The sequence below is a fragment of the Lepisosteus platostomus genome, chromosome 8, assembly GCF_059453375.1.
Source record: "Lepisosteus platostomus isolate fLepPlt1 chromosome 8, fLepPlt1.hap1, whole genome shotgun sequence".
Lineage (NCBI taxonomy): Eukaryota > Metazoa > Chordata > Actinopteri > Semionotiformes > Lepisosteidae > Lepisosteus > Lepisosteus platostomus.
This window is the reverse complement of record NC_142618.1, coordinates 16,446,498-16,590,676: the sequence shown is the minus strand read 5'-3', so window position 1 is coordinate 16,590,676 and position 144,179 is coordinate 16,446,498. Positions and strand designations below refer to the sequence as shown.

At 40.1% G+C, this 144,179-nt stretch overlaps 5 protein-coding genes and 2 long non-coding RNA genes across 14 annotated transcripts; 1 reads left to right on the top strand and 6 right to left on the bottom strand.

Annotated features, from left to right (window-relative positions):
* Positions 1–36,676: 36,676 nt before the first annotated feature.
* Positions 36,677–50,019, bottom strand: LOC148656807 (uncharacterized). Of its 2 annotated transcripts, XR_015940830.1 has the most exons (4): positions 49,839–50,019; positions 45,593–45,705; positions 42,364–43,682; positions 36,677–40,289 (listed from the first exon to the last, which is right to left on the bottom strand). It is a non-coding gene; the product is annotated as an uncharacterized LOC148656807 (long non-coding RNA). The 2 variants fall into 2 exon arrangements; XR_015940829.1 differs by lacking the exon at positions 36,677–40,289 and having other exon boundaries at positions 40,927–43,682.
* A 123-nt stretch (positions 50,020–50,142) lies between these two features.
* On the top strand, positions 50,143–88,771 carry b4galt6 (beta-1,4-galactosyltransferase 6). 2 transcript variants are annotated; one of them, XM_088642661.1, is made up of 9 exons: positions 50,143–50,962; positions 70,863–70,979; positions 72,694–72,807; positions 73,103–73,227; positions 74,238–74,354; positions 75,213–75,400; positions 76,929–77,051; positions 80,908–81,009; positions 84,422–88,771. In XM_088642661.1, exons 1-9 carry the CDS (start codon positions 50,848–50,850, stop codon positions 84,567–84,569), a joined length of 1,149 nt encoding a protein of 382 aa, XP_088498787.1. In that variant the 5' UTR covers positions 50,143–50,847; the 3' UTR covers positions 84,570–88,771. The 2 variants fall into 2 exon arrangements, with proteins under 2 accessions (XP_088498787.1, XP_088498788.1); XM_088642662.1 differs by lacking the exon at positions 50,143–50,962 and adding an exon at positions 65,379–65,550.
* Positions 87,062–94,886, bottom strand: ttr (transthyretin (prealbumin, amyloidosis type I)). The gene is made up of 4 exons (XM_088642664.1): positions 94,731–94,886; positions 91,321–91,463; positions 90,930–91,065; positions 87,062–89,218 (listed from the first exon to the last, which is right to left on the bottom strand). The coding sequence occupies exons 1-4, from the start codon at positions 94,794–94,796 to the stop codon at positions 89,111–89,113; spliced, it is 453 nt and encodes a 150-aa protein (XP_088498790.1). The 5' UTR covers positions 94,797–94,886; the 3' UTR covers positions 87,062–89,110.
* A 5,489-nt stretch (positions 94,887–100,375) lies between these two features.
* On the bottom strand, positions 100,376–109,161 carry LOC148656804 (desmoglein-2.1-like). Its single transcript, XM_088644404.1, has 7 exons — positions 107,933–109,161; positions 107,399–107,541; positions 106,819–107,040; positions 105,297–105,527; positions 104,174–104,292; positions 102,763–103,035; positions 100,376–101,023 (listed from the first exon to the last, which is right to left on the bottom strand). Exons 1-7 carry the CDS (start codon positions 107,938–107,940, stop codon positions 100,376–100,378), a joined length of 1,644 nt encoding a protein of 547 aa, XP_088500530.1. The 5' UTR covers positions 107,941–109,161.
* A 310-nt stretch (positions 109,162–109,471) lies between these two features.
* LOC148656803 (desmoglein-2-like protein) lies at positions 109,472–114,961 on the bottom strand. Its single transcript, XM_088642663.1, has 4 exons — positions 114,780–114,961; positions 112,765–112,931; positions 111,607–111,741; positions 109,472–109,999 (listed from the first exon to the last, which is right to left on the bottom strand). The coding sequence occupies exons 1-4, from the start codon at positions 114,811–114,813 to the stop codon at positions 109,781–109,783; spliced, it is 555 nt and encodes a 184-aa protein (XP_088498789.1). The 5' UTR covers positions 114,814–114,961; the 3' UTR covers positions 109,472–109,780.
* Positions 114,962–115,001: 40 nt separating this feature from the next.
* LOC148656802 (uncharacterized) lies at positions 115,002–119,725 on the bottom strand. 4 transcript variants are annotated; one of them, XR_015940827.1, is made up of 3 exons: positions 119,504–119,713; positions 115,796–118,874; positions 115,002–115,162 (listed from the first exon to the last, which is right to left on the bottom strand). It is a non-coding gene; the product is annotated as an uncharacterized LOC148656802 (long non-coding RNA). The 4 variants fall into 4 exon arrangements; XR_015940828.1 differs by having other exon boundaries at positions 115,015–115,143; XR_015940825.1 differs by lacking the exon at positions 115,002–115,162 and having other exon boundaries at positions 115,311–118,874; positions 119,504–119,725.
* A 4,009-nt stretch (positions 119,726–123,734) lies between these two features.
* Positions 123,735–143,894, bottom strand: LOC148656801 (desmoglein-2.1-like). Of its 3 annotated transcripts, none has more exons than XM_088642660.1 (15): positions 142,237–143,894; positions 140,517–140,636; positions 136,770–136,928; positions 136,474–136,615; positions 135,618–135,784; positions 134,452–134,586; positions 133,065–133,250; positions 132,491–132,765; positions 131,340–131,482; positions 130,664–130,885; positions 130,001–130,231; positions 128,784–128,920; positions 127,948–128,223; positions 126,316–127,004; positions 123,735–126,036 (listed from the first exon to the last, which is right to left on the bottom strand). In XM_088642660.1, the coding sequence occupies exons 1-15, from the start codon at positions 142,288–142,290 to the stop codon at positions 125,913–125,915; spliced, it is 3,060 nt and encodes a 1,019-aa protein (XP_088498786.1). In that variant the 5' UTR covers positions 142,291–143,894; the 3' UTR covers positions 123,735–125,912. The 3 variants fall into 3 exon arrangements, with proteins under 3 accessions (XP_088498786.1, XP_088498785.1, XP_088498784.1); XM_088642659.1 differs by having other exon boundaries at positions 123,735–126,145; positions 126,254–127,004; positions 142,237–143,892; XM_088642658.1 differs by having other exon boundaries at positions 123,735–127,004; positions 142,237–143,891.
* Positions 143,895–144,179: the final 285 nt, after the last annotated feature.

The window sequence follows — 144,179 nt, the reverse complement described above, 5'->3', positions numbered from 1 at the left end:
ATGTACAAAGTGTGGATTGAGAATTTTGATTTTCGACCATTTTTGACAGGCGCGCCAAAAACGGCAAAATTGGGTCAAATTGGTTTTTCCAGGAAACAGCAAAACAACACATTTCCTGTACTGCAACTACATCCTAAAGCACAGCAAAGGCATTAGAAAATGTGTAGGTGTTGTTCCAACACTAACCCTAACCCTAGCTCGGACACTTTTGGAACAGACTTCCAAATCCCTGCTTTAAAAACTGTGTTAAAAAAAGTCCACAAATGACTCCCAATTAGTCAGAATCATGTCAATTACCAGTCCACAGTTATTGTTTAATGCATCTAGAGTGAAAGGGATTCAATTCTGTGGCATTGCTTTTTTGACAAAACTGCTGCTGGAAAGACATTTCAAACATGCCATTATCGAGTGGTTTTCACGTGAGCATTACAATTACCAGAAAGGTTGGGCCAAAATTGTTCTTTCCTCTAGTTTTCAAAACAGAAAAGAAGAAAGTTTAGCATGTACAATATGTGGATTGAGAATTTTGATTTTCGACCATTTTTGACAGGCGCGCGGCTTAGCAAAAACAGCAAAATTGGGTCAAATTTGTTTTTCCAGGAAACAGCAAAACAACACCTTTCCTGCACTGCAGATACATCTTAAAGCACAGCAAAGGCATTAGAAAATGTGTAGGTGTTGTTCCAACACTAACCCTAACCCTAGCTCGGACACTTTTGGAACAGACTTCCAAATCCCTGCTTTAAACACTGTGTTCAAAAAAGTCCACAAATGACTCCCAATTAGTCAGAATCATGTCAATTACCAGTCCACAGTTATTGTTTAATGCATCTAGAGTGAAAGGCATTCAATTCTGTGGCATTGCTTTTTTGACAAAACTGCTGCTGGAAAGACATTTCAAACATGCCATTATCGAGTGGTTTTCACGTGAGCATTACAATTACCAGAAAAGTTGGGCCAAAATTGTTCTTTCCTCTAGTTTTCAAAACAGAAAAGAAGAAAGTTTAGCATGTACAAAGTGTGGATTGAGAATTTTGATTTTCGACCATTTTTGACAGGCGCGCGGCTTAGCAAAAACGGCAAAATTGGGTCAAATTTGTTTTTCCAGGAAACAGCAAAACAACACATTTCCTGTACTGCAACTACATCCTAAAGCACAGCAAAGGCATTAGAAAATGTGTAGGTGTTGTTCCAACACTAACCCTAACCCTAGCTCGGACACTTTTGGAACAGACTTCCAAATCCCTGCTTTAAACACTGTGTTCAAAAAAGTCCACAAATGACTCCCAATTAGTCAGAATCGTGTCAATTACCAGTCCACAGTTATTATTTAATGCATCTAGAGTGAAAGGGATTCAATTCTGTGGCATTGCTTTTTTGACAAAACTGCTGCTGGAAAGACATTTCAAACATGCCATTATCGAGTGGTTTTCACGTCAGCATTACAATTACCAGAAAGGTTGGGCCAAAATTGTTCTTTCCTCTAGTTTTCAAAACAGAAAAGAAGAAAGTTTAGCATGTACAAAGTGTGGATTGAGAATTTTGATTTTCGACCATTTTTGACAGGCGCGCCAAAAACGGCAAAATTGGGTCAAATTGGTTTTTCCAGGAAACAGCAAAACAACACATTTCCTGTACTGCAACTACATCCTAAAGCACAGCAAAGGCATTAGAAAATGTGTAGGTGTTGTTCCAACACTAACCCTAACCCTAGCTCGGACACTTTTGGAACAGACTTCCAAATCCCTGCTTTAAAAACTGTGTTCAAAAAAGTCCACAAATGACTCCCAATTAGTCAGAATCATGTCAATTACCAGTCCACAGTTATTATTTAATGCATCTAGAGTGAAAGGGATTCAATTCTGTGGCATTGCTTTTTTGACAAAACTGCTGCTGGAAAGACATTTCAAACATGCCATTATCGAGTGGTTTTCACGTGAGCATTACAATTACCAGAAAGGTTGGGCCAAAATTGTTCTTTCCTCTAGTTTTCAAAACAGAAAAGAAGAAAGTTTAGCATGTACAAAGTGTGGATTGAGAATTTTGATTTTCGACCATTTTTGACAGGCGCGCGGCTTAGCAAAAACTGCAAAATTGAGTTAAATTTGTTTTTCCAGGAAACAGCAAAACAACACCTTTCCTGAACTGCAGATACATCCTAAAGCACAGCAAAGGCATTAGAAAATGTGTAGGTGTTGTTCCAACACTAACCCTAACCCTAGCTCGGACACTTTTGGAACAGACTTCCAAATCCCTGCTTTAAACACTGTGTTCAAAAAAGTCCACAAATGACTCCCAATTAGTCAGAATCGTGTCAATTACCAGTCCACAGTTATTGTTTAATGCATCTAGAGTGAAAGGGATTCAATTCTGTGGCATTGCTTTTTTGACAAAACTGCTGCTGGAAAGACATTTCAAACATGCCATTATCGAGTGGTTTTCACGTCAGCATTACAATTACCAGAAAGGTTGGGCCAAAATTGTTCTTTCCTCTAGTTTTCAAAACAGAAAAGAAGAAAGTTTAGCATGTACAAAGTGTGGATTGAGAATTTTGATTTTCGACCATTTTTGACAGGCGCGCGGCTTAGCAAAAACGGCAAAATTGGGTCAAATTTGTTTTTCCAGGAAACAGCAAAACAACACCTTTCCTGCACTGCAGATACATCCTAAAGCACAGCAAAGGCATTAGAAAATATGTAGGTGTTGTTCCAACACTAACCCTAACCCTAGCTCGGACACTTTTGGAACAGACTTCCAAATCCCTGCTTTAAAAACTGTGTTCAAAAAAGTCCACAAATGACTCCCAATTAGTCAGAATCATGTCAATTACCAGTCCACAGTTATTATTTAATGCATCTAGAGTGAAAGGGATTCAATTCTGTGGCATTGCTTTTTTGACAAAACTGCTGCTGGAAAGACATTTCAAACATGCCATTATCGAGTGGTTTTCACGTGAGCATTACAATTACCAGAAAGGTTGGGCCAAAATTGTTCTTTCCTCTTGTTTTCAAAACAGAAAAGAAGAAAGTTTAGCATGTACAAAGTGTGGATTGAGAATTTTGATTTTCGACCATTTTTGACAGGCGCGCGCGGCTTAGCAAAAACGGCAAAATTGGGTCAAATTGGTTTCTCCAGGAAACAGCAAAACAACACATTTCCTGTACTGCAACTACATCCTAAAGCACAGCAAAGGTATTAGAAAATGTGTAGGTGTTGTTCCAACACTAACCCTAACCCTAGCTCGGACACTTTTGGAACAGACTTCCAAATCCCTGCTTTAAAAACTGTGTTAAAAAAAGTCCACAAATGACTACCAATTAGTCAGAATCATGTCAATTACCAGTCCACAGTTATTGTTTAATGCATCTAGAGTGAAAGGGATTCAATTCTGTGGCATTGCTTTTTTGACAAAACTGCTGCTGGAAAGACATTTCAAACATGCCATTATCGAGTGGTTTTCACGTGAGCATTACAATTACCAGAAAGGTTGGGCCAAAATTGTTCTTTCCTCTAGTTTTCAAAACAGAAAAGAAGAAAGTTTAGCATGTACAATATGTGGATTGAGAATTTTGATTTTCGACCATTTTTGACAGGCGCGCGGCTTAGCAAAAACGGCAAAATTGGGTCAAATTTGTTTTTCCAGGAAACAGCAAAACAACACCTTTCCTGCACTGCAGATACATCCTAAAGCACAGCAAAGGCATTAGAAAATGTGTAGGTGTTGTTCCAACACTAACCCTAACCCTAGCTCGGACACTTTTGGAACAGACTTCCAAATCCCTGCTTTAAAAACTGTGTTCAAAAAAGTCCACAAATGACTCCCAATTAGTCAGAATCATGTCAATTACCAGTCCACAGTTATTGTTTAATGCATCTAGAGTGAAAGGGATTCAATTCTGTGGCATTGCTTTTTTGACAAAACTGCTGCTGGAAAGACATTTCAAACATGCCATTATCGAGTGGTTTTCACGTGAGCATTACAATTACCAGAAAGGTTGGGCCAAAATTGTTCTTTCCTCTAGTTTTCAAAACAGAAAAGAAGAAAGTTTAGCATGTACAAAGTGTGGATTGAGAATTTTGATTTTCGACCATTTTTGACAGGCGCGCGCGGCTTAGCAAAAACGGCAAAATTGGGTCAAATTTGTTTTTCCAGGAAACAGCAAAACAACACCTTTCCTGCACTGAAGATACATCCTAAAGCACAGCAAAGGCATTAGAAAATGTGTAGGTGTTGTTCCAACACTAACCCTAACCCTAGCTCGGACACTTTTGGAACAGACTTCCAAATCCCTGCTTTAAAAACTGTGTTCAAAAAAGTCCACAAATGACTCCCAATTAGTCAGAATCATGTCAATTACCAGTCCACAGTTATTGTTTAATGCATCTAGAGTGAAAGGGATTTAATTCTGTGGCATTGCTTTTTTGACAAAACTGCTGCTGGAAAGACATTTCAAACATGCCATTATCGAGTGGTTTTCACGTGAGCATTACAATTACCAGAAAGGTTGGGCCAAAATTGTTCTTTCCTCTAGTTTTCAAAACAGAAAAGAAGAAAGTTTAGCATGTACAAAGTGTGGATTGAGAATTTTGATTTTCGACCATTTTTGACAGGCGGGCGCGGCTTAGCAAAAACGGCAAAATTGGGTCAAATTGGTTTTTCAAGGAAACAGCAAAACAACACCTTTCCTGCACTGCAGATACATCCGAAAGCACAGCAAATGCATTAGAAAATGTTTAGGTTTGTTCCAACACTAACCCTAACCCTAGCTCGGACACTTTTGGAACAGACTTTCAAATCCCTGCTTTAAAAACTGTTCAAAAAAGTCCACAAATGACTCCCAATTAGTCAGAATCATGTCAATTACCAGTCCACAGTTATTGTTTAATGCATCTAGAGTGAAAGGGATTCAATTCTGTGGCATTGCTTTTGTGACAAAACTGCTGCTGGAAAGACATTTCAAACATGCCATTATCGAGTGGTTTTCACGTCAGCATTACAATTACCAGAAAGGTTGGGCCAAAATTGTTCTTTCCTCTAGTTTTCAAAACAGAAAAGAAGAAAGTTTAGCATGTACAATATGTGGATTGAGAATTTTGATTTTCGACCATTTTTGACAGGCGCGCTTAGCAAAAACGGCAAAATTGGGTTAAATTTGTTTTTCCAGGAAACAGCAAAACAACACCTTTCCTGCACTGCAGATACATCCTAAAGCACAGCAAAGGCATTAGAAAATGTGTAGGTGTTGTTCCAACACTAACCCTAACCCTAGCTCGGACACTTTTGGAACAGGCTTCCAAATCCCTGCTTTAAAAACTGTGTTCAAAAAAGTCCACAAATGACTCCCAATTAGTCAGAATCATGTCAATTACCAGTCCACAGTTATTGTTTAATGCATCTAGAGTGAAAGGGATTAAATTCTGTGGCATTGCTTTTTTGACAAAACTGCTGCTGGAAAGACATTTTAAACATGCCATTATCGAGTGGTTTTCACGTGAGCATTACAATTACCAGAAAGGTTGGGCCAAAGTTGTTCTTTCCTCTAGTTTTCAAAACAGAAAAGAAGAAAGTTTAGCATGTACAAAGTGTGGATTGAGAATTTTGATTTTCGACCATTTTTGACAGGCGCGCGGCTTAGCAAAAACGGCAAAATTGGGTCAAATTTGTTTTTCCAGGAAACAGCAAAACAACACCTTTCCTGCACTGCAGATACATCCTAAAGCACAGCAAAGGCATTAGAAAATGTGTAGGTGTTGTTCCAACACTAACCCTAACCCTAGCTCAGACACTTTTGGAACAGGCTTCCAAATCCCTGCTTTAAAAACTGTGTTCAAAAAAGTCCACAAATGACTCCCAATTAGTCAGAATCATGTCAATTACCAGTCCACAGTTATTGTTTAATGCATCTAGAGTGAAAGGGATTCAATTCTGTGGCATTGCTTTTTTGACAAAACTGCTGCTGGAAAGACATTTCAAACATGCCATTATCGAGTGGTTTTCACGTGAGCATTACAATTACCAGAAAAGTTGGGCCAAAATTGTTCTTTCCTCTAGTTTTCAAAACAGAAAAGAAGAAAGTTTAGCATGTACAATATGTGGATTGAGAATTTTGATTTTCGACCATTTTTGACAGGCGCGCTTAGCAAAAACGGCAAAATTGGGTTAAATTTGTTTTTCCAGGAAACAGCAAAACAACACCTTTCCTGCACTGCAGATACATCCTAAAGCACAGCAAAGGCATTAGAAAATGTGTAGGTGTTGTTCCAACACTAACCCTAACCCTAGCTCGGACACTTTTGGAACAGGCTTCCAAATCCCTGCTTTAAAAACTGTGTTCAAAAAAGTCCACAAATGACTCCCAATTAGTCAGAATCATGTCAATTACCAGTCCACAGTTATTGTTTAATGCATCTAGAGTGAAAGGGATTAAATTCTGTGGCATTGCTTTTTTGACAAAACTGCTGCTGGAAAGACATTTTAAACATGCCATTATCGAGTGGTTTTCACGTGAGCATTACAATTACCAGAAAGGTTGGGCCAAAGTTGTTCTTTCCTCTAGTTTTCAAAACAGAAAAGAAGAAAGTTTAGCATGTACAAAGTGTGGATTGAGAATTTTGATTTTCGACCATTTTTGACAGGCGCGCGGCTTAGCAAAAACGGCAAAATTGGGTCAAATTTGTTTTTCCAGGAAACAGCAAAACAACACCTTTCCTGCACTGCAGATACATCCTAAAGCACAGCAAAGGCATTAGAAAATGTGTAGGTGTTGTTCCAACACTAACCCTAACCCTAGCTCAGACACTTTTGGAACAGGCTTCCAAATCCCTGCTTTAAAAACTGTGTTCAAAAAAGTCCACAAATGACTCCCAATTAGTCAGAATCATGTCAATTACCAGTCCACAGTTATTGTTTAATGCATCTAGAGTGAAAGGGATTCAATTCTGTGGCATTGCTTTTTTGACAAAACTGCTGCTGGAAAGACATTTCAAACATGCCATTATCGAGTAGTTTTCACGTGAGCATTACAATTACCAGAAAAGTTGGGCCAAAATTGTTCTTTCCTCTAGTTTTCAAAACAGAAAAGAAGAAAGTTTAGCATGTACAAAGTGTGGATTGAGAATTTTGATTTTCGACCATTTTTGACAGGCGCGCGGCTTAGCAAAAACGGCAAAATTGGGTCAAATTTGTTTTTCCAGGAAACAGCAAAACAACACCTTTCCTGCACTGCAGATACATCCTAAAGCACAGCAAAGGCATTAGAAAATATGTAGGTGTTGTTCCAACACTAACCCTTACTCTAGCTCGGACACTTTTGGAACAGACTTCCAAATCCCTGCTTTAAAAACTGTGTTCAAAAAAGTCCACAAATGACTCCCAATTAGTCAGAATCATGTCAATTACCAGTCCACAGTTATTATTTAATGCATCTAGAGTGAAAGGGATTCAATTCTGTGGCATTGCTTTTTTGACAAAACTGCTGCTGGAAAGACATTTCAAACATGCCATTATCGAGTGGTTTTCACGTGAGCATTACAATTACCAGAAAGGTTGGGCCAAAATTGTTCTTTCCTCTTGTTTTCAAAACAGAAAAGAAGAAAGTTTAGCATGTACAAAGTGTGGATTAAGAATTTTGATTTTCGACCATTTTTGACAGGCGCGCGCGGCTTAGCAAAAACGGCAAAATTGGGTCAAATTGGTTTTTCCAGGAAACAGCAAAACAACACATTTCCTGTACTGCAACTACATCCTAAAGCACAGCAAAGGCATTAGAAAATGTGTAGGTGTTGTTCCAACACTAACCCTAAACCTAGCTCGGACACTTTTGGAACAGACTTCCAAATCCCTGCTTTAAAAACTGTGTTAAAAAAAGTCCACAAATGACTCCCAATTAGTCAGAATCATGTCAATTACCAGTCCACAGTTATTGTTTAATGCATCTAGAGTGAAAGGGATTCAATTCTGTGGCATTGCTTTTTTGACAAAACTGCTGCTGGAAAGACATTTCAAACATGCCATTATCGAGTGGTTTTCACGTGAGCATTACAATTACCAGAAAGGTTGGGCCAAAATTGTTCTTTCCTCTAGTTTTCAAAACAGAAAAGAAGAAAGTTTAGCATGTACAATATGTGGATTGAGAATTTTGATTTTCGACCATTTTTGACAGGCGCGCGGCTTAGCAAAAACGGCAAAATTGGGTCAAATTTGTTTTTCCAGGAAACAGCAAAACAACACCTTTCCTGCACTGCAGATACATCCTAAAGCACAGCAAAGGCATTAGAAAATGTGTAGGTGTTGTTCCAACACTAACCCTAACCCTAGCTCGGACACTTTTGGAACAGACTTCCAAATCCCTGCTTTAAAAACTGTGTTCAAAAAAGTCCACAAATGACTCCCAATTAGTCAGAATCATGTCAATTACCAGTCCACAGTTATTGTTTAATGCATCTAGAGTGAAAGGGATTCAATTCTGTGGCATTGCTTTTTTGACAAAACTGCTGCTGGAAAGACATTTCAAACATGCCATTATCGAGTGGTTTTCACGTGAGCATTACAATTACCAGAAAGGTTGGGCCAAAATTGTTCTTTCCTCTAGTTTTCAAAACAGAAAAGAAGAAAGTTTAGCATGTACAAAGTGTGGATTGAGAATTTTGATTTTCGACCATTTTTGACAGGCGCGCGCGGCTTAGCAAAAACGGCAAAATTGGGTCAAATTTGTTTTTCCAGGAAACAGCAAAACAACACCTTTCCTGCACTGAAGATACATCCTAAAGCACAGCAAAGGCATTAGAAAATGTGTAGGTGTTGTTCCAACACTAACCCTAACCCTAGCTCGGACACTTTTGGAACAGGCTTCCAAATCCCTGCTTTAAAAACTGTGTTCAAAAAAGTCCACAAATGACTCCCAATTAGTCAGAATCATGTCAATTACCAGTCCACAGTTATTGTTTAATGCATCTAGAGTGAAAGGGATTCAATTCTGTGGCATTGCTTTTTTGACAAAACTGCTGCTGGAAAGAAATTTTAAACATGCCATTATCGAGTGGTTTTCACGTGAGCATAACAATTACCAGAAAAGTTGGGCCAAAATTGTTTTTTCCTCTAGTTTTCAAAACAGAAAAGAAGAAAGTTTAGCATGTACAAAGTGTGGATTGAGAATTTTGATTTTCGACCATTTTTGACAGGCGCGCGGCTTAGCAAAAACGGCAAAATTGGGTCAAATTTGTTTTTCCAGGAAACAGCAAAACAACACCTTTCCTGCACTGCAGATACATCCTAAAGCACAGCAAAGGCATTAGAAAATATGTAGGTGTTGTTCCAACACTAACCCTAACCCTAGCTCGGACACTTTTGGAACAGACTTCCAAATCCCTGCTTTAAAAACTGTGTTCAAAAAAGTCCACAAATGACTCCCAATTAGTCAGAATCATGTCAATTACCAGTCCACAGTTATTATTTAATGCATCTAGAGTGAAAGGGATTCAATTCTGTGGCATTGCTTTTTTGACAAAACTGCTGCTGGAAAGACATTTCAAACATGCCATTATCGAGTGGTTTTCACGTGAGCATTACAATTACCAGAAAGGTTGGGCCAAAATTGTTCTTTCCTCTAGTTTTCAAAACAGAAAAGAAGAAAGTTTAGCATGTACAAAGTGTGGATTGAGAATTTTGATTTTCGACCATTTTTGACAGGCGCGCGGCTTAGCAAAAACTGCAAAATTGGGTTAAATTTGTTTTTCCAGGAAACAGCAAAACAACACCTTTCCTGAACTGCAGATACATCCTAAAGCACAGCAAAGGCATTAGAAAATGTGTAGGTGTTGTTCCAACACTAACCCTAACCCTAGCTCGGACACTTTTGGAACAGACTTCCAAATCCCTGCTTTAAACACTGTGTTCAAAAAAGTCCACAAATGACTCCCAATTAGTCAGAATCGTGTCAATTACCAGTCCACAGTTATTGTTTAATGCATCTAGAGTGAAAGGGATTCAATTCTGTGGCATTGCTTTTTTGACAAAACTGCTGCTGGAAAGACATTTCAAACATGCCATTATCGAGTGGTTTTCACGTCAGCATTACAATTACCAGAAAGGTTGGGCCAAAATTGTTCTTTCCTCTAGTTTTCAAAACAGAAAAGAAGAAAGTTTAGCATGTACAAAGTGTGGATTGAGAATTTTGATTTTCGACCATTTTTGACAGGCGCGCGGCTTAGCAAAAACGGCAAAATTGGGTCAAATTTGTTTTTCCAGGAAACAGCAAAACAACACCTTTCCTGCACTGCAGATACATCCTAAAGCACAGCAAAGGCATTAGAAAATATGTAGGTGTTGTTCCAACACTAACCCTAACCCTAGCTCGGACACTTTTGGAACAGACTTCCAAATCCCTGCTTTAAAAACTGTGTTCAAAAAAGTCCACAAATGACTCCCAATTAGTCAGAATCATGTCAATTACCAGTCCACAGTTATTATTTAATGCATCTAGAGTGAAAGGGATTCAATTCTGTGGCATTGCTTTTTTGACAAAACTGCTGCTGGAAAGACATTTCAAACATGCCATTATCGAGTGGTTTTCACGTGAGCATTACAATTACCAGAAAGGTTGGGCCAAAATTGTTCTTTCCTCTTGTTTTCAAAACAGAAAAGAAGAAAGTTTAGCATGTACAAAGTGTGGATTAAGAATTTTGATTTTCGACCATTTTTGACAGGCGCGCGCGGCTTAGCAAAAACGGCAAAATTGGGTCAAATTGGTTTCTCCAGGAAACAGCAAAACAACACATTTCCTGTACTGCAACTACATCCTAAAGCACAGCAAAGGTATTAGAAAATGTGTAGGTGTTGTTCCAACACTAACCCTAACCCTAGCTCGGACACTTTTGGAACAGACTTCCAAATCCCTGCTTTAAAAACTGTGTTAAAAAAAGTCCACAAATGACTACCAATTAGTCAGAATCATGTCAATTACCAGTCCACAGTTATTGTTTAATGCATCTAGAGTGAAAGGGATTCAATTCTGTGGCATTGCTTTTTTGACAAAACTGCTGCTGGAAAGACATTTCAAACATGCCATTATCGAGTGGTTTTCACGTGAGCATTACAATTACCAGAAAGGTTGGGCCAAAATTGTTCTTTCCTCTAGTTTTCAAAACAGAAAAGAAGAAAGTTTAGCATGTACAATATGTGGATTGAGAATTTTGATTTTCGACCATTTTTGACAGGCGCGCGGCTTAGCAAAAACGGCAAAATTGGGTCAAATTTGTTTTTCCAGGAAACAGCAAAACAACACCTTTCCTGCACTGCAGATACATCCTAAAGCACAGCAAAGGCATTAGAAAATGTGTAGGTGTTGTTCCAACACTAACCCTAACCCTAGCTCGGACACTTTTGGAACAGACTTCCAAATCCCTGCTTTAAAAACTGTGTTCAAAAAAGTCCACAAATGACTCCCAATTAGTCAGAATCATGTCAATTACCAGTCCACAGTTATTGTTTAATGCATCTAGAGTGAAAGGGATTCAATTCTGTGGCATTGCTTTTTTGACAAAACTGCTGCTGGAAAGACATTTCAAACATGCCATTATCGAGTGGTTTTCACGTGAGCATTACAATTACCAGAAAGGTTGGGCCAAAATTGTTCTTTCCTCTAGTTTTCAAAACAGAAAAGAAGAAAGTTTAGCATGTACAAAGTGTGGATTGAGAATTTTGATTTTCGACCATTTTTGACAGGCGCGCGCGGCTTAGCAAAAACGGCAAAATTGGGTCAAATTTGTTTTTCCAGGAAACAGCAAAACAACACCTTTCCTGCACTGAAGATACATCCTAAAGCACAGCAAAGGCATTAGAAAATGTGTAGGTGTTGTTCCAACACTAACCCTAACCCTAGCTCGGACACTTTTGGAACAGACTTCCAAATCCCTGCTTTAAAAACTGTGTTCAAAAAAGTCCACAAATGACTCCCAATTAGTCAGAATCATGTCAATTACCAGTCCACAGTTATTGTTTAATGCATCTAGAGTGAAAGGGATTTAATTCTGTGGCATTGCTTTTTTGACAAAACTGCTGCTGGAAAGACATTTCAAACATGCCATTATCGAGTGGTTTTCACGTGAGCATTACAATTACCAGAAAGGTTGGGCCAAAATTGTTCTTTCCTCTAGTTTTCAAAACAGAAAAGAAGAAAGTTTAGCATGTACAAAGTGTGGATTGAGAATTTTGATTTTCGACCATTTTTGACAGGCGGGCGCGGCTTAGCAAAAACGGCAAAATTGGGTCAAATTGGTTTTTCAAGGAAACAGCAAAACAACACCTTTCCTGCACTGCAGATACATCCGAAAGCACAGCAAATGCATTAGAAAATGTTTAGGTTTGTTCCAACACTAACCCTAACCCTAGCTCGGACACTTTTGGAACAGACTTTCAAATCCCTGCTTTAAAAACTGTTCAAAAAAGTCCACAAATGACTCCCAATTAGTCAGAATCATGTCAATTACCAGTCCACAGTTATTGTTTAATGCATCTAGAGTGAAAGGGATTCAATTCTGTGGCATTGCTTTTGTGACAAAACTGCTGCTGGAAAGACATTTCAAACATGCCATTATCGAGTGGTTTTCACGTCAGCATTACAATTACCAGAAAGGTTGGGCCAAAATTGTTCTTTCCTCTAGTTTTCAAAACAGAAAAGAAGAAAGTTTAGCATGTACAATATGTGGATTGAGAATTTTGATTTTCGACCATTTTTGACAGGCGCGCTTAGCAAAAACGGCAAAATTGGGTTAAATTTGTTTTTCCAGGAAACAGCAAAACAACACCTTTCCTGCACTGCAGATACATCCTAAAGCACAGCAAAGGCATTAGAAAATGTGTAGGTGTTGTTCCAACACTAACCCTAACCCTAGCTCGGACACTTTTGGAACAGGCTTCCAAATCCCTGCTTTAAAAACTGTGTTCAAAAAAGTCCACAAATGACTCCCAATTAGTCAGAATCATGTCAATTACCAGTCCACAGTTATTGTTTAATGCATCTAGAGTGAAAGGGATTAAATTCTGTGGCATTGCTTTTTTGACAAAACTGCTGCTGGAAAGACATTTTAAACATGCCATTATCGAGTGGTTTTCACGTGAGCATTACAATTACCAGAAAGGTTGGGCCAAAGTTGTTCTTTCCTCTAGTTTTCAAAACAGAAAAGAAGAAAGTTTAGCATGTACAAAGTGTGGATTGAGAATTTTGATTTTCGACCATTTTTGACAGGCGCGCGGCTTAGCAAAAACGGCAAAATTGGGTCAAATTTGTTTTTCCAGGAAACAGCAAAACAACACCTTTCCTGCACTGCAGATACATCCTAAAGCACAGCAAAGGCATTAGAAAATGTGTAGGTGTTGTTCCAACACTAACCCTAACCCTAGCTCAGACACTTTTGGAACAGGCTTCCAAATCCCTGCTTTAAAAACTGTGTTCAAAAAAGTCCACAAATGACTCCCAATTAGTCAGAATCATGTCAATTACCAGTCCACAGTTATTGTTTAATGCATCTAGAGTGAAAGGGATTCAATTCTGTGGCATTGCTTTTTTGACAAAACTGCTGCTGGAAAGACATTTCAAACATGCCATTATCGAGTGGTTTTCACGTGAGCATTACAATTACCAGAAAAGTTGGGCCAAAATTGTTCTTTCCTCTAGTTTTCAAAACAGAAAAGAAGAAAGTTTAGCATGTACAAAGTGTGGATTGAGAATTTTGATTTTCGACCATTTTTGACAGGCGCGCGGCTTAGCAAAAACGGCAAAATTGGGTCAAATTTGTTTTTCCAGGAAACAGCAAAACAACACCTTTCCTGCACTGCAGATACATCTTAAAGCACAGCAAAGGCATTAGAAAATGTGTAGGTGTTGTTCCAACACTAACCCTAACCCTAGCTCGGACACTTTTGGAACAGACTTCCAAATCCCTGCTTTAAACACTGTGTTCAAAAAAGTCCACAAATGACTCCCAATTAGTCAGAATCATGTCAATTACCAGTCCACAGTTATTGTTTAATGCATCTAGAGTGAAAGGGATTCAATTCTGTGGCATTGCTTTTTTGACAAAACTGCTGCTGGAAAGACATTTCAAACATGCCATTATCGAGTGGTTTTCACGTGAGCATTACAATTACCAGAAAAGTTGGGCCAAAATTGTTCTTTCCTCTAGTTTTCAAAACAGAAAAGAAGAAAGTTTAGCATGTACAAAGTGTGGATTGAGAATTTTGATTTTCGACCATTTTTGACAGGCGCGCGGCTTAGCAAAAACGGCAAAATTGGGTCAAATTTGTTTTTCCAGGAAACAGCAAAACAACACCTTTCCTGCACTGCAGATACATCCTAAAGCACAGCAAAGGCATTAGAAAATGTGTAGGTGTTGTTCCAACACTAACCCTAACCCTAGCTCGGACACTTTTGGAACAGGCTTCCAAATCCCTGCTTTAAAAACTGTGTTCAAAAAAGTCCACAAATGACTCCCAATTAGTCAGAATCATGTCAATTACCAGTCCACAGTTATTGTTTAATGCATCTAGAGTGAAAGGGATTCAATTCTGTGGCATTGCTTTTTTGACAAAACTGCTGCTGGAAAGAAATTTTAAACATGCCATTATCGAGTGGTTTTCACGTGAGCATAACAATTACCAGAAAAGTTGGGCCAAAATTGTTTTTTCCTCTAGTTTTCAAAACAGAAAAGAAGAAAGTTTAGCATGTACAAAGTGTGGATTGAGAATTTTGATTTTCGACCATTTTTGACAGGCGCGCGGCTTAGCAAAAACGGCAAAATTGGGTCAAATTTGTTTTTCCAGGAAACAGCAAAACAACACCTTTCCTGCACTGCAGATACATCCTAAAGCACAGCAAAGGCATTAGAAAATATGTAGGTGTTGTTCCAACACTAACCCTAACCCTAGCTCGGACACTTTTGGAACAGACTTCCAAATCCCTGCTTTAAAAACTGTGTTCAAAAAAGTCCACAAATGACTCCCAATTAGTCAGAATCATGTCAATTACCAGTCCACAGTTATTATTTAATGCATCTAGAGTGAAAGGGATTCAATTCTGTGGCATTGCTTTTTTGACAAAACTGCTGCTGGAAAGACATTTCAAACATGCCATTATCGAGTGGTTTTCACGTGAGCATTACAATTACCAGAAAGGTTGGGCCAAAATTGTTCTTTCCTCTAGTTTTCAAAACAGAAAAGAAGAAAGTTTAGCATGTACAAAGTGTGGATTGAGAATTTTGATTTTCGACCATTTTTGACAGGCGGGCGCGGCTTAGCAAAAACGGCAAAATTGGGTCAAATTGGTTTTTCAAGGAAACAGCAAAACAACACCTTTCCTGCACTGCAGATACATCCGAAAGCACAGCAAATGCATTAGAAAATGTTTAGGTTTGTTCCAACACTAACCCTAACCCTAGCTCGGACACTTTTGGAACAGACTTCCAAATCCCTGCTTTAAAAACTGTTCAAAAAAGTCCACAAATGACTCCCAATTAGTCAGAATCATGTCAATTACCAGTCCACAGTTATTGTTTAATGCATCTAGAGTGAAAGGGATTCAATTCTGTGGCATTGCTTTTGTGACAAAACTGCTGCTGGAAAGACATTTCAAACATGCCATTATCGAGTGGTTTTCACGTCAGCATTACAATTACCAGAAAGGTTGGGCCAAAATTGTTCTTTCCTCTAGTTTTCAAAACAGAAAAGAAGAAAGTTTAGCATGTACAAAGTGTGGATTGAGAATTTTGATTTTCGACCATTTTTGACAGGCGCGCGGCTTAGCAAAAACGGCAAAATTGGGTCAAATTTGTTTTTCCAGGAAACAGCAAAACAACACCTTTCCTGCACTGCAGATACATCCTAAAGCACAGCAAAGGCATTAGAAAATGTGTAGGTGTTGTTCCAACACTAACCCTAACCCTAGCTCGGACACTTTTGGAACAGGCTTCCAAATCCCTGCTTTAAAAACTGTGTTCAAAAAAGTCCACAAATGACTCCCAATTAGTCAGAATCATGTCAATTACCAGTCCACAGTTATTGTTTAATGCATCTAGAGTGAAAGGGATTAAATTCTGTGGCATTGCTTTTTTGACAAAACTGCTGCTGGAAAGACATTTTAAACATGCCATTATCGAGTGGTTTTCACGTCAGCATTACAATTACCAGAAAAGTTGGGCCAAAATTGTTCTTTCCTCTAGTTTTCAAAACAGAAAAGAAGAAAGTTTAGCATGTACAAAGTGTGGATTGAGAATTTTGATTTTCGACCATTTTTGACAGGCGCGCGGCTTAGCAAAAACGGCAAAATTGGGTCAAATTTGTTTTTCCAGGAAACAGCAAAACAACACCTTTCCTGCACTGCAGATACATCCTAAAACACAGCAAAGGCATTAGAAAATGTGTAGGTGTTGTTCCAACACTAACCCTAACCCTAGCTCGGACACTTTTGGAACAGGCTTCCAAATCCCTGCTTTAAAAACTGTGTTCAAAAAAGTCCACAAATGACTCCCAATTAGTCAGAATCATGTCAATTACCAGTCCACAGTTATTGTTTAATGCATCTAGAGTGAAAGGGATTCAATTCTGTGGCATTGCTTTTTTGACAAAACTGCTGCTGGAAAGACATTTTAAACATGCCATTATCGAGTGGTTTTCACGTGAGCATAACAATTACCAGAAAAGTTGGGCCAAAATTGTTCTTTCCTCTAGTTTTCAAAACAGAAAAGAAGAAAGTTTAGCATGTACAAAGTGTGGATTGAGAATTTTGATTTTCGACCATTTTTGACAGGCGCGCGGCTTAGCAAAAACGGCAAAATTGGGTCAAATTTGTTTTTCCAGGAAACAGCAAAACAACACCTTTCCTGCACTGCAGATACATCCTAAAGCACAGCAAAGGCATTAGAAAATATGTAGGTGTTGTTCCAACACTAACCCTAACCCTAGCTCGGACACTTTTGGAACAGACTTCCAAATCCCTGCTTTAAAAACTGTGTTCAAAAAAGTCCACAAATGACTCCCAATTAGTCAGAATCATGTCAATTACCAGTCCACAGTTATTATTTAATGCATCTAGAGTGAAAGGGATTCAATTCTGTGGCATTGCTTTTTTGACAAAACTGCTGCTGGAAAGACATTTCAAACATGCCATTATCGAGTGGTTTTCACGTGAGCATTACAATTACCAGAAAGGTTGGGCCAAAATTGTTCTTTCCTCTAGTTTTCAAAACAGAAAAGAAGAAAGTTTAGCATGTACAAAGTGTGGATTGAGAATTTTGATTTTCGACCATTTTTGACAGGCGCGCGGCTTAGCAAAAACTGCAAAATTGGGTTAAATTTGTTTTTCCAGGAAACAGCAAAACAACACCTTTCCTGCACTGCAGATACATCCTAAAGCACAGCAAAGGCATTAGAAAATGTGTAGGTGTTGTTCCAACACTAACCCTAACCCTAGCTCGGACACTTTTGGAACAGACTTCCAAATCCCTGCTTTAAACACTGTGTTCAAAAAAGTCCACAAATGACTCCCAATTAGTCAGAATCGTGTCAATTACCAGTCCACAGTTATTGTTTAATGCATCTAGAGTGAAAGGGATTCAATTCTGTGGCATTGCTTTTTTGACAAAACTGCTGCTGGAAAGACATTTCAAACATGCCATTATCGAGTGGTTTTCACGTGAGCATTACAATTACCAGAAAGGTTGGGCCAAAATTGTTCTTTCCTCTAGTTTTCAAAACAGAAAAGAAGAAAGTTTAGCATGTACAAAGTGTGGATTGAGAATTTTGATTTTCGACCATTTTTGACAGGCGCGCGGCTTAGCAAAAACGGCAAAATTGGGTCAAATTTGTTTTTCCAGGAAACAGCAAAACAACACCTTTCCTGCACTGCAGATACATCCTAAAGCACAGCAAAGGCATTAGAAAATGTGTAGGTGTTGTTCCAACACTAACCCTAACCCTAGCTCGGACACTTTTGGAACAGACTTCCAAATCCCTGCATTAAACACTGTGTTCAAAAAAGTCCACAAATGACTCCCAATTAGTCAGAATCGTGTCAATTACCAGTCCACAGTTATTGTTTAATGCATCTAGAGTGAAAGGGATTCAATTCTGTGGCATTGCTTTTTTGACAAAACTGCTGCTGGAAAGACATTTTAAACATGCCATTATCGAGTGGTTTTCACGTGAGCATTACAATTACCAGAAAAGTTGGGCCAAAATTGTTTTTTCCTCTAGTTTTCAAAACAGAAAAGAAGAAAGTTTAGCATGTACAAAGTGTGGATTGAGAATTTTGATTTTCGACCATTTTTGACTGGCGCGCGGCTTAGCAAAAACTGCAAAATTGGGTCAAATTTGTTTTTCCAGGAAACAGCAAAACAACACCTTTCCTGCACTGCAGATACATCCTAAAGCACAGCAAAGGCATTAGAAAATATGTAGGTGTTGTTCCAACACTAACCCTAACTCTAGCTCGGACACTTTTGGAACAGACTTCCAAATCCCTGCTTTAAAAACTGTGTTCAAAAAAGTCCACAAATGACTCCCAATTAGTCAGAATCATGTCAATTACCAGTCCACAGTTATTATTTAATGCATCTAGAGTGAAAGGGATTCAATTCTGTGGCATTGCTTTTTTGACAAAACTGCTGCTGGAAAGACATTTCAAACATGCCATTATCGAGTGGTTTTCACGTGAGCATTACAATTACCAGAAAGGTTGGGCCAAAATTGTTCTTTCCTCTTGTTTTCAAAACAGAAAAGAAGAAAGTTTAGCATGTACAAAGTGTGGATTGAGAATTTTGATTTTCGACCATTTTTGACAGGCGCGCGCGGCTTAGCAAAAACGGCAAAATTGGGTCAAATTGGTTTTTCCAGGAAACAGCAAAACAACACATTTCCTGTACTGCAACTACATCCTAAAGCACAGCAAAGGCATTAGAAAATGTGTAGGTGTTGTTCCAACACTAACCCTAACCCTAGCTCGGACACTTTTGGAACAGACTTCCAAATCCCTGCTTTAAAAACTGTGTTAAAAAAAGTCCACAAATGACTCCCAATTAGTCAGAATCATGTCAATTACCAGTCCACAGTTATTGTTTAATGCATCTAGAGTGAAAGGGATTCAATTCTGTGGCATTGCTTTTTTGACAAAACTGCTGCTGGAAAGACATTTCAAACATGCCATTATCGAGTGGTTTTCACGTGAGCATTACAATTACCAGAAAGGTTGGGCCAAAATTGTTCTTTCCTCTAGTTTTCAAAACAGAAAAGAAGAAAGTTTAGCATGTACAATATGTGGATTGAGAATTTTGATTTTCGACCATTTTTGACAGGCGCGCGGCTTAGCAAAAACGGCAAAATTGGGTCAAATTTGTTTTTCCAGGAAACAGCAAAACAACACCTTTCCTGCACTGCAGATACATCCTAAAGCACAGCAAAGGCATTAGAAAATGTGTAGGTGTTGTTCCAACACTAACCCTAACCCTAGCTCGGACACTTTTGGAACAGACTTCCAAATCCCTGCTTTAAAAACTGTGTTCAAAAAAGTCCACAAATGACTCCCAATTAGTCAGAATCATGTCAATTACCAGTCCACAGTTATTGTTTAATGCATCTAGAGTGAAAGGGATTCAATTCTGTGGCATTGCTTTTTTGACAAAACTGCTGCTGGAAAGACATTTCAAACATGCCATTATCGAGTGGTTTTCACGTGAGCATTACAATTACCAGAAAGGTTGGGCCAAAATTGTTCTTTCCTCTAGTTTTCAAAACAGAAAAGAAGAAAGTTTAGCATGTACAAAGTGTGGATTGAGAATTTTGATTTTCGACCATTTTTGACAGGCGCGCGCGGCTTAGCAAAAACGGCAAAATTGGGTCAAATTTGTTTTTCCAGGAAACAGCAAAACAACACCTTTCCTGCACTGAAGATACATCCTAAAGCACAGCAAAGGCATTAGAAAATGTGTAGGTGTTGTTCCAACACTAACCGTAACCCTAGCTCGGACACTTTTGGAACAGACTTCCAAATCCCTGCTTTAAAAACTGTGTTCAAAAAAGTCCACAAATGACTCCCAATTAGTCAGAATCATGTCAATTACCAGTCCACAGTTATTGTTTAATGCATCTAGAGTGAAAGGGATTTAATTCTGTGGCATTGCTTTTTTGACAAAACTGCTGCTGGAAAGACATTTCAAACATGCCATTATCGAGTGGTTTTCACGTGAGCATTACAATTACCAGAAAGGTTGGGCCAAAATTGTTCTTTCCTCTAGTTTTCAAAACAGAAAAGAAGAAAGTTTAGCATGTACAAAGTGTGGATTGAGAATTTTGATTTTCGACCATTTTTGACAGGCGGGCGCGGCTTAGCAAAAACGGCAAAATTGGGTCAAATTGGTTTTTCAAGGAAACAGCAAAACAACACCTTTCCTGCACTGCAGATACATCCGAAAGCACAGCAAATGCATTAGAAAATGTTTAGGTTTGTTCCAACACTAACCCTAACCCTAGCTCGGACACTTTTGGAACAGACTTTCAAATCCCTGCTTTAAAAACTGTTCAAAAAAGTCCACAAATGACTCCCAATTAGTCAGAATCATGTCAATTACCAGTCCACAGTTATTGTTTAATGCATCTAGAGTGAAAGGGATTCAATTCTGTGGCATTGCTTTTGTGACAAAACTGCTGCTGGAAAGACATTTCAAACATGCCATTATCGAGTGGTTTTCACGTGAGCATTACAATTACCAGAAAGGTTGGGCCAAAATTGTTCTTTCCTCTAGTTTTCAAGACAGAAAAGAAGAAAGTTTAGCATGTACAAAGTGTGGATTGAGAATTTTGATTTTCGACCATTTTTGACAGGCGCGCGGCTTAGCAAAAACGGCAAAATTGGGTCAAATTGGTTTTTCCAGGAAACAGCAAAACAACACCTTTCCTGCACTAACCCTAGCTCGGACAGACTTCCAAATCCCTGCCTTAAAAACTGTGTTCTAAAAATTCCACAAATGACTCCCAGTTAGTCAGAATCATGTCAATTACCAGTTCACAGTTATTGTGTAATGCATCTTGAGTGAAAGGTTTTCAATTCTGTGGCATTGTTTGTTTTTAAAACCTGCAGCTGGAAAGACGTAAAATATGCGATTACTGAGTGGTTTTTATGTGAGTATTACAATTATTGGACAATCTGGTGAAATTTCTCTTTGAACTGAAGAGTTAAAGTTTCTCCTCTTTTTAAACTTGTTAATGTGACATAGATGATATTACTGTATTAATGATGTAGCGCTTTCTGGCTCGTGTGGGTTTGCGCCCTGCACCCTGTGGTACCGCTGTGTTCATACAGTATGAACATGTTGTGATATTTAGAAATATAAAAAATGTCAAGATTTCCGAAATAACCACATGTAAGACTTTGATGCTTAAAATGTTTTGTGAGAAATGGAATACTGGTGTGTATTTTCTTTTAAACTACCAATATCGGCAATATACAGTTTACATAATATGTTTATGTTCCTAAATTAATATTGTTTATGAGCATGTGAAAAGCATGGTGATTTGGAGATTCTCAAACTTTACTTTGTATGATTGGAAACGAATACGTAAATGCAACAAAATGCTGTGGTTTACTTTTTGTCAATGAAAAAATAAAGTATTTTTGTTTACAAAGACGGTTACAAAGAATGTGGACCAGGGTAATACTTTAAGTTTTCAGCTCGTCCAAGGTCATTCATTATTAATACTATTAGTAATATCTTCGGCAAAGACTTTGATGCATAAAATATTTCTGCATAATTAAAATATTTATGATAAAGGTAGGTTGTGTACTTCTGTCCTTTCATAAAATATACCACCTTTTAATGTATGATGATTAACATGCTGTAATACACAGTTTACATTTAAAAGTCTAAAGAGTATACAACTTAAATTCTTAATTGAATAAAGATTGTCCCTCAGCAATGATCAGGATTCGAAACCGGCGTTTTCTGGTTACAGCACAAATGCTGTACAGGAGAGGTTAAGCTTTATTAGCTCCACCTGCCGGTTTTACAAGGTGATTCCAGATACTATTAACATAAACTAATTTGCATATGGTATATGCATATGGTATGACGTGTTTTGATGAGATATGCTCACCGCATTGTACCACAGCATACCCCACTCGTTTTGAATGGCTGCATCTGTATCTGTTAAAGTTCAACCATGGCAAACATTGTGGGAAGGGGTTAAATCTTGTACAAACGGGCATAGGAGTGTCCTGGGCTGCTCTCTGTGTGGACGTCTTATTTTCTCCCCGTGTTCACATGTGTTTCCTCCCACAGTGCACTGATATACTGGTAGGTTAATTGGCTTCTGAGAAAACTGGCCCTAGTGTGAGTGTGTGTGTGTGTGTGTGTGTGTTTGTGTCTGTATGTGCCCTGTAAAGGACTGACATTTCCACAATTATCATTTCCCATTTCCATAAATAACATTTCCCATCCAGGAACAAGTAATAGGATTGTTCCATGCGGAAAAAAAGAAGAGAGAAAAAAACATTTCGGCTGTCAAGCCTTCTTTCCCATCCAGGGTGTACCCTGCCTTGGGTCCATTGCTTGCCGGGATAGACTCTGACATTGAAAGAGAAACATTCAGTTCTTAAAGGTCTTTTTTGTCTTATTTGTGGAAATTCTGATTTTCTATGTTGTGGAATCCACAGGCTATAGACTTCGCTCCTTCGTTAGTGATGCAATGTTTAGAATAGGGGAACTGATTCCGATTTACTTGATAGCATCCCTTTAGTGAGATACATTTAATCCTGGGCTAGATTCTTTATTTAATAGGAAGCAGGATCCCCTTTGATTTTTTAAAGTTGTTTCGTGCTGTAGGGGTAGAAAGTTTTTTTTCTATATTTGTTCTGATAACTCATAGACTTTTAAAAAATCTATTTAAAGTCGCAACTATTTTGTGTTGTAACTTTTGTGTTTCTTATTGGGATGAATAAACTTTTTTAAGGTTGCCATCTGGTTATTACTCAATTCCATGTGCTCTTAAGAATAAAATAAGCACTAGAGTGTAATGTTTGGTATTTCTTGGCTTTTGGGGCTGGATAGGAAGCTGGTGTCAGGACCTGCTTCTTTCTGATATGATTCTTCACTTTAAGTGGGCACTACATCATTTGTAACTCAACAAAATTGGAAGGGGTGAACGCTGTTTAGTACATATATGTATATTCAATGCTGTTCTCATTATCAAATGCCAATGCCAACAAAACAAGGAAACAATGCTTTTCTCTCTCTAAACGGCTAAAGCTTTTAAAGCTAGAATCCTGTTATTGTATAATTTAGCAATCTTCTTGAAAAAACAATACACAATGAAAGATACAGAGAAGGAATGGCATTTGTTTGCACAGAATGTAGTTTGTGCTCAGATGCAAATTACTAGAACTAGGTTTTTATCCTCATAAATCTCCTACCAATTGTACTCATCTAGATGCATCTAAAACAAATTACCAGTATTTAAAAATAGTTTAATAGTTTAATGAACACACTTAGGTTGTAGCATGCATGTGAATTTATATTCAGCAAAATAAAATATGGTATTTATTAAATACACTGATTGATTATTTAATAAATCAATTGTGCTATTTTTAAGAAATTCTTGAATTAAATAAAAAGCAGAAATGTGTATAAAATCAGTTAAACATTCTTATACCTGAAGCATTGGTGCACAAATTAAGATTAATGTTTGCATGTACTGCTTATTGCATTTGGGTAATACTTGAAATATAAGCATTAACATATGTTACTCCAAATCTGAATCCAAAACTTCAGGTTTCAAGAAACTTCATTTCCTAGGATTCATTTCAGGTGAGCTGCTTCTTTGCTTTGCTGAAATAACATGTGTTATTGCTTATATTTCAAGTATTTGAAGTTTAAATATAAAATTCCCATGCAATTTCAATAACTGCTGAATTCACTGCAGGGTTGTGGTGAAATGAAGCCAACCCAGCAGACACAAGGTGCTTGTCAGGATACACACTGGACAGGATTCCTGTCTATCTCTGGGCACGAACACACACATATTGGGAATAATTCAGGAGCACCAATTAATTTAAACAGCATGTCTTTGGCCTGAAAAGTGGAAACACCAAGAGAAAACCCACTCAGCGACAGAGAAGTGTTTGTTCAAAAAGGAATAATAAAACAAAGGAAATATACCTGAGAATGTTTCATCTCAGCCTACAGACACTTTCTTTTAATCATCTCTGCACTAGTAATTTTTATATTATTTTTCATAATGTCGACGTTAAACTTGACATTTCGTTTAGGGTATTTATCCATTTTTCATGGTGTGGGTGAAATGAATTACAGTATGTTAATGTTTAATTCAGATCATGATCCCTAAAAACTTGAGTACTCTCAAATGTATTAATCCTCAATGCTGTTTTATATGTGCTTTCAAATAGTGATGTATTATTGAGCAAAGATATTTTTGGACTGCAACGTGTTTATTCATTATATATGTTAAAAATATAATGCAGTGGCATTCTGCCCTGGTAGTAGTCCGAGCTCTACCTTTTTTTCAAGCACACTTCCTCTCTCCCTGCCCTCTATAAAAGGGGACCCTTTACCTCTTTCTCTTTTTGCACCACCCCAAGCTGCACAGCAGTAGCCGTTTCTCCTCTCCACGCCCTCCTCCCAAAGCCTGCTCTCAGTAACTGTTGTTACGACTGATGTGTCCACGAGAGAGAGGAAGGATCCTGGGCGTTATTCTGAGGGTTTCGAAGGGTCGGAGAAAAAGGGTAGAAGGGAAAGGAAATTGATGGCTACTTATTCAAGACGCTGGGCCGAAGTCGAAGTCGAGGGACGAAGGTCAAGTATCAAAGGCCAGAGGTTCGGTCAGGAATAGAATATCTCGGTTAAGAAAGGCGAGGTAGGAGCTCCTAGAAAAGAGACTAATACCAAATATCCCGGGAAGTAGAGGGTGCGGTCATTAGTGTGGTCTCGTGGTTGGATAATTGATCAGCACGCTGGCGCTGGCTGGAATTACCCATAGCTGTGGCCTGATTAGCGAGAGGTCGTTTGTGGGATAGAATACGGTTGCTGGTGGACATAACAACTGTATTACCAGCTACACAGGACTTTAAGAACCTTAGTTCAGTCAAAAAGTCAGTGAGCTACAGTTACTCTGTCTTTCCTCTCTTCCTACACTGCCAACTCTGCAAGGGAGAACTAGGGGAAATGGCTGCAGTGGTGTCAGAGCTGTGACTCAGAGGAAATAAAAATCACTATGGTAAGATTGACATGTACTGTACTGTATGTCAGAATGACTCATTTTTCAATAGATTAGTGCTGAAGTGCCATTTTCTGTTCTTATTCACTACATCAGTAAGTGTCCAGGTAGAGTACACTTGGTAGAAGGTCCACATTTTAAAATTAAGAGAAGAGGAATGTTAATGTGAAATACGATCAGTCCTAGTGAAAGATATATTTTTGGCAGAACAAAATGTAAAATCTTAAGCAGGTGAGTTACACTTCTGCCAAACATCAAGAAGCCCAAGGTCAGGTGTACATCTGTGCAGAGCAACAGCTGCAGACATTTTTGAGGAGCCCTGCTACACACACGTCTGTCAAGTACTGGGTTACATACAGCAATTACTTCCACAAAAGTAATTACACCGTTTTCAGAGAAGTCCAACAACAGCTTGGTCTGTGAAGTAGAGAAATTGGATAAATTCCAACCGAGGAATTTTAATTAGCATCAACATTAGCTAAAAATATGAATATCTGAATTCAAAGTAAACTGGGATACAGTTATGAGGAGACGTTTATGAACCTTTTGTATTCCTGCACTAATTGTAGTTAAAGAAATAGACAGTGAATGTTTGACCAATGTGTTCAGTATACAGTAGAGATGGAAAAAGTACAACTGTTAGTTTCTTATTTGTTTAATCAGATTTTGTTTATCTATTAGTATGACAGAGCTGAAGATCAGATCACATTTTAGGAGCAATTACTGCAGGAACACAGATAATTCCAAAGGTTCACAAATGTTATCTCATCCTTGTAATAGTAATTAGTACAGTGTACTGTATGTGTACAGTGCAACTTTCAATATTGTCCTATTTCATCAAAACACTTACAAAATCCAGTTCACCTCTTGCCATTTACCCTTGGTGTTCTATAGGGAAACTCTCCTCTGCATCCAGCCTGCCCTTTCTCTGCCTCTGTGATCAACATGCCACCACTGTCATAAATAAATTGAAATAAAGCTGCTGTCAGAGAGCCTGTAAAGTTGTCTCCAGCCTGTCATTCCCCACACTGCTGACAGAGAACCTGGAGCGTTCCTTACAATATGAAAACGAGCGCACGTAGAGAAATTCATCTCCCCACATGTCTGGGTGGTGCCTGGGCTGGGCACCATCTGAGTTGGATGCTGCATCACTGCCATGGATCTCTCTGATGGTGGTATAGGCATTTTGTTTGTTTGTTTATTTGTTTGACATTCTGTAGATGTCAGAAGCTGTGGCTGTTGAGCACCAATAGTTTTTCCATCTACCTTCACAATTCTGATCAGTCTGTTTTTATGACACCCGAAGAAGGCTCCACAACCGAAACATTGTGTTTCTTTTCTTCTCTTTTCTGCATGAAATAAACCTTTACTTGTTCTTTTTGCAGTCTGTTTTTATTGCAAGTGTTATGGTTACCAAACAAGGTGTTATTTTTGTAGTAAACATATTAAAAGAGCAGTTTTCTTTAATTAAGGATTATTATTAAGGAATGTCAGTCACTGTTGGCTCTTCTTACATTTGGCATCCATATTTTCATCAAAGGTTAGTTTGTAATTAACAACAGCGCCAAGATATTTGTAACTGTTGACGATTTCAACTTTATGCTCCTCAATGACTGCAGGTTTTGTAGCTGGGAGATGCTTTCTATAATTAATGATCTTGTCTTTGGTTTTTAGAGCCATTAAAGGAGGAGTTGTTACATAATTCAACAGAATAATCCACCACAGGCCCTTGATCAGTGTCTCCATGTTAGAGACTAGCAATGACAGTCATCACCAAACACCATGATGGGTCTGTCCTCAGAAAGGCATCTGCAGCTGCCTGTATACAGAATGTGTAGGACAGGGGAGAGCACACAGCCTTGAGGACACTACACCTGAAAGAGATCTGGGCACTTACAGATATATGTACAGTATGTATGTTGATTCTTCTATGTCCTCCTCAAGACAAACTGGGGAAGCAACTGAAAAAAGAATGCTTAACTTATGTCTTAATTAGCTGGGAAACCTGGGTAAGGACACGCCTTCCTCTACGTGATGTACAATTAAACTGTGTTAGAAACAGATTAATTAGATGCATTAATTAGATATTACATTTTCTTCTAATGTGCAACTGTTTGCCTATTACCAAACATTGCCAAATTCTGAAAGAAATGTCACAGAGGTGGTTGCTAAAGCCTTAATACACAATATGTCTGGGCCCTCTCATAACAAAGGTCATATTTTAGATCTTGTCATTTCTCATGGCTCACTTCCAGAAAATATCCTTGATCACTTTTACACTTTTAACACTTTCTACATGTACTGTAATTAAGTGACTGGCTCATTCTTTTTAAGTTGACAGTTTAATCCTGCAGGTTTAATTTTAGAAAGGTTTCAGGTACACATGTTCATTTTTTACTCCTTGGCCACTGAAGACTTCCACCAACTTAGTTCCACCTTATCGTCTCTCACCTCAAATTAATAGGGTAATAACCTGAAAAGAAATGGTTGTAAAATAGAATATAAGGTAAAGGATCCAAAATTACTTATCATCTACATGTACAACACTCTGAGAAGCTCTTCACTGAGGTTATAAACCTCATCTTCAATACACATACATGCACAACCTACTCCACACATTCAAAGCCAAAACAAAAAAGAAGTAAATCGATAAGATGAAAAATAAATGGAAATGCCATGACTGAATCAGTATTAAAACCATTTGCTGTGGCAAACCTAAATTAACTCTGTTTCACAGAATTACCTTAATGAGCCACACAATGGCCTCTGTCTATGCTCAGCAGTAGTGGTTCTCATGAATTCGAATAAGTACGCTGGTCTCTGAATTTTTGGTCAGCCTTCAGTTTGGGGTTTCAAAGCAAACCAGGGGTACAGTCATTGGAGAGCACAGATCAGAGAAAGGTTACACAAAATATAGAATACCCCAGTGAGCGCAGTCTAATTAATCATCAAGAAAAGGAAGGCGCATCTTACCAGACAGACACTGCCTAGATCAGTCCCTCTCTCCAAATTTCACATCCAGGCTTAACTCTCCAAACGTAACTGGTCAGGGGTGCCTCTATGAGCCCAACATCACCGTATAAAAAGCTATAGAACTCAATGACTGAGAAGGTAGAAAATACCCATGAATCAAACTGTATGACATATTGTCCAGGCAGGAATCCATTCTTGAAAATAAAACATCTCACAACCTGCTAGAAATTGGCAACCGAGTGTTTACCGTAAGTAACACTATAACAAAGACTGTTTTTCAGTCAGAAGGAAGCAAAATCAGAACATTTTGGTCTAGAGGCAGAACATTACATCTAGTGCAAACACAGCACATCACCGAGTTGACATCTTCCCAGTCAAGCGTGATGGCGGTTGTCACGGACGTCCAAAGGGACTAACCGTGGGGAGCAGGAGAGCGGAAAAAGACCCATATGCGTAGCGGCGAGACGGGAAAAAGGCCCGGGCTCATTAGTGCAAACAGTTCAGGAATGCCGTATAGAAACCTATGCCCTCAGGGAGCGGACGTGGGGCGCCTTGGTGCTAGGCGGGTCTCAGGACATCTGAACGTCAATGCTGAGCGAGGACAGAGTGCAAGACCCGGACATATATAGCCCAAGGGAAAGAGAGGGACCGGAAGGACAGCAGACCGGAAACTAGGGACAGGACAGAGAAGGAGCACCCTCTGGCTGCAGAGGACGTGACAGCGGTGTGATCCCCGTTTCTCCCCATAGAGTGAGAAGCTGAGGGGGAAATGGATTGAGCGAAGTAAAAGCAAAAGCCCAAGAGGGAAACGGATTTCAGTCTGCTTGAGAGATTAGACTGGTACCTTTTAGCAGGAAGACGATCCAAAGCACAAGGCCAAAACCACACTGCAGTGGTTGAAGAATGAGAAAGTGAATATCCTGACTTTGGCCTCTCCACAAATTCTCAACGGTAAGACCCCCTCGAGCAACCTGAGACAGCTTGAGCAAAAGGTGCCAAGAAGAATTGCTCTCCACTGGTGTGCAGTGCTGGAAGAGACTTATTATTAGCATTAATTAGTGGTAGTATAGATCGATCCTGTTGAATGCAATGAATTATTTAGGGAGTTTCTGATGTGAATCACCCAGCTAATAGAATGTGATCTGCCCTGATTCCAACTGCAGGACAACTACATTAACAGCTGAAACAGAATATTTAGGCGTTATGTAAAAAAATATCTCTGTAATTGTTTATAAGTAGTAATTTAAAAAAACAGCAGTCTATCGCTGCAACCATTTCAGAAAAGCCTGTGACCTGAAACTGTGCTGTGAAATGAGTCTCTGTTGTGCTGTGTTGGTGACCTGGATGTGGGACTAGTACCTTGCAATTTACACAAATCAGAATGTGTCCATTTTCTCGCACAGTATTTCAGCTCTAGAGGAAGAATTTTCAACAACAAAACTTACACACATCTATATGGTACAGTACAGTATACGTAATTCATACACTTTAAATGCCTTAATTGGAAAATAAAAAAATGAAGCTAGTGTTCAGGTTATAACACGTCCTTAATCTTAATCACAAAACAGAAAGGCTGTTTTATGTCTATACAATTCTTTGCTTAGATTTTATTTTTTATTGGTGTGGTTGGAGCCTTATCAATTTCTACTTTAGTGAACATTTCTAAACTGTTGCCCTTATGAATACGTGTACTTCAAAGAAAATGACTTTAAAATTCTCTTTCATGGTCCTTGGGCAAGTTTGTGGATCCCAGAATACATCCTGCTAAATCTCTTCACTTCTTTTTCATCTTGCTGACATCTTATGCCTGTACAGAATCTCATAACTACATTTTAAAAAGGCGGCCAGATTAGCTTCTACTTTACTAAGTGTGATGGAATTCATGAGAGCAGTTTTTTGGTGGAGAGCAAAATCATTAAATAATGAAAGAGTTAATTCAGTATTTCCAGGAACATTTTCTGTCTTTAACTTCGCACCATTTAAAAATGGAACTACAGTAGCTTCTACGATGAACTCCGGAAATTGAAACTTTAAGGCACAAGGAAGTCAGTACTAAACTCCTTTCACAGAGGTTTCTAAACCGTACAGTATACAGTCATGGGAACAATTCTCTTTACCCCCTTCTGTTAGTAGGTGGGACGTCTGCTGTAAGAGAAAAAGATGGTATTGCAAGAAAGATTGTTCAAGCAACACTATCTCTACTGAACTCTCAAACTGACTCACATCCTCCGCTAAAGCTGTTCTTTGAAAATTCTCAGAAAAGCTGCGCAGGGTTAGAATGGACACGGGAGTCTCCATTTCTCTAATGATATGCACGTGGAAATTCTTAAAACTGCCGACCGCCTCACCACACGGGTGTGATGGAAGAAGTCTCTTGGGATGCCCAGGGCTGGCTCCCAGGACGCCAGGGGACAGGTGGGTCTCAAAGCAGCACTGTCCTGATAAAGAAAAGATCCTGAGCACGTCACCCCCAGGGGGTTTCCTGCAGGTGCTTCAATAACATTTGGAAGATTGAAATCGTTCACAAAAATGTAAACTAAAGAAAGTGACTCAAACTTGATGGTATAAAATAGAAGGAACCAACAACACATTCTTTTCAGATGAACCAGAGATCCAAAGTGAAGCTATTAACGTCCTAATTAGGTCTCCATGATAGCTGGAAGGTGGTGGGTGTTTGCCTTTTGTGCTTAAGACATTGCAACCATGTTTATTTTCTCTCTTTAATGCATTTATGACAGGAATAAATTCAACAAACTGCTCTTGAGAAGTGTTCTCATCATCAGACATAAGAAGAAGCACTGCATTTTTCAGATACTTCGTTTAAATATAGATGCCTTATTTGGTTGCTTGATTTCATTGCTGCCGGTTAGCTTTGACCTGAAGCTCAATCACAACATGAAATGAGCAGCAGCATAAGAATGTGTAGTGAAAAATATGATTTTCAACAATGACAAAAAAGGACATTTAAGCATGAGACACATAGAAGTTGGATTTCGTTCCCACCTGAAATTCAGTTCCAATTGACTTCCATAATCAATGGAACTACCGTAATGGTCCGCAAGCTTGTTATGGAAGATGGCAGCTGAGGAAAAACTCTTCACATTCAGAGAATGACACTAAAAGATGTATTAGTGGGCCATGTCAAACTGAAAATTGAAATAATTCATCACTGAACTCTCGCCATGATGAGATGTATCCTCACTGTCTATGAATGAGTTGTTATCTTCAGCTCAGTGACAATGGCAGACACATCTTGCCAATGTCTATATACTGTAGATAGGGAATCACTCAATGCTATTTTCACAAGACACTTAACCTGCAGTCTGGCTTCATGAATTCTGAATTGTGCTGCCTGTTGGTGTTTCCTTAACCTGCCAACCACTGCCAATAAACTCTTGAGCCTGTCTGAACTGATACATTAGCCAGGTATGCTGTTGCCTTCCCTGATGCACTAGGGGCATGTACTGTGTAACGAATACGCCCCTGCATATAACAGGGATCTCAGCCGGCTGGGCTGGAGGAGGTCTCCTTTAGTTCAGCCAGCAAGTTCCCTGTTGCGTGACACTGGAGACCGGGGTTCACACCCAGGCACTGAGGGACGAACTGGCAGGGCAGGAGCGACAAGGTCGAAAACCCCAAGAACCATAACAACTGCAACAGCGATTTTCTCATATTTCGGAAGGCCGTGTTTTCTAAACACCATATCAACACAATAGAAGTGAGTACCAAAGAATGGCCATTGTTTGGCAATGACAAAATAACTAGTCACTTTTGTGTCACTAAAAGTCAAGACTTTGTCACAGTACTTTATTAACATTGTTTCTAAAAGGCTATGATTGGAGACAGATATTCTGTTCTTACCTAAACATGTCATTCATATTACAGGTTTAATTAAGACAATATTTCAGGGAGCCCCACGTGCCCATGACCTGTGTTCAGCAGTGCTTCTCTAAACACCGTGCTTTGTGTGGCGTCTGTGCTCGAGAGGCTGAGGCTCACACTTGCACACTTGACCTACTTTATTCTCTACAGATAATTAAGACTCGGCTCCTCTGAGAGAGAGCTATTTTTACCCAGGCTCTTGCCTCTATTTCAGCATAGGCGCACGTGCAGATAATTATAGGATCCTGAAAACCTGCCAGGTCTCTGTGAAGACTGCCCGTCTCCCCCCTGCTTCCATTTTTAGAAAAGAACAGCGAGAACAAACACAAACCACAAGACAGGCCTGGTGTGCACAATAATATCAAGTGTTATATGGACAATTATTTGAAAACCGAGTTTGGGTATTTGCTATGGTCTGTTACTTCTCCTGTCACTTATTGTCGGATTGCTCTAAAACAAATTGACAGTGCAGAGGCAGCAAACCACATGTAATTGCAAAAGAATAATAATGTCACTAAAAGGAAATGTAAACATGCTGGGTTTTTTTTCTTTTTTCACTAACGAGCTGGTCACTAAAGGAGAACACTAATGACAAGTCAGAGACAAGCTCTGGCTAATTAGCGTGATATAGAATAGCATCAAATGGAAAATGTCTGCTTAATATACTGAATTTCAATATGGATTTTTCTTCTATTAGTGATTTGAAGTTATTTTAAAATATTCTTCAAATTGTACAGTAAAAAAGTTAGTAATATACATAGCAACTCACGAATTGAACCCAGGGCCAAAGCACTGCAAAGCAGCAGTGCTAACTACTGCACTACCCCACTATTGTAAGAAGGGTAAGAATTAGGAACTTCCTTTTAATTTTGCCAATATTTATTTTGTCTTCTCCCCTCTTAACACATCAGTCCTGGAAGGCATCTTTACCTCATTCTTTCCCAGTTGTCTAAAATGTCAATTCCCGCTTTCAAGGAGATCTGTTTGCAATTCAGGAGGAATGACTGCAGCTGAAGTCTGTGTGACTGTAGAATCGTTTATTGAATTTAGTGAAAACATTGGCTGGACCAGCCTGGCTGAGAGCCAAGCTCCCGGCTGCAGGACATGAAAAGGCGACCGAGGGGGTGGCTGTGTAGGGATGCAAGGAGTCACAGGGCAGGCCAGTGGAGGTTTGAGATGAGTTTAATTGTAACAAGAACGGCCAGTTCCTGAGAACACTGAAGGAGACCCACACGCGGTGTATTTCCCACAGTTCCCCGAACTGCAGAAGTGTTACAGAGGTATTTATACTCCCAGTCCAGCCATGTTATTACCAGGAATGGGGGGTTGAGAGTCCACATTCTACTCATGGCCCAGTGGCTAGTCTTGAAGATGTTGCCCTGCCTCTCAGCTATTGCTGTGCTGTCACGTACAACAGCAGGAGTCCATCCCAAAATTCTCTAATGTCAGGTCAGGAGACCAGGTCAGAGCCAGATATCTACAGCTGCAAAGGTCGAGATATTATCCTTATGAGCAATTGTATTTTCAACTAAAAGGTTAGATTTACACCTGCTTCATCAAAGTACATTTGTGACATGAGATTACACCTTTTGCAAATTAATTGAGACCACCCGTGAAGTAAATTTCTAATTCATGAAACATAATATAATATAATTCTAGCTTTAGTGACTTTATTAATATTATTAATATGCTTGTGACTTTATTAATATTATTAATATGCTTGTAAAGCACAAATTACTAACTAATGAGGCTGTTCTGAGATTATTATATTCATGAAGGACGTCTTGGGGGATAGATATGTACAAGAGGAGATTCTGATTACGAGTGGTAAAGCTTCATTAATAGTATAAAATGCATTTATATGATCCTGAGACTTTTGATTCATGTTTCTGGGCTGCTTTTTTTAGGTTGTTTTTAATTCAGTGGCTTCACTCAAGCATGGCGTGAAAATATTTCCTGTCACTCAATTACCATGAAGTGGAACACTATGAATGAAGTGGAAAACCAGAAATGAATGACAGTTTAAAGGGATAATAAATCTTAATAATTAATCACTGTTAATATTCTTCATATTTTACTCTTCCTGAGGCATCACTTACAAGGGAAAGAAACGTGTTAAAAACAACACTGAAAACACTGGAAAGTGGAGAATTTCCATCTTGAACTCAATCACCCACAAGAACATCCTCCCTCTAACACAAGTGACCCGCTGAGGAAACGGGAGGATGAACCCTATGCGGTACATAAGGGGGCTAGGCGAGAGGCTAAATCTGAGTCGAGATCCGAGGTTCATAGAAAAAGGCAGCAGGGTAGGTTTCCAATCCAGAATAGAGCAAGGCTGAAGTCGTAGTCGAAAAGGCCGTTCCGTGATCCAAAGGTGAAGGTCTATCAAGAAGGCTTCCAAATCCGAAGGGGCAAGGCAGTAGATGTAGTCAAACGTGAGTTCCGAGGTAGGTAACAGAGCGCAAGAAGGAAACAGAAACTAAGGCAAGGTAGGTGCACAAAAGAACAACCAATACCAGGCAAAGAGCAGAGGGTTCAGAAGGGTTTAAGTACTGTGCGAGGGGTTGATTGAAGAAGTGTCGTGGTTGGCCAATTTGCAGAGGCGGTGTCGTTTGGCAGAAGTGCTCAGGACTGGAGTGTAATTAGTGTGGGTGCGTTTCCGTGTGAGAATGCGGTGAGTAGAGGGCGTGACACCCTCTTTTCATCTGAGGGGGATATACTGAAGAATCTGTCTTTAGCTCCTGGCTCCATTCCTTTACCATCTGGCGTTCTCTGTCTAATGTAAACAATTTCAGAACAGCAAAATGAATAGAGATGTATATGTTAAATATATGTCCAAGACTCTAATGCAGAAACATTTAACGTACAGTACCAAGGAAGCATGAAAAAATAGAATAAATAGATACAACCTTTAGTAGAACAGAAAGTTAGAATATCGTTATTCATTGACTTTTTTATGTTGGTCCTGTCTTTTTAATTTGATCTTTCTCCCTTGGCTGTGATTGACTGCACAGCTATAATTTTTCTGTAACCACTATTAATACACTGGCTTTGTTTTTCCCACAGTCTGTCTCACCATTTCTTATTATGGGTAATGGGGTCTCCCCTCCACCACCACCAATTTGACCTCAAATCCAGTGAAAAGCCAGGTGTTTGGAAATGTGCATAAAACAGACCATGAATCATCAAGCTGCAGATGTACTTCAGAGTGCCAGTACAAAATATCACAATTGATTATTCATTGTTTATTGGCAGCTGTTCACGATGGATTCATTTTAGTTTCAAAGCATATTTTCAACTCAAGTTTAGGCAAAGTAGATATGGTCTAGAAATGCCTGAACTAGGGTTAGGGTTAGGTTTTTCACAACATATAGACATTTGTGATGCCTTTGAAATTCTGGATTTTTTGTTGTTTCCTGGAAAATGTTTCTAGCAGAAATATGCTAGTTTGTTTTGACTTGCAAGTCAAGACAAAATGTTCAAAAGTAAGAACTTTGTATTGTTTTTTTTATTTTAAAGATAACATAAAGATACGTTGATCCAGACCTTAGTGGGTTGGTGCCTTAGTGGTTGAATGCTTATTTTGAACACCATTTCAGCAGTGTAAGTGCAGCAGTCTGCAGCAGGGAGCTGAATCCAAGTGTGTGTACAGGGCTATAGCACAGAGAGCGATCTGCAGGAGAGGTCGAGGAAGCAAGCTGAGGCACAAGTCCATCCAAGGCAAAGCTGAAACCAGGCTGAAACCAGGCTGAAACACGAGAGAAGACAGGCAAAGCGCAGGAGTATAGTCAAGTGTAGTATGAAGCCGGGGAAGAACAATTAAGTAAGTACAAAGTGCCCAGAACACTTAGACAAGAGATGAGAGTCTATAGCTGGGTGGGGAATTGCTGTCCAGGCTGATTAAAATTACCCTGCTGGTTTTAGGTAAAATGCTTGTTTAATTGTGTACAGGTGGAATCGATCTGTAGCCTGATTCTGTTGTCACGACATCTGCCGATTGACAAGAGGAACAGAGGCTTAACTGGTTCCTGTGGTTTCTGTGACACATTTCAGAAATGAAAACTGGGGGAAAAGCAAATAGATTTACAGCAGATAGATTTAAAAACTTTAGAGCTGGTATTGTAAATGATTCTGAAACGTGTTGCATCGTAACCTTAACATTTCTTTTCAAAAAGTCACCCTCGGAAATCACAAACAGCAAACCATCGGTACTGTTTACTTTAAGTTGTCTTACAATTATATCGTTATAAAAAATTGTTATTTGGAATCGGGACCTCTAATGGTTTCAGATGTTATTGGATTTCCTATACAGTGGCTTCAGGGTTATCATGTATTTCTGCAGTTAATAGATATAAAAGCAGTCCTTGGCCTGCTCTCGCTACAATGTTGGTGCTGTTTCAGTGCTGAATTGCTTCCATTACTCTTGGAACTGGATGAGTGACTACAGGGGATTGAATGTCCTAACCAATATTAAATCAGTAAAGAGGTTTGCTTTTTAATTTTTTTTGAACATGCTAAAACTTTGCTGTGTAAGGAATATATAAATTAAAGTGGAGGTTTATTTTGTTATTCCCTATATATTTATCAAAGTGAGTTAGAGCACTAGGTGTGATCTAAAGGCTGACAAAACTGGAAATACAATGTACCAAACCTACACATTCAGCTTTTTAAATGTAAAATAAATAGAAAATGTGAATACATGTCTCCAAAATGGGTTCTTAAAAATGGAAGGCTAAACATTCCTTTGAGTTCCCAAACTTTGAGTTTAAGTACGGGTAGTTGTGTAGGTAATTTTTATTTCATTATTAGGGTCCTAACAAGTTTTCTAAGATTCTTAGATAGTTCTCTTTAGTCTGTTTTAAAGGTATTTTAAGTTGTGTATTGTTATTTGTCTTTTTTTGTTGCACCTTGGTGTTCACAGGTGAGTGTTGGAATATTGTTTAAAAAATTAAAATAATTGTGTTGTGTTTGATTGTGATATTTGTTCTACAGTATATTATAAGGACAATGTTGCATTCATACTGGTACACTAACCCGTCCTGCAAAGACAGGTCGAATGAAAGAAATCTTTTTATCTGAGAACTCCGGAATCAGGCATGAAACATGGAGCTGTGGACAGAGGTGGAAGCTGAAGGCAGTGCCTTTAAAACAATAGTCGCTTCTCTACACTATGAGTTGTGGGAGAATGGAACAAGCTACAAGCCATGTGGTTGGTCCAGTCAATCCTTACAAGAAAAAGCTAGATGTGAAGCTTGTATTACTTATTCCCTAAAAAAAACAACTTAGCTATGTGGCCCCCTCTCAGTTACTCTATGAGTCATTATCATTGTGATGCCAGTTCAGATTCAGTTCAGTTTTGCAATATTTACACTCTCAGAAAGAAGAAAAGGGAACAGCAGTAAGAATAGCAGGAGCAGCCGGGTCATTAGCAAAGTAATACCAGGAGGAGCAATGAAAGGGCTTTTTCTGTTCAAACGTGCTTTTATCCAAATCAATGGGATAGAACAAATTGTAGAAGGGTGGGAGCTCAACTCCTAAAATGCACAGCTTTGGAAAAACGAGGATTGTGTGACATTTCAACGTGTCCCACATTTTATCACGGGCAAAATGAGTTGAAGAGGATGATGAATTCCCTCTGTATTCTTTAAAAAAACCAAGATGTAATTGTGCTGAATTGACAGCAGGTTCCTGCATTCTGATTTCTGCAGGTGATGATGCCCTGGGGTCCCTTGGTGTTACGGAGTGGCTCCACAATCCGTCGCGGGTGTTATGTTAGGCCCTGTGCGAAGTGGTATGAGGTGGAGGAAATAGGAGACATAGTTCGGGGAAATCACATAGGGGTTTAGTAGTGCATCACAATAGCAGTGACAGTGCGTGAACGGGTGAACAGGGGAACAAAGAGAGACCTCCCAATCCGAACAGGTCCAAAGGAGGGTCAGGGCACAGTCCAGGTGTGCGATACCGTGAGATCCATCCTGAGACAAGACAAGGTTAAAACCCCTGGGAGGGGGGAAACACGAACACGGAAGTCCTGGGATCACGGGATGAGGTCCTCCAGGCCCCGGGCTCAGTGGTCAGGCGATGTCGGGGGTGAGGCCTGTGCCCTCAGGTGTCCAGCAGCCTGGTGATAGGCGGGCCCCGCGACATCCGAACCCTAATGCTGAGCCCTGAGCACTGGAGGCAATGGGAATAAATAGAGAGAGGCAAAACAAGGCACACCTCAAGAACATACAGTAATCAAAGACAGACCTCATGACAGGAGTAGTGGAGCGCGCTCTAGGGGAGGGATGTCGACCGTGACACTTGGCACAGTACAGTCCTACGTGTTTAAGAGGAATCCTAATATACTTTAATCCTGGACAATTTCAATTTTTTTCGGCATACCTGTATAAAGTAATTGGCTTGTTTATGTAGTAGTTAGTTAAATGAAAATAAATCTGGAGGATCTTACATTCCTTGAGCAAAGGATTGCCAACAACTGAGCTACTTGAAATCAACAGTGCTCTCAATTAAATTCAACAAGATTATACAAACATGGAATTCATTTATGAGAAAATGATTGACGAAAGAGTCCAAATCCATGGAGACCACTTATACTGTTTACACCAAAACAAACAGCCCCCTAATTATTGTTTGGCTTTCATGGGGTTTAATTCAAACTGAAAGAGATGATTTAAAAAAAACGAAGTGTAAATCCTACTGTTATAGAATCTCTTCATTTGATACAAGTGCCATGCGCCACTTCTTTATTGACCGTGGTGAAACTGGGCTTCTACCAACAGGATTAAAGGCAAACACAAATCGAACCTCATACTTTCTCGGTGAAGAAAAATAATAAACTGTTCTCCCTTGTGTATCATTTAGATGGTGATGGATATAAAAGGATATCGTTGGATTAGTCATGCATTGCAGGTTAATACACATAAATAAGCAATACACCGTTGTTTAATTATGTTGTCTAACTTATTTCAATTCTGCTTGGCTCCCAATTTAGCCTGAGGATTGAGCTAATAAGGAGGATCACCACTTGCAGAGAGTATCACAGTACGACGTAGAGCATAACGAAGTCATCTCTGCATGAATGCTGAAGGCTGTTTTTTGTTTTGTTTTTAGTCTGCATGTGTTTGAGGGAGAGACACTGGTAGTAAAATTAGACATTTGAAATTGTATTATTGTATCTATTTCTTGAATAAGAGCTGTGATTTTGATAAGTTGTGAATGAAGGAATTCAGTGGTGAAGGAAAATTCCTATGGCTCCAAACTTCACATGAATGAAATGTAGATTTGTTTTGTTAAAAACTGTATCAGCTATAATTGGTCCCCTGCTTTTGTTGCAATAGAGAGAGGTAGAGAGTAATGTCTACTGACTTAAAACATTGAATTTTCTCTTTTTAATTTATTTTTGTTCCCTGTCAAAAATATATCAACATATTTTGTTTTTGTTTTCCTAAATCCTGTCTAGTCTTCTTTGATTACACCTGCCAATATATTAGAGAACTTTTTAACTAAATTATTTTAAATATTTCTGATAGTGAAACTCCTTTGTTAAAACTATACTATACATTTACTCCTATAAATACTTAAACCAGATTTTTTTGGTTTTATTTTGACTTAAGTTAGGGGTTTCACAGAGAGGCATACCCAAACTAAATGTCTTGATTATTGTCTCAAGACCTTTTACTAAAAAAAAATAGTTTGCTTAGTGTTCTATAGATATGAATAGATATTATTTTATAAATGTTATAGAAAATACTGGCTATTATTTCGAAATACTGGCTAAATCACAGACCTGCTGTGCAACACTGACATCTAGTGGTAAATAGAAAACACGAGACGTGGGCCCTCCAAAACATTTTCCAAGGGATGCAAATGTATATATTGTACTATACAAGTATGATGCAACTGTTAATCCAGGGTGCCGGGGATTATTATCACAAACAATACCGACACTGGTGTGTCTAAAACTGTCATAATCTTTAAATTATTGATTAAAATTTATATAATCCTGATGCATTTTTGGGATCCCAGCTTTAACATTTATTGGCAACCTTTGTTGTTTTCAGTAACAATCACATCAGATCAGAAATTCCAGAGGACATTGTCACTGTTTCTCTATAGTAATGAGTGCAGGCCTGCTACAAATGTAGGATTTGAAGGTCTTCTGAAAATGCAGAAACAAATGATTAATTCCACAGCAGCAATGTTAAGTAAAATACCACATATGAGACATAGACAAAGAGGTCAGCCTGTAACATTGTGCTGTAGATATGACCAATTCACTTACAAAAGACATTTTCAAACTCACCCATAGAAAAGCTAAGGGATTCTGCCATGCGGCATGACGATGACCCAAAAGACTCTGCTAAAGCAACCGAGGTGTTCACCAGGAAAAACAAAATGTGGAAAAACTTAAACTTGGCAAATCAGAATCCAGTGAAGTAGAATTTTCCATGCTGAACAACAAACTGAAGTCAGAACACGCCAAGAATAGGCAAGACCTCAAAATGGCCACAGCAAGCTCTTAGCAAAGGACCTCAAACAAATACACACAGTTTCTAATCCGAACGGGCTGCAGAGATCATGCAGGTATTGTTAGAATGGAAGGTGCATCTAAATACTGTCACATGACTCATGAAATTTACTTTGAGTGAATAGTCACTAGATTGGACATTGTAATATACTTAGATATATGCAGGGAATTCCCCTAAACTAGATCTATAATATATTGTGCTTATTATCCAAATACAAAACTAATCTCATGATCGCAAATACAACTTGCTATGAAGCAAAAATAACAGTTTTGACTTCGCTATTAGCTTTATTTGGAGGCCCTTTGTGCCATTCCACTGCAGATATAGTATATCCTCTCAGGTTCTTCAGATGAAAATACAATAATTTATTTTTTTTCTTCTGCAGATAAAAGAAAAACAAAAAGCTACATCTACTACCGAACGCTTCATCACAGTAGTGAATAAAGATATGTTTACAGAGAATTTATATTATTAGGCACAACAAACTTGAAATTTCCCAGTTACATAACCCACCAAACAATGAGAAATGAATTCAGTGTTTGATGCTCTGTGACTGTATTTAAAATATTTCCTGACATACTGTTTTGAACAATTTGCATAAACTTGCCGAGCAGTTATAGACATATTCAGTGTCTCATGTCTGTATATGAATACTTTTATCTGCAAACTCAAGACTGCACACATCGGACTAATGAAGACGTTCGGGGGCTGTGTGATGATAGATTTGTGGGTCCCTTCTACAGCGGACATATACTGTAGGAAAGACTCAGTGTGACTCGTGCACCTGTTGCTGTGTCTGCTGGGTAGGTCTGCTCTACAGCTCTAATCAAACCCACACTGGCGTTGTGATTATGTCATGTTCGGCCACTGACTGTCACTCATGTTTGCTTCTGATTGCCAAAAACATCACAAATTCATTTCACATTTTACTGGAGCACTTGTGTGACTATACCCAGGTCATTGAGCCCAACTTGCTGATGTTTTTGAACGACAGTACAAAGCATTTTTCATCTCCCTTTGCCCAGCATTCTTTTTCATGCTTTGATCTGCCTTCTCTGCTCATTAGAATACCTTTGAAGAGAGGTAAACAACATCTTATATCCACAGCTTCATATTCCACAGCTGGGCTTTTCTTTTCACAGAACAGCATGTCTGGAACTTATTTATTAAAGTTTCATTGGACCAACAGCTGTGACGTGAAAAGCAAAATGAGTCATAAGTATCGGGTTACAGTTCAGGAAACCCTTGTCTATTATCGTTACAGTCTTGCAACAGTCCATACCACTTAAGGCAAGTTAATTCAGGTATTTTGTTAGGAACAGAAGCTCTTTATCAGCCCTTTTACACTATTAAAGCAAACATGCCATTTTATTTTTTCCCAGAAGAGACGGAATAGTACTGGTATATACTGTACTGTACCATTGCAATACTCAATTTGTAGAAATTATGGATTTCAAACATCTGAAACACAGACACAAATCAAATAAAAGAATAGTAATATATACTGTATTTATGTTTCATATGTAATGTAATGGAGTATTGATGTAAATATCCATCTTTCCATTTTCTAAGTCAGGGGTCAATATAAATAGATTTACAAAACTATTAACACCACTTTGTCCCAGTCTGGTTCTGCATATAAGATCAGATCACTCTATTAGCCCTACAGAATTTCTTGCATTAGGAATTTGTCTTTTCACATACCCCAACTTGCTCTCCATGAGACACACAGACGGGGAGAGAGAAGCTGGGAGTCAGAGCACAAGGTCAGCCATTGATGAGGTGCCCCCTGGAGCAGTTGGGGACTAAGGACCTGGCTCAGGGGCCCAACGGAGTAGGATTCCTCTGCCAGCCATGGGATTTGAACCAGCAACCTTCCAGCCACAGGCACTGATCCTTAGCCACTGTGCCACTGCTCCACCCAAAGGCCCTGCACTCAGTGGATTTGAACCCAGACCTTCCCCGGGAGCAGTTTATTCTGCAGAGTCTCACCAACCGCAGACCAGCAAGCTACACGACAAGCCACAGCACCGCATCTCATGCGGTTTGATGTCCTGTCACTCCTCCAACAGTATAAAACTGCTGCCAATGGAAGAGGTATCCCAGTCAAGGTTGTATCCTGTTGATGACACTTGTGACTTGGTCCCAAAGACGTCCTGTTGTACTCAGGCAAGGAGAACTCATGCCACTGTAATCCTAGCAACTGTGTGGCCCTCCATTCTCTTGCTGCAAAATCAGCACTTCTGGACCGGAATGCTGGAACAACATTGGCTCAAGAAATATAGGGGAGAAGAATCCTCCCCAGTCCATCAAGTCACCATTGCCCTACGTTAATTGGCAAAAGGCTCCTCACAATGTCTCCATGCATGCTGTCTTCCATCAGGTCTGTCAAGAGCAAATCGTCACTCAATGGTAAATGAAACCCTTCACCACCACTCGACCACCTCTGGTGTTTTCTGGTCCACAGAACGTAGCCTCTAGGTTTTCAATGTTACACAGGAACAGAGATCTTCTTCATGCCAAGAGTGAGCTGCTGTCATTCTGCTGCTACTGGGATTGTATCTTCCTGAATTACATCTATTATTTCTGCTTGGTTATGTCTCTCCAGGTCTGCAAGTGAGGAAGTACAGGACTCAGCTTGTGAGGGTCAGGGGCCAGTGTGGTAATCCTCTGGCTCCCAGGATGAAGCCTGTCCCCCACAGAGTCAGCTTCCTGGCTTCTCTGCACAAAGCGTCTGGATGTTCAAGCAGAGCTTCTCATTCTCCTGGCAACCTGTCTCACAGAGGGCTACCTTTCATCACGCCGAGAGCAACAACATGTCTATCAGTACCCCAGCAGGACTTAATGGTATTTTTTGCTGTTCATTCATTAATTACAATCTTGGTTTTTGAATGGCAGTTTTTACAGCTCCTTCTATTTCAGATACCGCACACTGAGTAATATTTTGATGAAATCATAAGACTTGAGCTGAACATTGCACCCAGGGAGCTATTGATGTAAAACCTTGTGCTTGTGCTGTGCATCTGTACCAAAACAGAGAGAAAAAAAAAACAGAAATATTGATAATTAAGTTGATACTGGATGTATTAAAAACGTAGGCTAGGTATTGTTATATGTTCCATCAATGAAAAATTCACTTTTTCAAGAAAATATTTGGATAAAACTCCATTTGAAAAAAGAAGAATATGGAACAAAACAGTTAGGAAATGAACTAAACAGAGGCTTGCAATCCAAGATTATCCAAAATGGACTAAAATGTTCTAAATTTGAAATGTAACATAAATACTATTGTAACAAAAATATTAGAACTAATAATTTTAGAAATAATGGATACAACAGAAAAACCAGGGACATTTCCCCATTCATTGTTCAACACAGGTGGCTTCTGTGTGGCTAGACAGCAGGGGGAGCTGTTGCACATTCCCATCAACAGATTGCAGTACAAGGCAATATTTTACTGTACTGCTTTTGCAGCCTAAACAAAAGTTTAAAATAGATAGGACACCTATTTTTGATGTGATATTATTATGGTTCCTGGAAGGGGCTGCTGAAGCATATTTAAGAATCCAGAGACGATGGTTAACACCTGGCTAATGTCATTATTTACAGGACTCGGGGAACTTTGAAGCAAGAACGGAGCTACAGTGTTTACTGAGTTGTACTGAGTGAAACACTGATCAAAGGAATCATCTGCTTTGCCTAGCTTACTTAAGCCCTGGGTAAACAAATATGGTGTCGTGGACAGTCGGGGATCACAGCATGAAATGGCGGGTAGACAGAGCGGGGAGAAGGCAGGAGGACAAGAAGAGAAAGAAGGAGAAGAGATCTTGTCCAGATCTTCCGTAAAGACCAGATTCCATTTAAGGACTTGAACCTTCTTAAGAGAGCTTGCCATTCTGTTGTTTATATGGAAACTTTGATTTCCTGTACAGAGAATCCCTCAATTAAAAACAATCTCTCCTGGTTAATGAATGCATTTTTGGAATCAGGAGTTTATAGAGCAGATTTATTTCTCTTGTTGGCCTGTGTTATACAGGATTTGAATACTTGGTAGAAGTCTAGGGTTTTCTGGTTGGTCAAAACACAGGCCTCTGGGATGCCTTGTCAATAGCTTATCATGTATGCTGTATGTTCATGTTGTGTGGTATTTGGTGTGTGCATTATTATTATTAATAAATGTTTAACCCAGTGCACCTGAATTATTATTCTTTTCCCGAAAGCTGTGCCAGAGAACAAAGAACCCAGGTGCCTCCAATTATACTAACCGCCTGTGGTAAAATGGCAAAATCTTTATAATTTGGGGGTTATGATTATTTAATTGACTTATTGATTAATATGGACCGACGGCAGGCGGAGCGACGTGCCGGTTGGAGTATTCTGGGTCGCATTTAATGGCCACGTCAGCTCAAAGATTTGGTTCAAACCACCAAATGGAGACGGGCGTGCCGACAAGCAGACCCTGCTGATGTGGGATTAACGCTAGGATGAGAGAGAGAGAGAGAGTGATTAATATGTAAAGGAACAATTAACAGGTTTATTCCATGCTGAAAAAAAGAAGAAAGAAAACACAACATTTCGGCCATGGAGCCTTCTTCAGGGGTGAGGTGTTATTGATTAATATGTTTGGCCTATTTCTGATACGCTCTATTTTCATATTTCCCATTTGTAACTATGTGCTTTTACAAGAAGAAATTCAAGCTGATTTTGTTTGGCAAAATGACTGGAAATTAATGCTACACTGAATAGACCTGTAAAAAGCCCTTTGGAGGGTGCTAAAGGCAATGAAAAAGTGATATTAATATCTAATAATATAAAGACGTTTGCCTCCCTAGATGAAACAAATTAAATTGACCCTTTACAATGTTTTTTGTCCCTCCTTCTGGGACTAGAGTATGGGATCATCCCTGTGTTTATGTTGTCACATGTTATCTACCTCCAGGTATTCTCTTGTTGAAAGGACTGTCCTCTGGAAGGTGACCTCTTCATTCTTCTGAAACAGTCACGTCTACATGCTGCGGAGTTCACTGTCACATGCTGCTCTCTTTCCTACAAGAGAAGTGAATTTGCTCTGTAGAATCAAAGCCCTCCTAAGTGACAAGCTGATGATTTCATTCACTTTCTGGCTTCATTTCAAGGGTTAATCTGAAAGGGTTTCAAGATTTTGCCGAAATGCTGTTTTTTTTTTACTTCTTTCCACTCTTCAGCATAGAAGAATTTGACATTACTTATTCCTGTGCAAAAGCATAATGCATATATGCCCTCCCATTTAAGCATTCACTGCCAGATTGAGTTCTCCTCCAGCTGCAGACAAGAACAAAGTTAACACAGTCGCACTGGGTGGTAAGTAAGCGTCTAACAGTGAGCTTCAGGTGTCGTGCCTGTGCTGTCAGCTTCGGGCTCCGTTTCTTCTCTCTCCTCTCTCCTCCCTCAGTCCTGTTTCAGCCTTCCCCCTTGTTGTGCCCCATGCTTTCAGCTCTAGCTTTTTTCTTCTTGCCTGCCTCTTGCTTCTGATGCAGTGGGTGTCCAGCCCAGCTGTGTCCCAGCCTGGCAGGAGAAATCCTGTTTTACCTCTCAGCCGTTCTACTAATCAGATCGAGACACAGAGGTGTGTTCTTTTAACTTCCATGAAAAAACAATGTGAAGAATGTTTCATTCCACTTTGACATCACAGAATAATGTGTGTAGATCAGAGACAGAGTCCCATGTACTGTAAATGTATTTTGCAAAATAACCAACTGTGAAAAAATCCAAGGGAGGTGAATACTTTCTGAAGACACTGTATTGTATTACTCCCTCTTCGCCATCCTCCCTGCCAGTGCTATCCATGCACTCCAGCTCATCCCGAATTCTGTCACTTGTCTCGTATTTCCTCTTGCTTGCTTTTCTCATGCTGTTCCCTTGCTACCTGCACTATTCCTAACCCTAATTCACACTCACCAAAGCCTCAGCTACTCTACTCCTGCCTGTGTCATCTCTCATCTGTGTCAACATCCCATCTTGCCTTATCCACTGCCCCTATTCCCCTAGACGTTCTGTGTTGCGTTTCTGTGTTCCCCTTTCTGTTCTTTTCCCAGAGCCTGTGCACTCAACACCTTCACCTCTCAATGACGGAATCGCCTACTCTCAGAACTGAGGAGCAGCATCATTAAAGAGGAACTGCACTCCCAATTTCTCAGGCCAGTTATTAAAACTCAGTAACAAAATACATGAATTGATGTTATAGACAAAAATGACACATTTTCGAATAAAGCACAAAACTGTGACCTTTGCAAAAGTACTGTAAATCACCATGTTGTCGCAAGTCCCCGGTCTCACCACAGGCGCCATTGAAATTTCCCACGAACTGCGACCTGATGTGGCCCCCTCCTGCTCACTAGTCACTGTAATGACGAATGTGATGTGATGTATGAGTAAATAAGGACAGGCTGTGCAGCAGACGTTTCACTGCAGACATGTTCCAACGTGATCTGTGTGCAGAGTTAACGAGTAAGTAGTATTTGTCGGCAAAACCATCTGGAAGTCGAGAGCAATATTTATATTGGATTAAAAGAGATGGATTCACAAGTCTGATTTTTTGCAATGTCATAGGGCCACAATACATCACCAGACGTTTTGCTGTCTTGTTCTGATTTGAAGAATATGGCACTGCGCATACCTGGAAATTTCATCTCGTTTGAGGTGTACATATAGATTGGAGGTTTTACCAGTTACTGTTTATTTTTTATTTCTTTTTATTGTGGTTTGAAATGCACTCATCAATGCTCATTCTTTTTAACCCCGAAATATAAAATAGTTTCCTTTTAATGATCAGTGTAATTAATTGAACTAATGTGGTCCTTTCCAGTTCAAAGGATCTCAAAGCGCTTTACATACAGAAGAAACTAACTTAATCCGCCACTGCAGTGTACTACCATCCTGGGCTTTGCTTGACAGTCTTTAAATGAAAAAGAGCTTCACCAATAGAATTAATAAGGGGATTTGGAGAAGCCATATTGTGCAAGCTCAAAGTAGATTTTGCCACAATTGCACTTATTACTGTGAGCCCAATAAATACCCACAGCACGCCTGAGTGTGACATGGGTGTACGGCCTTCTCTCATTAGTAACCTTTCTTATGTTCTTATGTGTTCAAAATCTCTGTGTCCACATTGTATACTGTGAGATCATGACTAGGAGTCTGTTTTACTCAGAAACTCGTGTCTCTAGTAACAGAGTGGCAAAGCTAAAAATACACCAGTTATTGTACAATGAGTGAAGATGTAGGTGTGGTCAGTGCAGCTAGTTCTTGGACAGGGTTTGATCTCCCAGTGACATCACTGTTACAGTCTCATCTTACACTCCCTGAGACCTGTTACACTAGCATGCAAAATACATGAACTGCGTAGTGCAGTTTTGAGGGTATGTGCGCATAAGGAAAGTATTGAAAAAAGCCTTGACCGCATCCAAACAGACCTGATCAACCTCACTGACATTCATGTTACATCGTTAAAAACCAATCGGATGACACACTTGAGAACCATGGCCTATGTATCACAGAAGGGAAGCAGAATAGAATTTATCAAAAGTAGGCATGAAATACAAGGTTGATCAATAGAACAAGGCACTTTATGTTGGTTTGGCCATTCAGAATTTTCAGTATACCACTTTTCAGTATAGTCCTCCTTTACTTTGATATAGAGTACTTCATCACTTTTCCCTCAAACTTCCAAGACCACATACATGAATTCTTTAATGTGTTCATCTATTTGGTTTTAGTAGACAAGTTCTATACTTTCATCTTCTTTCATCATCTGTCGGAATATGCGTTATATTGCTGTAAATGACTTCAGTATAATTAAGGTATACTGGATTTTTGAAAATGAAATACTTTCTGAATCAAAAAGTAATATTTTACTCTGGGGTTTTGGTAAAAGTATTTGCACTCATATACAGTAAGAACACAAAACATTTAACATACTGTACGGTACTAGATGTTAAGTATGACATCATATAATTGCTCCACAAATCTACAACATTCCTCTGTTTGCTATCAGTTTGTTGATCCAGGAATCTTGAAGGATCCTTCTAGGAAAACGGCTGCTGAGGTGCCCACAAGCCTTTGTGCATATTGTTCACAGGTCTAAATGCACTGCCCCACAACTGCCCCATGTGCTCTGTGATCCTTGATTCATGTCTGAACACAACCTTAGCCACCAGGTTGACTTTGTCATTCAGGATTTTGAACATTTCTAGGACTGCAATGCAATTCCTTGTAAAGTTAAATATATATATTCCTGATGCACTAAAATGTGACATTGCAGAGAATGATGTTTGAACAAGCGTGTGCAACTTATTGTGACTTGCCAACAATGAAGAGATCTCTGGCTTGTAAGGCAATGTGCTTGTACTGGGTTCTTTTAGCTAGAATACTAATTATTACCCTAACAATTGTCAATCTTTAGTATCTGAGTGGTTTTGTGGAAAATCTTACTTTCACATATAAAACTCAAACTGTTAAGTGCGTCTAGTGTCCTTACAGGTCTAACTCTGCAGGAAAGAGGGCGTTTGAATCAGCAAGCCAGCACTTGTTGAAAAATGCGACGTGACTTAACAATAATATTTCATTTCTCAGAAATGTGTTTTGCATTAAGCGCACACGGAAACCTACGAGCAGTAGAAGTAAACATGACCTCACAAATCCTATATGACATAAGACATCTACCTACACATATTCATTTCACACCACTCTTCAAGGATTGCACACTGCACCAGATCCTGTAATTGTACTCTCCCCACAATTACTGCACACTACGCCCGTATAATTACACGTTACCCCTCTTACTTCATACATAATCCACTTATTGCACCTGCCCATAACCCAGTACTCCTTTATTCTGAACCTGTTTACTGTTTGGGAAGTCTGATTCAGTATGACATCGAATGATTCCTCATTTTGTTGAGTGTACATTGAGGACATGGGTCGATATTCTTCCGGCAGAACTAGCCCCACAAATTTAATGTGATCTAATTACACTTGCTTACATACATGAAATAAACGTTTACAGAGGTGCGAATCGAGGAAAGAACACGAAAACGCATCACAGGCACGTAAGAGACATTTATAAATGTAAAGACAAATATAAATCATACAGGGACAAACGAAACGAACTAAGAGCCTTCATGCGTGAATTTTGTACTAACCTAAATGTCTTAATTAAAATAGTTCCATAACTATTTTTGCCTGTATTTCAAGGCAGAAACAGTCTCACCAACCCCAACACGGCGAGCGGGCTCATGACATAGGGCTGCTCCCCTCGGCAACACAGTAACGGGGTGACGGGCCGCGCTGCACTGACGTCAGCACACAGGCGTGGCGGGGCCGGTCACGTGACAGCACGCCAAACACAGCGGGGTGACCTCACAGCTCCTCACTGCAGTCTGAGCGGTTGCCATGGGAATGTAGGAAGGGCGGGGGCGAAGGGGCCCGGCGGCAACACCCACCGGAAACAAAGTCCGCAATGGCACCCGCAGAAATGAATTGGAGCGAGACCTGACTTAATTCTGGGGGGGATCCGGTTCCTTAAATTACAACCCTAAATGTGTTTTCGGCGCATCTGCAACCGCCTGCTGCATCCGATGTGTTTCCAACACTGCACGTCGGGCTATTCCGGAAAAGATTCGGGTCGGACTCAGTGATTATTTGGGAAAACAGCAGCGATTCGGTGAGTGGGAGGAGGCGATACAGACCAGTTTCTCCCCCCCCCCACCAACCCAGGATCGTTTTACACTTCTTCACTGTCGGAGGAAAGAAGAAAATCTAAACATGAAGGAATATGTCCATTTGCTTTTCTGACGAATAAAAAAAGAGCAGATTCCGTTTCGCTGAGCTGATGTGATCGGCACCACGATGCCCTTCCGACAATCGCAGTGTGGGCTCTGCGGGGTTTGACGAGGCCCGCTTTTCAGTCTGGAAATTTCTTGCTCAGGAAAGCAGTTCGGGTTTTCTGACTACAAAGCATTTTTTTTTTTTTACTGCATCCCCCGGCATAAAGGATGCGAACTGTATCGGCAGTTAATTTTTTTTAAATGACTCTTTTAAACATAGTTATTGCCGCCTTTGGAGTAAACAGTTGAAGGATTTCTTTTTTTAAAAAAAAAATATTTTATGGGATTATTTTTATTCCTGTGTGATCGGCGGCTGTGAGCAAAGATGGTAAATTTGAGGAGGCTGCTGCGAGTGTCCAACCGGTCCTTCCTGGCCTTTATTTTTTTCTTTTCGCTCTCCACGTCCTGTCTCTACTTCATTTACGTGGCCCCCGGAATAGGTAAGACGCTCCTAATTTTACCCGAGTGCTGTAAGAACCGCGAAAGACGTCGCTTGTGGTGAAAAGCAGGCATGGGGGTGATATATGTAATGGGGGAATCAGCAGACAAAAAGGGGTAGCTCTCGGAGTCCGTCCGTTTGAGTCCTGTCACTCGACCTGGTCATTTATTCATAAAACGTAATTGTCAACCCGGAAGGGTTGAAATGTGTCTTTGGCATCACCGTACACACTTACAGAAACAAATACCTCTCAACATAAAATACACATTCAGGATATGCGATAGTCTTGCACATGTTACACTAGACACACACACACATATCTCGCTCTGCCGGTATCACACCGTCACTTCACTAATCCCATCACTTCATACAGAAACAGTCACTTCGAGATACCGGTGGCACAGGGAGGAGGACATATTTCCATTTCTCCTGGCCACAGGCTGTCTGAACCTCCTCCCTGAAGACAGCAGCTGGAAATGGGCTTGAAGAGGGTGGGAGGGGTCGTCGATGATGAGATGAGTTTTCCTTTGAACTGCAGTAGAGTACAGCTCTTGAAGCTCTTTCTGCGCTCGGCCGGTTATTTTACTTTCGATGTTAACAATTCTAGCCGGTTTCCTTTACTCTAAATGCTGAGGCTGCCATACCACACTACCAAAAGTAAGGATGTTTTCTGCTTAAACTATAAGCCCTCTCTAAAACGTTTTGACTCACCCCCAGCCTTTCAGCGTCCTGATCAAAAATATATGCTGGCTAGTTGTCCTAAAAATGCAGTTGGTATTCTTGGTAAAGTTTAAATCGTCATCTGTTACTGTTCCTAGGTAACTGAAACACTGAACCGAGGGAGAGAGGTTGTAAATCTGGCTTTTTACTGTCACAAGTAGCCAGTTTTTTTAGTTTTGTCAACATTATTATGAAGAATGTTCGACCGACACCTCCCTTCCAGTGTGCTTATCAAAGTCATGACTTATTCAAAGTCATTCTCCTCCCCTTCTGTCATCCCCAATAAACAGTCCTATTGGGGCCGTATTGTATGCGTACTTTAATAAATTATCAGAAGTTCCCTGCATTTTCATCTCATTTCTTCTTCGTCTTCTTTTTCACAGCCTTAGTCCCAGACTGTCCTGGGGTCAGCTGCTTGGGTTGCTCTTCTCCACTTGTCTCTGTCGAGTATATCTCATTTGTATAGATGAATTAATACAGTGGGCTCAATATTTATTGGCACTTGATAAAGATGATAAAGTATAAATAGCACAGATGGGCTATATCGTATGCCTCCAAAAATGGGGAAAACTACAGGCTTTTATTCTGAAACAGTAATTTCTAAATGAATGTTTTTAAATGAGTCATACTACTCCCTGCATTTTTAGAGAAAACCAAAACTAACTGTAATCTGCAGTGAAATCCTGCTTATTTAAGTACATCTCAGTCCATAGGAATGTTTTTTTTTTTCCCACAAGAGTAATGAAAAATAGGTAATACACATGAGAAAGCCTTATGTTATCCATCGCCATGGGGCAAAAGGCAAAGAACTGATGAGTCGAAAGAGACACATGGAGGCTGATCTTCACAAATCAAGTAAAATGCATGAAAAGTTCAATATCCCACTTAGTACTATTGGGCAATAATCAAGAAGTGTGGAGCCGGTAAAACAGTGGTTTACTACCAGGAAGAGGACACAAGGACATCTGGGCCCCACACGCAGGGAGGAAATGGTGAGGGAGGCAAATAAGAAAGCAGGGTCACAGCTGGAGACGTGCAGCATCTGGTGGCATCTTGGAGTCACCAGGTCTCCACATCAACAAACAAATAGACGGTACATCCATGCCAACAGGCTGTTTTGAGGGGGTTGCCAGAAGAAAGCCCCTCGGGCCAACAAAAAACAAGTGGAGTTTGCTAGACACCACTGGGACTTTGATTAGAACCGGCTGCTCTGGTCAGATGAGACCAAAATTGAACTCTTTGGCCTCTCGCCCCATCAGTATGTTTGGGGTTAGAAGAGGAACATTCAAAGGGAAGAACCTTCGTACCCACTGTGAAATGTGGTGGTGGATGGCTATTGGGGCGGAGCAGTGGCTCTGTGGCTCAGGATCTGCACCTGTGGCTGGAAGGTTGCCGGTTCAAATCCCACAGCCGGCAGAGGAATCCTACTCCGCTGGGCTCCTGAGCAAGGCCCTTAACCCCACCTGCTCCAGGGGCGCTCTACAATGGCTGACCCTGCACTCTGACCCCAGGCTCTCTCCCTATCTGTATGTCTCATGGAGAGCAAGCTGGGGTATGTGAAAAGACAATTCCTAATGCAAGAAATTGTAAAGGGTTAATAAAGTGATGTTGTTATTATGTTGCTATCGGGGGGGCTGTGTTGCTGCCACTGGCTCTGGGCCCCTTGTTAAGATCGATGGCATCCTGATCTCTACTAAGGATCGGGCGGTGCTGGCCAGAAAGCAGCCACTTGGTCGCAGGTGGACCTTCCAGCGCGACAGCGACCCTCAGGTCACCTCAAATTCAACAAAGAGACGCTTGACTCAACATTTTGCGATTGCCTACTCCGTTTCCAGACTTAAATCTGATTGAAAACCCGCGGTCTGAATTGAAGAGGACAGTCACTAAGCACAGAGGAATGGTGGTCTTAGGTCTCTCCCCATGTGTGCTCCAGCCTTATTAAACATGCTAGGAAAAGGCTTTGTGCCAGAGGAGGCTGCACCAAGTACAAGAAACAAGGAATGCAATAATTCCTATGTTTTTGAGAAAAAATAATCATTTAAAAAACATTTGAAATTGTTGTATTAGAATAAAAGCCTACTGTTTTCCCATGTTTTGGGGGCATAAAATACAGCTTTTTATCTGAGCTGTCTGTTTTATACAACTTTATTTGTTCATCTTTATCAAGGGTGCCAATAATGCTTGAGCCCCCAGTATGAGACCTCCTGATCTTGCGTTACTGATATGTATTCCTTAACGATCACGCCTGAAGAGTTTTCTTGAGTTATGTTTTTAAAAAAAGATGTGGGGTACTTGCATATCTCTAAAGCACGTTCGTCATACGATGGCTGTCATTATTGTAGGATGTCTACAGAATGCCACAGGGACAATACTGTCATCGCAGAATGAACTGGTGAAAGAAGCTGTATGTGCCCGAATAAGTGCCTGTGTTCTGTGATTCAGCTCAGTTCTCTCTGAAAGGAATTGCAATCTTTGTTGTTGCTCTTTCCCTAACCTTTGTCTTGACACCAGGACCTGTGTGTGTTTAGGGGAGAGTCCGACTGTGAGTTTATGCAAACGCACATCGCAGGGAGCACTCGTGTTCCTGGCCCGACAGGAGCGTGATGTTGGGAGGTTCTGTCGGTAAACGTCGGGGGTGACATTGATGTCGTTCTGTAAAGGCAGTGAAGGGCGCATGGGGCTGTGGAGAGCAATCCGAGGCAGTCCTGCAGATCATGGGGGCAGTTGATCATTGCTCCTCTCAGATATAGCACTTGGCATCCCTCTGTGGAAGATGCAGCCGGCAGCTTTCGAAGGAAAATTCGTGCCAGCAAGTGTTCGAGCTGCCGAGCATATCGGCAGAACGGTGCTGGATCAGTTCTGCGGCATGAACAGAATCAAGTACCCTGGGGTACAGGTGAGCTTCCAGGCAGGTACAGGGAGATTCCAGCTGCTGGTATTTCCGAACTCCAGCGTCCCGGGAGGTGGGGCGCTGGCGGAGCTGCGGAACCGAAGACCAGGTTCGTTCGTTCAGCTGCAGGGAAGAGTATTCTCGGCATCCGTGAAGGCGGTGTGATCAGCGTGCCCTCCCCAAGGGGAGATGGGCTGGCACGATAAGAGCTCATGCCTTCTGCTGTCTGAAGCGTGGGACCAGCATACTTCCTGTTCCGAATTTGCAGCTCCAGTTGTTGTGCCAACGGTCTGCACGGTTGCCATGGACATGTTTCTCTTTTTTGCAAATGAGTAATGTTAGTTGATTTAGACCTTCCTAGTTTTGATAAGAAGACCTGGATAAATGACAGGTGTACCTTGTGAATGTCTGTTTTGACTACCCCTGACTGAACACCCCTGAAAGCGCAGCGTGTTGGCTTCCTGTAGAATGCTACTGCACAGGAAAGCAGGGTCCCCAGTGTTTACAGAGATGACGAGTGTTTGGAGTGTGACAGAATGCTCCTCTTTTACCGTGCTGTAATTGAGTCTTATTAGATAAGATTTAACAGTGGGGTTTGGTTGGTCCAATAATTAGTGCACAATTGCCCATCTGGTCCAAACAGTGGTGAAAGTTGTGCGAGTGAGACAGCACTCCTCCTTGCACGTTCGTTTTGAACAATCCGCGATTGGAGGGGTGGAAACGTGATGTCAGATCCTGTTCATTTTTGTTACTTCTGGATGTCGGCTTCTTTGTAAGGTTAAAGATGTTCAAATAGATCCAGATATTTATTTCTTCCCTTCTCTGTTAATGCAAATAAATGGCAGGGGTTAATGCAACTGTGTCAGTGTAAACTGGTTATGCTGTTACGCATTATATATATGCGATGTGTCGTGACTATGGTGTTTATGGGCTTTGAATGTGCAATAGTTGTGATATGTAATGTTGTGGAGGTGTTTAGATGTACAGAAGCACTGTGTTTCCATAAATATTTTCACCTTGGGGACAATATAGTTTCTTAGACTATAATGGGTCAGAAACAAATAGTGACACCTTAAAATGACATTTTGTTTAATGTTGCCACGGACCTCTGCCACTGACACCAGATTCATTACGGGAGGTCAGTGCCTCATTAAGAGACCTTGTGTCCTCGTGATATTAGAGGATGGTGATGGTTCCTAGGTTTTGCCCTTGCGTGTGAGTTATCCTCCTAAATCGCTGTTGCCCAACACGCTTTTAGAGAACCTGCTGGGGAGCCGTGTGTCGCTCTGGCCCGGGCGATCAGCTCTGCAGTCACTCCTGAAGCCCCGAGCCAGTCCTTCGGCTGGTGAGATGAAGGATCTGGGGACGAGAGCAAGGCCAGGTGCGCTCAGATCCGGCTGGAGCCGTCATGTCCCGGCACAGGCAGGTCTTACAGTGAGAAGGCAGCGAGGACCCCCAGACGCAGGGGGTTAAAAGACACGGCTACTCGCAGTGCCACTTCGTCGTCTCGCGCAGCACCTCTGTTTTTGTCAGCGTCGCAAACCAGACGGGTTGTCTGGCGGTTCCCCCCCGCACATCAGCACTTATCTCTCCTCTGGGTGCCCATCCCTCCATATTGCGCTGCCTCTATGGCCTGCGCTGTCCTTGTCAAGAGCAGGCTTTGTTGTATGACATCAGGCATTGTTTGATGGGCTTTGCTCATTTTCCGAGCTTTGTTGACTGTAACCAGGGATGCAGTATCGATGACAGCTCCCAGTCCTCTGACAGCCACGGGCCTGTGATGTCGGCTCAGTCGGTGTCCTTTTGAAATGCAAATTTTGGTGGAACACAATCTGTTCCCTTTATCTTGTCCCGTTCTTGTGTTTGAAATATTGGCTCAATGTACAGTATTATTGCTTAAATAAGGGGTAACTTCCACAGTTTAGAAGCCTTTTTGGCTTTCAAGTCTTTATTTGCGGTGTTCTGAGCTGGAAGTGGTCAGTTTTGAGGTCCTTTAAAAGTTCGGTTGTTTTTCTTGGCACTGATGTCCGAGTTTCCCAGAGCAGGACGCAGTAAAATTGCAGTGTTTACACAGCAGATCCGCAGATGAAATAGCCTGTTACAGTTTGCTGACGTTCCCAGAAGGGATGAGCTCTTTTATGTAGATTATTAGCATTTGCATTTATAAACATCCCGCCATGTGCTGAATTAAACATGAGATTATCTTGTGAGCCTTCAAAATTCATTCCTTCAGAGCGCTTCTCTCTTTGAGCTCTTGCATACCAAGAATCTCTCATATAAACAACTGTATTTTTAACCTGTCATTACAGCATTAGGCGAAGCAGGTGATGTTAAATCCATTTGATTTGTATTTGTAAACTTTAGTGTGACTCATGCTTAGATTTTGGGAAGATTCTGATTTCCTACCTGATAGCAGAGATGATTTCAGCGAGTAGAGCAGGGAAGGATTTTGAAGGATGAGCTGCTTCACGTTAAGGGAATCTAATCTGTACGTCTTGCTGTAACTATTTCAATTAAATGCTTTTGTTTTGATCAGCCCGAATGGGTGCAATACCTATCGGACAAAGTCTATTGAATTTGAGTTTATTTCATTGAGTAGAATAACTGGCACCACAAATTCCATTTCCTTTTAGGGTCTAGACGTTTTACCTGCTTTTGGTCTAACACTGGAAAGTGCCTTGCTTGTTTTATGCGTTTATTCGCTAAATGCAGAACGAATTGAACAGCCTTGCAATGGATCATTTTTGGCCGAGTTTGTTAGGTTGGTAGTTTCTTAACAGGCTTGGTCTTGTGGAGGTGTGTAATAATAATAATTGCTTACACTTAGGTAATGGGGACTCCCCTCCACCACCACCAGTGTGCAGCCCCACCTGAATGATGTCACAGCAGCCATAGTGCACCAGAACACTCACCACACACCAGCTCTCAGTGGAGAGGAGGACAGAGTGATGAAGCCAGTTCAGAGATGGGGATTATTAGGCCATGATTGGTAAAGACCAACGATGGCGTCTGTTTACAGTATAGTGTCCCCGTCACTATACTGGGGCATTAGTACCAACATGGACCGCAGGGTGAGCGCCCCCTGCTGGCCCCACTAACACCTCTTCCAGCAGCAACCCATCCAGGTCTCCCATCCAGAGTCTTCCAGGTCTTCCAGGGGCTTGTTTCTTGCAGGGAAAGTTCTTTCTTTATTTGGAAACCTGCAATGGGCTGTGAAGTTGTGGCCATAATTCCATTTGTTTTTCAGTTACCCCTACTAACACGTCTTCCAGCAGCAACCTTAGTTTTTCCCCGGAGGTCTCACATCCAGGTACTGACCAAGCTCACACCTGCTGAGCTTCAGTGGGCTGCCAGTTGTGAGTTGCAGGGTGATATGGCTGCTGGTGTATACTGCTGGTGTACTCTGGGTGAATATGTTGCCAGAGAATGTCTCTTTGCTTCAGTTTTGGGACTACAGTTTTTCCTAGAGGCTAACATCAGGCTTATGATGATGTTCACTGGCAGTTGTGCATAACTGCAAAGGACACAAACCAGGTTCATCAGAGAAGCACAGACCAGGCAAGAGTCATGTTGAGGAGCTCTGCTGTGTCATCACTGTAAGAGGCTTGTTTCTTGCAGGGAAATTGTAGAAGAAGTACTTTCTTTATTTAGAAACCTGCAATGGGCTGTGAAGTTGTGGCCATAATTCCATTTGTGTGTTCTGTGATTTTCAAGTGTTTTGGAATTCTAGGTTACAGAGATTGGTGCTGATTGCAAGATATTCTTACCTATTACACTTGTGACAATTGTGCCATTGTGTGTAGGTAACACTTTAGCTAAATTAGACACAGAAATGATTCATACTTCATGTTGTTGATCATGAAGACAGGCGAAGCAGAAGAGGTCACTGAATTCAGGTAACTGCACGAGCAGGTTTTGATATCAAATTTAATAATAATAATAATAATAATAATAAACTATATTTTATATAGTGTCTTTAAAGGTGGCTTCTCAAAGCGCTTTACAGGATGACAATAACAATAAATAAGAAGACTACAACAATAAATAAGAAGATTTCACAAGATGGGACACAATTATAATTACAACAATACAACAATAGCAATAGAGGAGACCGTGGAAGGTGGTATTAAGAAGAGCAGAGGGGTGAAAAGTGGAACCAGTTAAGTAAAGGCTTTTCTGAAGAAGAAGGTTTTGAGTCTGGATTTGAAGGAGTTTAGAGAAGGTGACTCTCTGATATCCTTGGGCAAAGAGTTCCAGAGCTTGGGGGCATAGCAGGAGAAGGCCCTGTCGCCCATACAATGTAGACGGGCTTGGGGGACAGTAAGGAGGGCAGAATTTGAAGAGCGGAGGTTGCGAGGTGGGGAGTAGGGCGATAAAAGTTCAGACAGGTATTGAGGTGCCAAGCCATGTAAAGACTTATAGGTGAGCATGAGGATTTTAAAGTCTACGTAGAATTTGACCGGAAGCCAGTGCAAGGACTCCAGGATAGGAGTAATGTGATCACTTGCACTAGACCTGGTCAGGATTCTGGCTGCTGAATTTTGGACATACTGCAGCTTGTTCAGAGTAGATTTAGATACCCCAGGGAGTAGAGCATTGCAGTAGTCAATTCGAGAGAATACAAATATGTTGATCAGCTTTTCAGCCACAGTTAATGATAGCATAGGGTGTAGTCTTGCGATATTTCTAAGGTGAAAAAAAGATGTTTTGACAGTATGCTGTACATGTGGGTCGAATGTTAAGCCAGAATCGAATATAACCCCAAGGTTTTTCAATTTTGATTGAAGCTCAAGTACAGAGCCATCTACAGATAGGGTTACAGGACTGGCTTTACGAAGTTGATGGGGGGTACCAATAAGCATGACTTCAGTCTTGTCACAGTAAAGATGAAGGAAGTTTTGAGTCATCCAAATTTTTATGTCAGAGATGCAATTAGATAGAATAGAGACAGCCACATCAGTGTCGGGTTTGGTATGGATGTATATTTGAGTATCGTCAGCGTAAAAATGAAAGCTGAGGCCATGTGATCTTAAAAGCTGACCAAGTGGGAACATGTAAATGCTGAAGAGCAAGGGGCCCAGTATTGAGCCCTGGGGGACACCAGACTTGACAAGACCAATTTCAGACCTGTACCCATTGAGAGAGACAAAGTGACAGCGATCAGTGAGGTAAGACTTAAACCATTTGAGGGCAGTGTCAGAGACTCCAAACAGTCTCGAGACGAGAAAGTAAGATGTTATTTAAACCCTCAGGACTAAAATATTTTGTCCACATTGCATCAGGAGTCTGTCTTCCAGAAGAGAGTCTGGGGGTTATCTTTCAAGGTGAACATACATTTAATTAATCCTGGAATTCCTAGGACCCCAAGTATTATTTTGGATGTTTGATATGTAGAAAACCACTGCACCTGTTCTTGGCATGCACAAACGAATGAACCTAGCCAAGTGTGTTGAATTTCACCGAGTTTTGCATAATTTTTACTACCTTTCCAAAACTATTAAAATACAAAGACGTATAGACACAGAAGTTTTCAAAAGGTGAAGGATTTAAGTCCTGATTGGTGGCAGTAAGAGAATTCTAACCCAGTACATGTTCAGAATAAGTTCAAGCAGGGAGCCTGGGTAGGCTGCAGACGAACAGGTCAAGGTTTCTTCCACGCTGAAAAGAGAAGGTAAGAAACACAGCATTTTGGCTGTGGAGCCTTCTTCGGGTGAAGCCTTGTGTTTCCTTTCAGCTTGGAATAAACATTTACTTGTTCCTCACGTTCAGAATAATACAGGAAGATGCTAAATAGACTATTGTTACTAAGTCAACAAAATCCAGAGAGGCGCAAGAAGATCTAATATCTAGTATATATATTCTAGAATTATATATAATATGTAGTGTATATATATCTAATTTTAATTATAGAGAGCCATTAAAAAGGCCGCACGTGTAGCAGGTTCCACTAATCACTTGTTTTTAATGCCTGTTGGTCCAAAAAAACAATGCGCTCTTGAGACTGTGGGATTTTGGACTCCATCAGTAATTGTATGTGTGACTGTAAACTGTGATCTCCACCCACTTGTTTTCAAAGCTCTTAGGAGAAGTGATTTTCCTCCGAGTCTATGTGGCGTATCCTGATTTGCATCCAGGTGGCTTTTGATTCAGTTTCTGGTCTGAGCCGCTCTCTTCCATAATTATTTATCTTTGTCTTGGGAAGGAAGGGTTTTCTTCGGTCTGGGTGAGCCGGGGCGTGGCGGTCTGCCATCGGTGCGTTGTGTATTTGAAGTCAAGCCAGCAGAGTTCTGCAAACACTTCGTGCGCAGAGTAGCCACAGAGACCAGCAGCTAGTGGAAATGGGCGTGAAGCACATTCAGTTGTTCACACCTTTTCCCTTTTGTGTATACAGGCGGTGTATTGCACTGAATATGAGCTGTGAAAGGGGCTGTTGCCTTAAGCACCCGAAACTCGTTTCACACTTCATGCCTTGTCCTTTCGGGCAGAAAAAGGAGTGTCCGTGACGAATCTTAAACTTACAGGCCAACGGGGAATAAAAAAACAAAACAAAGGACAGACCGAAATGACACGTCTTGAAGAAGAAGACTTTGCTAGTGAAACCTCTTCCATAATACCAAATCAACAGTTTGAGTCAGACGTCCGCTTTCTCTGACTGCACACCCGTTAGCTGGGATGGGGGGATTCCTTGCACTGAAGCATCAGTTTTATACCTTTAAAACACAATTTGATCTGTATCCAGTTTTAACTGTGCAAAATTAATTGTAGAATTCCTGATTATATCGTGTGGATATGGTCAAAAATGCAGGCACGAGTGGATGCATATTTTTCTGCTCGTGTCTGGCTTTCCTGACTTCAAACTTAAGCTGTACACGATGTTCCGGTTCCACTGCATTGGTAGTAATAAATGATTCACAGCTTTGCGAGCTGAGGTTGTGTTCGAGGGCTCTCCCTTCACAGCCAGTAGACGATTCTGATATCCTGCGAAGAGGATACGTTGCCCTCTTTTGCATATCAGATCTAAGTTGAACTGTATTTAAAAGCCATCTGAGTGCAAAGGTGCTTCTCTCAGCTGAGAGAAAAGAAATCCTGTTGTTCGGGTGTGGATGTGGTCCATTTGTTAAAAGAGCGTCGGAGTTACAAACAGGAGAAGGCCAGTGACTCCCGGTTTCTCACTGTATTGCAAAACGTGCAGAGGATCTAAGAATTCCTCAAGATGTGTGAAGTCCGTTGCAGCTGCGTGGCTGGGAGTCCAGTCCTCTGGTCCGTATAAGGAATTCTCTCTTGTATCCTGTTCTGGTCATTGTGTTGCAGGCTGGAAAGATGCAGCTCCCTGGATCAGTTGTTTTTAATTGAGTGAGGGGGCCAAGACAAGGTTAATTCCATGTTTAAAAGCAGAAAGGGGAAAGGGGGTTGGAGCTGTAGGGCCTTCTCCAGCTGTGCGTGCGAGAGCAAGGTAGCACAGAGGAGGGTGGGACAGAGCGGCTGAGAGTGAGCAAGCACGGAAGGGGGTCAGGGGGAAGAGGGGTGAAGAGCTTTGTATTTTCATATTGCTTTTTACACTCCTGAAGAAGGATCGACAGCGGAAATGCTGTTTCTCTTTTTTTCTATCTTAACCTCTCTTACAGTGATGACACAGCAGAGCTCCTCAACATGACTCTTGCCTGGTCTGTGCTTCTCTGACGAACCTGGTCTGTGTCCTTTGCAGTTATGCACAACTGCCAGTGAACATCATCATAAGCCTGATGTTAGCCTCTAGGAAAAACTGTAGTCCCAAAACTGAAGCAAATTAACCTTTACTTGTTCCTTTGCATCCAACGGACACTGACGAAGCGCCCCACTGGAACATCTCCTGTTACATTAGCCGTGTTGCTGTCCTTTGTCCTGCCTCCGGAGCAGCAGTTAACACTCGTGTAACATGGTGACCAGATGAGTACAGTATTTCAACAGAGTCTGACTAGTTAAATAATTCGTTTTGTCATTTTCACATTGCGTTGTGCGATTCCAGTTCTGCCCTCTTAATTACGAAACCAAGTTTTTTTTTTTTTGGGCCTCTTTCATGCTTTCATTAGGCTGACTAGAAGTAGAGTAAATCAACCTAATTGGGCTCAAGCAGTTCTGGCTTCTCTTGTGAAGATAGTATGCCCCACTACAGCATGATGCTTATGGAGCTTTATAAGGATAGTACAAAACTGCATAGCATTACACAACACACGCAGGGCTAAAATTTGTGAAACGTTCCCAAAATCATGTGCAGTATACAGTCTTTCTTGATGACAAGATGCATGACATCAAATTTCTTATAATATGCACTTATTATGCACGTGCATATTAATATGCATGACTTAACATTGCGGTGCAACGCAGTATTTTGAGACGAAATAGCGCTATAGCTATCACAATTCTGGAGGCGGAGCGGTGGCTCTGTGGCTCAGGATCTGCACCTGTGGCTGGAAGGTTGCCGGTTCAAATCCCGCAGCCAGCAGAGGAATCCTACTCCGTTGGGCATCTGAGTAAAGCCCAACCCTTAACCCCAACTGCTCCAGGGGTGCTGTACAATGGCTGACCCTGCACTCTAACCCCATGCTCTCTCCCTATCTGTGTGTCTGTGTGTGTCATGGAGAGCAAGCTGGGGTATGCGAAAAGACAAATTCCTAATGCAAGAAATTGTAAAGGGTTAATAAAGTGATGTTATGTTAATTCTCAGTCATCTTCCTGGCTGCTAGAAAAAAAGTCCTGTGCTCTCTCTAATTTGACTAACATCCAAATATATAGCTATAGCTATAAGGAAGCTAACTAGCTTGATAGGTCTGTCCGTTAATATTATGTTCTGGTGATTGTGTAGTGAAGTAAGGAGTCAGCGCAGCTCAGTGAAGGTTTGAGATGAGTTTAATGTGTGATGAAAACAGCCATGTCAGGATAACACCGGGAGAAGGCCCATCCCCTACAGTGTCCACCTGAATGACAGCAGTATTACAGAGTCGTACTCTCTTATAACCATGAATGGGTGTTTATGAGTGAAAATGACCTGTCATCTGCTTGTAGCTGTTCCTGATAATATTATCCCTGGCTTTCAGTTATTTCTGAAATGTCACGTACAGCAGGTGTCTGTTTAAAATGCACTCAAGCCAGGTCACAGGAATGACCCCAGGCCAGTGTCAGATTGCTGTACTATTCCATGAATACTTGTTGATAAAATTTACAAGTATCAGTTTTCTCTGATTGAAGGGTTGTAGTTCATGCCGACACACTGAATTCTTTGGTGTCCCGTCTTTAAAAAAAATACTAAGGCTACATCGGATGTGAGGAAACAATTTGGAAAAATTGTCTGATGAAGTACTGTGGCTGGAAACTAATTCTGAACGTAGATAACTGTGGTGTAAATTGTGCCAGACTCACCCAGGACTTGCATGTCAATGTAGCTGGATGCATTTCTAATGCAAATCTGAGTCAGCAGGGCCAATCCAGTCGTCCACTCGACCGATGAGAATGCAAAGCAACAGAAAATCATTATATGGCACTTGCAAATATATTTCACTTGCCTTTCATGATGCCAAGCATGCACGCCCTTTTCATAACTACAAGGACATTATGGCACCTTTGAATTGGCTTGGAGTAAATGTCCGATATGCATATAACAGTGATATACAGTAGGGTGGCATGGATTACTCCTACCATAGTAGAGCTCATCAATTCAGGATGAATATATTAATAAGAGAAAAGATGCAAGAAGCTGAATACTGGGGTTCTGCTTCTTGGCAGGTCAGAGGACATCACTAAAAGAAAGCTGGAATTAGTGCACACTGTGTTTGTCAAGCCATGGAGCAGCTATATCACCCTGCATCTCACCACTGGCTACCCACTGAAGCCCAGCAGGAGTGAGCCTGGCCAGTACCTGGATGAGAGACCTGGGAAAAACTAAGGTTGCTGCTGGAAGAGGTGCAGGGGGCGCTCACCCTGCGGTCTGTGTGGCACCTAATGCCCCAGTAAGGTGATGGAGACACAATACTGTTTAAAAGAATACGCACTATCCATCTGATGAGGCATAAAACCGAGGTCCTGTCTCTCATTAAAAAAAAACCAGGGTGTTTCTCGAAAAGGGTAGGTGGCCAAAATTCCCTTGGGGCCTCCTTATGATCTCCCCTTTGTCACTTCATCACTCTGCTCTCCTCCCCAGTAAGAGCTGGTGTGTGGTGAGCGTCCTGGCGCACTATGGCTGCCGCTGCACACTGGTGGTTGTGGAGGGGGGTCCCCATTACCTGTACAGCGTTTTGAGTGGAGTGTCCAGAAAAGCACTAAATACCTGTAAGGATGATTATTTTCCTTACACTTCCTAGCACACACCTAGCACTTCCTAGGCTTTATCGCACTGGGTGCACATCAACCACTCCAGGACATTGTTGATAAGCTTGTGAGTATTTCAGGATTAGCTGATAGGAAGGCGAAATCAGTCTTGAGTGTAGAAATGTGGCAGCAGTGAAAGCTGTCCAGGTGTTTTACTGAAATTGCACAGCACAGTTGCCAGGGGGAAGTTTCTAGGTTCATCTTTGGCGCGCTGGAAAATGGTTCGTCATCAGCCGAAAGTCTACCGAAAATGGAAAAAGGCTCAAGAAACTGTGAAGAAAAGGAAATTTCTTTTGTGAAGCAAGGAAGTTGGCCGAAGCGTTGGAGAATTTTCCCAGGCATTCCTCTGCCAAATTTCCTCTGCAGACGACAGGGATTTGTGGGCAGTCTGCACTGTGTGTTTGAACCGCGTGGTTTTGGCTCACACGCTGGACTTGGGAACCTTTTGCAAAACGCTGCCAGCACTAGAAAATGAAAAGGTCACCGCTGGCGAATGAAAAGATGAGCTCACGGGAGCAGCTGGACAGTTTGCGGCTGTGCCTCTAGTTGAGAATGAACGCCGGGACAGGTTACTTCACAGGGGGAGGCTGCCAGAGAGAAAGCTGATGTGTTCGGAGCTACACCCTCGCTTTTCGCGGGTTCGTACTTCATGCTTTCCTTTATTCGCGGGTCTCCCCCCCTCAAAAAAAATCCCCGTACTTTCCCGCGTTGCGTATTAGTCTGCCTGTATGCCTTTTCGAGTCAGTTAAATTTCTGCGTTTCGTTGTTCGTGACGTTTTTTGTGCCCCATATCCATTATTTTTTTTTTAAATATGTGACTTAATCGTACTTCTAGTTCTCTTGCTAGTAATATTGGACCTCAAAAGACACAAAAACCGATGACTTGGGCAGAGAAAGTTGCACTTTTAGTCACGTTAAAAAAAAGAGAGAATTTGTTCAAGGAGTTGAAGCAGCAGCTCCCCATCACATTGTTTCTGCAAAGAAAAGAAACTCCAACCAGGGAAAGTGAACCAGACGCAAAATGACATTAAAAGTGAGTGGGGAAAAAATGCTTTTCATTTTCATTTTTTGTGTTGAAATGACTAAAAGGGATTTAATCACAAAGAGACATTAAAACTGCACAAAAACTCTTAAAATGCTATTAAAGACATTTATTAGCAGAACACTTATTCATGTTACCAAGACTTTTATGCCTTTCCTTCGTTTTCCCCCTTCCTTTCCATGTATCAAAAAATGCAAAAATCAAGCAATATTCTCTCGAATGTTCTCTTAATTACACTCGATTAGAAAAAAAGATACTAAAATGTAGTTTTCTGGGGGACCGGGGTTGTTTTGGAGAGGGCGGTTAATGATTAAACCCGATTTTATTCTCGTAATGCAATACCTTCCTAGTTTTTCCCCCTTTGTTTTGGCAAAGGCAGAGGAAGACTTCCGTGTTTGTGGTAAACAAATGGCGATGCGCTTCAGCAATATGAAGCTGCGTTGTTTATTCAAACAGGACTGTGTTGTGAAGAAATGGATGTGTTTAAAACACGCTGGGAAGTGTCTGCCCGCCTCTCCTGTGTGGGGTTTAGTCCACGCTGTCGACACGTGTAATCTGAACTCCCAGCATCAACGAGCGGCTGCTGTTTCCTCCTTTGCTCCGGCATCACGCGGCGCTGCTAGCGCACCTCAGCTACGGCCGAGTGATGCGTTTTTGTGATTTCTGTGAGCTCACGGAAAAGACATTTCATTGCCAGCAACTACTGCTGCACGCTGTATTGTTGTGCAATTGATAAATAAACTTTGATTTGATTTGGAGGTTCAGGTCCTATCAGCCTCACGCCTTTCGGCCCTGGTGCTCATTCAGACCATGTGTTTGATGAGCAAAGAGACAGGCGACCTTAAACCTGCCGCGCTGCGCAGGCCCAGACAGGGATCTGAAAGAGACTGATGGCTGCCGGGAGCTGTGAGCAGCCCAAGAGGCAGAGGGGGAGCAGATGATCTTGTCTGGTATCTCTGAGTAACAAACCACTTCTCCTCTTTTGAGAATCTGAGCTAAAAACCTACATGAGAAACACAGTAGTTTCTACACGCACCTCTATCGAAGAAAACTCAGTCTTCACTCGGGTTAGGAAATTGTCAAACGGAGATCTTTATTCAATCAGCTGAAGGGGAGCATAGCACAGAGTCAGGGTTTCCCCTCGCACTCGGTGAATATGCTCGCTCGACGGAAGTTTCACTTTCCCTTTTATACATGAAACGTAGGGGAGACTTTAACTTATCAAAGGAGCACAGGACGCTGTCGGAAGTCTTTTTAAACACAAACGAAACAGGACAGGAACCTGCCATTTGGCATCCTGCAGTCTGTTTAATTTCTCTCTGGTTGAACACACAGGGGTGTGAAAAATCACAGGCTTCAGTTGCAGGAAGACAGCTGTCTCCCACGCATTGTCACTGTCTTGACCCTTCTCAAGAGTTCCTCTCACTCGGTCTTCCACACCTCACATTTTTCCTCTAGTTCATAAACCGAGCATCACAAGGAGCTGATCACTTACAAGTGCAACAGATCCAGACGGTGCTGACGAAGCAGTTGGCCATCCATTTTATAGCAGGCGCACTGGTATTGTATTGAGCAGAGCGGACGTGAGTAAATGCATTATGCTGAATGTCTCTTGGGATCGCCAGCAGGCCTGCTGTGATGGATACCAGATAGTAGCATGAGCGCCCACCACTGGAAGCAGTGTGAGCTGTCCATCTGCGCCGGGGGCTGTGGGACAGGTTCCTGTGGGATTCCGTCCCCTTGATGTGACACTTTGCCCCGGTTTATCCCGGCGGAACTTGCAAGAGAGGCGTGGTGGCGCGGGCAGACAGCGGTGTGCTACGCCGCAGGAATCGGCCCGTCGGGACGAGACCGTAGCCGGGGCGGCTCCTGGGGTCCCTGGGCTCGATCAGCGTGTTGCCCTGCTGTCGGGGGGTCGTCAGTCACTGTAACCCAGACCCAGACTCCACATTCACGCTTCCACATTCATTCAACATGTAGGTATGGCTGGCACAGCGATGCAGTGGCTAGTATTGGTGCCAAGTTCACTTCCTGGGGTGCGATCTGTGTGGATTATGTTTTGTTTGCCCTGTGTTCATGTGGGTTTCCTCCTGGCACTAGGCAGAATAAACCGTCAATGGGACGCTAGTCCATCACGTGACACAAATATACAGTCACACTCGCACAGGGCCAGTTGTCACCAGGAGCCAGTTAACCTGCCAGTGAGTTTTTAGACTGTGGGAGGACAGCAGAGCACCCGTAGGAAGTTTTGCCTTCGACAGTTTATCATGCATTTGCGTCGAATTATTAATCGTATATCTTAAAGGCCAGGTCTGTGCTGTGGCATCTGACCATCTTAAGCTTGCAGGAAGTATTAGTTTAGACCAGTCTGAAAGTGCGAAGGGTGGTGGAACAAGCTGCCCCGTTGTTGAAGCCGGTGCATTGATTTCTTTCAGGAAATAGCTGTACGAGATTCTTCAGTGAATTAACTACTGAATGGGTTAGATGGGCCAAGTGGCCACCTCGTGCTTGTCACCTTTCCTATGTACTGTGAACCAAACATCAGTTTAAGATGGTTATTTTGTGACCGTGGTTCCCCTGTGTTTTGTTTTTCCCACCCTGAACACAGTGATGGACTGAAGAGAGCTTCATGCCTCACCTCTCCTAGCTGTCCCTTGTGACTGTGCAGATACGGCCCTGGTTGAACCCAGAGCGGAGTTTAGCCAGGCCTAACTCTGGGGCTAACGCTCCTCCTTTTCCAGACTGTGACGCGGGATGTTTCATGACCTGTTTTCACATCTCCCAAGAGCCACACCTGGCACCCCTGCAGGACAGGTGCGGTGTAGCTACAGTCCTTCCCAGGTGGGGCACATCCAGACCTCACTACTCCTTTTCATGAGTCTCAAGTATTTCAAAAGGAGAAAATGCATTTGACAGATTTCAAAATCTCCGTTTGACCTGGCTTTATCTTTTTTTTCCATTGTGTCAATTAAATAGATTAATAGATCATTAAATAATAGATAATTATATTCTCTTTTAATTAATAGATTATTATAATCTTGAAGAATTAATCGGTATTTAGCTGATTTTCAGTAAAAAGAGATGGTTTGTGCAATAATTTCCTGCATGCGTAATTCTTAAAGTAGTGTATATGTGCGACACTGCAAGACACATTTATTAGTTCAGGTTCATGGTGATAAAGACAACTAAATAAACATGAATATGGGAATATTTCAGGCACACAAAATGTGTCCTGATGTACACTGAAATGCAATAGAAATGCATTAGACACGGCAGGCCCTCACTGAATGCAGCTATTGTGTCCCTGCAGTTATTAATAGAATATAATGTAATGGGCTTCCTGGCAGCTCAGTGTTCTCTGTCTCTCTGTGGAGATTTACATCACATTATGCAAGACGAAGACATGCTGTGCCCTCTCCCTCCCCCGACGGTCACAGTTCGTGGCGCTTCCTAAGTGAGGACACCGCAGTGCAGGTGAAGGACGTTGCCGTGTGGGGAGGGATAGTGTTCTGTCTGCCTCGGCCACATGTGCGATATTCTTCAAGAAGACAAGTGTAGTTACTGTTCTGTAGGCTTACCTTTGTATATGATCTTCCCACAAGGCACACCGTACAGCAGTTGGATCCCCTTGCCACTCTTGCCAGTCCTGGGCCGAAGTCCAAGGCCTGTATTGCTTGTGGGCCGTGACATTCATTAGAAGTCGTGACCTCACCTCCAGTTTGAGGTCTCTTTATTTCTTGATACGGTGCCCTGCTGCCTGTGCGTTTTTCTGTCCCGCCTGCCGTTTGAACCAGTGTGGGCTGAGCCGTGTGGTGCGTGTGGATCCAGGAGGAGGGCTATGCTGTGAACAGCTATTGAGCGGTGCGGGACGCGGTTCGCTCTGAATTATTCAGTTGCCACATCTCCTTTTTCTACCCCTGCCTTTTCTTCCTGCCACCGGAGGCGTGCTGCCCTTTGTGATAGGTTTATTTCAGTGCAGAGGCACTCCTGAGAAACTCGCACCTCTTGTGCTTTATTTGTTTGGATGAACTACATTGGGAAATGAGGCTGTTTTTCTCAACACGTTTTGCCCTGGATGGCCATAGATTGGATTGAAATGGATTTACGACATTGTACATCTTGTATTGGTACCGTGAGGTGTATAAAGAGATCTTAAGTTAAAGACCAGATAATGCTTTGCCTAAATAAATATCTTATATCTGGAACAGTGCTACAGTGTGTGTAACCTTTTGAGCTGTTACACCTTCTTCCATAATTTAGTCATACCAGTGAGATCACTTCATCTTGAGTTGAATTGATTACCCTTTTTAGTGGATGGATACAGAGTTGTTTAATTGTGTTGTTATTTTATTGCTACGTGGGACATCAGTTTTTGGGGGTTCTTTTACCGATTGAGTGTGTTGATGATCACTAATGAAAATGACAGAATCATTATTTTTTGCTTTCAAGTCGATCTTGCCTTGACCTTGGTCTTGATTTGAATAAGCCCGGACCTTTGTTTTCCCAACAGGTGTGGGTTTTTAAGTCTGTTATAGCTGCCAATGTTCGGATTAAATTCTGTATGGTTTTAAAAACAGGAAGTGGTCTGGATGGTTAATGTTCTAAATTGCTGTTGTCCAAGGTAGAAATTCATCTCTGTTATGATCTGTACTATCTAATGGATTTATGATGAATGACAATGAAGTGTAATTTACTTTGCAAATGGAAAGTTTACCAAAAAAGAATATATTACTGACAGGCTGAGATGCTGAAAGAGAATCCTTTGCTGGCAACTGGTATTCTGTAGAACGACAAAGAGTTACATTTATTTTACATATTCAAAAACACCCGTCTACTTTACATTTTGATTATAATCTTTAATGAGATGTATTTGTGCAATTGAAACATGTTTAATTTCTTGTTTTTCAGCAAACACCTACTTCTTCATGGTTCAAGCCCAAGGAATGATGCTGAGGGACAACGTCAGAACAATAGGACACATGATCAGATTGTACACGATCAAAAACAGCACTCTTAATGGCACAGGTGGGTTACGTTTCATCCGAGATGATTTTCTTGTGATGCTTGACCAGACCCCGTGTAAATACACAGTATAATCTTGCACATGTTTTTGAAGATGGTAGTCCTAGGTTTGAAGATGGCACTAAAGGCCTGTAGTCAAGGAGATTTTGTTGTTTGTTTCAAAAGGTTAATGCACATTAAACACCAAAACATCGCTTAGTTGCTCCTCTTGTCTTAGCAGTTGTTCTTAACTAGCTCTTTAACAGTGCTCCTAAGCAGAGCCGGAGGGGGAGACATGCTCCCTCTGAAGAGCATTTCAAGGAGTGAGATTAAAATAAGATTCAGAACGTCGGAGATACCAACTTCCCCCGATTGCTTAGACATCAGGAGAACGCCGCTCTGCTGGGCGTTCATAACCGGGGATGAGAATGTCCTGCAGATCTGGGGATTTCCGCAGGACTTGAGGATGGTCCCATGACTCCGATGAATCATGTCGATCTGGGACAGAAGAATGCCTGTGAGGGGCAGGGGGCGATAACGCAGGAAAGGGCACAGGCAGCCGGTTAAACTCTGGATTTGATCCGAGTGGATGCTTACTGTACGGACATCCCATGATGGAATAAGAGCTAGCTGACTCGATCCAGACATATTTCAGGATCACCCGTGATCCAAAGGCTACTAGTAAATTTTCCATATCCAGCTATTTTCCATATTAGGAATGTATTTAAATAATGAATACTGAAGTGTATGTTTTTGGCCTCCAATAACTATATTGTCTCCTGAGCTTAGGCACCAACAGCTGGTGCTATAAAAGTAAAATCGCAATGCTGGATTTATGGGCAAGGACTAAAAATTTATCTTTTTCAGAGCAATTATGCCATTTTTTATATGTGACGTGCCAGGCAAAGCACCCATGTTACGCACTTAAGAGATTTGTACTTACAGAATGAAAAAGTGCTAATTGTAGTTCAATTGCTATTCATTAGTACTATTCGTTCATTGCTATTCATTAAAGTGTGTCTGATTTTGTGGTGAACATAATTTCTCAATGCGGTTGGATGGGGTGTTCCTCAGGCAATTTCAGAACATCACTGTGCTCTGATTAGCCAGTTCCATGCTGTGCTAAATGATTTAATGTTAAAAAAGCACGTCGGACAGCTAGGCTTGTGTGTGTGGAAACTGAAGAATACGAGGGAGTGACATTATAGATGTAATTATATGGAGGGTTGTGAAATATGCACATTAGAAATTGATGTGCAGCTCAGCTTTTGTTATTAATTGTGTCATGAGCAGTATTTTTAAAAGCTGAAACCTCACATGTACTTTTTTCTTTATTGAGATGCATAACGTATAGATTGAATTGCACAAAAACATTAATATTATATTTGTATAATGTGCTTAACTTTGTGGGCATATACATTGATGTAACACATTTTTTTAAAGAATTACACACCCAGGGAAGTTTAGACAAAACATAAGTTTAAAAAATACATACTTTAATGTACCTGTTATCAAGGTTTTTTCCCCAGGAGAGAATGTCAGCAGCCCCTCCTTCACTCTTCCTCTTTTTTATCATTTTATAGTATCGCCCCTATTTGAGCCATTCGGAATTGAAGTTAATGTGAAAAACTAACAAAGACCACAGTGTTTGAAAACGAGGAAATCAAGAGTTGTACTTATTTACCAGATGCCAGCATGAAGCAATGCTTATTGTGTGTTCCAAATCTTCTTATCTCAGATTACCCTGATGGCAGTAACTCCAGTGAATATATCGCTCAACCTACAACATACCTTCCAGAGAATTTTACTTACGCCCAGAACCTCCCTTGTCCTGAGAAGTTACCTTCTATGAGTGAGTATTGGAAGGTGTTGTAATATACAGTTTGTAGACAGAATCAGGATTTGTGTGGCACTGCTCATACTAAATAGAGCAAAGCATCATTCTTATCTTTGGCACATGTTTCCTTTGTTGAACAGAGGTGTCGGGGGTATTAAATCAGTTCCCAAAATGCCTTTTTTTTTGCCTGACTTAAAATGCTCTGTTCTTATGTTTACTTGTCAGGCAACAAAGTCATTCAAACCTTACTTTTCAAAACGATTGATAGTTTTAAGGAAGAGCAGTTGTTTGAAAACCTTGTTTCTTCCAGAGGGTCGTATTGATGTCAATATGACAGAAATAACAATGGAAGAAATTCACCAGAGATTTTGCAAGTCCCTGGACATTCAGATCGCCGGGCACTGGAAGCCAAAAGACTGCAAACCTCATTGGAAGGTTAGTAATGACCCTTCTACAGTGTGCTGTGCCTTCAGGCTTTTCTCTAAAACACGTTCAGACTGCGGCACACTGTGCTTGGTCTGGGTGCGCTGTGACTAATAGCTCCAGTCCAGGCTGCAGGCAGCAGTGTGTGCTGGTTAGGGAACTGGATTAGTATTGGAAAGCTGTGGTTTACCTTCCTGGGTAGATTATCTGCAGCTGTGCCACTGTAAGAAGACTTTGGTAAAATGCCTACCTGTATAAACGGTTACAGAAATTATTTACGTGGAATAAAAGCATCAGTTAAATGAACGTTTCCTTGTTTAGCGATCTGAAAACAAGTTTTAACAGCCCGCTTCTTGTTGAATGAGGAGCCATGAGCATAATACCAGCTTCAGTGATTGTCTTCACTAGCCAGTATTTGCATTTGTAGTCTTGAGTGTAATGCTGTTTGAACTCAAAGACAAGTACTTCTTTTAAAATACATCATTTTAAGCTCTTGCATGTTTAGCAATGCAAACTCTTAGAAATTTAAATACATTGTTAGAAATTTTCCCAGTTATAACTGATAAGAAAGACAAATCGCAAGCCTGCTTGTCCAGCATTATAATGAAGTCACTTATTCGTGATAAGGGCTGTGGTAGCCTAGAGTATACCTTGGACACATGGGACCCGAGGTGGGACTGGTACCCCGGACTGGCGGGGCCCGAGGCAGGAAGGTGGGAGGAAAGCAGAGAGCACCTGAAGACAACCTACATGACATTGAGGAGACCATGCAAACTCCACACAGAAGACGCCCCAGTCTGCAGCTGAACCTGCCACACCGGCTAATATGTTCCAGAAATATACTATATTTACAAGGTTTACCAACTGCCCCATGCCCACAGTGTTGGTATACATATGCTATTTGTCGTATAACAGAAGAAAATAGTCATGAAAAAGGAGTTTGAAGCAATCATAGATACTGTATTTGTGAAAGGGCAGTTGCATTATAATTCGTAACCAGTCTGTACAATTGCTTTTTCCAGGTGGCAGTCCTCATTCCTTTCCGAAACCGCCATGAACACCTCCCCATATTGTTTCGACACCTGATTCCCATGCTCCAGCGACAGCGCCTGCAGTTTGCCATCTATGTAATTGAGCAGGTGAGACTTTTCTCATTTTGAGAGCTGTAACTGGAAAAATCAAGCCCCAGAACTAAATTTCTCTGCAGTGTTTTATGATTATTTATGATGTGAACCAAAATACAGGTTTACAGGTTACTACTTTGCAGCATCTTTGCAGTTTTGTTGAAATTCATCTTATGTGCAGTCATTGACATCTAGTGGTCAGTTTTAGAACTGTCACTATTCCCTTATTTTTTCGCACATTTTGTTCAGAGCTTTTTATCTACTTAATGGTTTCGAAGGGGGCCTCGAAAGCATTTGGGACACGAAACAAAATGCCCACTACAGTAAATCCTCAATTTAACGGACCCCGATTCAATGGATTTCGGATTTAAGGGACAAAGTTCTACGGTTCATATGTCTGTACTTCCCCGTTATTTTCCAGTTGATATGTCGATGTTCAGTTTTTTTTCTCTCTTTTTCTTAAAAGAGGGTGTATTATGTTTTATAATTTTCTAATGCATGGTATGTAACATATAGCGAAATTGGTTGTTTTTCACGTAAGTATGGGTGGCGTTGTGCTTCAAAATATATAATTTATTTAACGGATTTTTGGTTTCATATAGACGCGATTTAACGGACATTCGGGAGTATCAGACCCCCCTCTCCCCGATTAGTTCGTTAAATCGAGGATATACTGTACGTTTGGATTCAGCTTCTTAAAAATGATAGAACATAGAAATTTTCTTGTTCCTGTTGGCCTTAGGAAACGCATGAAATGATACATCCAATGCATGGCATTCTAGCTAGTAATGATATACACTGAGGTCTGAAGGGAAGGTTTGCTCCGGTCTTCGTGCGTCGCTCTTTGCCAATGAGCTGTACCTGCTCCGCTAGACTGGCGCCCAGCCCTTTAACCGTGCCATGCTGTTCAACGTCGGGTTCAAGGAGGCCATGAAGGACCTGGACTGGGACTGTCTCATCTTCCACGACGTGGACCACATCCCAGAGAACGATCGGAATTACTATGGCTGTGGACAAATGCCCCGGCACTTTGCTGCTAAACTCGACAAGTATATGTATATGTAAGTGGCTCTTTTTTTTTGTTTTTATTGAGCAGTTCCTAGCTTTTTATGACCGTTTCCTACTTCTTTTAAAACCAGGTTCTAGTCTCGCGTGCTGTCCCCCTTGACTCAGATTCCCGAACGAAACGGTTAGCTCTTTCATTTACTAACTAAAATCTCCACAAGTTTCAACTTGTTTTCAACAACTTGAATCAGACAGCAGATGTATTTTCCAAGCGGTGATGCGCTAGTTATTTTGGAAAGAAGTTTGGCCGTTTCACTTCAGCCTGAGGTTAGGGGGGTGTGGTTTCACCGCTTTCTCATGCTTTTTTTATCCTAAAATAAAAAGGGCCTTCTCGTTTGCAAATAAAAGCGGAACACTACTATTTCAGCTTGTACACTCATATTTGAAGTGTACTTTTAAGTGCTAATTTGACTGGGCTTTTTAGAAATATAATGTTTGTCATGTTTGCTTGGGATGTGAAGACAATCAGTGATATTCTCAAAAATATATAACAACCTTGATCTGTATTCTGGATATTGTTTCTAGTCCAACTTGTTCACTTTCCTCCTCTGTTCTAATTCTGTTTTGTTTTCATTCCCTCGCTTTTTTCAGACCTAAGCTGGCACTGCTTGACTTTGTAATCATTTGGACTGAAATGTTTGTTCCATATCACGTTAAAAGGTTCCTGAGCCTGCCATATGAAGATAGACTCATTGGAAGGCCTGATAACGTGCTTGCCCAGGTGAAGCAGTACAAGCTTCAGCCTGTGGGACCCAAAAAGGGTCAGCTTGAGCCTGTGAAGATGTTGTGGGGCTCTCTGGAGCAGTGACATATCCGCTTGATATGCACTGCTGTGCCTGATATGCTCTGTTTTGAGAAAATGAGTTGGTTTGGTTGCTGTTAATCTGTTCTCCCAGTTCTTTCCAACATGCAGCTCATGACCCTGAGGATAAGCATCATAGTAGGTTACACAGGATATAGCCAGACATAGTGGGGCTTGCGTTATTAACTGTTATTAACACAGGAGGTTAATTTGAGGAGATTTTATCTCTGACAGATGCCAGTTAAAATAACTTGCCTTTGTCATTGTCACTGACAATGACACAGCCCTCCTTGCTGGATATATCCTGGGCAATAGTCCCCACTTCTGCTTGTGCTTTTGTCACCTTAGCGCGTGTGTCTATAATCCCAGCGAGACCCCTCCAAATCAAGCCAGTGTATGTGAAGTGTCCGTCAGTGTTTTGGATTGTTTAGTGTAGTAATATACTGGAAGTGTGTTAAATAAAGCAGTGAATTTTGTTTTCTGAAGTAGCCTCACGCTCAGCATTGTTCTCTGTTGCCTAGTGCTTCACCGATATGGTAAGGTGCTGCATTCTTATTATTTCTTTTAATTATTTCCAAAAGTGCATAAATTATTTGATGTGTAAGGTAAGTTATCTAGTATACAGTTTATCCATTTACTTAATTATTCGAACACCTCATTCTTCTGCCCGTTTGTTTAAGAAGTTCCATCAGTGTGCCTAAATGTCGCTGTTTCCTTCCCAGTCTTCCCTACAGCGAGTTCTTTGGAGGGGTGAGTGGGCTGACCGTGGAGCAGTTCCAGAAGATCAATGGATTTCCGAATGCTTTCTGGGGCTGGGGTGGAGAGGACGATGATCTTTGGAACAGGTGAGTCATCAGCAGTGTCTCTGAAGAGGCCCCTTATCCCTTATCCGTAGTGTATGCAAACACACCAATACACATAGTATTCACACCCTCTTCAAAGTGAACAGCGCTGGAACAGAATGTAGCAAAGTGTTTTAACTCATGAGTGCAGTCCCAGACATAGGTCTTACAGATTTATAGATTTATTAAATCATTTATCGTGTATCGGATTAAAACAAAAATGTAAAACTGTAGTGATCCAAGAATTACATTTACAAAATGATGTTCTAGTAATGAAAGCAGAATTCACAGCATTGTCCTTATTACTTGTTGTGATTTTTTTTTTTCACATGTCGTTATTGTATTATTATTCTTACCAATTAGTAAGCAGTTGTTAAATAATTATCAGGCAGCAGAGCTATCCACTCCATTAGTTAGGGAAGGTGGTAACAAAGCTGGGGAATGTATTGCTTTTAAAATTGTGAATTTTGGATGTTTTCAACTTTTAGATTTACAGAATATTTCCTCCTCCTTTGCCGAGCTTTCCAAAATTGACCAAACTCTGCTGCCGGACTGATGCCTTGTGCCCCGTGTTTACTATCAAAATCAAGACTCTGGGAATGCGCCAAAGCTTAGGTCTCACCTACAGGGAAAAATTAGAGCTAGTACAGTGATGTGCGGGTGCAACAATGTGGGACTGTTCCATAAATCAAGAAGTTGTTAAACAGCAGCAGAACAGCTGAGAATGCCATTAGGTGACAGTGCTACATATCATCATGCAAGACATACTGTATGGAGTGAATATCAGCATTTGGCAAGGGAGCTTACTGGGGAAAGGAGATGTTTGCGCACTCCAGGCCAACGAGACATATATCATTTCAAGTTAGATGGCCATGGACTGGAAGGTGATATAGCAGTGGTATCCAAAAAATACTGGAACAGTGTATAGAAGTACATCTTCTGTGAAGATGCAAAGACAACGCAAAAGCTTTTGAACCCAGATGCTTTGTATGTTTTTCCATAGGTTACTTGTTTTTGCTGATGTATAGTCTCATAAGAGATTCCCAAGGCCACCGTTTGGGGGGCGATTTTGTTGCCGACTGCATCTTTCGAACTCAAGTTCTACTTTTCGGATTTGGACAAACAGAAGTCCGGTATCAGCTGCCCGGATCTGTGATCCCGCTGGAAGCTTGGGATGCTGGCGTTACCATGTGCTTGTGTCGTTGCCTGCGCTGTGGACTGCTCCCCAGCCTTCATCGCTGAACAGACAGGTGGTGTGAGCTAGCTTTGCCGCTGATTGAGTGATTCATCAGGGTTTTGTATACCTGCACGGTTATGCTCTCGTTGTTGCTTTTAAGAACTCATTGGTTGGAAAGGTCAGAAATTTCTGAGATGTATTAAGGCAGACCAGAGCTGCAGGGAGGCAGAGCTGCTGGCTGCTTACAAACCCTGCAGGCTGTAGATTGTTTTATTACATGGCTCAGTTTTGAACTGTTTTGGGATGGATTTCAGTAGTCATGGTTTTTCATGGGCTTTTTGGACATTTTGAACTCTGGAGAACCCTCTGGGTGAAATAAAAGCGCTTCTTTGTTTTTAATGGCGGATTCAGAATTGTTATTTCCGTCGTGCCCGCTAGCTTCCAGGCTGCAGTGCAGCGGTTCCTTCAGAGAGGCCCAGTGAGGGCTTGTCTGACTCGCGACAGAAGAGCTGGGATGATTTGTGACACCCAGGAGCCCAGAAAGCAGTAAATGAGCTCTTGTCCTTATTCTGGATGGAATCCCACATGACTGCATTAACAGCTTTAAGTTTGTCATATGTACCTGAGTGCAATGAAATGCTTAACTTGTGTGTTTTCCTCACACGACAAATTACATAACAGGTGACATAACATTGACATTGAAAATGACATACAAATGACATCATGATTCTTGGAGACAGGAACATTGTAGCAGCTATAATGTACACCAGCATGCAGATAGCAGCGGTGTATAAGACTCAAGTGGTGGCAGTATTTTGAGTTCTACCTGATGTGCCTGAGATCTGAACCTTCCAAAAAATGCTTCCATTGCTGCCCTGTGAATTTCACAGTACTCTGTGATATATCCAATAAATTTCCATGCACCTGATACAAGGAAGATATACATTTTACTGATTATTTTTATTATTTTATCATGAATAATAATAAGAACTTATAGTGTATTATAGTATAATATTTATAAAACTATTATATGTATATAAGCAGTACATTTTCGTGATCCTCAGTAACGACAGGAGGCAGCTCATGTCCTCTTCCAGTGCCTGCTTCTTAAAGACTTTGTTGCTGCTCGCTGTGTAATGGAGAGATTTGATGCGGAGTTTATTTCAGGTCAGGAGACCTTTAGCCTTGGCTGTCTGAACAATCAGTCTGCCTTCTGTTTGTTTTCTTTCTTTTGGCCTCTGCCACTGTTGTCTGTACACCGGCCAGCTGACATGGACTCCTGTCCACTTTCTGCTCTAGTCTGACAGAAGCAACAGCTGAGCCTTTCAGAGGCTGGCTTGTCCCAGATTTTCACTCTCCCCAGTTTTAATGACTTTATTACAGGGGGTCCTAGACCTCCATGCCGGAGATTGCAGTAAAGTGTTGCTGTCGGTTCTGTTTTCTTTTTGCGAATGGGGGCTGAAATCTGTCTCATCAGAACTGCGCGACTTTGCAGTCACTTCGAAAGCGATCAGAAGAGCTCAGAGTCTACGCTTCTGTAGTGTCTATGTGAAAGAGACTGCTGTGCTTCCCCTCCTGTCTGAAGCGTGATGTTTCCCTGACTTTTCCAGGCTTGACAGTAAATGATTCACTCGTACAAACCTCTGGAATCAGATTGAATGGGCTGATGTGCTTTTCTGGGAGGAATCGAGGTTTAAATAACAGCAGGAATCTCTGTGCAGTCTTTGTCCATCAGGCGCACGCTCTTTGACAGCTGAGCTGATGTGATGTTGAGTCGGGTTTCCCAGTGACAGATTCAGGTTCTGATTATAATGTGGTTAACTGCTGCGAGGGGTACTCGTGCCTCCTTCATCCGACTTCACTGAGGCACAAGGCACTTCACTAGGAATAATAACAGCCACAAATGAAGTGTGTTTGAGCTCTTTTGTCATAATAAACTTGGTTTAACCTGCTCGGCTGAGCTGGGTTTAGACGGTCATGAGACAGGTGAGTTCTACCCTACTGATGCTGTGCTGTTGCCACGGTAATCCTGCTCAGTACAAGAGGAGCTGCAGGGTCAGATATGTGGTGTCTGTGCTTGTCTGAGGAGCCAGTGGTGTGGTGCGGTTGTCCCCCTAAAAGGTCTGAGGGCGAGGAGGCTGAGACCCCATTCAGAGCGAGGTGGCGGAGATGGAGTAGAGGAGGGATGTAGGAAAGCAAATACAAAGGAGGGAAGGAGCTTGCATATACCATTTATAGCTCTTTCAACGTGAGCACGACAGGAAGGACTGCAATTTAGGACAGCTGAGACCAGTTGCACCTGACTGCGGCCATCCCTCCTCCCAAACCTTCATTATAAATTCCATTTTAACACAAGTGGTATCTAATGTGAAACAAGTTACTTGTAAAAGGAGGACTTCGGTAACATTACTTGGAAAAAAATTGGTAAATTGAGGAGAAGTACATTGATGTCACAGGATTGCTAAGGAATATATTGCATATATATTGTATATTCCTATATGTCATAAGGAATGAAATTGCATTCTGAAATGCAGTTCAGAAAACAATTGTGTGTTCAATTTAAATCAACAGTGACAAAACTATTGTATGCAAAGAAATGTAAATAAATGACTACAGACCAGATTTTCCTAACTTTTATGTGTAAATGTTCCCCAATTTCAATCATAACGCCTTCTGTTCCAGAGTGCATTATGCAGGACTCAACGTGACAAGGCCCGAGGGAGACTTAGGAAAATACAAATCAATTCCACATCACCACCGAGGAGAAGTACAGTTCCTGGGGAGGTCAGTATCGGATTTTCAAATATGTAATGCCGAGTAGTTGCAGAGTCCCACGCCTTCTGTAGTCGAGATCTAGTGCATGTTCCCAGTTCCCTTTTAGTTTGACTTCAGTTATTTAATAGTAACAGGAAAAAAATTGAAAACTGACATTTTTTGTTATTTTGCTGCTCTGCTAGAACCTACTGTTCTTTACTTTGCCAAGTAGTGCCAAATGGTAATGGGTATTGTCAAGTGTATTTCCCAGTGTTGATGGCATAATGTAGGATATGCAGGCTTGCTTTGAGCTGGCAGTCGGTGGTTGGAGACGATGCAGTCCTGGAGGTAGCCAGTGTCGCAGCAGAGGACTGTGGGGGGAGATTTAGGAGGCACAAGAAGTGGGAGAACCCAGACCAGGTGTAAACAGGTGATCGTCCGATGATGAGGGAAGAGGATGATAATACGTAGAAGAAGAAACTGCTTAGTGATGAGAGACCATAGTAGGACCGGACTGGGCAGTTTACATTGTCTGTCTATTACAGCTTGAATCTAGGGTCCAAAGGCGAGCTATTGTGACAGGGAAGTGAAACAGAAAATTCCAGATAAGCAGTGTGGGAGGAAGTACTGCTGATGCCCAGGGGCTGAGTTGCGCACATTTAAGAAAGAAGAGGTCTGTAGATCAACTTTAGAAAGAAATTGGCTACATCTAATAATTGTTTCATCTTAATGATGTTCACTTATACCCAAAGAAACCAGATAAGCTTTGTCAATGAAAAGCAACATAAAAGAGACAGAAAAACATTATGAAACACTGAAAACCTTTGACCTTGTATATGTTGAATGTATGAATAAAGGCAAAATGAAACGGGATTGACTTTTAAGAAACATTGTAAGAGCAATGTGAGGCCCAGTATTTCAGAGTTTTATTATCTGTCATGGACTACATTCTTCTGGTTGAAAATATTAAATATATTATATACAACGTCAAATGCAGTATAGCTTCTGGCAGCTATTTTCTGGCAAATAACCTATCCTCATTTGCCAATTAAGATATTAAGAACATTTTAGGATAATATTAGCAGGAAATAATAGTACAGTTACTTTTATTTGGGAATAATAGTACTGGTGGATGTTTAGTGGTCATTTAACTATTTGAGAACTGTTTTTAGTTTTTAGAGCTGTTCATACTGATTAAATCGTAGAATGGTTTATCAGGTCATTAAGGAACATGTTGGTGCTTTGCAGTGTTGTTTTAGCATGTCGGTCTCAGGGGTCTCAAGGGGTCTCAAGCCCTGGTGCTGGGAAGAGCTAGCCCTGCAGGTTTTATTGGAAGGCTTTACATCGTCAGTTTCAAAAGGTCTTGAACAATTAAACTGTAATTAATCGAGCAAGTGGTGTGTTCGATGAAGTAATTCAGAGATCATTAGGAACAAAAAACAGTATATCCTTCACCTTCAGCCCTCAAGGCCTGGAATTTCCTGCATTGAAACATTTTTGTTTGATTGATCAGTTGCTTAAGCAAGTGTTTCTAATTTTTATATAACAGGTGATTCAGGGGTGACCTGGAGGAATATCTAGATTGGGGTTCATCAGGGCCAATGTTTAGTCATTCTTCCTCTAGTTCAACAATTTAAGGAGAGAATGGGTAAATTGGTCCAGTTAATCACTTATTCATTTTAACTTCCAGGCATCGAAGTATTTAGAACCTGAAGAGACAGTGTTTGCTGTGCTCAGGAAACCATTTCCAATATCATCATCAGCTGCCCCTGTTTCTTTGCAGAATAGGCAAGACGTTTTCATGGAGTCGGGCCACACCATTCGAATGTCCATGTACCTTGTGACATTTTGTTGGTTCTCTACGCTACCAGCAAATACAAGTGTGGTGACATCTTGGCAGAAGAATATATTTGGACTAAATATCCTAGGATAGGAGCAGGAATTCCTGGGTGACAAAGGACGTGGCTAAATGTGTCATGTGTTCAGCATTTAGTGATTATAAGAAGCCGACCCAATGGACAGATATAAGCTTTAACAGAGGAATAGATCCATCCATCCAGTTTTATCCTTTTCATCCAATTCAGGGTCACAGGGGAGCTGGAGTCTCTCCTGGGAAGCAACAGGAGAAAGGCAGGACACGCCCTGGACTGGCCAACAGTCCATTGTAGTGCACACAGACACACTCACACCAGAGCCAGTTTTCTCTAAAGCTACCTATTTGTCTTTGGATTGTGGGATAAATAAGAGCACCTAGATGAAACCCACAGACCTGGGGAGAGCATACAAACTCCACACCAGTAGCAGCCCAGGTGTGGAACTGAACCCAGAGCCCCAGTGAGACCGTAATGCTAACTAATGCAGCACTGTGCTGCCCAAGAAGAATAGTTTTTGAAATAATGATGATATAAGAATAGAGCAGGAAAACATATGTATAAGAAAACATTGGAAAGACAAATATACCTTACAAGTATGATTGTTCCGAGTAAGCATCAGAGCATATACTGTAACTTGTACACCTTAATACACTGAACAGTGTATTCTTGATATAATTAATAGCTTCATTTTGCAAAGTAGTTTTGTAGGACTTCATACTTAAGTATGTTATGCTGAATACCAAGTTCCACAAGCTAAGAATTTATTTCCCAAGTGATGACTGGTAGATATGAAAGAATTCCGAGTAAATGTGTTTTAATTGCCAGTATTTGAATTTGAACCACCAATCATTCTTATTTCTGATGTTTTATATTCCAGATGTCTGCCCAGTATTATCATTAAAATATATACACGTTTGTTTGCTTGGTTTATGGTCTAAAAGTTGGATTCCACAAGCTGGAGGTTTCACCATATCACTTTTAGTTTTTTATATGAAATATTTCAAATTAAAGATGTTTCCACTTGAGAATCATGAATCCGATGTATGCTATATGTGCCGTTCTAAAATGCACTTTCATTGCTTAGATTTGCTTTTGTTTTGGGAACATTAGATCTGTTTTTTTTTTCTAAAACCAAATCCATGACATGAAGTGGAGGGGTCTGATCAATATGAAATATCAAACAAAGGGAGAACGGGTGTAAAGTGATTTTAGGGTTCAGCATCATGGCAGGAATATGACATGGGTTCAAGTGCCAAGAAAAACCGACCACTCTGAAGACTGGGAGGTCTACAAAAGAAGGGGAATTGAATTTTCTTGGAAATACCCGTGTGCGTTTCAAATAAATCTTGGCCAGTTCTTAAATCATCCCACCTTGGCGATATCGCAGCTTCTGCTGTTACTACCAGTATTTCAGAGCATCAATGTGTACAACTCCAGGTGTTTTCCTGATTTAGCAGTAAGGTGTGAGAAACGTTTGTAGTCTATAAACACATTACGAACCGCTTTTGAGAACATCAGCCGTTTTATCTGAACACAGTTTGAATTTCGTTTTGTTTTTAATCCTGCAGGTACAAGTTACTAAGGTACTCCAAAGAACGGCAGCACCTGGATGGTCTGAATAACTTGAACTACACCCCAGAAATCACTTTGAGTAGTTTGTATAAAAATATAACGGTGAACCTCACTCCAGAACTCGCTCCTGTTGGGGACTACTGAAGCGGCATCAGCTTCGAGCGGGAACGCACTCCTGGGCAGACGAAGATCGCGGGTGGAAACCCATGTCCGCGCAGTATTTGGAGCATGGTGTAACATTGCCAATTTATTTTGTGAAGGTTTTATGAGCGGATTTAGGGCCTGTGTAATCGAACAATTCCGTGTGTGTCATTGCATGTTAAGTGTCTGTGCTGGCTTTTGCTAATAAACTCACATCACACTATAAAAGGAAGGATGCCAGCATCAGCAAATAAGACATTTACTGCATAGCCTTAAAGAAAACTGTAGGCTTTGTATCACCATATTTGTTCAAATGAAAAGCCACTAAAGTAAACAAGTTAATGTTACATTAGGAGCCAATAGAGAACTTTGTCCTAACATTTATTGTTTTTACATATCACGTTTTTTTTTTTATTTGCAACGAAAAATTTGTTTCCTTAAGAAAAAAAAAGTGCAGGTGATTGTATATGTGATGTAAATTTGCATTACGTGTTGTAATTGTTTTGTTTTTGGGGGTTTTTTACTTTTTAGTAGCACTCCTGTTCATATGTAAGCATTTTCCATTCCTCTGGCTGTATAGTGTACTGTAGAGACTATTTGCATGAAGAGAACATGTGTAAATACAGGCCTTTTTAAAAGAATTTAGCAAATTATTAAGCATATTCCAATGCATCTTTTTTTGGCAGCTATAACCTTTTCACATTATTGAATAACTGGGGCTGTAAGAGAATCGCAGGCCGAGAATTTGTTGGGGAAACCGTTTTAGAACAAAAACGGAGGTAAAAATGTATGTTTTGATAGTAGAAGACTGGCACGGCCTTATTTCTTAACTATTCAGTGATGATCTTTTTTCATTTTGCCTTGTTTTAACACGTGGTAATTAAGGACACTTAATGATGAAAGACATTAAATGAATCCAACGAAAGTAGTTTCGCAAAATGTCAAAGTAGCAACAGAATGTAGTCCATGCTACACTCGAGAATATTCACCAGGGGTATTATATGCTCAGGCATTGCATTGTATTCTAAAGCACTCATTCAATGAATGTGCAGAAAGTACTATTTTTAAAACATCAGCAATGTGAGAGGCATGTTCCTAAGACCTGCAAAATAATTGCCAAAATTGCTCTTAATTTCTAGATTGTAAACTGATTCTGAGCGGCAGCGCAATATTGTTTAAATCAAGAAAATACCTTCCCTCTCTGCATTTTCACCTGGTGTTTATTTTGCTGGGAGAAGCAAATATTAGTGAGGGTCTCGCAAACTACTGTACAGGGCTTTTTCCAGTACAGTGTGGACTTTGAGTCTGTGTTTTACTAGTACATTATGCTTCGTGAATGGGGAAAGCAAGGGCCATCTGGCTCGACTGTGGATTGAGTTCATAGTTCCGACTTTTTGCAAGTCCTGCGGTTATGGTGGAATTTGGAAAACGACCCTTTCGTTGCCTTTTTGTGGGCGCGACTGTTGTGCGTGCTCAGTTATGACTGCGAGCTGCAGTTCTCCACACCTCTCAAACATTTCAAACGCTGACTTGACAAACCAACGAGGCAGGACTTCAGTCTCACACAGATATACCCGTCGTCTCTTTTTGTATTTGTCTGTATCTTTTTGACTGTGCCAAAAACAGCAAAAAAACAACAACCTGTGCCCCCCCCGCCTCCCCCCCAATGTTTTGGACCAAAAAAATCACGAATTTCTTACAGCCTTACTAGGTATCCTGTGCAAGTTCCGTTTGAGTGGTCTTCTATACGGGGAAGGCCATCAATATCAATGTAAGCAGAGGTTTTGACTTAACATTTTCTGCATGCCTTAATTTATTTTACTTTTGTTTCATGTTTCTGTATCATTTTGTGTTAATTTGGCCTTTTTGTTGCATTTACTGATTTCAATTTGTTTTTGAAGTGCACTGTGTAAAGTAAATGTAGGATGACTTGTACAATGAAAGCATGGTGGTTAGTCACAGAGTGCTGGAGGACCAGTGTCCTTAGCATTATTGTTCCAGCGCTGCTATATGCCAGAATGTTTCTTACAAAAAAACTTCACAGGTTGGATTGTAAATTTGAGTATGACTTGAGTCTACATTTCTGCTTTAAGCTGTTAGACTTTTAAGATGAGCCAGAATGAGAGGACACTCAGTCTGTCCTTGAATGGCACGTAGAATAAAACTGGGCTGTGAGAACTTTATAATATTAAGGTTTTGAGCACTACTCGCAATGGCAAAAAAAAAAGTGTAAATGGTTTTATTTTTGTATTTATTGCAGCCTTTTGTTTTCAGATTTTAAAAATTGATCGTTTTTTGCTATTTAGTTTTCATAAATAATTAACGCTCTTTATTAATCAGTTGGTGCTTTTTGAAATTTCTAGCAGAACCGCATTTGCACAGTGCCCTAACATAATATTACGTGGACAAAGTGTACCAAACCAGTAATGTCAATGCCTGTATCAGTGAGGTAGATATTGGGAGAATGACATTCTAGGCAGGCAGCTGAGCCAAAGTAATTTTTTTTTCTTAATTTATTTATAAACAATTTGTTTCAAAGCTGAAGGAGCATGCAATTGATACATAGAAAATATCCAAGTGGTTCTCATTAGCTCAAAAGTGAGGGTTTTCCGCATGTTACAAAGAAAGGAGCAAGATCTAAGCAGTTTGATTGCATTTCTAGCAGTTTCTGCTGTGGTTCATACAGTATTCTCTGAGAAACTCTGTAGTTGCTTGTAAATGATCTGTTAAGGACAGAGTAGACTGAAATGTTAGTTTAGGTACAATAAGGGAATAACTTTAAACACCTGCTGAACCAGGTATTCTAAAGTATTGGATATCTTCCAACAGTACGTTTTGAAACATCAAGTGTTGATTGAGTTCGATATTGTATTCTGGAAACCATGCAAGTGCAGAACCAAAAACACATTTGAAGCAAACTGATCTTTAGAAATTCAATTAAACAAACGTTTGCAACATTGCATAGCTCCTGGAGTTTACTTGCTCATAACATAACTAAGGTATAGAGGTTAGTTATGATTCCTGATTGGCATAACAATTTTAACATACCTGTATATACCCCAAGCTCTTAACATAACCACACGATTTGTGCTTAATTATCCCTATTTACAGAAATCTTATATTCACCGTTCAAGGTCCTTTGTAATATAGAGTATTCAATTTTGCAGTATTCATGTATCTGTGCCTTGCGGGGTTTATTTGGTGTTTTATTTCCTACTGTACTGTTAAAAATATATCTATTTTTACATACTTGGCTGTGATCTATGGCTTGGATTGTTCTATATTGAAATTCGAGTGCACACATTTTTTTTTTAGATTTGTTTTAATGGAGCCCTGCTCTTACAGTTCTGAGTATTTCAAAGTTGTGTCAAGAAGAGAGAAAATGGTGTTCCAGGGTTCATGGGAAACACATTTGCAGTAAAACTGAGCTGTTTCATTCTGCCATAGTGAAGCCTTTTGACAATGTGCACTGTACAATCTCCAGTGTTTACATCTTTAGTCTTTAATTTGCTTACTGAGGTTATATGCAGTGAGGATTAAAGAGTTTTCAACTGATGGCCATTGTAATCTCAGTTTCACACCCTTAAAAAAGTAAATGCTCTCAACTTCGAATGTTTCATGCAGCACTTGGCTTGAAATCCTCTTGGAGACCATACATATTTTGGCCGGAATAATATAAGCAGCCATTGTAGCAAGTTCTTTGTAAATCTGGCAGAAAATGTTCATTTGTTGTGATGTAATTGACCTTTTTTTCCGTGCATTGTATTTGTGCTCTGTTTCGTTGATGATCTCAATTCCCATTGCACGGTTGGACTGGCCCTTTTTTTAAAAACATATTAAAACATTGGAAACGGAGATGCAATGTATTCTGCAATAAAATGCCAGCAGGCATTTTTAACTATTTTTATAGGGGTAAATGAACTTCTGTTTTATGGACATTTTAAATTTGCTTTCAAGCAACATAATGGCCTTTTGGGTGTTGTTAAATTGGTCATGTGTAACTGTCATTTAAACAGTACAATCAAGCATAAACCTGACATATCTGTATGTGAAAGAGGGATATCTATCTTTAGGCCAGTTTAAATGTCTCGCTGCTCTGTTCCTGTGAAGGTTTACCTTTTTGAAACTGCATATTACACTTTGTAATGGCTTGCTTTGAAACAGTGGAGTAACACCTCTGCAAATAAATTTCCCTGTGGACTATTCATCTTATTTGTTTATATAATATTTGTATATTTTTATCATTAATGTCTTTTATGAAAATAAATGCATAAATGATAGCAAAGCAATGAAACTTCTATTCCATTGTATCAGCTGGCTGATTTTTTTTTTTTTTGCTGGTGTTTCCAGCAAAGGTCATTATCACCTCTCTATTGGTATATGTGGGGGTGGAGGGGGAATACATATGTGTATGATTGTTTTTCTTATGTTAATAAATGCTGAAAAAAAAGTGGCACATTCACACCTTCCTGTATAGGAGAATCTGTGATATGATGGTGTGGTTCTTTTAAGCGTTGACATGAGTTCATGTGGAAGAAGCAGTTTTATTCGTGTGCCTTAGTGACAACAGCAGTAGTTGTATAAGAGAAGGGGCTCAGGAGAAGAGCGAGAGTGTAGTGGCGGTGACCATCAGTATTGGCTTCAAACACCACCTGAAAACAGAACATACAGGCATAATGTCCACAGGCACGTCAAGGGTGTGGCAAATGTTTGCGTGTGAGAAACGCTACTTGTCGAAGTCAGCTTTGCTTCTGGCCCTGGCTCTTATACTGGCATGGGAACGGGCAAATCAGCCCAGTGAACGTTGTTGGGAGTCGTTCAATGTTTTTTTTTTACTCGCAGAGTGTCACAAATAATTGCGGGTGGGGTAGCGCTGACAGGAGGAATTCTGCAGGTCTCGGTGACAACTACAGGATTTCCAGGAAGTTGCAGGAGTCGCTGATTGTGTAGCAAGTAGAGGATAGGCTAAGTCAGCTGTCATTTTTAATCCACGGTCGCAGGCAAACCCCTCAGAGGTTTCCAAGCCAAAGAGGCACCTGCACTTCATCGCGCAGACTATTCTGCAGTGATCGGGCTTCGGTTTGGGGATGGTCAGATCTTGGATATCGGGGCCTTTTGTCAGCGGCAGAGATGGCTTGAACGGGGTACTTGTGGACACTGCCCACAACATTTTGGATGGTCATGTGTTAACCTTCTCTTCTGTGTCTGGACTTGTTCTTAAGGATTTAGTCCCTGTGGTGACCCTTTCCTCAGCTGCAGACGCATAAATGTGATGGTGCACCCAAGCCCAAATGAAACCTGTGTGCAGTATGTGTAAAATCCGAGGCAGAAGATAGCAAATGGCTGGAACTGCTAAGAATATTCACATTAATATTTAAAAAACAACTTCAGAAATATGCTAGATATTTTGCTGTTTGCCTGCGTTTGTGTCTTGTGAAAATATCACATTAGGGCCTCCTCTCTGATGTCTTTAGCAGTGGATTTGCCACGGCTTTGTACAGTCAGTCCTCTCCATGTTCCACAGAACTTACTGTACTGGTCACAGTCTCTTTTTTAACTTTCTCGTTAAGGGTCAACCCGGGATATTTCAGCAGGGCAAAGGAACGGGCGAAGTAAGTGCATCAATAATCACATACCGCACTAAAAATTCAAACACAAATACAAATCTTCTTGTGGGCATGTCCCAAGTGTGGAAAATTGAATATTCTGCCTTTTCTCTAGTGGTCGTGCATAAACGTCCTCACACCTTCGAGTAACAGCCGGAGAACCATACACGCACAGCACTCTGATAATGTTGTGTTTCTGAAATTCCTGGTTTTCAAACTTGTGTGCATGTTTCAATAATCGTTATGCTAAGATAATATTACTAAAGGGCGTTCCCCTAGAAAATGATTGGCATCCACAAGTTTCTTTTCTGTGTGAGAAAGTGACACATTCTGTGAAACTGGTATGCCAGACGTGGCGACACACAGAAATTGAAAAATGGGAATATTGAAAGTTCAGAGTTGAACTGGGACTATATTCTGAGACTTTCTGTTTTTGGAACATTGACCAATATTTTCTTCTCTGTCATCTATCACTGTTAACCAACAGCATGATCTTGGCAACCGAGCATCAGCTATAAACACAGACGCTGTATGCTGTGCTTTGGCTGTGGGGTCTCTGTCAGGTGTGTGGGCGAATCAGGGGCAGACAGCGAACGAGGCGAGAATAAGCCTCAGAATATGAGGCTGGATAGCTTGTCACCTACTCCGACATCCCCTGGGTATAACCGAGCTTCCCCGTGTTTTCGACGTTTGATTAGGAAGTGAGCTGGTGGAAGTGGGTATGATTGTTCAGTCTAATCTGTTACATGTCACTTACATCTGCCACCTCGTGGAAAGGGATCCGCCCTTCAGCTTTCCAGTAGGATTTGGTGTCAAACTCCACCTTGTAAACTCCAGCAGAAAAGTCCGCTTCTCCGATTAAGTCATGGACCTCTCCCTTTGCATCTGTAACTCTGCATGTAAAGAGAGCTGGATCGTGACTTGAAGTTGACATGCTTTTCACACTAAATATAATGACATTTTTTAGAGATCTGGGACTAAGCACTTTCTATATCAATTAGCTATGTCTTTTTACTTAACCTTACTGTATTGTCCCAGATGGGAAATTTGCTTAGCAGCCACGACATGGTACATTGCACAATGCACTGAGAACAAAATGAGCTCATTAAAAACTTTGGTTTGATGTGTTGTTGTTATACACAACTTACCCAGTAGCAACCTCCTTCCAGGTCTTGTCCTCTGCTTGCCTGGAGACTTTTAGCGTTACTGCGGCAGCTGGCATTCCTCTGACTGCATCAAGAATTTTAACCATTAGTGGACACTTGTCGTTGGCACTGTGGTCACCCTGGTCCTAGAATACAAAAGAAATATCTCCCAATAGTCATGTCTAACAGATTTATTGAAATATTGTAAACAGCTATCAAAATCACAGTAAACATTAACAAAACTAAAGATCAGAAGATCATGATTACACATTACATAGTTGATGTGACCACCCTGAGCATTAACACTGTCCTAGCAGTATTTATGCATAGAGCAGATCGTCTTCAAGACCGCACTCGTTCAGGGCAGATCCTGACAGGCTGGCTGGTTGTGGTTGTCTCCTGTTGATGGGTTTTTCAAGTGGGTCTCACAGATTTCCCACTGGAATCAGCTGGGCTGGTAGGAACTGAAGCTGGCTACCACACCTTGTTGCTCTTTTCCTGAAGTCACATCATTCGAATGCCAGCTCTGTGCTTCCGCGCACTGCCAAGCTGGCTGACGGCTCAAGGACTTTGTCAATGCATCTCTGAGCAGTAAGATTGCTCTCAGTCACCAGAAACAGATTCCTTTCCTCCACCCGTGGCTTGGACAGTAATAGCAGAACAACGCAAACGTCAGGATAACACCATGACCTCTCTCAACGCTATCTTCTGTCAGGCCTTGTCAAGGGCAGTGGGGATAAAAACACTCCACCACTCTCCGTCAACTCCTCAGATCCACGGTGGCCCACAGACGACGGGAGATTTTGTCCTTTAATAACCCAGGACAGTCTTGGAGCATGCAGATTGTTTCCTTGAAGACAGCAAGCAGCGGTGCTGTCGTGCAGATTGTTTCCTCCTGGAATTTCTGGTTTTGTTACAGTCTGAAAGTGTTTACATACACGGATCAGCCAGATATGATGGTTGTGGGTCAGTGTGGAGACTCTCTGATTTCTAGCGAAAATGTCCTGCATCTCATGATGGAGACCTGAGACTGGCTTCTCAGTGCTAGTCTGCTAACTGTGGAATCACATACTCCCGGAACAACTTCTCGCACAGACAGATCGCATTCCAGTCATGCCAATAGCCCCTAGGAGATGATCGTTACTCATGCAGATTTTTAATTAATTTTAACTCTACTCAAAAACCAAACACTAAGCACTTGGCATTTTTAGGAACTTGTATGACTCGAGCTCAGTATATGGTTTTTCAAAAGCAGAATGCTATTTAATTCACAAACCCGTCTGTTCACTCTTTGACAACATGTGAACAACATCATGTATGTACCCGATAAGCTGTTGATGTTAAACTTATCACAATACATTATATAGTATTCATCATCTTCTGACCAGAGACCAATCCAAAGATCCCAGTCCTACTGAAGACTGACACAACCAATAGATTATGCATTTCAGTCCCATATATTACTACCAGGGTGGGTGACACGGTGGCACAATAGTTAGGCCCCAGTACTGCGATGCTACATCACTAACCTCTGCACCACTGTGCCGTTCTGTAATGAATAATGAATAGTATTAAGTGCTACCTGTACCTAAAGTGGAAGTGTGGAATGTCGGAATAACTCTTGAGTGTTTAGGAAGTGATGTGTAGTTGATAGAAGAAACCAGGGAAGGCATGTAGGGAGATTTCTGCTCGGCTGAGCCTGGAAGGCGACCTTGAAGAGGCCTAGGCTTCCAGAGGAATAAAAACTTAGTAGCATAACAAAGGCTGATCACTGAAAATGCCAAAGAAATATCTTTCCATCTCCTCACTGATTTGCAGCATCTAAATTGCCTACTAGCTAAGTGCCTTCTTTCTACAGACAGCTGCTGGTTATAACTTAACCCCAACATTTCAAGGCACTGTGTAGATTCCTGATAAATGTCTCAGTGAAGAACAGAACCTCTAGAACGCTCCCTATACTGCGGTGCCCAGTCTATTGTAATAACTGTACAATTTCTAACACAAATCTATGCATATATAATAATATTCACGTCTTTTTCATTTTCATTAGACTTTCTTGTGATCTTTATTATCAAAATTCTTCAATTGTGATAAATCATACATTACGTAATTCCGTGCAAATCAAGAACAGCCTTTGGACTGAAAAAATGTAAAATTAGAGATAAGACAATTAAAAGTGAGTTTAAATGTACATTTCTATTCTTAAGATTTGAAAAACTTTTCTTTTGTTTCTCTTGAATTAGAAAATGTTCCTGTATGTGCTCTTTAGTGGTACTGTGGTGACTGTAACAGAAAAATTAAAATTCTGCAACATTGTACATCTATGCAGCCAAGGAAAGTTTTAGAAAAAATGAATTAGATGAAGTAGTATCCTATTTTCAGGTAATCTGAAGCAAAATTAAAGGTTTCACAAAGTTCGGTCAAATTTTGATAGTGTCGAAAACAAACAACAAATATAAAGGAATAATATACTTAATACTTTGGCGTTGACAATGCTGGCTAAAGATCAGCGCTGTCACAACACCCCTCACTTATGAGGAATGAGCCAGGGAGGCAGCTACAATGATGAAGTTTGAGGAAGGGGGCACTAGAAAAGATGCACATAGGCAGCCTAAATAACACCATGTATCAGAAAAATATATTTGAAAACATTTGGATTCTCATGAATTGCAACACACAACTTGTCTCACAGACCATTCCAAAGGTTCAGTGTCTAACTGCTCCATCATAGCCCACAAATTCCAAGGGAAAATACATGATATTGAGCTCCCATAGATTCCAAGCACAGTAAAGCAGTGCTCTGACTCTACCGCATGACAAAGAAAAAAATTATGACAAAAACGATATATTATTTATGCATCTTTGCAGTTTTTTGTTTGCATTTCCTTTGGGAAAGGCTGCTTTTTAAGTTTGTGTTGTAATGTTGCATTTAGCTTTTTAACATATTCCAAAGGACTTTATGTACAATATGTAAAACTTTTTCATGTTTAGCCTAGTTACTGTTGTCACCTAAATACCTTGCTCCCAAGTTTCATTGGACTAAACCTGAAGCGATTTCTCATTACATTTAAATGAGCCCACATGGTATTATTTTAAATAAAACATGAGGTGCTTAGGTTTTAGTTCTGAAGTGTTGTTTATAAGATTAAATAAATACAGTTTTTAATATTGTTCAATGATATTTTAAAAAAGCTAAAATGAGTATTTTGAATTGAAATCATGAGTGTTCTTCTCACCTTCACTGTCTTGCTTAAAGAAGCTTACTTGGTGCTTTGCCAACGCACTGACACAGCTCTCCACTCAATAGAAATGTATAGTCTTGCATTACTAATGGTTCTAGATACATTTTCAATATTTAGTCCTAATTGAAAACCCCATAAAGGGAAACCATTACCATCCCAAAGTGAACTTACCACTGGTGCTGCATCGCAAAGAAAGATCACTGCGGTCAGGAAGATAAAGATGACAGTGCGGGCCATTCCGATGTCGGCGCAAGATCCTTCCTCTGGAATGCTGGGACTGCCTTGTGGATTTTTATACCATGTTCCACTATATTTGTCTGCATTTTCCACTGACCATGTGATTAGAAACCTGCTGACACTGATTATTGACTCAGTAAATAACAGGCGAATAAGTAACCTATGCAAGAGTGCTTTGTAAGAAACTTATAAAAAGGAGATTTGGCTTTAGTTAATCCCCTAGTGATAATCCTTTGTCTTTCTGAACATGCCTTTGAATACACATTTTTCAAATAATGAAAACTGTAAGGTCAGTCCAGGTCTGTTAAGCACCAGTATTACATAAATGTAGAACAGCAGAATGCTAAAGCTTATATCCTATTTTCAGGATGTGCTCCATGTCATTCTTTGATGAAGCCAGAAATTCTGTTCTTTTTTGGTGTTTCTTTCTTTGTAGTCTGTCTGCCCCAAATCTTTAACTAGCAGCAGTTAAAGAATCTGTATTACTCTTATAGTGATATATGTCAATATATTGATCTGCAGTGACATGAAGCTTTATCTCTGCCTTCTGTAATTGTGCCTTTGCTACCATTACTAAAAGAGATGCATAGACTCACGACTAGATGCTTATTTTGAGCTTCTGTCCTGCCATTATTGAAATAATTTCACCACAGACTGTTTCTGTTAACCTAAAATGGGGTCTGTACATAGTACAGTACATGCATTAGTTTGAAATGATATTCAAACAACAGTCCTATCATAATGAACTGACAGTCTTGAGGTCAGAGCATTTTAGTAGAGAACGTAATCCTGGATCCCTTTTATTCACAATCATCATCTCTTAAATTCAGTGAATAACTCTACTATTAATTTCACCCTAAAATTTATATCTTTCTAACAGCATTCAATTCCCTTCATCTGTCGTGTTTCATGTAGTGTCTCGCCAGCAGCTTTCTGAAATGTTCATTGAAATAAAATATTACATGTGTAACTTCTATCCTATTTCTGCTGTCCTGTTTTGTCTACATTTTGCAATTCTCTCTCCAAATGTCAGCATATTATCACTGAATCATTAATGTGTGGAATTGTTTTCTTGGCTCTTCAACTAACACTTATTATTCCTCTGTTAAAACGTAAACATTTAACTAAGGAATTTTAAATAAATGTCAACCAATATCTAGCTTACCTTTTGTGCAGAAGGTACCAGATCTTCTATGTGCAAATAAGATGTATAGACCACTGGGTCCAGACTGATGCTTAATCTTCAAACATCTTATGTTAGGGTTACTGAGATTTTCTGCTGACTGCTCTTTGGTCATTTTCTGTCCTGGACCCGATCAAAGCAAATGATTGAATTGGTTAGAGAGGGTTGTTTGTCTTACTGCATCTGCTTTGCTTTGGTTTCTGTGACTGAGAGAAAACAATTTCTTCCTACTGGACACAACTCATACTAGCGAAAGGTACTTCATTATTGTCACTTTGTTCTGTTTGGATTTGTTTTTTATCTAATTCTTTTTACATATACAGTACATACTGTTATATACTTTCTACCAGTACCGGTATATACTTTATATATATGGTACATACATTCTGGATCTCTAATTCTAAAATTATAATCAAACCTTTTGGCACTGCATTGCCCTTTATTGGTACTAATCTAGATTCAAACACATTCAAAAAATAAGAAATTGTAGCCATGAGCAAGGCAAATGCTGATTTTTATTAACAGAGATTTCACAATGCCATACAGGAAATGTACTAAATACCTCTAGAAACTGGATATTGTCAACATGTGTTATTGTTCCATTGTTTGTCTTTGAATTTGCATTGTGTTGTCATAGTCTAAGGCTTGTGTAGCCGGAACTCCTCTGGTACAGCAAGGTGTTTCCTTTCTTTCCTGATCATCTGCCTCTGGTCTGAAACGAGACCTACCCATTGCATGGGTGAACTAGGGTTTTGACCGTTTAGGACATCAGCCAGCATTAGCGATGCCATCACTAGATTCACCCAGCCAGATGTAGGCTGATCAGTCCAGGTCTCCTCAAGCACCTGTCTAGTTGATTCTGGGATTGCCTTCTTTTGCATTAGATCTCACTGCAGGACACTGTAGCAAAGCACCAGTTTGAATTAAAGCTAAACAAGCTGAATATAAATTAACCATACTATAAGAAAGCCTTTTTCTTATAACTGTGAGCTTAGACTTCAAGCATCCAACAGTGACAATGGAACTATAGAGTGAAGGAACAGACCAAAACCGCTTTTTTAAATACTGTATAAATGCAGACTGCTGCCTCCCAGTGGCTGGTGCTCATCAGATTTCATTTGCAACTTTGAATATGTGTGACACCTTAAAATAATTTCCAACATACTGTAGCAGTTAGAAAAAGTGAATTAAAGACATCAGAAAAGTGTCGTCTCCATTTCATTTCTATGCTGCTGAGTTCTGACAAGACTGAGTTATGCTGATTGGCTCTCCTTGTTTGATGAATGACAGTGCTGGAATCCATCCAAGTACACAGGTCAGGAATATTGATGTCATCTTTGATCTGAATTTTGCATCAGAAGCTCATGTTTGCGATGTTGTAAATGTGTCCTTTTTTATCCCTGCAACATTGCTTGTATCTGTTCCTGTCTCTCTGAGTGTATTGCTAAATATGCTCATGCATGTGTTTGTTTCTGTAGGCTTGATTATCATAGTGCAGGCTTACTGATGTATCCAAATGTGTTCTTAAAAGGCGTAGATTGAATGGCAGAATTATACCCGGAAAGGTAGTGGTGTACACCAATCCATTGGAGGTCATTAGTCAGTTTAGAAAGGTTTTCTAACCTTGTCAGTATGGCTTTGGACTGAGGGAGGAAACCCACAGCACCAGTCAGATTTTGAACTCCAAATGCAGTAGAAGGAGTCTGGGACTGGAATCCAACCCTGGTTAAGGAGTCATAAAAATCAACCAAAAAATAATTAAATTCACTGTTTGTGCACACTGTTATTTTCTGTGAATTACTGACATGCTCAACGAGTCAGAATTCCCGAAGAACTAAATGAATAAAGTAACTCCTTAGTCAGTTACACTACTAGATGAGCAGAAGTCAGACAAACGTTGCAAATGTAGGCAATTAAGTAATAAATAAAAAATTAATTATTTAGCCTAGCAAACATAAATTGCATGATTGAAAAGCCTAAAGTCCATAGAAGAATTCAGAAAATCAATGGACACAGGTCTAGTAATAACTTTTCTTAGATCTGTTTAGTGATTTTTTTATAGCAATGAAAGATCCATAGCTTGAAAACTACGGATCAACCTGGGCATAAGCAAAGAGACAGTGGATCACATGGAGTACTAAAAACACAGCATGATTGTTAATCTAGCTCAGTCAAAGCTAGTATTGCTTGCAACTCCAATAAAAAAATGTATTAATATGTTGCAGACTACTCTTTATATTAAAACAACTATGCTACAAAAGCATTAAAGATTGGATAAGTCATCATGGTGTCACAAACTCCAGGTCTCGTCACAGGCGAGAGCGAAAGTTTGCAAGACTTGTGCCTGAAACCTGCCCTTCCTGCTCACTAGTCACTCTAATCGCTAATGTAATGTGATGTACAAGCAAATAAGTACAAGTTGTGCAGCAGACATTTCACTGTAGAAATGTTCCAATGTGATTTGCATGCAGAGTTAACAAGTGTGTAATATTTGTCTGCAGAACCGTCTCGTAGTCGAGAGCAATATTTCTATTGGGTTAAAAGAGATGTATTCACAAGCCTGCTTGTTTACAATGTAGTAAGGCTGCCACATGTCCCTGGAAGTTTTGTTGCCCCTTGCTGAATTCCATAAAATGATGGCAATATGGAGCTGCACATACCTGAACATTTAGTCTACTGTGGTGTAAATTTGAGGTTTTACAAGTTACTGTGGACATTTTACTCGGAGTTTGGGAACATAGCCTCCGAGTAATCCTGTTGTGCCAAAAAGCAGTAAAAGGTGGTGTGGTCACTTGAGACCGAATTGGAACTCCGTAAATTCATAACAAAGGCATTAGATATCCCGTGGCGCTCTTTGTGCAGAGCCGAGGAATTTTCCCCAGTGTCCTGGCTAAATTCCACTCAGGATCTGCACAGTCTTGCCTGCCTAAAATTCCGCCTTTACATGATCGGTGATTTTAACCTGGTCTGCTGTGGGCTGCCAAATGGCTGCTGCACATTATATTGTGGTGGGAGGTGCAGTTCAATACTCTGACAAGGAATTATTGTTAATCAACGATGATACCATTTCCTTCAGTATGAAAAAATGTTGTTATGAATAAATGTTGGTATTAAGAAAACATCTACTGAAATCTATCTATCCATCTTTGTACCATGTTTTTTTCAATTCAGGGTTGCAGGGGAGCCAAAGTCTATCCCAGCAAGCAACAGGCACAAGGTGGGGTACCCCCTGGGTGGGATGCCAGTCCATTGCAGGACACACACAGACACAGACACACATGTGCACTCACACCAAGCACCACTTTTCCCAGAAGCCAATTAACTTACTAGTATCAGTACCAGTTTCTAGACTGTGGGAGGAAATCAGAGCACCAGACACAGAGAGAGCTTACACAAGGACCACAGGTAAGGAATTGAACCCAGGACCACAGTGCTGCAAAGCAGCAATGCTAACTACTGTGCCACCATCTACTGAAATTCAAATCAAAAACATCTCTTTATCTTTATTTTTATTTAAATAAAAAGATTGACTGAAAATAAAATGTAAAAATCAAAATTATAGTTGTTTTGTTGAGAAACAAATATTTATATTAAGCAAAGCAAAATCACACAGTCAAAATTTACAACAGCTACACTGTATTTGAACAGTCTCATTAACAAGTACAATGCTTATAATGATTGAAGAATGTTATTACAATAAAACATTCATACTTTTACCAGGCTAATGTGACAGTTTATCCATGATCAAAAAGACTTTTAAAAATTAAATGAAATAATAAAATATATTTTTGTTGTAAATACGGTATCATTAACTGTGCCCAATTAATTAATTAATTATGTGCCCAATTAATGTTGTCCAAAAAATCTTTGAAATACATAGACATTGAATACCTTGTAGTCAGTAAATACCCAACTTTTATTGTATTACTTCATGTGAATACTAGGTAATGGAACATGAAATAGTTAAAATATTTAAATAGCTTCCTTTATATTCAAATTACTGAGTGGTGTACAAAGCAGATACATTTCAAAGAAACAGGCATAATACAAAGCATGCACTTAGAAAGTAACTACAAGTTAAAAGCCAGAGAAGAATAATATTTTTAAAATGTAATAGATTAAACTCCTAGTCACTGTAACTCCTGAAATCCAAAAGCAATATTTAACAGTTTTACTTTCATTTATAGACTAATTTGCACATGCAGTACTAAATATGTATGGAACTGCACTAAAATGTTAAGCTATTGTTATGATTATGCATTTGTAGATAGGAGCTCATTTGAAGTGAATTGAACTACCTTTTTGTAACATGAAAATAACATGAACCAATGTGTTTCAGCTTTTTTTAAATCAATGTTTAATTCATGATTACAAAGGAAAAAATAGCTATCAAATCTCAATTACAATCGTGGCATGGCTCTTTTAACCACACCACTCTGTTCTCTTGAAACAGGACCTTCTCAGAGCCTGGGCCTTCTTTCACCAGCAGCACACCCTGCACATTAGGAGCAGCTGGCCTTTCTGAGAAGAGCATGGTGTTGTGGACCTGCGGCTCCACAATGTACCGAGTGGGTTGAACCACTGGGGTGGTTGTGTAATACACAGGCTGTAGGATGACATATGCAGGACTGGGAACTACTACATTTTCTCTGAGGTGCATGGCTGGGAGAGTGGTGGAAGAATACTGCTCAGTGACGATGTTTTTCTGGATCTGGGGCTGAGGAACTGGGCTGGGCTGAGGTCTCACAGCATCAGTTGTCACGGTGTTTTCTCTCTTGATCTCTGTGCGAGTTACAGCCACATCCTGGACAGTAGGCATGGCAGGAGGGACCACAAGTTCTGATTTCTTTTCTTCACCCATGCAGATCTCAGCAAGGGTCTTAAACTTGGGTCCCAGGTCATTCAGGAACTCCAAATCATCGTCGTCTCCTTCAATGAAACTGCAGCATCCCACTGAACCCACAGGGGATTCTCGTCCTTCAAAGTCAAAAACCAGCACACCATCTGTTACTGTCAGGGCTTTCTCTGCAGCATACTTTGACTTCTATAACGAAAAAGAAGACAAGTACTAGATAAGTTATTATATTTTAATTATCTGTTCACAATACTGTATGTAGAAGCAGCCCAGCCCAAGTCACGTTTCCTTGGAATCAGCTGAGGAGCCAGTTACCGTACTGTATGTGTACACGGGATTCTTTTCAACTTTAGAAGATCAGACATCCCTGGAGCCTTGGTCACATGGGTACCAACATACCAGCAGCATCTGTTGTCATTGCCTCCTTTGTGGTGCACATTAGAGATGCACAAACTCCCCTGAGGAAGACAACTGGGCTTGCTACTGTTGTCTAGACATGACAGACGACACATAAAAGTTGCTGACGTGAACTGGACCAGTTTCCTTTCTACAGACACACTGACAGAAAGTATTCGCTGGCCAAAATCATTCTCCTTGGACGTGCCCACCAGAGCACTGCACAGTAACTGTGCAAATGCAAATATTCAAACAAAGCACTCACCAAATTACTTTGCCTGTCTAGAGCAGCTCTGGTGTCCTCCTGCCCTACACCTAGATCTAAGTACAGGGATCAGACAATAACAAAACATGCTTTATTTATCTCACTAATTAATTTCATATAATTTCATATATAAATTATGAAGGCTTCATATAATCCTATCTCCACATCGCCACCCTTGAACACACCCACCCATATACAAGCAATCATTTCTGCAATTGCTGATTTGCATTTCATTGTTTTGTTTTCAAAAGCAGTTTTAATACTTGTTATCATAGATTCTATTGAGATGTTTTTGTGCGGTGACTCTGTGGCCAAGGATCTGCGCCCTGTGGCTGGAAGGTTGCTGGTTCGAATCCTGTGGCCAGCAGAGGAATCCTCAGGTCAGCTGACCCTGAGCTCTGACCCCAAGCTTCTCTCCCTGTCTGTGTTTCAAGGAGCGCAAGTTGGGGTATGTGAAAAGACAAATTCCTAATACGAGAAATTACATATGGCCAATAAAGTGTAATACTTTCATAAAAGTACAGCAAAAACAAGAGGATTCTACAATGCAAGTAAAGACTATAATGAAGCACTTTTTCTAATTTAAGATTAAATTAATCTATTGTTGTTAATTGGAAGATTTTTTTTCTTTAAAATATAATTCATTTTGGATTTTGGAAAACAGTAAAGGGCTGTAGGTTGGAACACAGTTTTAGGTTTTCCATGTTTTTATTGCATCATACAGGCTGCACAAAGAAATTTTCCACAGAAACCTTGACTAATACCTAAAGGTGAGATCGAAAATCACCATCACGTACTGTATACCATTTGACAGCTTTATGTAACAACTGAGAGCATTTTTATTTGTATAAATTTGTCTTTCCAGCAGTTGGTTAAGTTGTTTAAACTTGTGTTTTCCTTTAGCTTAGTGTTTAATGGTCACCCCTCTATAAACAATCCATTATTCAGAGCTGCTTTTTCCTTGAGGCTCATGGTGACACACATCCACTGACCCTAAAAAGTCTGTAACTGAAATTTGCTTATGGCACAAATAGTACAGTTTACATACTGTATGATGGTACAAACAGCTTACCACAGAGCGGGAATACTTGAGACACAAGGATAACATTAGAAGAAAGATGGCAAACGTCAATGTGTTGCATCCTGGAGTCTAATGACACTTTTTTCAAAATAAAGGATACATGATAAAGACACACATTTACACAAACATTAAATGGCCACATATACAGTGCTGATAACAGTGATTATCAGCGATTTATTTAATTACCTGTGAATAGTAAGCCTTCAAAAACACTTCAGAGAGTGCTGTGTCAACACAGACATCTTCGAATCTTGAATAAGACCTTTGCGATTTTTTCAGAACTTCTTTGCTAAGAGCTTCTTCGTGGATGTTATCAGTCCTAGACCCTTCAAATCTTTTAGCCAGGTCTCTGAATGTTTTCTTAATTTCCCCCTGCCTGTGTAGACCAGCACCCTCTCCTGTCTTTACACGCAGTATTCCAAGGACAGGTCCCAGAGGTGCTTTCAGACATGGAACCTCCTGTGTAAAAAACAAATTCACTCACTCAGAATTTAAAAATGGACTTTATTCTTCCTTCTTTGGTTAGATTGCCAGTATTCTTTTTTTAATAATGTAATCAGTTATTTTCTTTTCACAAGCACCAATCTGAATATGGCAGATGGTGATCAGCTTAGCTTTATTGTGACCCTTGTTCCATCAGGTGAAGCAATAGGGACTTTGCACAAAAATATTTTCTTAATATAGTTAGAAATGTATGATCCTTATGTCTTACAGACATCATTTCTGAATTAATGTCATGTCATGTCACTTGCCAAACCGCTTAATACCATACGGTGTCGTGGGGAGCCGGAGCCTAGCCGGCAAGCAGCGAGCACAAGGCAGGGTACAGCCTGGGCAGGACACCAGTCCACTGCAGGGCAAGTGCAAGCCAATCATACATGGGGACAATCTGGAGGCCACAGTAAAGGCCGAGGGGGGAAATATGGCCTGGACACTGGGATAACTCCCTACTCTTCTCGAGGAATGCCCGGGGATCTTTAATGACCACTGAGAGTCGGTACCTTGGTTAAACGTCTCATCAGACAGACGGTGCCCACTACAGTATAGTGTCCCCGCCACTATACTGGGGCATTAGGACCCTGAATTCATGTAATATTTAAAAACATATAATTCAAGCAGCAATGTGCAGCTCTGAAGCCCGGGATCTTTTTCAGAACTGGCATGCTGTACAGGTTGTATGATCTTCCTATGTGTGTAGGTTTCCTCTAGGTGCTCCAATTTCCTCCCACAGTCAAAAAACAGGCTGGTAGGTTATTTGGCTTTGGGGAAAACTGGCTCTGGTGTGAGTGTGTGCCTGTCTGTGTTTGCAACTGTGATGGACTGGCATTCTGTTCAGGATGTATCCAGTGGTGCGCCTGTCGCTTGCCAGAATAGGCTTTGGCTCCCTCCACAAGCCTGTACTAGAGAAGGCAGTTCAAAAATAGATGGCTGTTTTTGGTTTTGTGTGGGTTGCGAGAGATTGAGATGCCCTTTGATATTTCACACCCAATACAACAATTAAGGGCTGATTTACACGACTTAACTCATACACATACTGTACACTGCATGAGCGTAAACATCTTTGTTCAATGGGATGCAGCAAGATTAAACCACTTACCTTGTCTTCACCCTTTTCTTCTGTGTTATATGGCATCAATTGCCCTTCAGTAACAAATTCATTATCTGCACCCCCTTTAAGCCCTCCACATGAGCAAAATAACAGATTTAGGGCCATAACTGTTGAGAAGACAAAGCCAATCAATGAAATTCTATAGAACACGATAATATATATATATAATAAGAAGCTAGAAACTTTTTTTTAGAAATCAAATAGTAGAACAGGAAAGATATTATTTATGACTATAACAAATTTAATGAACTTGATTTCATTAATATAGAAAATGAATGTAACTTTGTCCAGACCCCCAAACAAAATTTAATACAACACAAATCCCATCCAATTTGTGTATACTATTCATTTTATATTATGCGCTACATTCTTGTTGCAGGAAAAGGATATAATAATCAGAATGGGCTCAGCTGCATGTTTAAAGTTTCACACTTACAGTACAGATGCAGCATGTACTATATCACAACAAAGGAGAATGACTATCTCACTACCCTCTGGAATGCACTTGCAATGGAGAAAATAAATAAAAGCAGGAAGAGGCACTGTTTTATTAGTGCAATTTTTGGGAGACAGGAATTGTACCCACAGAGAAAATTAAACTTTGGTCAATTTGCGTTATCATTAGGATACTTACTGATAAATAATATGCAGGGCTTTTTTTTCCTTTTCACTTGCTGACACAAACATCTTTCTCATTTTATATGAAACTTAAACTGCATCATTAACTTTGTTTATGAAATTAATGGACAACCGAAACAAGTTAACCTGGACACTCACTAATAACCAAGGAGAATCTGCCCCCATGGGGTCCAGACAAGAGAAACCAATCGAATAGATTGAATGTTGCAGTGATTTTGGTTGGAGGCAAACCTAGACCTCTCTTCTAACCTTGTGTTGTGGGACAAGCTCCTTCCTTCTCTGGAACTCCCCACAGTGACTTTGGGAACATCAGCTACAGATCCATCTTCCCTTTGGGGTTATCATGTAGCACTTACTGGTCCCGTGATAAAGTGTGGGCAAACCTCTTCCCAGATGGATGCACCTACAGTGCCATCATCTTGACAAAGATGATGACCTTACAGAGTACAGCACTGATGGACTGTTCACTTACAGAGCAGCATCAGGAACCCCAAGATGAGCAGACCCATGGCAGCAAATCCCAGTCCACCACCTGTTGATTTTCTTGTGGCCTCACAGGTTTTCTGTTCATTACAGGTGCAGACATCTATCTTTACAACCTGCTTATCAGCACAGGCGAAGCCTTGTTGGTCTTTCACCTCCACAGCAACCTTATATGAACCAGGCCACAAGTTATCACGGGCTCGCAGGATTGCAGTGGTGTCTTAAAGAGAAAAATAATATATATAATGCAGTATTTACAAGGAAAATAATTTGATTTTTGATTATTTTGTCACCTTTAATTTCTTTATAATACAATTGCTGTTGTCTTTATTTTGAATGTAAAAGAAAATTCAAAAGGATTTAAGTATGGATTGCCTTCCTTAAATGTTGTTTCAGGTCTCAGATAGACAATGGCAGATGCACCCACAGTCACTTAACCCCATTTTCTGCAGTGAGGAGTTAAACACATGAAAAAAAGAAACAATAAGAAAACTAGACATATGCAAGTGTCATCAATTGTTCTAGTAAACAGAAGTATCAAGATTAAATGTAGTTGGTGTTCTAACAAGGCACATTTTCAGGGTTACAGTGTTTTTTCAAGAGTAAGCAACCAAGAACAGCTTCAGTTTGATAAGAGCTCAACAGTGGGCAGTAGTAAGTATTAAATTAGAAAATAAAGATATTACAACGCTGTGCCGTGCATGAGTGCTCAGCCCGGTGAGCTAAACATTTTGATGAAGCACCTTTGGCTGCAATTTCAGCAGCAAGTGATTTTGGGCGAGTCTGTACCAACGTTGCTCGTAGGCATTGCTTCTTGCCCATTCTTCTTGGCAGAGTTGCTCAAGCTCTCTCGAATTTCTAGCTAATTCTGAACAGAATTATAGTCAGGACTTGTCAGGGCTTCCTTCTAGATTTGGATGTATACTTTGGATCGTTGCCCTGCTGAATGTGCATTTTCAGCTAAGCTTCGTTTTTTTTAGCAGAGGGAAACAAGTGTTTGGCCAAGATATCCTGAATTCATGCTTCCCCCTTTCTTAAGTTTCTATAGATAGAAGAGCAATGCTGAAGCAGGACAGACCCCACCACATTTCACTGGGGGCATGAGTGTTTTCTCAGCAGGACCTTCACCTTTTTTACATCTAACGTAACACTCATTGACATGCCACAGAATGTTTATTTTCCTATTAGACATGGTTCCAATTCTCATTCAGATGTTGTTCAAATGCTAGTTTTTTACCACTTTGTATCCTGCAGATGCCAGTTGGTGTTGGCGAGCTCCAGCTGTTGTCTTTGGATTTGCGGCCGCCTCTTCTTCTAAGCCTCAAACTCTTTAATCACACAGGACATCTGAGCACCAGTGGGAAGAGATTCAGTACTCATTGGTGCAATGGTGAATCCCTCACTGACAACACCACAAACCTACAACACCTGGGATGCAAAGTTCCTTTTCTAATCACCCCATTCCTACTCCCACACCACAGCCAAAACTTGTTTGCAGGGAAAACCCTTACCATTCAGTTTTTCAGCTCTCCACGTGCCCTTGGTACCTTCAGGAATGATTTTGAAATCAAAGGGAGGTCCATTGGGATCGATATCTCCATCCTCAGCTGTGACAAACACAGCTCTGCTCTCAGTACACAGAACCTGGGAAGTACTGGTCAGAACTGGGCAGTGGTCATTGTGGTCCTCCACCTGGATAGCAATCGTACCGGTGGCGGTTTTGGCAGGGAAATCTGATAAATAGTTTAGAACAAAAGAAAGATTACAAAAAGAGGCACTTCAATCCATCCAGCTCAATAGCTAGCTGGTGAAGTGAGATTTGTTGTTTAAATATTTTTGAAAGGAGTGAAGACAGAATCCAACTGGTTTCATTTTTGCTTTGAAATAATCAGTTCAATGCTATTACAAAAAGTGCTGCTTTCTGTTTGTTTTTTTTTTAGAATTGGCACTCACACTTTTTTCCCCACTTTCCTCCACAAATTCACATGTAATTTTACCATTGTGAGAATCCCCCCAAAAACATATACTGTATATGCACATCACATGAATAGAATACTGCTTTCAGTCTTCTATCGATTTTCTTTTACTTACTTTCAGTTATGACCAACACACGTGCGTAGTATGTGCCATTAACCAAGAACCTGGACTCCCGGTCTGGCAGCTTGTTCAGTTTGATCTCTGCCGTCTTTACATCAATTGACAGCCAGTTGTCAGGATCAAATGCCTTTGCATATCTGTAATAACATTAATGATGTAATGTGTTTGTGTGTAAACAGGATATATCCAAATAGAGAATCTTATTCTCATTAATATAATAAAACAATTGTGTTTTGTGCAATGTTATAGAGACGGGTATGATTCATTCACTAGTACCACGTGCTTTTGCATGTCACACTAATAGGGGTACTGTAAAGGTGGCAATGAAAAGTTACATTAGAAATTAATAACACAGTGTTAATTATCTTTTAGCTACTGGATTACAATTTTGAGTTACCTGAAGGTTTCTGTACTCCCATTTTGCTTCTCTTTCATTTGTTTTCATCCATGTTGTTTTCTAGTGTGAAATTGTCACACTAGGTAGAAGTCTGTGTCAATTTAAAGTGTACGGCAGTGTGTGCCTGATACCTGTTCATTGTGTATGGGAGACCTACTGTGGTCAACTTTCCGACAGAATGCAGTCGTTACCTCTTGGGAAAAATGTCAGTTTACTGCTTTTACCCTGAGAAAATATACCAAATCTCTCCAATATCCATCACATCACCTGGTTCTGTAATCTGTTGAAATTGGATGTGGAACTGACATTAACAGACAGGTGTGTGTCATTTAAAATAAATGTTTAGCCTTTAACATTTGATATATGAACAATGACTGCTTTTGACATTTCCCCTGTCTGCCATTGGCAATTCCAACTCTAATTACAATGCAACTGACAGTAAATCATTAGGACCACCAAACTGAAGAATAAACAACAGTGACTGGGACCTTCCTAGGGAGGCCATTAAGCTAGTCTCCACAGGAATGGTTCACGCCTTAAATGCAGGAAAGAGGACAGAGGAAAAGCAGGAACATCCATCATCCCCCTCTTCCTCCGAAGCTTGAGTCTGGGAGAGATCCCTGTTCTAATCTGTTTTGGATCCAGACTCTGTAGGTGCTCTGAGCATTACTGTAAGAGAGTTTGTGTGCTTACTTATTTTAGGAAATCCTGATTTTCTATATTGTCGACTCCTTAGGCCAAACATATTCTCTCCCATTTTAGTGATGTTGGGATAAGAAAATTCGTTATTGTTCACTTGTGGGCATCCATGTTTTAGAGGGGGAAGTTTAATTCTGGGTAGGATTCATTTTGCTTAAGATGCAGTGTATTTAAATTACAGAAGTAGAATCTATGGTAATTAGGACTCTGAAACCTACGTATTGTGCATATGTGTCAGTGTAACTATAAGTAAGTTGCACAAATGTTAGATTTCACTACTTTCGAAGATATGTCAAAAGGCTGAAGCACACAATTAACACTTTTCAAAGCAAGCCTGAACAACTATTTCCACAATGAGCCCTTCCACAGAAACTATAATTGCAAATATTCTGTATATACTCATACAGCTCCTCAATATCTATAGGTCTGTCAGTCTTTCAAAATTGCGGATAGTTATAAAGCTCAGTTAAACATGGTCGTACCTCAAGAAATCAGGCAGAACCTACTGAGATGGCATAAGCAGAGGTTAAATCCAGCAAAGTGGATACCTTCATTTTATTAACATTTGAAGCCAAGAACCTGTGATTATTTTCACATAGAAATGCTAGTATAACACTTTTGATTTCACACTATTGAAAAAGAAGTCTGGTAATCGGAGAAAAAAAAAATATTACCTGACTTTTTCAATAATTTTCTGAGTGTGCTGATCAAAAGCTGGATATTTTGCAATTACTCTGTTGATGATCACTTTTTTCCTCTCCTCGTAAACTGAGACAAACAGTGTGTTAGGAATAAACCGGGGACCTTCAGGTTTAACTTGAATTTTAACGGGATAGTTTTTTCTTCTTGGACTGAATTCTGCTCCATCATAAAAGGCCACCCGATTTCTAACGGCAACTGCAAGCTCAAGGGTACGGAAAGCTTCGTTTTCTAGTGGCTTAAAAGTCCAGAAGAAAATAAGAAAATAAAAATACAATACTAGAATGTTTAATTCTAAGTACATTACAATTATATCTTGAACCACTCATTTCTACATGATTTATACTCATCACAGTGGCTGTTCATTAAAATAGTTATCGGAAGCTACTAAATATCCTTCTGCTACTGAACAGCTATTACTGTATCATCACTAACATAACTAAACACAACATTAACATATGGAGGGAAAAGGGTCAAATAAAAAGGAGAATATGAACTCTGCATTGTCTTAATGTACATCTGTAAAGGAATAATACTCAAAAGTGACCAACTACAGTACACTGTATCAATTGCATAACAAATCATAATACAGTGCTGTACATACTATACAGTACCTTATTTAACATTACGATTCCTTCATTAGTCTTAGTGTCAGTTATAAAACTGAAGTAGCCCCCTTCGTTTCCTGACACAAAGTCAAACACTGCCTCCCAGTTTTCTGTAAATTCTAGATCTTTATCGAAGGCCTTTATCCTCATGACTTCAACATTTGCTTTATTTTCTTTCACACTGCCAGAATACTGAAAGAAAAAAACAAGATACTGTATTAACTTTAAACGATGAACAATAACCAAATAAACAAGAAAATAAATACTTTGTATGATTGTTTTGGAATGAGTATTGTGAAAATTTTACCTTTATCGCGCTTATATACAGTATATTACATGATATATACTGTATATAAACATAAACAGAAATTGTTCAAGTGGGTAGCTGCGTCACCATGCGTAGGCTACAAGGGAACAGGTAACGGGTTTGGCTCCACAGCCAAAGTTTCCTTTCTTTTCTTTTCAGCATTGAATAAAGCCGTTACCTGTTCCTTTTAAACATAAATTGTTCCCTTTGACCACAAAGACAAATATTTGAGATGTTGACAATATAAGAAGTCCTAGATGATTTTGATCATTGAAGACCCAATGGAAATATTCAAAAATATAGAATATAGAAAAAGTGAAAATATAGCACTATCGTTATTGAGCTATTTCAGGGCATTCTGTACTTGGCCTACCCAAAATTCAGTGCCTTTGGTGTTCAATGGTAACAATAAACAGCTCAACCCTCACAATGGTTACAACAGTGTTGCATCGAACCTTAAGAGCAATTCGATCCCATAGAAGTACAATTTTTGATAGACTAACATGGCAGTCTGAATGTATTCCATTATACACAACCCTTTCTGCATTCACTGAAGAGTTACCGTGATACCCTTGTTTAATCGAAGCCTGTCATTTCTTCAGTAACCAAAATGGTGTAAATATACCACCATATCAGTGTTTTTTAAATGTAATGGTATGTAAACCAAAAAAATAATTATGAATCAGTGGATGTAGAATAAAAAGGGAAGCCTTAGTTAACCTACCACAATTAAAGGGTTAATCCGGTGATTAAATAATTGGGAAACATATAAAACAAAGAGTGAGCTTGTACACCCATGTCCTGTATAATGGTCAGAAATACTGTGAGGTTGGTCCTCACCATTTGGCTTATGGAAACAGATCATGCCAATCAACAGGTCAAAAGAAGCCCCCAGAGGTCCTCCGAAAAAACGAAGCTGAGGCTCATCTGTCTGGTGAGGGTTACACAACCATTTCTAAACACCCGAGTGTTCTCAGATTGTTTCTGGGCATTACATGTTCTGGTATGAACAAATGAAACCTTACCCATGTCCTCTAAATATCCTAGAACATAAATGCAAACCACTTCGTAGCTCACTGTGGTTACACATGTAGGAACCCATGAAGACTGAATTCAAAAACAACCTTTCTTGCCACCATTGATGTCTCCTTCAAGTGAAATCTAACATATAATAAAATAATTCTCATAAAAATCCTTTCAAAGCTCAGACAGGGCTATGCTTAATCTGGAAGACAAAAAGTTATAATATTTTCTACTCATAAATGTCCATGAAGAGCCATATGTCACTTTGTCATATACGGTCATATACAGTCGTTATCGTTTGCAAGTATATATATTATTACTCAAATGCCTTTGAGTACCAGATACACAATCCATGATGAATTTAGCAAGACATAAGACTTATCTTTATGAACTAAGATTCTGAATGCTAGGCGATTTATGAAAATGTTATTATATCTACTAACAAATCAAATTTTAAAATCCTTATTACTTCATCTTTTTCCAGGGTAGGAGGATTATCGTTGACATCGAGGATTGTAATGTGAACAGTTCCTGTTCCAGTGTTGCCATTGGGTGCTCCATTCATGTCTATAGCGTGTACAATCAAAGTATAGTTATTTTGCCTCTATAAAACATAAAGACAAGTCATTACTGAGACAATATACAGACAAACTACCCACTTGACAGCCCTACTGTATATCTTATACATATTGACAAATATTGGTACAATCATGTCTTCAAAGATGTTTTCAATTGCAGACAAATATAAAGTTAACAGACGTCTAACGAAAAAACAAATCTGATCTAATACTGCATTCCAGCAGCCCATGATACTGTAGCATATCCAGAAATCCCTGTATCCAGAAATGAAAAGAAAATTGACCACCAGTTATCTGGAACCAGTTTAATAAAATCTTAAGATAGTCTGGATGTTTTGTACAATATGTGTCCTTTTAATTTAAAATGGAAAGGGGCCGTGTTGGAACAAACTCTCACAAAGGCAAGAAATGAAAGGAAAAAGAAACAGAATATCTCAGTGGGTTGGCTTGATTGAGCATGGAGCTATTATGAATTTTTTGGAATATTCTTCACCAAGGCACAACATGATGGCACAGTTGTTAGCGTTGCTGCCTTGCTGCACTAGGTCCCTGGGTTCAAATCCTTGGATCTATCTAGAGACATTCTGTGTCTGTGTCTGAGGAGGACTAGTGTCCTGTCCAGGCTGGACCCCACCTTGTGCCTGGCGCTTGCAAGGATAAGCTCCAGGTCCCCCTGTGACCCTGACCTGCATAAAGTGCTTAGCCAATAAATGGATGGATGTTATACACCAACAAACACACAAAGCTACCTGTGCCATGAAGTGTGATCAGAGGAAATGTCAAAGTGCCACATGATTTCGAAAGCGATGTATGATTTATCTGCTTTTATGGTGGAAGGGTGCGTGCTTGCAATGACCCCTAATTCTTTATTACTAATACTTAGTAATACTAGTTTTAAGAGGCTTTCCATCATTTGTTTTTACCTGTGAAAGAGGATTGTGCTAAAGGGCATTCTATATGGACTATCACTTTACATTAGCATGGTAAAATGGAAATAGAGTGATCTGAGAAATGCAGTTAAAATAAAATCACTTAACCAAAATACTTACTTCTCTGTCAAGGGTAGGTTTGTCAACATTAATCATGCCTCTCTCACTTATTTTAAACATCTGATCTGGGTATCGTGGCGACTGACTTGTGATACGGTATGTAATTTTGGCATGATCGGTAGCAGGGTCATCATCATCTGTAGCAGTTGTTTGCACAACGGTAGTACCTAAAATTATGAACAAACATTTTATTTTGGCAAAATTTGATATGTTGTAAAAGTAAGAGCAGAGTAATTAAATAAACAAAAACAGCCTTCATGATGGCATGAAGGCAGTCTTGGCAGCAATGTCATACATTGTATCTCTCTTTGAGCTGTGCCAGGACTCTGCACATTCTGTGCCAGCAATAAATGTTAGAAATCCCACCCAAATTGTATGAGGAACCAATGATTGATAACATTCTCCCAAACACCATTACCTCATATCCCAATTCAGAAGTCTATCACTAACCTTGACGCCTCAGAGATTATAATGTTACAAATGTCACGAAGTCCATCACTGCGGTCTACAGCAATCTAACTGTGATCCCATGTCTGTTCACTAGTGCAGGAGAAAATAAGTCCTTGAAATTCCTTTGTGCTTTTCATCCCTAAGGACACCAAAGGTGTTTCACATGTAGGGGACAGCCACTTCATCCACCCCTGAAGTGCAGCACACACTTGGACAGTGCACGACTGGACATTGTGCACCAGCAGCTCCACTTCACAGCAGATCACCATTAGAATCAGAAATTAAATTAAGGAGAGAAAGGTAACAAGCCTAAAGTGGAATTTAGCCAGAATACCAGGGTGAACAATCCTACCCTTACTGACACTACCATGGGGCCTACCATGGCCAAGTAGTAGAGGTCTGCTACCTGACCCGAGCCCAACAGGCCCCGACAAAGTATCGGGTTTCGGGCCAGGTTCGGGTCGGTTTTTCACTTACAACTTTGGGCTCAGGACGGGTTCGGGTTTGTTTTCTAATGAGTGAAAATGAATTATGTGTGTAACAGAGCCTTCCTAACTAACGGTTATCACCCATTCCCCACTTTCAAAAGTATTACAGGTTTATAAAATACCAGTTTTTCTTAGCGCACGGCATTTTCTATCAACTCAGACGCATAGCAGCCAAAGCATTGTAAAACCACGTCTGTGAGAATCCATCTCCGTGTGTGCCACATGAGGAAAAGCGATTTCGGGTTCGTGTTTCAAATTTGGCAGTACCATTCGGGCTCGGTCGGGTCGGGTCTCAAGGTCTCAGGTACGGACTGGGTTCCGGCCTCAATTTCATGCCCATGCAGACCTCTACATAGTAGGCATCATACTCAGGCATACCATCCCAATATCATGTGCCACCCCAAAATTACAAGGTTGCTTGCAGGGGTGCTGATGAGCCCAAATGCCAGATGGCTTCTGGATGGGGGCCAGATGGTCTCTCATTTGTAGCCGGTCTTAGGTTCTTAATTTAAGTTGTTTTTTCTAAGCAGACAGAAACATATGCATCATCTACTAGATAATGAGCAGAAGGCTTTGGAAAAAGGTACAGCTGGAAGTCCATTTAGGCATCTCTTTTCTTAATATTAGGAAGGAGTGACATTTGCAGAAATATACATCAAACTGTCTTAACCCCCCACACACAATCACACTCTTTTGCCTTCTAGAATTCAATTTTCTGTTAAATAATTTAATTAAGTGGAAGTTTGAGACTCAAAGGCCAGAGGGAATGAATGGATTGTCAGAAGTTGATATTCAGTGCAGCTCACAATTCCAAATCTTCCCAGTGTCTTCCCTCTACACAGCCAGCATGCAGCTACTGTATATTGAGCAGAAGCAACTGGTATTCAGATCCCATGTTTTCACGCCGGTTTCGAATGCACCCCACAGGTTGAGAACCTTAGCTCAAGGTGATTTTCAAGCACATTTAATTATCCCCCTCTTCTATGTGTTCGTGCGAACTTCCCTTCTTTGTATATTTTTACAGTAGGTCTTTGTAGTTTTGTTCTGGAAAGTTAATAAAAATTTGTCTTGGTATACCTTCCATTTGAAGGTACACTTCCAGACCATTCATTTCTGTGTCTCAAAATAAGCCCCGCAGTGTCAACAAAACGTATACAAGCCAAGTATGCCCTTGACAAGAGAAGACCCACCCAACTCTAGGCCATGCAGCCTGCTGTGTTACACAGGGAATCCCATCACCACTTAGGCCACAGTGGACCTATGGAACTGATAAAATTATGCTTACATTGTACTTCGCAAACTCCTCTCTGTCCAAGATCTTTGTGACTTGGATGTTACCATTATCTTTATTCACAACAAATACGTTGAAAGGATCTTCGGTTGCTCCTTTGCCTTCCAGCCCATAGACCACTCTTGTGTCTTGCTCGATAGAAGATCTAATCTAAAAATGAAATTGCACACTGACAATATTTGGTAAAAAGATCATATTCTACATTAATAACTAAATCATACTGGGTACTTTATGCACAATGTGGACAGAACAAGTACCTGAAATTCACTGAGCAAAGGCTTTAAAGTGAAAGCAAAGTGAAGAAAGAACACAATTTGTTCTTTTTTAAAAAGAGAGAAGTGTTTGGAACATGCTGCCTTATGACACTATAGCATTTAGTTCACTTGGATCTTCTAAAAATCTGTGTGATGCTTTTGGATCTATAAGCTACCAGCAGTCAAATAAGCAAGATGACTCATACTGCCTCGTCTTTTGTACTGCAGTAGCAGCTGCTGTAACAATATTACGGTCCAAGTCCTATTTTGAGCCAGGAAGTTTTGTACTTCTCCAATACAAAACATCGTTTGCGTTTGAAAAAAAATAATTAAAAAAACATTTGCAACTTAGGTGTCATGTTTTCATCCCATTAACAATATTAGCAAAAAAACAAGAGAGAAACAAGACAGGGGGAGCATTCATCTACTGCAGAATTGCTAATGCATAGATAACAAATAGAGATTTCTAAAAAACACGAAGCAGAGAAAACAGATAAGTGATTAATTTTTAAATTGAGGAGACCATCTGCATCTGTATTTGGACTTACCTAATTTAGGGTAAACAAAACGTTATGCTGTATAGTCCAACGTCTTTACATTCATCCATTTTCTAGCCACTTCATCCAATTCAGGGTCGTGAGAGAGCCAGACCCTATCCCAGCAGGCAACGGGCACAGGAGATGGTACCCTCTGGAGGGGATGCCAGTCGATCACAAGGCAGACAGACACAGACAGGCACACAGCCACACCAGGGCCAATTATGCTATTTTGCTAGAAGCCAATTAACCTACCAGTATGGCTTGGAACTGTAAGAGGAAACCGGAGCAGCTGGGGAAAACCCACACAAACACAGGGAGAACATACAAACTCCACACAGACAGCACCCCAGGTCAGGAGTTGAACCCAGGGCTCCAGCGCTTGAAGCTGCAGTGTTAAGCACTGCGTCACTGTGCCATATACAATAAATGATATAGCAATCAGATACATGCTGGGACTTAAAGGCTGAAGCAACTGGACTGATCCACATATTCGAAACCCCCAAAGCACGGACAAAGTCAGCTCAGAGGTTTTCTTTCAGCACAGTAGAGGTCTTCAGAATGAGCAGTGAAACATGAACCAGACGACACAAGCAGAAATTATGTGGAAGTGCTTTTAAAACTGGGAACAGAAGACTCTTTACACAAAGAACAAGCTATTCCACCATGTGATTCCTTCAAACAACAGCTAGCTGAGATAATAATAATAATTAATAATTGCTTACACTTATATAGCGCTTTTCTGGACACTCCACTCAAAGTGCTTTACAGGTAATGTGGATCCCCTCCACCACCACCAGTGTGCAACCCCACCTGAATGATGCAACGGCAGCCATAGTGCGCCAGTACACTCACCACACATCAGCCATCAGTGGGGAGGAGAGTAAAGAAGCCAGTTCATACTGTAGATGGGGATTATTAGGAGACCATGACTGGTAAGGGCCAATGGGAAATTTGGCCAGGACACCGGGGTTACACTCCTACTCTTTTCGAGAAACGCCCTGGGATTTTTAATGACCACAGAGAGTCAGGACTTCGGTTTTACGTCTCATCTGAAGGACAGCGCCTGTTTACAGTACAGTGTCCCCATCACTATACTGGGGCATTAGGACCCACATGGACCGCAGGGTGAGCACCCCCTGCTGGCCCCACTAACACCTCTTCCAGCAGCAACCTTAGTTTTTCCCAGGAGGTCTCCCATCCAGGTACTGACCAGGCTCATACCTGCTGAGCTTCAGTGGGCTGCCAGTTGTGAGTTGCAGGGTAATATGGCTGCTGGCATGATGATTAATCTCCGATCTAGCGAACAGGCTCAATGGCCTCCTCTTGTTGGCACCTTTTCTTATGTTTCTATGTTGCCTGGAGCTCTCTACCTCTCCTCCCTACAACCGGCTATCTGCTCCTGAGCTTCCTCTAGAACCTCTGTCACACTGCATCCAGCCCTAAATTTCCATTTTTTCTTGGATTACTCTCTCATGTTCTTCCTGTTTCTTGTTTCTGGTCATTACCAATTAGGTACAACAGGGTGTTGTTTATGTGTTTGAACCTGTTGCCCTAGTATCAAGTGACAACCGCGATACCTCCCAAAGATTGCCAGTCAGTAGGTAATAGGCACACAAAGGCAATGTGTCTCCAGTAATATCATTGTGTTGAATGAAGAGCTAAACCAACCGATGTAGATACATTGGGTTGTTTTTTCTAAATATCAAATGGAAAAATAAAGGATTAACAAAATCAACAAAACAACGGAGGCAGTATGGCAAAGGGGAATGGAGTTTTTTGCCATTACTTGTAGGAGAATCAGAAAGAAAAGGTGTGCTTAACACTTTTTCAGTAACTCCAAATAACTCCAAACAGACTTCCAGACTGGACAATCTCAAAGAAAATACACTAAAAACATCCACTGCATTATCTTAGTCAAACATTCTTCCCAAAATAGTTGAACAAACTTCACTTTTTCTGACCTCAAAAACAGCACTTAGTTGTTCCCTCAGATTTATTTCACTAGGATGACCCTGCCTTTTAGTGTCACTCCACTAGTATTTTCCAGGTACTGTCTCACAGATTTAACTCAGAGCTTCATTGCCATTTGCTCCTCAACATTCATAATTAATACTGTGCACAAGAAACAATCTATTTTGCCATATAAAGTAGAATTCTAACTTACGGTACATTTTAGCATATTTATGTTGTGTCATAATTGAATTTATATTGAAAATAAGGAGCATATTTAAACCCTGGTAGTTTCACAACTGCAGCAGAAATACCACAAAAGGAGAGCATGAAACTTGGAAAAATTCCAGGACAATAAAATTCTTTATTTGGTTTTCTAAATAGAAGTGGCAAGGCGTTTGCAGTATGTATTGTCAGGTACTATCTTTGTAATCGGTCACTCACTAGAAAACGTTTCCATTTGAAAAGTCTACATTCAAGGATAACATTAAGAAAGGCATTTGAAAAACTTACCCAGGCAATACATTCCTTGTCTCTGTAGTCTATATTTTCTGTGATTTTAATTGGAGGCAAGATCCACTGTTTTTCAGGCTCCTGTTGTTGCCCGTTTTCCATAGCCTCCACGCTGTTTTTGAAGACCTTTAAATATTAAATAAGCACAGCGTATGAAGAAGACCTTTTCCAACCCCGCTATCCCAGGCAAAGTTTCGGAAATGAAAAATAACGTATTTTGAAATGAACCGAGTGGTGTTCCGAGGAGTGTGCGAGTGTCACCTTTCAGTAAAAGGAAGTTCGGGAGGGATAACGACAACAATTCAACCCTACCCATCTGCTCCTAATCATTGCTGACAATACGTAGCTATAGTGAATGTCTAACACGAACACTTCTTTTCACATCCATCTCATGCGTTCCTCCTCCAGCCACCTTCATCTTGCAAGTTACCCCTCGGTTAAGGTCCTTCTCTGCTGGGGGTTGGAGCCTCCTAATTCTCTGGCCAGAGGGCTGCCCTCAACCCAAGTGGCTTAAGCCAGAACTCTCCTCCAACATTACTCAAACATCCACAAAGCATCTGATTCTTCATGTTCTTGTCCCTTGTGACATAAAACATGTTCACATATCTTTTGATGGATGGTCAAACTGCAAGCAAAACATTTGTTTTAGTAGATTAGGTGGAGCACTCATTCACAAAAAGTGCCCTTCAGAAATGAGAACCACGATTACATTCTGCTAGTGCGAACCAGCTTGGTCAGAAGTTTCCTCTCATCTTTTAAACCTTAACTTAGCTCTTTACCTCTTTTTTCACTCAGGCTGTGAGCTCACATAGTTTTGTAAACGGTTTATGTTTGTATGTGTTGCTTTTTCTTGCTCTTCTTTCCCAAAACAGAATTCTTCCACGTTCTTGCTCTTGAGCATATTAACAAGCACAGGACATGATGCAGCCGTCATCACAATTGACAGAAGAAATTCAAATTTACCCCAGAAGAAATTCAGAATTTACAGAAATTGCTTGAAAGGGTATAATTATTGGGGGGGGGTCGCCCTGCATTTACAGTTAGTTAAATTACCACAAGCCTCACACAGATTTCCCCTTGGCACTGTGTACTGGCAAAAACGTAATTTTATCATTTACAACATGATCAAATTAACACTATGGACAAAAAAATGAATATGTAATTAATTAGTATGTTTTTTTTGTAATGTTTTAATGAACGGTTCTCCCTATTTAAAATCTTAAAAAAGAAACAACTGATGGCGGTTCTACTTACCCTCAACATTACAAACAGAAAGAGGCTGATGCCAGTACGAGAAACCTGCAACATACTTCTTTCTTCTTTCAGATCACTTCCCTGAATTACTAACCTCGTGTGCTCGGTTATTGAAATGCAGCTTAATGCTAGATCATGAACACACTGCTAGTTGGTTACTCTTTGTAACCTTAAACTTAAATATGTTTTCCAACAAGTCTGTCCAGACTTGTTTTCTTTCCAGCTAATTTAATCAGAATATAGGTGTTAGATAACATTCATAAAAAAATACTTACAGGACAGTCTTCCAAAATGCAAACACTGCATAAAGCATGCCAAAACCTGTTAAAGCACAGCTACTTGAACTTGAACTTTATTGCCATATGTAACCGGTACTGGTACAATGGAATTCTTACTTACAGAAAGTCTCTCGATTGTAAAACAAGTGTAAAAAACAAGACAAAGTGCAAACAGTGCATCAAGACAATGTACAAACAAACAATAGACAATGTGCAAGTAAGTATGTAGACAGTTTGAATGTAAACAATACAGACGTGTAAACAATGACTGGAGATGTGCAATAGATAAGAAATCATAAAGAGGTAGATGGTGATGGTGTAGGTGTGGTCCGAGGGGGATGGCTAAATGTGTTCACCAGTCTCACTGCTTGTGGGTAGAAGCTATTGAAGAATCTAGTGGTCAGTGTCCGTATGCTCTTATATCTCTTGCCTGAGGGCAGTTGGGTGAAGAGCTCATGCCTGGGGTGGTGACTGTCCTCTGTGATGGCCAGAATTCTACCACAGCAGCGGTCCTCATAGAGCTGTTTAATCTCGGTGAGACCGCAGCCGATGATCTTCTGGGCCATATTGACCATTCTCTGCAGTGCCTTTCTTTCTCGCGAAGAGGTGTTGCCATACCACACGGTGATCCCGTTGGTGAGGACGCTCTCGATGGTGCAGCGGTAGAAGTTCACCAACACATGTATTGGCATCCCCCATCGCTTGAATGTAATGTTTACAATGTAATGTAATGTACTGTAATGTTCTATAAGTATTATTGTTGTTTCCCCTGAGGTATCAATCTCATGTAATGATAATGTCATCACACTTACTGTGGTAGAACATAATAGTTTCTGTTGTAAAATGCCTTGTGCTTCAGAAATTACTTCCAAGGAATTACATTTGTACTACAGCAGGGGTAGCACACCCAGACTGGAACACTGCAAACTTCGAGAAGATCTGAAAATGAAAACAGTTAATCCCATTGTACTGGCGTCATATTCACACAAGCAGTAGCAAGTAAAGCCATTCAGAAGTGCCAGGGTTTTGCAAGCAGCACCACATTTCCCACGGGTGTTAAAGGAATTCCAAAGTTGGAATATTGTTTGCTCTTCTCTATTCGTAGGTTTCAGCATGGAGACTGTTTGATCCTTTGCAGCTGTCACACTTTCCACTTTAACCTGTTCAGATCCGTGTTTTTGTTCACCTCCAAAAAAAGACAAGAAGGAATTCCTTATGGGATAATATAACATTATGATGAATTAAAAATAATTTTAAAATTGTATTCAAGCTTTAATGATCCAACTGAGCTCTGCTACATATGAAGAAGGCTAAGGGGTAGAAAACACTATTTAGCACACTAAGTATTCCTCAGAGGCACTTCTGGCAGAAATTATTGCTTTCAGTATTTTTGGACGTTTCTACCTGCTTTGCAAAAGTGACAAGTTCTTCCAGACTTTAATCATCAAAATTCAAATCTCTACTTTAACTGGGACACTTAAGGGCATTTGTCCTCTTCTTGACAGACGGTTCAGTGTGGCTTTGGCCTTGTCTGTCACCAGCTCCGCCTAATCAGAATAATCCAGAATAAGAACAATCATAATCAAGCACCTGTCAATTCCCGCAAACGATGCTGTCTGGACGAATGACCTAATCACACTCCTCAATCACTACTGCACCCCTAGAACTCCAGAATACCTAAGGAATCCTAACCCTCCTCACAGCGCTCAGTTTTGGGTCAACAAGCGGAGCTCTCTCTCTCGTGTCTTCCCTGTGTCTCTGTATGATTCCCCTGCTGATCCACTGGCTAAATGTCCTGATCTGTTGTACAACTACGACTTCAGATTGCGCCCTTGTGCTGTTGCTCTTCTGGTCTTCTGGCTAACGACTTGCTTTGAATGAAACTACATTTCATAGTAGTTAACTTCATTCAGTTAACAACTACGGCTTTGGATGAGTACTCCCTGTTTTCTCCTTCTGTGTCTTTACCCCGCCTTCCACCTGGTCAGGAAAACCGCATACTGTAGGGTTAAACAGTTTCTCTCTCTCTCCCGACGTTACATTGTCCTTTAGGGCAACAATGCTGACGTGTGAATTTTCGTTGTTGGGTGAATCAAGAAGGGTGTGCTCTAGGATAGCCATGTTCCTTGTTTCATTCGTTTTTCGCTCAAACCATGACGGGTCAATTACAACGAACTGAAAGCAGCGTACTAACAGCAGTTCAACCCGTGCTTAGTACGCAGCTGCGGTTTAAACTTGTGCTCCACCTTAAGACCACTTGCAACGACCTTTGCCGCTGTGCTTGGTCCGCAGCACCGTGCTAAACCTGTTCTCAATTGCAACGAACACAAACAACTGCTGCCCTCTAGCGGTGACTAAAGTAGTAACTTAACTTAAACCACCTTTTCAATGGTTTTAAGCAGCTTAATACCGTACTTGGCGTAACGCTGGATCGCATTAGAAGGCTCCCGAATAGAGTGGAAGTAATATCATCACTATGTACTGAATTTATGAATCCGTCGCTTGGAAAATTATTGTAATGGTTAACTAAAATTGCTTAACACTCATACCACATTTATTAATAATGAAGTTTATTTATACGTGTGTATTAACAGAAGTGTCATTTACTATTAATTACAGTACGTTTAATGTCAATCATTATGAGTAGCTGTTGGATTTTAAGATATCCTAGGGAGGGAAGAGAACAGAAATTAAGTAAATAGTTATATAAATGCAGCGTTAGCCTTTAATGTGTTCTATCAAATCTGGAAGTCTGAATAGATTTGTTAAATATTTTATTGTGATGGGTCTCCATATTTGTGGTTATCAGAGGAAAGCAGGGATAATGAGGAAATGGGTGGCACAGAGAATAATATCTGCAGGCAAATGCAAGCCTACTTGGCATCTTAAAAGTGATTATTTATGTTTTTCGGTACACTGTCCCTTCTCTTTCCTGTGGCTGTGGTCCAATAACGACTGTGTTGAAACGGCCAGAGTGTGCTGCATGCCTTGGAGACGGAAGAGGCGGCTCATCCCAGTCAATCGCAAGGTTGTGTAGGACTGCACACGCCATGATGATGGTGCTGGCTCTTGATGGACTGGTACGCCAACCAAATGAAAGACAGGCAAAGCGTTGCTTTACAATTTCAAAGGCTCGTTCAGACTCCTGCTATAGCGCTGCTCTTGAAATGTTGTAGGAGTGTGCACAGGTGTCGGAAGATATCGTCGTAAAGGACTTAGCAGAACCACACGCCAGCCAGCTCTTCCCCACTTTGAAAGGAAGATGTTGGAACTGACTATAAAATAACTTAATTGGAAACGGAAGCGCCTACTGACACAGGGGGAGAGAGAGAAAACTTTATTTCAAGAGAAAGTAAAGGTTCTGTAAAGTAAGCAAAAGTAAGCACACCGTGCTAAAGAAATGTTCAGTATTACCTTAAAACAATAGAAATCCTTAGAAGGTCAGAGGAACAACCTTTTTTTCTGCTCAGGTAATTTCTGGAAAAATACATTCTGTGGTGTAAAAACACATTTTAATATAGCATGCAAATGGTTCACTATTAAAAAAAAACCTCTGCATATCTAGAAAGCATAAACATATTGCTTAATAAAGTTGGATTAAAAGAGCAGAGAAAAGTTAGGACAAATCAAAGCACATTGTTAAATGTACAGTAGGCTTTACGATGTAAATGATCTTTTCTATTTTATAAGATTGTGCTAAAAAGATTGTTATTTTCACCGTCTCTATTACAGTATTTTACTGTGTTGATTTTTACAATTGCTACATGATTATAGTGATGATTCATACTTCTATCCTGCTGATGTGGCAATTATTTATAATTTAAAAAATCACGCTGTTTCCGAACTTTAATACCAACACTATTATCCTTCTGTGGTAATGTTAAATGTTTTCAATTGAGGTTGTCAAACACAAGCTGTTAAATTACTTGTACACAAATACACAAGTCTTTAAATTACTTGTACAGAGTACATACCTTTTTATTTTTACTGCTTAAAGTCTATTCCAGGTACAAGTAAATCACCCTTCACTATCAAAAACAGTATCAAGGTGTAAAGAACAGGTACAGCGAGATACATAACACACTGAAAGAAACTTAGAAAACAATTACAAGTTGAAAGGAGAACAATTTTATCGTGATTAGAGCTTAATTACCTTAATTATCCCTTCACCACACACTTTGTTAAAAATAAAACATCTGTTCATAGAAACAAATATGTCAAATCCAACACAAAAAGGTAGTATGAAACAGGTTTAAGTTTAAAAAAATCCTTTGTTACTCGCGTTTTCTTTCTTCTCTTTTCGGCATGGAATAAACCTATTACTTGTTCCTTTGCAGCCTACGCATGCTGACGCAGTTACCCACCTAAACTATGTTAAACATATCGCCAAGGTCGCAGTTTCCCCATCGGAAACTTGGCAACGAGACACACCGATGCCGGAGGTAACCGGAAGTGGAACTGCACGTTGCCCTGGTAACGGGTACTGCGGACTGACAGGTGTAAAGCAGTGAGCTGTGAAGTGTTCGCGCGGGTGCTGAATATCCAAAGTGAATCAGTTCATCATTTAGAATACCTACTTTTATGTTCATAGTTTTCAACATAAATTATTGTAAAGCACAGCTTTAAAAACTTAATAGATCTCAAATTATGTGGCAGATGCGTTAGATGGCGACAGACGCCATGTAACTTAAAAAAGAAGTAAAAACGAATTTTCATTTAGAATGCGTGTAAATAGGGAGATGCGGGTACAGTCTCAACGAGAGGTACACTACGAAGTCTCATGCCATTACACATACTAATTCATTTTAAATGGTATATACTGTACAGTATAGCTGTACTATAAGTCATTTTTTTATTTATGCTGGTTCTTGTTAATCAATTTCGTGCAAAATGCGAATATATGGCTGTTGTGAGAGGTGAGTAGTAAACGAGTGTGGAAGTGTGGGACATGAACATACAGTAGACGCCTGTAAGTTTAACTGCGCAGTAAGTTTTGGTCCTTTTTTTCTAAACGAGCCTTTTAAGAGATATTTCAATGTTTTGTACAGCAAATAACATTGCAAATTTTTTAATTGTTTTCGTATTTAGACGATTATGAACTGTAAACTGTTTTGTTTACTGAATGTTTAGATTGACGTTATTTTTTCGTTGTTTTCTGAATGACTAACGGAGATGTATATACAAATGATTTGCACTGGATTTCATTTACAGCGAAGCATACGTTTACGGTTTTATTAATTTTCTTTAAGACTTTATAAAGTTTAAACATAAGTCTAAAACGGTAAAGAGATTTTATTGTTTTATTTAGCAAGTGTAAAACATTGGAAGTGTCTGGATTAACACATTAGTCTCGCAGTTTCTGTCACGGAAGCAGTTCTTTTCATTATTGCGCGAAATTTTCAATCTCTGTTTATATTGTCTCTTAAACTGCATATACAGTATATCGTTTACTCCATCACTGGGTTAACACCGACTGCGCCAAAGCACGTTGAAGTGAGAATTAATACTAAATTAAGAAGAGCAGTAGTATATACTGTATACTTAAAGCGAGGCAGCGCACATTAAGAACGCTTAAATAAGAACCATTCAGTAATTAATCGTTACTGAAACATTTTCATATTAACCCCTTTCAAATGAATACAAATAACAAATTTATTCAAAATGAGTACATCTGTTATGCAATGTGTCATGTCTATTTGGATGTATAACGTTCAATGACTTTTAAATTAATTATATACAGTAAAAGTACAACTATTTCAGATTAAAACTCTTGCACAAACTCTTAGAAAGTAAGCTATGTGTAAATCCTCCATAGATAGCAATATTTTTAGATTCACAGACTTCTGTTCACAAACCTAGTAGAAAACAAACCTTTAACACTGAACATGTATTGAACATTATCGTAGCATGAACTAAAACGTTGATGATGTCAGATTTTAAGACTGGACGTATTTTTATATAAGAGCTTTTTGGGACTGAAAGGAACTGCCCTATTATGAAATGAAAATTTCACTGCATGTAACATTTAGAACACATGAAAGGTGTTTCAAACATTATGAAATCAACATACTATTAATATAATCAAATGAATGCATTTAATTGTCGCCAATCACAACCAAGATATGCGTCTTTTAACTGGTGTCTTGCATGTTTTGATGAGAGACAGTTTTCTCTTTCATAATTACTTTATGAGAACCATGCAGATCACTCATGTAAAAGGAACCTCCATTCATCATTCCACCTTGTGCACCTGAGCTAGATGATACCACTTTTTCTGTAAACATCATACTCTGTTTTCCAGATATTTCACCTCTGACCTGCCCTGATGCAACTTTCCCCTCCACTAAAACCACATTCTGTGAGCCTGGAAGTCCAACCCTGTGCATGGCTCCTTGATTAAGCCCAGCAATCCCCTCCTGCACAAACTGCTCTGATCCAGTCTTCCTCTCCACTAACACCACATTCTGAGAGCCTGGCAGTCCAACCCTGTGCATGGCTCCTTGATTAAGCCCAGCAATCCCTTCCTGCACAAACTGCCCTGACCCAGCCTTCGTCTCCACTAACACCACATTCTGAGAGCCATTGCCATGGAGGTAACCCAGCACTCCACCCTGCACAGCAGAGCCAGACACCACTCTGTTCTCTTGAAACAGGACCTTCTCAGAGCCTGGGCCTTCTTTCACCAGCAGCACACCCTGTACATTAGGAGAAGCTGGCCTTTCTGAGACAAGCATGGTGTTGTGGACCTGCGGCTTCACAATGTACCGAGTGGGTTGAACCATTGGGGTGGTAGTGTAATACACAGGCTGTTGGGTGACATATGCTGAATTGGAAACTGCAACATTTTCTCTGATGTCTGTGGTTTTAAAAATGGCAGAAGGTGACTCAGTGCTTTGCTGGATCATGGCTGGCAAAACTGGGCTGGGTGTCTTAGTTTCAGTTGTCACTACATGTTCTGCACTGCTCACTGCATGACTTAAACCAGTACTATCCTGTTTGGTAGGCCTTGATGGAATGACCAAGTCTTCCGCCTTGCTTTCTTTACTGGTGCAGATCTCGGCAAGGGTCTTAAACTTGGGTCCCAGGTCGTTCAGGAACTCCAAATCATCGTCTCCTTCAATGAAACTGCAGCATCCCACTGAACCCACAGGGGATTCTCGTCCTTCAAAGTTAAAAACCAGCGCCTCAGGCTCTGTGTCAGGCTCTGTAATGTACCTCGACTTCTACAAAGAAAAGACAACAAGAACCAAATAAGTAATTTTGTTTCAATATAAATACATATACTACTAAATAAATATAAATACATTTATATAAATACATTTAAATACATGTATTAGTCTACTATATACAGTAGACAAGTAGAAGCACTCACCCATGTGTAGCTTAATCTGCACATTAACCATATTCTGTGTGGTTCTGCAGAAACTCTGCAGGTTTTCAGGTTTTCAGGTTTTCATTCCAGTTGAGTCCTAAATTTCCAGTGCTAACTGATGACTTAATCTATTTACTTGTTTAGACGTTTATTTTACTTATTAACACAGTCCAGAATGTTAAAAATACCCTACTTCCATTTCCGACAACTTTATCATAACAGAACTTTATGTAACCTCTCCTCAGCTTGTTGGAAATTATTTTGGACTAAATGGATCTTAATAGTTGATTAATTGAATTACACTATCAGACACACCCACAATGTAGAGGTTTCATTCAGCAGGGGTTCTAATATGAATAAAACATTTATAGGCAAATTTAGCCAAAACATAGAAGCACATTGTGCTTATTATTCATAGTAATCCTTTTATCACATATACACCCTGCGTGACTGAAAAGCAAAATAACTCTTCACTTTTCTGTCTCGATACTTTTGGAGGTACTGTTATTTTCTTATTCATAGCCTCTACATCGTATAGGCAATCATAGTGACCCAAATATATTAATAATAGGTAGTAACCTTACCATTCTGCAGGAACACTTGAGACATGAGACAAGCTGGCAGACATCAGAATGTTGCAATAGAGTTTCAAGGTAGTTCTGAGTCTTATGAACAGTATCTCCCCTCTTTTAAATGTAGGATACGCAATGTGGATACACCTATACACATATATTAAATAACCCCACATACAGTGTTGTAATAATGAGATTAATGGATTTATTTAAGTCAATTACCTGTGTGTAGTAATTTTCCAAGTATCTTTCAGAGAGTGCTATGTCAACATAGGAATCTTCATGTATTGAATAAGTGGTTCCTGACCTAATTTGTTTCAGCATTTCTTCTTGACACATGTTGCCAGTTTTCACATGGATATTGTCATGCCAAACTCTATCAAATTGTCTATTGTCATGCCTGAAGTTGTTCTTACTACTCATGAAATCCCACTCTTCTTTGCCAAAATAAAATCTTCCAGGGACAATTTCCAAAGGTGCACTCAGAAGTGGTATTTCCTGTGTTAAAAAAACACATCGCAGTATAGTTACTGATAATTTCAAAATCTCGGGAATGACTAAACATTCCTGCCCAGACCATTATGCTTGGACCTCCCTCTTAATCGGTCTGTTCTTCACACCAATTAACATATCACTCTGCATGTACAGTATGCAGCAGACTCACTGGTGAATCAAGGTGTTGTGTAGACAGCCCTGATGGATATCAGTACAGATATCTTGCCTGCATTGTAGGAGAGTCCATCAGAGGCAACTTTGTGCAGGCTCTAACATCCAATGGTACAATAAGTGTCATTGTCTTGATAAGATGGACAAATTAGTTTTTTAAATTTTTTAAAATTTCACCAGACCTGACCATTGTTAGGTTAAATCTTCTCATCATCTTCAACCAATCAACTCTCACTAATGAATCACCTCATCATACTTTTACATCAAGGACAGTCATGGATGGTCAATTCAACAATATAAAGAATATTTGATCAATGTGCAAAATCTGTATAATGTACTTTTGTCCTAAACCATGCATGACCAGACAGATAAATTTATAGCAACAAGGGTACCTTGTCTTCTCCTTGTCCTTCTGTGTGATAAGCAATCAAATGCTCTTTGGTGTCAAAAGGCATGTCAAGAAAAGCCCCTCCTTGTCCTCCGACCCCAAGCCAGCCACACGAGCAGAACAGCACTAGCAGAGGCACCACTATTGAGCAGACATAGACAATAAATAACACCTCTCCACACATTTTGGACACAAATGATGTATGCTGGTAAACTTCTAAAGAACATATCTGTTTAAAGAAGGTACATGGAAATATAGATACTTGAATCTTACACTCATATCAAGCATTACAAAAAAAGAGTATTTTATACTGAAGACACTGAATGATTTTAATGAATGTGATGGGTTATGGGTACTTCTGAATTAATCTTGTTCAGATCACTGAAATATTGCTGTATATCATAGATCCCATCCAGCCCCTCCTATTGATTTGGTGGTTATCATTGTGCAAAGATGGTACATTGTCGAAAAAGAATATCACAGTGATATACGGTATGAAAATACACTATGATCAAAAAGAGAGTGACGATTGGACTGCTGGTTGACACTGATGTACAATAAAAGCAAATAAGTTGTTCAAATAAAACCCTCTTACATTTCACAAGGAAATTCACAAGGAGGATGGGATGCCCCCACCAAATTGAAGGCACAGACCAACACATCTGAACTTTTTAAACCTTTTTTAAAACATTGTTAAGTTCCAAATTTAACAGAAAATAATCTAAATAGAAATTGTATTTGACTGGTTGAACTGCATCATAAGCTAGTACTCCTCTTCCAGAATGAAAACTATAGTACCAGGTCTGAACTATCCATGGGGGAATTCAGGATAGAATCCATCCATCCGTTTTCCAACCGCTTCTTCCAATTCAGGGTCATGGGGGGGGAGTCTATCCCGGAGAGCAACAGACACAAGGCAGGGTACGCCCTTGATGGGGTGCCAGTCTACTGCTGGGCAGACATTAGAATAGTACTGTAGCTGAGCTTTCTTGAAAATAATCACATAAACCTTCACTTTTATGAACTCCCCACAGTGACTCCGGGAACATCAGCTATAGACACATCACCCCTTTGGGGTAATCATGTAGCACTTACTGGTCCCATGATAAAGTGTGGGCAAACCTCTTCCCACACTAGTAAAGGTGATGGATGCACCTACAGTACCATCACCTTTACAAAAAAGACCTTACAGAGTACAGCACTGATGGACTGTTCACTTACAGAGCAGCATCAGGAACCCAAGGATGAGCAGACCCATGGCAGCAAATCCCAGTCCAGCACCTGTTGTCTTTCTTGTGGCCTCACAGGTTTTCTGTTCATTACAGGTGCAGACATCTATCTTAACAACCTGCTTATCAGGACAGGATAGTCCTTGTTGGTCTTTCACCTCCACAGCAACCTCATATGAACCAGGCCACAAGTTATCATGGGTTCGCAGGATTGCAGTGGTATCTTTAAGAGAAGAAATATGTGGTCCGTTATAGGGGAAAATGATTGACAAAATATTAAATAACATGTAAAGGTTTATTCCATGCTGAAGAGAGAAGAAAGGAAACACATCGTTTCGGCTGTGGAGCCTTCTTCAGGTCCAAGCTTTCTCATACACCTGAAGAAGGCTCCACAGCCGAAACATTGTGTTTCCTTTCTATTTTTTAACTTTAAATGGGAGCTTTTACAAGTTACTATGTCCATTTTCCTTTTATTGTGGCTTGAAATGCACTCATCAATGCTGATTCTTTCTACTCCTGAAATATAAAAATAGCATTGCAGTCCCCTTTAAATTGATTACCACTAGAAGGAATCTCTTTTACTAAGCTCCCAGCATTCCCTCTACACACATTCACACATACATAAATTAAAACTACATGCGGTCTAAAACCTTACCATTTAGGGGTTCAACTATCCATGTGCCCTTGGTACCTTCAGGAATGATTTCAAACTCAAAGGGAGGTCCATTGGGATCAGCATCTTCATCCTCAGCTGTGACAAACACAGCTGTGCTCTCAGTACACAGAACCTGGGAGGTACTGGTCAGAACTGGACAGTGGTCATTGGAGTCTTCCACCTGGAGAGCAATCGTACCGGTGGCGGATTTGGCAGGTAAATCTGGAAAACGGGGAGCCCGTTCAGCTTATCACTGTAGCTCGTTTGATAGTCAGTTAGAAATAGGATTGTTTTTTAAAATGTTTTTGAAAGGGACAAAGACTGATGCCTTCAATTAATTTGATCTTCTGCTGCGTTCTCATTGGTCTTGACATAATCGAGTTCCACACATTGCAAAGAGAAGAGCTGACTTCTTGCCAGTGCCATTAGTTTTCATGAGAAAAGTAAAATGATGTCTAAACTTAATAAGTAGAAAATGCATTGGAAAAAAAATTCAAGACATTTTCAAATTAAATATTAAGTGAGAAAAATTTGAATTGGAACCTTGCTTCAGGTATCACACATTTTTCTCATTTCCCATTAATTTACTTTTGCTTGCTGTATGTGTCCACCACAAGAAACAGGTTCAATTACTCCTACACTACTTTCACTCTCCCATCAATTTGCTTTTACTTACCATTAGTCATGACCATTACTTTTGCGTAATATGTGCCATTAACCAAGAACTTGGACTCCCGGTCTGGCAGCTTGTTCAGTTTGATCTCCGCAGTATTTTCATCGATTGACAGCCAGTTGTCAGGATCAAATGCCTTTGCATATCTGTAATAACATTAATGATACACCAACAATGAAATCTGTGTGCAGGTCACTAAATTAAGGGAATTTCGCTATCACTTATGATGCAAGTGGTTTAAATGCAATATTGTATTGGCAAGCATGCCTCATTCATTGTCCACTTAATGCCAGACAAGATGCTTGCATGCATGTCGATGTAGCATGAGATAGCAGGTAGTTTTGCCATACAGATGGCTGCTCCAATCAGGGCTGGCTGACCTCACAAGACCTCCTCATGATGGAGCACCATCTCAATGCACACAAGCACATCTACACCCGTAAGCTTTACCAGAAGTGTACCAAGCTTTGCTTTCATATGCTATTTCAAAACCACACTCTGTGTTTAGTAGCACATTCAGTTATATAACATGCATTAGGCACCTTTTATGACAACCATATGTTTCTTTGAGAGATGACAAAAAATAAAATGTATTACTGCAGTATATTATACCACGTACTATTGAGTACGACTGTCAGACAATAAATAGAGTAAAACATAATTAGGGATATAAGTAACCATCTAACAGTATAAAGCAGTATAATATTTCTGCAAGTAAAATTTTAAAGAGATGCTCAGGATACTGAAAGAATCTAGACATACTGTATGTCCTGCATCAACAGCAGAACAGCCTAGAGATGAAGATTCAGGAAAGGAGTTAACTAGTGCTTTATTGAAAGTGACCTGGTGTTACTTGTACTGATATACACAGCTAGGCATGTTACTGAATTCAGTACATTGCTAGATGGCTAGATGATTTTGAACAAGGCGAGCTGAGTGGTCTTATAGCACTATTACGTTTATTACTTTTTATCATTACTTGAAACCTTTTTACTGTAGAAGTCCCAAATCTGCCTGCTATTTAATAAAACAACTATAGCTATAGATTTGTTTTTTAAATGGCAGATGCTACTAATTGCGATTTCTTTTAATACTTTGGATTTCATTGTAAAAAAAAGGAAATCTGGTAATCAGAGCAGGAAAACTGTACCAACCTGACTCTCTCCGCAGTCATTCCAGTATCGCTGTTAACAGCCAGGTATTTCGTGATAACGCTATTGAGTTTCACTTTTTTTGTCTCTTCTGAAATTGAGACAGCCTTTACCTTAGGAATAAATCTGGGACCTTCAGGCTGGTTTTTAACATGGATTTTAAGTGGGTACGTTTTCGTTCCTGAACTGAAACTTGCAGCAGCTCTGCTATGAATAACCACCTTATTTCTAACAGCCACGCTGAGTTCCAGGTTTTGTATCACTTCATAATCCAGAGCCTTTAACGTTTGAGAGAGGAAAGAAGAAACCACATGTCAAACAATGCCCATTACACGATTGCCTATTCATGTAAAACACCATTCATTTTGATGTGATTTAGGCCTCGATATTATTCTGTGTATGAAATACGTGGTTCCAGACAGCAAAACTGACCTTCATATATTAAACATCTGTTATTATGAACAATTGTACATAGAAAGAAATAAAAAACAGGAACTGAATGGTTTTATGACATACTTGTGCAGAATAAATAAAGTTTTAAGTACACTAAGATTGTTTATTAAACCACACTGCCTACCTTATTTAACATTAAGATTCCTTCATTAGTCTCAGTGTCCGTTGTAAAACTGAAGTAGCCCCCTTCGTTTCCTGACACAATGTCATACTCTGCCATCCAGTTGTCTGAAAATTCTAGATCTTCATCCAAGGCCTTTATCCTCATGACTTCAACATTTTCTGTATTTTCATCCACACTGCCAGAATACTGAAAGAAGAGTTGGGAGAGTAGTTAACCTCAAGTTCTAGCACCCAGACAAATGTGTGGAAGTCACAAGTTCAGAATTCCCAATTATTTTGTATTATTGGTTTGGAATCACCAAAGCATCTTTGTGTTTTGGCTCACAGGAGTGACCCTTGTATCCACAAATGGACTATGTGATAATGCAGAAAGGTTGTTCAGGCCACCTTCCCTTTTGACACATTATGAGTTCCACAGAGACATACAGTGTCCTTCAACAAAGTCAGTAGAAGCTTGCAGGCCCCTGGGACATAGCAGGGGTCGGAGTTGTGCTCTAAGGTGCGACAGTCTGCAAGATTATACCTCCAATGGTGGTGAGCTCATTGCATGCCTGCGCTTTGGGATTCTCATTCACAACCTGCTAGTCGCATCACCAGGCTGGAACTTAACTGCAGATTTAAACCTACAGTATGGTCTCAACTTTCACATTTTTTATATTTAATATTTGATATTGAAGGGGAACTGCAGTCTAAATTTCTCAGACTGGTTATTTCAATCTCTGTAACAAAATAAATTGATTAATGTTACAGAAAAACTGTACAAATATTGAATTAACCACAAAGCCATGAATTTTGTGAAAGTACTGTTAGTTGCCATGTTGTTGCAAACTTGCATTCAGTTTCCCACTCTCTGCCATACGATGCCGCCCTTCCTGCTCACTAGTCACTGTAATGACTAATGTGATATATGAGTAAAAAAGTACAGGTTGTGCAGCAGAAATTTCACCACAGAAATGCTCTAACATGATCCACACGAAGAGTTACTGTAACAAGTAAGTAGTATTTGTCTGCAAAACTACAGTATGCAATATTTCTGTGGAATTTAAATTGTATTAACAGGCCCTCTTGTTTACAATGTCATGGGGCAGCATCATGTCACTGGAAGTTTTGTTTCCTCATTCTGAATCACAGAACACGGTGCTGCGCATACATGGAAATTTCATCTATTTTGTGATGTAAATCAGACCTTTTACAACTTACTGTGTGTATATAATTTTTATTGAGGTTTGAAATGCACTCATCAATGCCGATTCTTTCTAACCGATTCTACAATGAAGTGTAGCATAATAGAAACATAGAAGTGTAGAAACCATCGTAGCCACAGTGAAAACATAGAAAGTTGTGAGCTCATGCAATGAAAAGACACAGAAACTGTAAATATTTTTTACTTCATCTTTCTCCAGTTTAGGGAGGTGATCGTTGACATCGAGGACTGTAATGTGAACAGTTCCAGTTCCAGTATTTCCATTCTCTTTTCCATCCATGTCTGTGCCTTTTACAATCAAAGTATAGGTTGACTGTTGCTGTAAAAATAAAAGGTAAATAAAATCAAACAATTACATAAAATAGTATTTATGTACTCAGAAATAAACATTGGAAGAACACTTTATATACGACAAACTCAATGGGCCTTTACAGCTACAGGTATTTGACAGTCCACAGATCTTCATGCAGTATATCAAGTCACTGCACTATAACACATTATTACCAGTTGCTCTTCAACTTTTCAGGCTAAAAAGCTCTGTGTGTCTGGACCAAGACTGCTGCTAAGTGTGAGCATGGAGAAAATCCAAACGTTCTGGGGATCATCCAGGTGGGGATGTAAATAGGGGCCAAACATCAGTGGTGCTCATTAACCAAACCAGATAAATCAGTTGGGATTAAATTGACAGTCAAGAACTGATGAGCATCCAGCAGGACATTAGCTGGAAAAGCCCGGGTGAAACACCCACAACAACAGCAGCATCTAGCCTGACATTTGAACTCGCAACACCTCTGGTTGGTTGTCCACAGCCCAAATCAGTACTCCATGCTGCTTTCCCGAACCAACAGGCTCAGCAATATTTGCAACTACAGTCTTCTAAATCATAGTAAAGTGCATTACTCATTCTCATTGACACCGAGGACTGGAATGTGAACAGTTCCTGTTCCAGTGTTTCTGTTGTTCCCTTGACTAATTGGCCTCACAATTAGTCCTCACTTTACTGATAAGTTCTGTAACTAGTAGGGAAACCAGACAGCTACTTTTACTTTCCTTATAAATATTTCTACTTTTCCATCTTTGTAAATATGTGTGGTGTCATAGGATTGTAAACGCACTGTGTGTGTGTTCCTTTCAAATAGTATGCCAAATTAAGGATTTTGGTGTTTGAATTTATTAATGGAATAATACTGAAACCGTCTGTAAAAATATAAACATTTCCTTAATATCCAAATGCAACCAGAGACAAAAAGATGCTTTATTGAAAGAAAGTACATGTAATATGTCTAGTTACTTCATAATTGTAAGGACATCTACAGTAAATCAATCTTGTATAACATAAACGGTACTCACTTCTCGATCAAGGTAAGGTTTTATAACAGAAATCATGCCTGTTGTTTCATTCATGCTAAAAATCTGTGGCTCTGGTGGGGACTGGCTCACGATGCTGTATTTAATTTTAGTGTGGTCTGTAGCGGGGTCGTCATCATCTGTGGCGGTCATTCGCACAACAGGAGTTCCTAAAATAATTTAAAAATCTTGTTATCTGCGATTTCCTTTTAAGCCAAAATTTTAATGTGAATTAAAACATACAAGAAACACATAATAGGAAGGTTAGGAAGGTTTTGTGCCTTAAAATCAAGTGAGTTTTTAAAACTTCTTGTTCAGTTTATTTGGGTAATGAAGGCAATTGTCCATTTTAAGAAATAAATGAGGGGATCTTCCTGTAAAAAAACATTAACCTTGAAATCTTGAAACATTAATGAAATTCAAACTAAGGTCTTTGCATACTGTATCTGATCCATCATACACAGTTATTCTATGAGTGCATGTGTTACTGACTGGTGCATCGATCTTAGGTGCTATACTGTATAAAGGCTATCCACTGATTTTAGAATCAGAACAAGTAAGATCATGCCCATGTTCAGTTCAGTGTTGCACAATTTGGTTTAATTTCTAGGGAAGCTCCTTTCAGAAGTAGCCAAATGCAAAATACCTTATGTCAAATCACACAATACAATGACAATGAAAAAAATATATATATTTGCATGCATTTGCTGTGAAGTGTGGGATGTGATGTATGTGCCTCAGTACTTACAGTACATAGTGTGCCAAACTGAGCTTTAAATTAAACCCTAACCTCATGCACACAATGAGCATTTTTAGCTTAGCTAGCTAAAACAAAAACAAATAGAATAGAATCCATTGCCTGTTTCGCTCAGCTCATACACCTCTGCATATTTGTCTTCTTCAAACACGGGAGAACAATCATTTTTGTCTATAACTGCAATACGAAGTTTAATCTCCTTCTCCAGGATTTCCCCGTTTGTGTCTTTTGCAATCCCTGTAAGCTGAAAAGAAATGATATCAAAATAAACATAGTGAAAACCATGATTTCAAAGTACTGTATTATAAAATGCTGTTTTCATGGTGAGGAATGACTGTGAGTCGTCAGGCACATTTATCAGCAATAACTTAAATTTAAATTGCAAAAAGATTACTTACATTGTACATTGCGATTTTCTCCCTGTCCAGGATGTTCGTTACTTTAATAAATCCGGTGTATGGATTAACGATAAAGACATTCAAAGGGTCTTGATCAGCACCATTCCCATGTATCGAGTATAGGACTTTTCCAGAAAGAGGCACAGCGTCAGTTCGAATCTAAAGCCAAGAACATTCTCCATGTAGTGTTATTATTGATGTGATCCAGGTAATCAATTCAAAAAAATCAAACAATTCAACTGAAAAAGAATTCAGCCAGTTCGTAACAGCTGATTAACAGTTCAACTAAGAAATCACTGCCTGATGGCATAATCAGTTGTTATGTTTAAAGACACCAATTATCTTCCCAACTTAGAAGGTATTCTTGTATGAATAAGCAAATACCATCTAAAATTAGCAAGATGACATATGTTATTTAGCTTGTACCGCGTAAAAAAAAAAAGTCTAATTCAAAAGTACAAGAGCATAACTATAAATTATTGTGTATGAGTTGCAGGAAGACAATCTTTTTTTTTTATTTCCGTATTTTATGAGTGTTCAAAGTTTTGTGTTAAACAGTTTTATTCTCAGTCTGTAAAAATACTTCAAAGACAAGCATTCACTGTTTCGACACATAAGGATTCCTGGATTTCCTAGTGGCATCCTATCATACACATAACACAAATCATTATTATTGAACACATTAGGATTAGAATGTACAGTACTGGAAACATGCACTGTATTTCTCAGTCCTTAGGCCATGGTATGACAAAACGTGGGGGTAGGGCAGTGAGTGGCTTAGGGGCTATGGCCTCTTTAGTTATGCTTATATTGATATAAGGTTTGTTGATCACATGGTCAATTTTGTCAAAATAATATTGTTGTTTCATGGAATACATTTGGCCTCTTTGAAGGAATTTGGAGGTAATCGTCTTGAGGTCTTTCTACATACTGTGGCCATGTTTCTTCTGTTTGTTATCGACGCATTAGAGCTTTTGTCTTTTTGTCTTCTCCCTTCCGAAGATGCTTTCTTTGGCATGGAAACTGACAATATTCAGACTGTGGATGTTGAAAGGATATTTTGTGCGTCATTGTGGAAAAACAGGGCATTGGTAAAGATGAGAACGTGCTCTGTGCATTTTGGTTTCTTTTCATAGACTGGCAACTCTGACACTGTAGTCTCCAAAAGGAATGTCTAAAACAAATTCACTTTATTGGCCATATACAGTTTCTTGCATTAGGAATTTGTATTTTCACATACCCCAACTGTCACGCTCATTACACCAAGAAGGCGCTCTACTTTCCTTCTGTTTCTAGTTCCCTGTGATTGTTCATGTCTTTCTGGTGTGTCTTGTTGTGTAGCCTATTTATTTCCTGCTTCTGCTCTGCCACTTGCTCAACATTGTTGTTCAGTTGCCCTGAGACCCGCCTAGCACCAGGTCACTCCTGTCCTTGGCCTGAGGGCATAGGTTTCTATACGGCTTCTCCTGAACTGCTGAGCCCCGTCTTGGTGTTACACATAGGGTCTTTATCGCTCTCCTGCCATTCCACGGTTCGTCCTTTCGGACATACGTGACACCAACTTGCCGTCCATGAAACACACACACACGGAGAGAAGCTGGGGGTCAGAGTGCAGGGTCAGCCATTGTACAGCCCCCCTGGAGCAGTTGGGGTTAAGGGCCTTTCTCAGTGGCCCAACGGAGTAGGATTCCTCTGCTGGCTGCGGGATATGAACCAGCAACCTTCCAGCAACAAGCACAGATCCTTAGCCACAGAGCCACCACTCCACCCCACCTACTCTCTCCGTTGTCTATTCTCCATTGGCACATAAACCTTCCATTGTTTCATTGTCTGAATTTAGAGCATAGGCATATATTCCCTGCTAACTTTAGACAGAGTCATAAAGCAGTCATTGATTCCAACAGGGAACATTGGAAGGATTTCATTCTTGATGGCAGAATCCATGAATCTTATATTATTCCTTGGATGGAATTATCTTGAGAGCTGCTGTCCTGAGCTTTTTTAGATATTGAGTGGAGTTTGGTTTGGCGATGTAATGTCAAGTTACATTGGTGCTCTCACAATTAGGGTTGAGAACCTCCAAGAATTTGGTATTTGTCAGGACCTCTATCTCAATTACTTCTTCTCCTATGTACAGAATGTAAATTCTTCAAGGAGAAACAGGGTTGTGCGGCAGTTTTCATGGACGTAAACAGCTTGTTGTATTTCTTCCAGGTTGCACACGTTGCTGATCAGAACTGTTTCAGGTGGGTATTTTATCACAAGTCGTACAGTATGTATAAAGTACAAGATTTAGGGAGGCCATTCTTCTTCTTACAGACAAGAAACCCTGTTATCCCCAGTTGTTTATATGCATTTGTTGTCTCATCTTACAACTAACACATAATTGGTTCTAAGATTTAGCTCATAATAGGACCATTAAAATCAAGTTATTCCAGCTCATCCTGTTCCATAGCTGTATCTGAAGATCTCATCCAGCCATTTATATTAAAGAACCCAGTGTGGTGACTTTGACTACAAGGGTCGGTAGATTATTTCAGATACATTTGTGTGCCCCCTGTTCACAGTTTTAAATTAATTTCCCCATCGTGTAGTTTTGTGGTGCTGTGGCTCGTCTTGTAGGACGTTGATCTGCAAACGATGAAGAATCTGGTTTGAATTTCTGCTGGAAGAGGTGTTAGTGCGGCCTGTAGGGGGCGCTCACCCCGCAGTCCATGTGGGTCCTAATGCCCCAGTATAGTGTAATAATCCCCATCTCTGAATTGGCTTCATCGCTCTGCTCTCCTCTCCACTAATAGCTGATATGTGGTGAGTGTACTGGCACACTATGGCTGCCGTTGCAACATTCAGGTGGGGCTGCACATTGGTGGTGGTGGAGGGGATCCCCATTACCTGTAAAGCACTTTGAGTGGAGTGTCCAGAAAAGTGCTGTATAAGTGTAAGTGATTGTTATTATTAGTCAAGTGTGGATGTTACAAAGTTAAGATGAAACACTTTATTCTAAAACATGCATCCACTAACAAGGAGAGACCGATTTTAACCAAGGGATTCTATATAAAGGAAATCAGAGTTCCCCACCACCACCCAAAAGAAAAAAAAAAGAATAGCAAGCTCTCTTTGCTAGAACAGAACTCTAAGGTTGCTGTGAACAAGGTCTAATTGCCTGCAAATCGTTTTCTTTCTCTCCTTGTGTCTTTCTGTTATCCCATCACCTTTCATCCCTGTCATTTTATCCTATTCTCCTGGACTGTTGATGACTCCTAACGATATGCCAAGAACTGAATTAGCTGAACTAAAACAAGTTAAAACTTTCGAGACACTTTGAGCAATTTCAGTTTCAGTTCTCCTACTGCTCAGCAGACAACTCAGTTCCCATTTCTTGCCTTGACGCTGAGAACCACAAATACCGGACCCCCATGACCACTGAGACACCACAACAACCACTTCAAAAGCTGTAACATTAGAAAACATGTTAAATAGGGTCAATTAAAGTGGAACAAAAAATAATATGATTTTATGAGTCATGTATTAACCAAATTCTTGTCCTTTATACAGTATGTGTTTGACCGCAGGATGGGTTGCTGTTTTACAAGTTGCCAATATTTTGAGGTTCCTGTCATCTTCACAATAATAATAATAATAATAATAATAATAATAATAATAATAATAATAATAATAATAATAATAATAATTATTATTATTATTATTATTATTATTATTATTATTATTATTACTACAAATACTTACTCTGGCAATATAGTCCTTATGTGTGTAGTCCTCATTCTCTGGTATATTTACAGGAGGAATAATCCACTCCCTTTTCTGCCTCTGGAGAATTTCCTTTGCCTCGACTTTGTTTTTCAAAACCTTTTGAAATAAGACCAGCACATACATTTCTCATGTTTACGAGATGAAACCACTTCATCACATGACAATTGGGCAAAGTTTTGACACAATGACTTCGTTAATTGAATTGTTGAATTAAAATAACAGTTTTATTCAAACACAGATTGTCCAATCGTTGTTTTACGATGATAGTATAACATGACTACAGGGATGTAGCTTTTAACCATAAAAATAAATTCTGTTGCACTGCTAGGAGAAAACAAGACAACGAATGCTTCGTTTCTGAATTGCTATAACCAAGGTTCCAGTTTTCAAAGGTGACTAATACATTTTCGACATCTAATAAAAATGTAGAGAAATTATTTTCAGTCATGATAAACTGATGATAAATTTAGATATTGAATTACTATCATTATTGTTAAGTATTGACATTCTCTTTACTTGCTATTACATATCTATTGTGTACTTTTGTACCAGCACCTATAATATATACAGTATGTGTTTTCTGTTCATTTTTTGTGAATTTGTTTGATTTGTCAAATTATGTAATAATTATTTTAAAAACTTGTTAGAATCCACTAGACTAGAGTGTTACACTCCGTTTGTGCATGTGTATATTAACACTTTCCCTATGATTGCAATAAAGACCAAGGTCAAGGATAAAAGGGATAAAGGGAAAAAGTCCCCATTACCCAATTAATACATGCAAATTCTGTAGATATCAGTTTATCAGTTTACAACTGGTGACATAACATTTGGTGAAATTACATGATCCAATTATATAATTGTGCTTGCATCATTGCAAATGAAAGCAAGCGTAACATAACCATTTAAAAAAAATAATATTGCCAATTTAATTTTTTCAGGATCAACAGGAATTCTGAAAGCTATAATAATCAGTGCATTTCTATGATTAAAGTTCTCACGGAAACAGCTTTGAACCAACCTTTATATTCAATCCTTTCCTAAAGCAGTAACTGGTCAATGGTATCCGAGAAAAGCAAAGATTTGAAAGCAGATATTTAAATACCTCATTATAGACCATATTGGTGATCATTGATGACTTGTAAATATTAAATATTTAAAAAATGAAAATTACATTTAAATATTTAGAACGTTTTGAATTCTAGGGGTAATCGTGTAGCATTCAGAATGTGTTTGTTTGAAAACAGAATTTTCCATTTATTTTTAATCTGAAAAGTGTAGCAATTAAAGTTAACACATTTTTCCCCAACTACTGGGAAAATGGTTGCTAGCAGTGAATGGATGCCTGGATCACCTCTAATAATTTCTTGAAAAAACCCAGGGTCTAGAAACAACGTTTCTGAGGAGCTTGACAGTGAACGTGTCTCCTGTTCTCAGATGTCTCTCTAGTCTCCATTTGTGTCCTCTAGTTGTCTTCTAGCTGTGTCTTCTCTGAAGCTGCTCATTGGGTTGTCTTTGTCCGTGCCTTTTTGAGAATTGTGAATACTGATGTCTCAGGCTGATGAATGCCTCAGGCTTAGATGAAAAACACAGTTCTGCGCACGAAAGTGCTATTTTTGCATGCTGAATAAAACTACAGTGAAACGAAAACAATCACCCTTATTTTCTACTTCAAGAGATAACCGTTTCTACTCACCATTAGCATAACAGGCAGTAGCAGGCTGATGCCCGTGAGAGAAACCCAGGCCATGGCAGGTCAGTCCCCTTTAAAATTGTGGTCCTCAATTATAATCCAGCAAGGTACAGTTACTGCTGTTGTTGGCTATCCTCTCTCTGCGCCCGTCTCAAAGGTCAGTCTTTTCTAAACAGAATAACTGGAGGACTGTGTTGTTTTATGGGGTTTCAAGTTATGCACACCCAAGCCTGCTGGGCCAGTCGAGGCAGGATGTTTTTCCAGGGAACTTCATTTGAATATAACATTCTGCAGTGTTTCCTATTGTATAATTGTTATAGTATTACATCTTCCCACATAATACAAATCAACAGAGAACTTAAAAACACTTTTATGTTAAGTTAAGACTACAATATTCCACAAAAAGCTATTGAATATAGAAACATAGTTGTGTGTAAAGTACGACAATGAAACCCCAGTTAACAGAAGTGGATGATCATCATTCATCCTATAGTTAGAGCCAGACTTTACCAATAAAGCCTAGACAATATCTCACTTTACTCCATACAGTGGAGGGTGCTCTTTATGGGGTCAATGACAATGGACATACAGTATGTCCCCGCTCTGGATTCAGACAATAAAACAAGTATGATTCTTGACCAAATTCTCTTGGAATTCCAAAGGAGGACTCAATCTACTTGGAGATGCCAAAAGTTTAAAGAAATACCAATAGTATCTTTGGCAAGGAAGGACATGGAACCGTCAGCTCCAAAGGTTTTCTTCTCCTTACCAAATGAATAGACTATGGTTACTCATCACCAATATCCTGTCAGGCAACAGACAGGAACCATCCTGGCAACATCCATGGCTCAACACTAGCACTTGACTATGTCATTGTCTTTGTCCTGAATCACAAAGATATCCACATAACCAGAGAACTGAGAGGAGCTCATAATTTACTGGCTCATCTGTTCTAGTATGTCTATCATGCTGGGTCCCTAACACTACTTTGGGACTTAGGGAAGCACTGTATCCAATCAAAACAGAATGTTTTGAAGAGTGCATGAGGGAAAAGCTCTCAAACCTGAATAGAGCACAGAAGAAAAATGTGCCTGCTACTTGGGAAACAGTCAAGACGTATACCACCAATGCCTACAAAGAGACACCTGGATTTGAGGGAATCCAGCCAATGTGGATGAGACAACACCAACACTGGTTTGAGAGGAATAATCAGACGATGAAGGAGCTTATGTTCCACAAGCACAAAACCTTCTTCTTATTTCAGGGTGACCAAGACTCTGTAAGTATACCCTTACTCACCAACAAGCACAGGCAGAGAACTTGTGATAAGAGGAACAAGCAGTGGACAGACAAGGCAAAGGAAATTAAAAATCTTGGAGACATAAATAAAACCCATGGCTTGCTCGGTGCCACAACGGCTGTTTACGGCATTGATCTAAGGGCAGACTTGATCAAAGAAAGCGATAACAAAAACATAAGAAAGATCACAAACAAAAAGAGGCCCTTCAGCCCATTTGGTATTTATAGCACTTATTTGATCATAGTTAGTCAAATACTGGGGTTTTCCTCCCTCTGAAGAGTTATACTATTAATATTGTAAAGGGACAAGTAATAGGTTTATTCCATGCTGAAAAGAGAAGAAAGAAAACACAACATTTCGGCTGTAAAGCCTTCTTCAGGTGTGAAACGTGTTTTCTTTCTTCTCTTTTCAGCATGGAATAAACCTATTGCTTGTTCCTTTGCAGCCTACACATGCTGATGCAGCTACCCACTTGAACCATTATTATTGTTGTTGCTTATGATGTTTCTTGATTCAGAAATGAATGACCTAGGTATTTATCCTAGTACGACTTATCATCATAAACACACTCCTGGCACTACATATAACCTGAGAGTTTTCACCTGGAGCCCCATGAAAGGATAGAAAAGTATTTTAGTTTACAGAT

What these genes read in the sequence shown, in the direction of transcription:
- b4galt6 (XM_088642661.1), top strand. Translation starts at nt 50,848, where the DNA reads ATGGTAAATTTGAGGAGGCTGCTGCGAGTGTCCAACCGGTCCTTCCTG. An exon ending in ACTGCAAACCTCATTGGAAG is followed by an intron (nt 73,228 to 74,237) that starts GTTAGTAATGAC and finishes TGCTTTTTCCAG; the next exon opens with GTGGCAGTCCTCATTCCTTT. An exon ending in GAAGTACAGTTCCTGGGGAG is followed by an intron (nt 81,010 to 84,421) that starts GTCAGTATCGGA and finishes TTAATCCTGCAG; the next exon opens with GTACAAGTTACTAAGGTACT.
- ttr (XM_088642664.1), bottom strand. Translation starts at nt 94,796, where the DNA reads ATGGCCCGCACTGTCATCTTTATCTTCCTGACCGCAGTGATCTTTCTT. An exon ending in TGGAAGGAGGTTGCTACTGG is followed by an intron (nt 91,066 to 91,320) that starts GTAAGTTGTGTA and finishes CTTTACATGCAG; the next exon opens with AGTTACAGATGCAAAGGGAG. An exon ending in CTTTCCACGAGGTGGCAGAT is followed by an intron (nt 89,219 to 90,929) that starts GTAAGTGACATG and finishes TTCTGTTTTCAG; the next exon opens with GTGGTGTTTGAAGCCAATAC.
- LOC148656804 (XM_088644404.1), bottom strand. An exon ending in GAGAGCTGAAAAACTGAATG is followed by an intron (nt 105,528 to 106,818) that starts GTAAGGGTTTTC and finishes TTTCTCTTTAAG; the next exon opens with ACACCACTGCAATCCTGCGA. An exon ending in GGGGTTCCTGATGCTGCTCT is followed by an intron (nt 104,293 to 105,296) that starts GTAAGTGAACAG and finishes TCTTCTCAACAG; the next exon opens with TTATGGCCCTAAATCTGTTA.
- LOC148656803 (XM_088642663.1), bottom strand. Translation starts at nt 114,813, where the DNA reads ATGAATGGTCTGGAAGTGTACCTTCAAATGGAAG. An exon ending in AGTGTACCTTCAAATGGAAG is followed by an intron (nt 112,932 to 114,779) that starts GTATACCAAGAC and finishes TCATAATTTTAG; the next exon opens with GTACTACCGTTGTGCAAACA. An exon ending in AACCTACCCTTGACAGAGAA is followed by an intron (nt 111,742 to 112,764) that starts GTAAGTATTTTG and finishes TATGTTTTATAG; the next exon opens with AGGCAAAATAACTATACTTT.
- LOC148656801 (XM_088642658.1), bottom strand. Translation starts at nt 142,290, where the DNA reads ATGGCCTGGGTTTCTCTCACGGGCATCAGCCTGCTACTGCCTGTTATG. An exon ending in TGGGTTCCTGATGCTGCTCT is followed by an intron (nt 128,921 to 130,000) that starts GTAAGTGAACAG and finishes TCTGCTCAATAG; the next exon opens with TGGTGCCTCTGCTAGTGCTG. An exon ending in AAGGACAAGGAGAAGACAAG is followed by an intron (nt 128,224 to 128,783) that starts GTACCCTTGTTG and finishes TTTTTAACACAG; the next exon opens with GAAATACCACTTCTGAGTGC.